The following is a 144,179-nucleotide window of genomic DNA, read 5'->3' on the forward strand; positions in this document are numbered from 1 at the left end:
GTGATGGTCTGGGGTTGTTTTGCTGCTTCAGGACCTGGAAGGCTTGCTGTGATAGATGGAACCATGAATTCTACTGTCTACCAAAAAATCCTGAAGGAGAATGTCCGGCCATCTGTTTGTCAACTCAAGCTAAAGCGATCTTGGGTGCTGCAACAGGACAATGACCTAAAACACACCAGCAAATCCACCTCTGAATGGCTGAAGAAAAACAAAATGAAGACTTTGGAGTGGCCTAGTCAAAGTCCTGACCTGAATCCAATTGAGATGCTATGGCATGACCTTAAAAAGGCGGTTCATGCTAGAAAACCCTCAAATAAAGCTGAATTACAACAATTCTGCAAAGATGAGTAGGTCAAAATTCTTCCAGAGCGCTGTAAAAGACTCATTGAAAGTTATCGCATACGCTTGATTGCAGTTATTGCTGCTAAGGGTGGCCCAACCAGTTATTAGGTTAAGGGGGCAATTACCTTTTCACACTGGGCCATGTAGGTTTGGATTTTTTTTTCTCCCTAAATAATAAAAACCATCATTTAAAAACTGCATTTTTTGTTTACTTGTGTTATATTTGACTAATGGTAAATGTGTTTGATGATCAGAAACATTTTGTGTGACAAACATGCAAAAGAATAAGAAATCAGGAAGGGGGCAAATAGTTTTTCACACCACTGTATACGTATACTGGAGAATAGAACTTGACAACTGCACTGGTACAGGATGCGCGGACCTCAAAAGCGGGGCCCTCTTAGGCGCGGGGCCTGGGACTGTCACCCCAAATGCCAGCCCTAAACGCCACTCTTGTCTCTTGGGTTGCTCCATACCAGGTGAAAGATAAAGTTGAGCAAGTGCTGTGAATTAATAGTTCTAGAAACTTGAAAAAAAAGAACAACAAAAGGTTCTTTTTAGTACATTTACTGCTGCTTCATTCTTGTGCTTGATGAAATTCATCTTATTCACTACATGGCCAAAACTCTGTATGAGCTTGTTGGATTCCCATTCCAAAACCATGGACTTTAATAGGAAGTTGGCCCACCATTTGTGGCTCTAAACACCTTCACTCTCTTAAGACGGCTTTCCACACAAGTTTGGAGTGAGTCTGTGGGAAATTGTGCCATTCTGCCAAATGATCCTTTTTAAGGTCAGGTACTGATCCTGGATTAGAAGACCTGGCTTGCAGCTGGACATCCAGTTTATCCCAAAGATGTTCTGTTTCCGCTGCTTGGTCTTTACTGATTGTTTCTTGTGGGTGAATGGCGTTTTTTCTGAAATCAATTAGAAGTTCCTTAGATTTTTGCAATGTTTAGGAGTAGAAAGGACTCATCACATCAGTTAACAAAATCATCTTGTTCATTCTTGTTCAGTGGGCTTACAATCACATTGTCATAAGCAAATATTTACAGATAGCTTTTTACAGAAGCTTTTTAAATAAATAAATACATACATAAATAGCGGGACCACACAGGGGTGGCAGAGAGCTCCAAATCATAAACACATAAATCATCAGACGTTGAATGAATAAAATAACGATTTTTATTCTACCAAAGCATGTTCCACAATCACTTCTCCAGAAATAAGCCACAAATAAACAGTAAATCACAATTATTCTTCCTCCTTCTCTCTTCTGCTGAGTGTCGCCCACTACCTCCTGACTCTGACTCGTCCATGTGTGTCTGCGGGTTTCCTTTTATGCCAGACCCGGGAATGCTTCCAGTGCCATTCTGTCTCCTCTAGGAAGCACGTCCAAGCCATAGACAAAGAAAGCTGGTCCTCCACCTACAGTGATCCTTACCGATCTCAAGGGATTCCTACAGGGCTGCACTTCCGGACTCCATTTCCTTACAACCCCTGCAGGTGTCCCGATTGGGCTCTCATACGAGGACCGCTGCCAACTAGCACATGAGGAATGGAACCAATCCGAATTCCAGCTTCTGTTGGTATATCCGTTATTTTACACCGGTGGGGCACAAAGTCATCCCTTCGTCCAGCTGGCCAAACCCTCCGACAGGGCCTCCAGCTCAGGTAATAACCCATGCTCCTCCCTGTCTGGGATGCTCGTTCTTCTCCTATGTACATATGTAAGTAAATAAATATATACAGTCCACACACTTTGCTCTGAACACACACTGGAATGACTATAAAGCATGAAAATTCAATATAATGGAAAGTTCTGATTTGGCTGACACAGTCACAGTGAGGTATACTGCTGTTGGTATAAAGGAGGCCCTTTGTGTTTTATATGAACCTGTTTTCAAATTTACAACCATTGGTGCAGAAGATATGCAAACGTCATGAAAGTACACAGTTCTGAGAGGACATTGAAGATGAAGACAGCGAGTCCTACAGACAGCCAAAGACTTTCAGTCGTTGAGTCCTGACCATTAAAATGTTAATCAGCCACCCTAAAAAACTGAACTCCAAGTTAAAATCTTGTACAGGTCTCTCTGCAAGAAGGTGGGTCTGAGTGGGGTTAAAAGCTGAAGAAGTGTCTACAAATAGGAGCCTTATGTGTGCCTTGATGCTGTCCAAGTGGTTATAAGCAAAGTGACAGTGGCATCCTCCGTGCCTCTGTTATACTGGTAGGTAAACTGAAATGGATCGAATCAATGCTGAGTTATCTCTGTTAGCTTCCATATGTTTTTCAGATGATGCCATAATCTGTGACGTCATTTAAGGTTTTAAGGATTTGGTGTTTTGCTGTTGGAATTGCTGTAGTCTGTTTCCACAGCTTTGGAGCCTTCTACTGTTCTAATGACTGGGTTTCCTTAGAGCTAAAGCAGGTTCCAGACCATCACACAATTAAGGAGGATCTTTTTTTTTAGTAAGTGAATCTTTGTAAAGTTCTTTTACCCAAATTTGTATTAGTGAGACTAGATAATATTCTTTAGGCTTCCCAAATATCATTAACAAAAATCTATCTATCTATCTATCTATCTATCTATCTATCTATCTATCTATCTATCTATCTATCTATCTATCTATCTATCTAAATAACAGCGCCACCAAGCTCATTGGAGGCTGACTATGTAAAGTCATCAAAGCACAGGTCAGTCCTTTTAAATGATGGTATTCTTTATGGCCAGTCACGTTGTGCAATCAGCCATTTTGGTTATACAACATTACCAATCTGCACTGTTTTTTTTCTTATTTTTGGCTGCTAAAAGCCCAATTCATGTCAGCATATTAATGTATATTCTAGTCATTTTGAAGATTTTTTTGGTACAGTATATAATTTTTGCTTAATGATAAATTCATTTCACATTGCTACTGAATACATAATTGTTTAAGTGTTCGAAATGTGACATTCACAAGCTATTACATTTACCATTAATCTGGGAAATTCAATGGAAACTTTTTTTTTAAATATGAATAAGTCCATTAAGATTTCAAAATGCAATGCAAAAATTCAAAACCGTAATGTGCTTATTAGGCATCAGTCTGTTATAGACTGCCACACAGCCACTCTTGGCTTTCTTAATAATTGACACATTTTCAATTTGTGATATTAGAGATCAAATATCATTTCTTCATTAATCGCTAAAAACACTGTCACGGTCTGGTATGTGTTCTTCTGTTTTTCAATCTTATATATAAAGCAGGCTGTAACAATCTTGAGGCCTTGTGTGTATGTTACCAGTCAGTTGACTCGTAGTATCACAAGGGGGAGAGAGAGAGAGTCCCAGATGCAGAATATAAATACAATAGAGTTTTTATTCCACAAAGCACCTTCAAATGAACACCTCTCCAACAATTAGCCACTATCTTATATATAAAGCAGACTGTAACTGTCTTGTGGAATTGTATGTACTGTATGTTATCATCCAGTTGACACTTAGAACGTTTCTGGTGCGCTCTGTAAAAGGAACTGACAGTTTTATCATGAAAAATCCGTAGTATTATTTGTTTGTCGTTTAATATTTGTTTTTGTTAACTATATTTTCACTTGCATTATTCTTATTGTAGCAATTTTGTAGTGGGAATAGAATTAAACCAACCTAATAATAATATTAATTGAATTTACTTTTTCATTGTCGTCAAGAATTCTGCATGTAAAAACTTATTACTACACAACAAAACAAAAAGTAATCTGTCAAGTTGTGTTTTATTTAATTATATTTTTTATCATCCAGGTGATGCTCAGAACGTTTCTGGTGTGCTCCGTAAAAAGAAACCAACAGTTTTGTCTTGAAAAATCCGTATTACTATTTGTTTGTCATTTAATATTTGTTTTTGTTAACTATATTTTCATCTTGTATTATTATTAAAACTATTTTGTAGTGGGAATAGAATTAAATCAACCTAATAATAAATTTAATTATTAATTAAATTAATTGACGTTAATTAACGTCAATTTGTTTGACTTTTATTTTGTCATCAAAAATTCTGCCTGTAAAAACTAACTACACCACAAAACAATTAATCTAAAGTTGTGTTTTTTTTTATTATATTTTTCTCAAATAATTAAAAAAAAATGTTATTTTCCTCCTGGGGAAAGTAATTTAAGAAATCTCTAAAGTTTTCCAAACTATCCCATATATGCTATGCAGCCCATTAACTTCACATTTAAAGTCACAGGTACTCAATCCATAGCTGTCGTTTTTTCAGCTGTGGTAGAAGTTCTTGTCGATTATTTCTAGGAGATTCTAAAATATTATGACTGCACAGATATTGTAGATCGTCATAGCTTGTCTTGAGTTAACACTTTACATTTGCGGAACTGACTGAGTCTCGATTGTAAAAACGAGGCATATTCAAATGACGATTATTCAGCAACCTCTTAATCTCAATTTCAAAAGCATGCTTAGGGTTGTTCATCTCACCACCGCTTGGCATTCTTTGTTTACAAATGTTTTGTGATTTATCGTCATATACTATTACTACTACTTGAGATTTCTATGAAGTTCTGCCACCTATTACTTTACATATATACCAAATACCAAAAATATGTAGTATATTATTCCAATGGTTCTCTTTGTGAAGAAAAATGTCCAGATTTCTGTGTGAAATTTACCCTTAACCAATTGTCATCTGTGCCCGAGTTCTTGCTGAAAAACACATTGTAAAGTTTCAGCTGTCACCCATTATACTAATTCCCTTCAAATTTGTGAACACTTCTAACCTGTGTCACACACGTGCGCATGGGAGGCAGCTAAAGGGCTTGAGTGACGGCAGTTCTGAGACAGGCTGGGCTGTGGCAGAGTGCACTGACTCTTTTTCTCACTTCCCTGTAGACCATCCTTGGGAGACTCCACCTGGCTCTCGTGACATCACTTCCGGGACCGAACCAATGGAGACAGAACTAACCGGCGCTGGCCCCCCTGATGTCACGTCCGGGCCTGATCCAATGAGTGACGAACACGTGCCCGATTCCCATGACCTCACTTCCTGTCTTCCCCTTTAAAAGCCTGCCCTTTTTCCCCTTACCCTCAGTCTTGTCTTGGACTCGTTTGTATGCACATCAGTGCTGTTTATTGTGATAAAAAACGACTTTGCAGCCAGGATACCAGAATATACGGGTGGCTGCCCCAAACCTTTCTTGAGTATGTCTCAGCTTTGTGACACCTGTCACATTTTATTCTTTGTTTGACTAAGCTTAAAAGGTTCAACACTGCAATGTTTTTTAGTAGCTTTTACACTAAAGTCTCAAGATTCTCCAAATTTGTGTAACCCGTTGGTACTTTTTTTTTTAATGTGAAAAACACAACTGTGCAAAACACAAAAATACACTCACCTTTTTTTGTGTTTGTCTCGACTTCCTATGAATTGCAAAATTTTTTTTAGCCTTCTTCTGACTTGTTAGTAATATCCATAAGGATCAATTTCAAATTTCCATCCCCCATTTTTTACATGAAATTTCATTTGTCTCATGTCTGTTAATGTGGTCCGGTACCTCTCTAATTATTGACTCTAGTGGGGTTTCACCATTATGTGCTTAGTTTTTTTAAAACGTAAAATATAAACAGCACTGATTCCACCACTGATCCTGAAGGTGCAGTACTTGGAAAAAGGTTCCTGACACCACAGCTTGTGTTTTCTATCTCTGAGCCAAAATATAAACTCTGCCTTTAACCTACTTTAATTGACTTAATCAAAAGGTTTTTAAAAACTGATATTTATAAAATTGAATGTGGCCCTCTAATCAAATAGTTTTGTTGTTCTTTGTTCAGTTCTATGTCAGATATCCAGTTGTATGCTTATAACGTCCCAAACAATGTGCTTTGGCTAAAATATTGTTAAGTAAACCACTTGCATAAACTCTCGTGACCGACTGGACAGCACACCCAAAAGAGAATAACCCTTTGAAATGAAGACCCGCCTTTCCCTTCATTCATTGGCCCAGAGTTCTGCTCATGAATTAGTTACCATGACACCACATGTCATATCAGCATTGCAGAGGATGGTCTGAGAGATGTGAAGAATAAGGAAAGGAAAGCAAATGAAAACATTAGCAGGTGGAAAGTACTGTACTTCTGCAGTGGGCTGGCGCCCTGCCCGAGGTTTGTTTCCTGCCTTGCACCCTGTCTTGGCTGGGTTTGGCTCCAGCAGACCACCGTGACCCTGTAGTTAGGATATAGCGGGTTGGATAATGGATGGATGGAAATACTGTACTTGCATTTGTGCTTATCCAAAGTGCTTCAACAAGCAGGTCAATTCAAAAGTGTAGTTTCGTAAATTGCCATTGAAAAATCCTGAAATCCTGCATTGCAGTAAAGGTGGGTCTTCAATTCAAAAGCTCAATCAATCAAGATGTTCACAAGAGTGGGTTATTTAAGTCAAAATACATGTGTTTGATACATTGTGAGCATACAACTGGATATGGGACATGAGAAAATTGATTATTTTTTCATTGACTTTTAAAATATGGTTGGCTGGTCTCCATAGGACCCTATTGTGTCAAGAACCTTGTTAACTCCGTCCTCCATTAAAACATAAGATGAAACTTTTTTTGGCCATTACTACAAACAACATATGGTAAGAAAGAAATAAACAATAATTTTTGGATGGAATATTCATTTTAAGTAGTGCTAAGTCTAAGGCTGAAGCCAAATTAAAATTTCCCATAAAAACTATTTCTTTCAGACAGTATTCATCCAATAAACCTGTAAATTTTGAGTTGCAAAACGACAGCAGTTTTCTCTAAAGGTTTACAAAGTTGAAAGTGGCTCTTTAATTCTCAAGAATGTTTGGATCTAAATCAGATTTCTTCAATAGAGGTCAGGTGATGGTTACTTTGAAAGAATTAGAGACTTAATATGACTAGTGTTGGTGGTGCAACTGCCTCGGTTGAGCTTTCAAAAAAATCAATTTGAATCTGTTTAGCAGGTTTGCTTTTGGAGACCGATTGTGATTTTTTTTAATTCTGCTATTATTTAACATTTCTTAATGTGGTAAGCTTAAGTTGTGACTGGTGTTGATGGGCAATGTTCAAAAAAGCATTTTTTGCCATGAATTTGCTGGGTTCCCCAGCGACTTTGTTTGCCACACTTTTCATTGAAAATGTGCCATGTAGGCAGCTTAGGTGAAATTTGTTTCCCCAGCACCCAATGATGCTTTGTACAATAATGAAGCAGCCAATATAACAACCACAACATAATTTATTTTGATAGCACATTTTCATACAAGCAATGTAGCTCAAAGAGTTTTACAAAGAGGACAAAAGGAAACTTATATGAAATTAAAAACAAATAGGATTAGTCAATAATATTATAGAATAAGTAACAAAGGCAAAAGGTAAGGTCAGATGGCTGGAAGGACAAAAAACACTGCACTGGCACACCTACATCCCTCTGTTACTTCATTCAATACCAGGGAATGATGCCAATTTGGCAGCATGAATCATGAAAGGGAAACCAGCTGATAAAAGAGGCACATAAAGTGAGCACACCAAGGAAACCTTAAGATTTAAGGACCTGGAGAAAGAACAAAAGTGAAAGCAACTTCAGCAAGTTGCCTGTTCATAGTTGCTTTTTTACAGCTTATGTCACATTTTTAGACACAACTATCAGCCCAGTATATTTGGGAGATACTTCCATAAACCCTCAAGGACACTCAAAAGACCGTTGCACTATTATAATCGTCTCAAAACTAGTTCTGTTTCTCCTTCCCCATCTACTTCAATGCATTTCACCAAACTAAGAGAAATTCCCAAAACCTTTTCATGATTTCACCAATGTCAATGCAAAGCAAATTCAGTGGGGTTTGCTCATAACTAGTGACATTTCATCTTTGAGTAGTTAGAAAATAACCCCTGTGAACGCTGGCCCGGACACACACAGACAGACAACATATTGTTCACCCACACACCGTTTATTTACAATATATACAATTTAGTCAATATAAAAGTCACGTGCACTCACAACCCCAGTGCCTTCAGCACCGATTCCCCCAAGTCCAGGCCACACAGTCCTGTGCCTCTTTTCTCCTGGCCGCCTCCAGTCCTTCCTCTCGCTCCGTCCTCTTCCACCCGACTTCCGCTAATGACTGAAGGGAGGCGGCCCCTTATATAATGCTCCCGGATGAGCCCCAGGTGTTCCCGGCATTCCCTCCTTAGCCACGCCCCAGCGTGGCGGAAGTGTCGGCTGTCCTCCTGGCAGCTCTCCGGGCGCCACATAAAGTCTTCCCCCCAGCACTTCCTGGTGTGGCGGAAGTGCTGGGCTCCAGGGACAATTAGGCACTGGGCGCCGCCTGGCGGTGGCCATGGGTCCCTACAGGGCTGGGTTTCAAAGCCCCCTACCCGAGGCCCCCTGCATAACCAGGATGGACGCCCCCTCTCGGTCTGGAGGAGGCCCATGCTCTCCTCTGGTCCTCCAAGGCGTCCCGGCCGGGCTCCAGCCCCGGCCAAGGACCACACGGGATAAACCGGCATCTGGGCGCCACCTGGCGGTGGCCACAGGTCCCTACAGGGCTGGGCTTCCAAGCCCTCTACCCGCGGCCCCCAACAGAACCAGGACGGACGCCCCCTCGCGGTCTGGAGGAGGCACAAGCCCACCTCACGTCCTCCTGGGCGTCCCGGCCGGGGACCACACTCCTCAATCTGCCAATGTATGTAAATTAGTTCTTTTTTTTTAATTAGAGGAAATCCATACAGTCATTACTGCTAATAATGGCTGGAACTGAGTTAGAACATTTAGATTTCTTATTTTTAGTTCAGATAGACAGATGGATAGATAGATTAGTTTTAGTATAGTAGGCAGGATAGATGGATAGATAGATAGATAGATGGATGTGAAAGGCACTATATAACCGCTATGAAAGGCACTATATGATAGATAGATCAAAGTCAAAGTGAACTTTATTGTCATCTCAACCATATACAAGTATACAGATAGATGAAATTGCGAAGAATTAAAATTAAAATTTCAAATGAAATCACAAACAAGGCAAGACATTGTGCAAAGACAAGACTGGTGCAATAGGTGGTATTTTGCAATCTAGACACATAAATATAGTCAATAAATATGTAATATAATAAATAAATAATAGATATAGATAATACAGAAATTATCAGTGTATGATAATAGTGGTTTAAGACGTGTAAACAATGACAGGTCAGAATATTTCATGGCAGAAGGATGTCAAAGTGCAGTGTGCAAAATCCTTAAAGGTCAGTATGAGATTTTCAGTTCTTTTCTACATGCACACTCATCTTTGCAGGAAAGTTTCTTGCATGTATAAATGTTCTGTTTTTAGAGGTGGTTGAGGCCGTGTGGAAGATTCCAGGTGGCAGCCTGGTGTTAAGGAGTCTGACAGCTTGGGGGTAAAAACTCTCCTGCAGCCTGGCAGATCTGGCTTTGATGCTGCAGTATCTTCTCTTGGATGGCAGAAGTGTGAAAAGTCCATGTGAGGGGTGTAAGGGGTCCTGCACAATGCTGCAGGCTTTGCGGACACTGCGTTTGTAAAATATGTCCTGTAGTGAAGGGAGAGGCACCCCAATAATGCTCTCTGCTGTCTTCAGTATCCTTTGCAGGTGCTTGTGGTCGGATATGTTGCAGTTGCCATACCAGACAGTGATGCAGCTGGTCAGGACACTCTCAATGATAGATAGATAGATAGATAGATAGATAGATAGATAGATAGATAGATAGATAGATAGATAGATAGATAGATAGATAGATAGATAGACAGACAGAAATTTGTTTAAATAAATAAATTCTTAAATGTACAGATAAATATATATATATATATATATATATATACAAACACAATATAGACTGAACACAAGCCAAAATGACTAAAAAAGAAATATTTCTAAGAAAGATTTTGTGCCTATAACATTTACTTCCATTGATTTACAATAGTAGAATATGCCTTGTAAAGAGTTTTCCCATGCTGTTTAATAGTTTAATTCCAAACTGGAAATTGAGAACTTGTTTGGTTATTTTTCCATTTTACATTATAAATTTTAACATTATAATTAAAAAAAAAAACAGTATAGTACCTTTTGTCCATTATGAATATCCCTTTACTAACTTTTATTAGGTCACAAAGCACACATGAGGTTCTCAGTGTGTCAATATATCTTGAAATATTTTTACAATTTAGATTATACTTTTCATTCTAAACATATTCAAATTATGGTAGGAAAAAGCTTCACTAACAGGAAAAATCTCTATATTTTAGATATTAACACCACAGATGATAAACATAAAGTATGATTATGAGTGCGCTTTTGACCTTTCAGAGCTTGGGAGAAACTGCACCGAATCAAACAGTGACAGTAAACTTTTAGTGCGGGTAGGCATTTCACATTTGTGTGAATATTAAAGCCTCCCAATGAGATTACGCTGTCATAATAGCTTACTCTGATAAAAGGTTAAACATGATGAAAAATGGGAAAGAAGGAAAAGGAGGTCTGAAATTTAATAAGACAGCAATGCTTGATTTGATTTTAATGTCTACCGTTAGGAACTCAATGTTATCTTGATTTTTAATGAAATTGACTGGGAAATATTCGATTCAGTTTACTCTTATTTCGTGCATTAATCTTATAAGTCCAGCATGTTATGCAGTTATTAAAAATATTTAAGTAACACAAATGTAAAACATTTTGATGAAACAAAAGAAACATTTATATGTTATATATATATATATAAAATGTGTGTATGTTACCATGCATGTGCATCGGGGGATCGTCTCATGGGCTCGATCGAGGTATGTAATAACCTGCTGAGGTGAGAGGGGGTGCTGTTGCTAAGATTCCCTTCTGCCTAATCTCCCCGCAGCTCTGAGAAAGCGCCCAGTGAGGACACTTAGCCACACCCCTTCTAGTCCATCTACTATAAGAAACCCAGCTGCCCAGAAGGATCTGAGCAACCCACCGAATGGAGATTCTGTGAACACCATTTTATACCTACAGATGTGAGATGAAGCTATTTCTTTGCATTTATTTCCCCTAGGGGCTGGAAACTTTTTTTTTTTGGTTGATTAAACGGGATGACCCAGTTGGCATCCCAACTTTTATCCTACTCTAACCTGATATTGCTGCACCCGGCCACAATATATATGCAGTATATTATTTTAATGTCCTGAAAAAGATCATTCAGTAGGGAAATGATAACAATTCTATTTGAATAAAAGACATGTGATAACAGGGTCATCATATGTGACAACCCATTCACTCCAAGTCTCACCAATTGCCACCATGGGTACAGGGAAGAAAAACACGAAGCTCACTTAGCAATGCCGACATTTATTCCACTTACTTAAAAAGCAATATAACAGAACACAATGAAACAAAATTGACAGTAAATCCTAAGAGGAGCATGCTATAATAAAATAATGAGCCTTGGTTTAAATGCCAGTGGAGCTTCTCTAGTATTGATCATGTTAGAGTTTTGGTGCCCTAAGCTAAAGACTTTGCCTCCTACACTAGTTGTATTTATTCTCCGAATGTTAAGGACGCCTGCATCTTGAGATTGCAGTTTATGCCTTGGAGAACAGCCTGACCATACAGCATTACCAAAGTCAGTCGTGCTAATGAATGCAGCTTGGTAAACTGCCTTAACTCCACAATATTAATAACAGAGAGAGAAAGCAGGCATAAAAAAGGGCAGAAATTAGATAACTGAAGGATCAATCAGTGTCAAAGATAACACCTACATGTAAAATGAATTCTGATAAAAAAAAAACAGACCCCTTGATTTAGACGTATTCAGTATTGCCTTATTGTTAACAAACAGTAGTTACCAGACACTAAAAGAATTGTGTTTGTATGAAAATTCAAACCTACTTCACCCACTCGTTTACATCAGTAGTTCATTAACTATATATGGCATTAAATTTAATTTAAATGATAAAGCTGTATTAATGAAAATTAATTTTGTATTTTCAATCATATCTAACTGCAACATATTAAACAAAAGATAAGTGAACCCCCTGCACGGGACCCAAAAAGGGCCTCCATGTCTAACTGAAGACATGAATAAAGAAATACTGACTTACATAAATTAAAAATATTTCATAAATATAACCTCCCTGCATGGAGTTTGCATGTTCTCTCATGGTCTGCGTGGGTTTCCTCCCACAGTCCAAAGACATGCAGGTTAGGTGCATTGGCGATCCTAAATTGTCCCTAGTGTGTGCTTGGTGTGTTGGTGTGTGTGCCCAGTGGTGGGCTGGCAGCCCTGCCCTGTGCTGGCTGGGATTGGCTCCAGCAGACCCCCGTGACCCAGTGTTAGGATATAGCGGGTTGGAGAATGACTGACTGACTGACTGATAAATACAAAGTAAAACACTTGCGATAATCCATCGTTATCTCTCAAGCCTGTAACGAAATCAAACGTAGTACTTGAGTTATAAAGCATAGTACAGGCCACACATCCCGCATCGAATGAAATTAGAATATAATTTATAACTTTAATACATTTTTTGCCTCTCTTTGTCATTTCTGAAAATTTTCATTGCTCCCTTGTTTGCTCTTTGTATGCATATATGTTATTGTAATTTTGCCCCTGACCTTTTCCCTATAATTATAGATTTGAGGATTTCAAGTGTACCCTGAAGAGAAATCCAATGTTGTTCAGTTTATGTTATAAAAATCCTCTTCCTTAGCAGTTGTACAAAATGTGGACAATCCTCGGAGCATGGACAAAAAAAAAACTAAATAAAACCTCTTATCATTTAAATTCTTAAGTGTAATGAGGTTGGTGTAATAATATTATGAAAAAAATATGTCATTGTCTAACCCTATTAATCCAGACCAGAGTTGCAGGGGGTGCAGAAGCCTATCCCACTGGCTTATAGCACAAGGTAGGAACCAACACTGGACAGGGCGCCAGTCCAGAACAGGGAAAACACACACACACACACACTAGGGCCAAATTAGCATCGCCAGTTCATCTAACCTGCATGTCTTTGGGTGGTGGGAGGAAACCAGAGAGCCCAGAGGAAACCCACTCGGACATCAGGAGAACATGCAAATACATGCAAGGAGGACCCACGACGCCAGCCCTGGTCACCTTATTAGGAGGCAGCAGTGTTACGACTCTGCCGCCAAATAAAAATGTAAGCATAGAGAAAAAATATTTTAAACTAGGGGGTTCGCTCGCCAACCCCCACGGCCTGCGCTACGTTCCAGCCATATCACTTCTCTGCCACTCACTTTGTGAAGAGAGGGGCTGAACGCACCCTAAGGAGATGCGGTCGATCCTCCAAAACCCCCTCTTAAATGGTGATACAATGGGAAACATTGCCTCCTCTTTGCTCGATCAGCTGCTGGCTTGCTGCTGCTGCCGTTTTGGATGATCTGCATCTCGTCCGACACTTCTAACATTTAAAAGCCTGTACAGTAGCTGTCCTACTCTTTGTCTTTTTATTTCCGGCCCCGGGCGTGGTTAAATCTCTTGGCACAAAGTCTCATTTCGTGGGATGTGAGTTCTTGATATTATTTTAGTTTATAATTTATAAATGGAATAAGAATCTGGAAATCTAACAACATTGCATTAAAGTTCAAATAGATTCTAAAAAGAATGATACCAAACATATATATGTAGATTTTAAAATAAGCCTGATTTAAAGCGTGACAAAAAATGGGACATAAAATCGTTGTACAAAATCGTTGCACTTTTAGGCTTAGGATTTTATATATAGAGAGTAGATTCTAAGCTGTTGTACTTACTAAAGGTCATAAGTAGTACATATAAAATCTAAGGAGAAACCTGTCAAAAAGCAACTTCTGGTCAGCTGGTCTGAGGAAATTCAGGTGGCTTAGATAGAAAGACGTTAACAAGTTGACATCTGCACTGAAATGAGAGTTGAGTCTGCCTGAGCTGAGTCATTGGGAATTACACGCCCACCCAAGAGGCGTGTCGAGGACCATTAGAAATAAATAAACCTGAGGCCTGATAAGGCAAATGTCTCTCAGCTGCTCCATTCATGTTAAAGGCCATTCCAGACAACATCAAACCAAGGAACAATCAACATACTAAGACAGGGAGCCATATGGGAAGAAGCATATTGGACGTAAGATGCATTACTTGTTAACAGATTGTATTACTTTACCGACACTCATTTTATTTTGATTTGGGCACAATTGTAAATCTATGTGTGAACAAAAGTGCCTATCCTATCTGTTCCGGTACTCCACTTCCATGGGGTAGATGTAAACGGAAGGGGAATTTTGAACTACAAGATAAGTCAATCCTGAAAGTGACAGGCATTCTGTTAAAGTCTTTGTAGTAAAAACTCTAAAGGAAAAATGGGGTCACTCTAGGGTTCTACCACAACAAAACAATTAAGGCAACCTTTGTTTTTGTCTTTTGTTAAAAAATATGAATTTGATCAGTCTTGAGGACTCAGACAGCATTTCTCTAACATATAAAAACATTTTACAGTCCCTCCCTTTCAAAGATCCCAGAGGACAGTGGTAAAAGGATCTCTCACTCAACATCTCAGAAAAGTTCAAAAATTCACTCGAGCTCCATATGTGCAAAATATACATTTATTCAACTTAAAATCATCTATCGAGCACACCTGTCTCATTTAAAATGGTCCAAAATGTTTCCAAGGCAAGATCCAAACTGTGAACGTTGCAATTGAGCTCCAGCCTCATTGGGCCACATGTTTTGGGCCTGCATCAAATTAACATCATTCTGGACCAAAATCTTTTAAATGCCTATTAGACAGGCTTGGCGTCACAATCCCTCCTAATCCACTAACAGCTGTGTTTGGGTTTAAAGTGGAAACTGGAATTGCCTTTACTAATTAGCACATTGACTTATCTTGGTCAACTGGAAGAATCCTAATTCTCCTATTCTAAGTCAGTGGGTAACTGATGTTATATACTACTTGAAATTGGAAAAAAATTAAATACACACTTAGAGGATCTGTGCAAAACTTTTTTTAAAACCTGGCAGGATCTAATCGATAATATTTTAGAATAGGCATTTAAATTAAGGAAGTGGATTCTCTTCCCATTTGTTTCTGTTTATTTACTTATACTTTTCTAATATTAAAGTTGCACTATATTGGCCTAGCTCTATTTCTCATGCATGGGGGTTGATTTGATTTGAACCTGGTTTTGTAAAATTTGACTTGCTTGTATGGAATGTTGTTTGATTTTAATAAACTCAATAAAATGTTACAAAAATCTGAATTTGTTAGCCCTTAAGCACTAAGTGAGAGCACAACGCCAGTGACTAAATTTAGGGTGATTAACAGACCGGGAACCACAAAAGAAACATAATAATAAAAGATTGAGAGTTACCTGAAAGCCCTTTACATTTCACCTGATTACTGTTAGGGTTTAGCTGGGGCTATTTTTCTGGTCTCTGTTCTCTTTGCCTGCTACTGAGCCCCAACCTTCAGACACGGTATCATCCAGCACGATTCTGGGTTTCAAATACAAAAATGTTATTATTTACCAACACTTTTTCACACAAACACCGGTCAAATTACTTAAAAAAACAAATAGATTTTCATCCTCCTTCCACCTCCAGTTGAGTGTCACCCGCTGCCAGGAGCATTTCTGGGTCATGTGAAATCCAGGATGTCCCCCGCTGGCAGCACTCTCTGGTGGCACCAAAGAACACAGACAGGGCTGCATTTCTGTATTCCAATTCCCTAAGGGAGTTCTAATTGGGTTCAGTACTGAGGAACACTGCCATCTGCTGTGTGGAGGAGCAAACTGCTCCTGGCACCCATGTTTGACCTTATTATGGCCTCCTGGCCAACCAAGAAATCATCCTCCATCCCAGCCAGGATGTCTGTCCTTCTTCCATGGCAGTTACTATGCATATATCCAGTCACACGTGCCCGTCAGAGGATCACTTTCCAGGCTCATCAGAGGTAAGCACCACCACTCCAGGACAAGAGGGAATTGACAGCATTGTCTCTTCTTCCACCCATGGCTCTGTGAAGACACCCAATGAGGGCAACTGATACTGCTCCATCTGGTCCAAGGAATATAAGATGAAAAAACTCCCAGAAGGTGCAGTCACATTTGGGAAAGAGCAGACTGCTAGACAGAGCTCCTACCTATCATGATGGCTCTACCAAGCGACATTCGCCTTCATTCTAAGCATGTACTCACAATGGCAGTTTGTTCTATGGCTGAGCACATTTGTCTGCATTTAACCTCACAAAGTCTAGTTCATTTGACTAGTGTGACTGCTCCATGCCGGCCCATCCCTACCATGCCCTGGCCCACTTGAAAGAAGTTGGCCCGAGCATGTTTCAGTAGCATTCTGGAATAGTGTGATCACTAAACATGCCCAAGCATGGAAAACAGACATGATGTCAATGATGTGAGAAGTCAGATAGTGCAATTCTCATTCCATTTAACATTTGAGTTAAAATTTTTATTCTCTCCTTTACACATGAAAATGAATTGTAGTTGGCAAGTAAAGCTGCAAATTCCTCCCCTTTTGTCTCCATAAAAATCTTCACGTACAGGCAGCATGAGTAACAGCAAAACACTTTGCTGCACATTCACTAAATCTGTAAGAGGGTAGAGCATTGTCCTGCCCTACACGACTCCAGAACAACCACAAAATAAGTAAAATCATTTTGAAACACATGCTGTCACTCTTGTTTTGGCTTTACATGAAGTTGCATGGTTATGACGAAAGCGTTACCGAGCCCAAAACGTTAAGTGCATTGTGAGTGCAGGGGAGTAGGGAAGGGGGACGATCGCACTTGAGCACGGTATGGAACAAACGGGCCTAGTGTGAGTACACCCTAAGGTTCTATAGTCTTTCTATTGCTTTATGTGCCTGTTTGCAACTTTGTGTGCCTGTTTATTTTGGCATGCTAGCACCAATATTAAAAGGGGTAGCCCAACACTTAATTTTTGGACTTGTGTGTTCCTTTGGTCAATGACAATATCTCTTTCTCTCTCTACATGTGTATGATTTGTATGATTTCTAGATCACGCTGTTGGCATAGTTTAAATTTGGATTGCTAATCCGAGGCAACATTTTATTATGATTGTCTGATCTTGCCTTGTTTTTAAATCTTTTGAATTAAGAAGCTCTTTTCATCCATCCATTATCCAACCCGCTATATCCTAACACAGGGTCATGGGGGTCTGCTGGAACCAATCCCAGCCAATACAGGGCGCAAGGCAGGAACAAATCCCGGGCGGAGCGCCAGCTCACCACAGTAAGAAGCTCTTTATTTCCTAAGAATCATGGTTTTGTTATTATTTTAGGTGCAATTTTCCAGTGCAAAAAAATAAAAAAACAAAACACAATTCCTAAACTTAGTAAGAAAATAAAAAAGGAATAAAATAAGTCCCAAAATAGTCCATAACAGCAGAACAATGTTTTCCGCTCATACATACGTCATATTGCACTTGTCCCTTATCCAATGTCCAACTTAGAGCTTGTAACAGATTAAGTGCTTGCTCGCACCCTTGCACCCTCAGACACCACGTCAGACACTAGGTAAAAGTCCAATAATGATATTTATTATATCAATAATGTGCACCAAACACCCTCCACTCCCAAATACTCCAATAACAATAATAATCCTCCACTCTCCCAGACGCTTAGCCACCCTGCCTCCCAACTCAGCTCATTGCCTGGGAGTTCCCAAAGTCCTTTTATATTCCCTGACCCGGAAGTGTTCCCAATCCAACAGTCCATAAGTCCTTATTCCTTCCGGGTCAGGGTAAACAATGCTATTCTCACCCCGGAAGCCCGTCGCTCTTCCTATGACGAACTTCCGGGTCATAGGGCACAAAGAACTCTTCAGTCCTCCCTGCAGCTCCCTCTCGTGGCCCCCATGGCATCCAGCAGGGCGGTGCATAAAAACTCCATTGTCCATGATGCCCTGCTGGTCTTCTGGGGACCTCCATGCTGCAAGGAGGGCTCCACCTGGCGGCTTGGGGGTATTGGCTGGGATAAACAGCCGGCCATCCTCCACAAGCTGTATTGTAAACATGAGAGTGTATTGTATTGTAAACACTCGGTCAGACTGACCACTTAGCAGCATTCAGCATGGTGATGGCTAAAGGATAGAAACTGTTTCTCAGTCTATTTGTCTTAGTCTTTATGGATCTGAAACATTTGCCTGAAGGCAGGCGTTCAAACAATGCATGTCCTTGGTGTGATGGGTCCTGAAGAATTCTCTTGATGTTCCTGAGGCAACAGGAACTATGTAGTTCTTCTAGTAAGGGGAGAGGACAGCCGACTATCTGCTGGGCGACCTTAATGACCCTGTGGAGCTCTTTCGTCTGTGCTACTGTGCAGCTGGAGAACCACACACAGAGACAGTAGGCCAGGATGCTCTCTACTGTGCAGCGGAAAAAGGACACCAGCAGTTTCTCAGGGATGTAGTTCTTCCTGAGCACCCTCAAGAAGTAGAGTGTCTTTTGGGTCTTCTTCACTACCTCAGCAGTGTGTGTTCCCCAGGTCAAGTCCTCCCTAATGGTAACTCCCAAGAAGCAGAAGTCTGAGACCCTCTCCACACTATCCCCATTGATGATGAGTGGTTGGATGTTGTCTGCCTTCTTCCTGAAGTCCACGATGAGCTCCTTAGTCTTGGCTATATTTAGGAGCAAGTTGTTATTCCTACACCACGTTTCCAACCGCTCCACCTCATCCCTGTAGGCAGACTAATCCCCCCCAGAGATGAGCCCTACTACTGTGGTATCGTCAGCAAACTTAACAATGGTGTTACTGTGGTGGGCAGGAATGCAGGCGTGGGTGTAGAAGGTATAGAGCAGGAGGCTCAGCACACAGCCCCATGGGCAGCCAGTGTTGAGGCTGATGGGTGTGGAGAAGTAACCCTCTGAGTGCGATCACTCAGGAAGTCCTTGATCCAAAGGCAGGTGGAGTGTGAAAGTCCTATGTCTGACAGTTTGCTCACCAGTCTGTGGGGTAAGATGGTATTAAAGGCAGAGCTGAAGTCTATGAAGAGCAGCCGTGCATAGCTCCCCTGCTGCTCCAGATGGGACAGAACAGCATGGAGAACAGTGGCCACAGCGTCTTCCGTAGACCTGTTTACTCTGTAGGCAAACTGGTGCGGATCAAGCATGGGAGGAATGAATGACTTCTCAAAGCACTTCATAACCACAGGGGTCAGAAGAAGATAGGAAGATAGTACCCCATGTTGGCTGTGCAGTTCACAAAGCCTGCACCTTGAGCTTTGAGGGTCTAACTAGTCATTCTTAAGTTTTTGAGTTTTGAGGCCTAATTATATGTGCCCTGCAGTTTATATATGAGGGGGGACCCAACAATAATGAGAATTTAAAAAAAAAGAAATGTATATTTCTCTGAACCTTTCCAAAATTTATTCACCCTCAAAATACTCTCCCTGAGACTCAAAACACTTGTACCACCGCTTTTTTCATTGTCCATTACTGTTCTGAAACTTTTGTAAAGTGATAGCCTTCAGTGCCTCCGTCGTTTGCTTCTTGACCTCCTCAACATCCTTAAAACGCTTTCCTTTAAGGTCCCTCTTCATTCTTGGAAACAAGAAAAAATCTTAGGCTGCATGGTCCGAGGATTCGGGAGGTGGGGGGATGGGTTTGGATGGAAACCGTTGTCATCCCTTATTTCCTGAGAAATATTTTTTTTTTTGCAGGAGCATTGTCATGATGCAGAAGCCACTTGCCTGATTGCCGTAATTCGGGTTGTTTTCTTCTCACTGCATCAAACAATCGCTTGAACACTTTAAGGTAAAAATCCTTGCCTGGCTCAAAGCTTCTTCTTTGAAAGTGTCTCAAAGCATTGTGACAGCTTCTGCTGCTGTTTTCCCAAAAAGGAAACAGAACTCGATGCAAACACTTTATTGTTTCATGTCTACCATCACAAAATCCACGAAGACGGTAACAGAGGCTCAAGAAAAAAATTACCCTGACCTTAGAGACTTTTCCCCAGTCATTAGCTTGGGCAAATGATGCAAACGTCAGTCTAGTACACACACCTAGTGGCAAACGTCTGAACTAATGCCCCTCCAGCCTTCAGAAAAAAACTTTGTTATTTTTGGGTCCCCCCTTGTATATGCACTTTGTTAATCCCAAAGGGGAAACTGTCTTTTTGGAGTCATTTCATAATAATTGCCATCTCTGCTGAGTCATTAGCTAGTTACCCTTTTTATTACTCAGCTGACGTTTTGAGCTTCCATTCTATTCCTGTTGATTTTGTAAGTTCATTTGTTCTTTACACCTTTTTTTTATCATTATTTCTTTACCTTCTTGACTTCTTGATTCTTGGTTTACTCTTTTGAGTTAGCAGATTTGGTTTGTAGTACTAGGGTGTTGTACTGTGTTATCCATTATGGATGTAGTGAGAAGTCAAGCAAAATGACACCTTTTATTGGCTAACTAAAAAAATTACAATATGCAAGCTTTTGAGGCAACTAAGGCCCTTCTTCAGGCAAAAGATGTAATCCAATAAAAGGTGTCATTTTGCTTGACTTCTCACTACAGATCTGGTTTGGAAATTTTTGCATTACCTTTGACTTTCTATTTTTATCAATTGTTAAATTTCCTTCCTTGATGGATTCATTATTTTTTGTTATTCCTTTTGATTTCTTGTGTCTGTACTGTTTCATTTTGTATTTACTTTAATAACTTGAAGTAATTCTCCCCTTTAAAATTACACTTTTCATATTGTCATGACGGGCGGCACGGTGGCACAGTGGTAGCGCTGCTGCCTCGCAGTTAGGAGACCCGGGTTCGCTTCCCGGGTCCTCCCTGCGTGGAGTTTGCATGTTCTCCCGTGTCTGCGTGGGTTTCCTCCGGCGCTCGGTTTCCTCCCACAATCCAAAGACATGCAGGTTAGGTGGATTGGCGATTCTAAATTGGCCCTAGTGTGTGCTTGGTGTTTGTGTGTGTCCTGTGGTGGGTTGGCACCCTGCCCAGGATTGGTTCCTGCCTTGTGCCCTGTGTTGGCTGGGATTGGCTCCAGCAGACCCCCGTGACCCTGTATTCAGATTCAGCGGGTTAGAAAATGGATGGATGGATATTGTCATGACCAACTAGAGTAGTCTAATGGAAGAAGGCACTTACACCAAGGTGAAGATCAATAAAGGAATTTACAGGTTTATTCAAATTCTATTGAAATAGAACAAAAAATGGTGTTGTGGCCCCAGAACACATCACCAATGTCTTGCTACTGTACATTTTACAAAATAAAACTGTCCCGGTGTCACAGTACCATAACACAATGCGTTCTCAAAACCACAGCTGCTGTGTACACTGAAGTGGTCCCAGTGCTACATCCCTGGAGCACGCCACGTCAATCACTTTCCACTCATGCCATGCTTTAAGAAGTTCAACAGCTTCCCAGTTACACATCCCCTCTTTTGTATGGTTCCAGCCTCCCTTTTTATGCCCTCCCTGAAGGAATGCCATCCCCTGCGGCTTCCAGCTGTCTGTTTTGCATCTTGAGTCTTCCTCTCATTGGACCCGTAGCTTTGATTTATCCACTTCTATTTATGGTCTCATCTGCCACATTCAATAGTGCTCTAACAGCAGATGCACGGTTTCCTCAAAGATTGGTTTCATAGTCCAACTGGCTACAAGTCCTGTAACTTTATTTTTCTGTTGAGTCATTACAATATGTTTCTTACCCCAAGAAGTTTATATTGGCAGTCAAAAAATAATTACTCTCATGTTTTCATTCAGAAAAAAAAGAAACTAATATTCACCTTTGCTATTAAACGGCAAACATTGTAAAAAATGTCCATGGAGAAAACAAAAATCTTACGTTACTCATGTCGCATAATCCACATAAGTTATCAGTTAGAAAGCTCAAGATGGGCAATATGACTACTTTTTCTGCGAAAATAATGTTCAATTTATATTTCTAGAAAAATCAGTGCATATCACAAAATAAACCCTCATAGTAATGAGTTTTTGAATTGAACAAGCACTTCAATCAGGGTGAAAAGTAGAATAAAATTTCTCATAAAAGCAAGGGGGGGGTTTGATGTTTAGGCTTGAGCGGGCTGATGAACTGTAAAAATTTGCCGCATTTTTTAGAGTCACAACCGTATTGCTACATATTTACATCATCTCTCAAGCCCTGCATCATAAATCATTCGTAACCAGTAACAGCGCACTGCACGATAACGTGCAGTGAATACACTTGACTTGAGCATTCATAGTTTTCATCTTCTTATTCTGTACGTTTAGCATTCGTTTGTTCAGAGGTTGATGTGCTTGCTGCTTCCTGAGCAGCTCTTCTTTTCTCCAGCCTAGTGGCCTGCTGCTTCTCTTCTTCCTGCGGCTCCTTTTTGTGTTAAAACTGATTAAAGTCAGTGTTTGTGTTGCAATCCTTCTATATAAAAGCGGTCGGGATTGTCCTTCCGTCCCGTGAGTGCTACGCATGTGTGGAGTTTCACAAACGCCCCGTCCATTTTGCAATGCACGATGGGATTTGTAGTTTTGTTTTTCCAGGTATATCTTCTTCTTCTTTCTTACTATATAAAAGCGGTCGGGATTTTCCTTCCGTCCCGTGAGTGGAAAGCGTAGTGGCATTCCGCTTATCACAGAATTACTACTTCCAGGTCTTGCGGTACGAAGCGACATGATGTGAGCAGAGTTCTGGTGCTCCCATCGTTCCCTTGCTTTTGTGCGCGATGTGCTGGAAAAATAGACAAAATTATGTCTCTGGAAATAATTAATGTTGATGGAGTACAAATGCCTCACCGCGTAGTAAATATCAGGGGGGTTCAAATTAAATTAAATTTCATCACAAAAATAACAGGAACTGCGAGTATTAAAGTAATACCGCTCAAATGCAATATAACCAAATTAATGAGTTTGTATAAAATATCAAATTGATTTACATATTGAATTGCCTTAAGAAGTGGTCAACTTAAACAGTCGATCGCCTTAAAACCGGGTCAGCCTAGTTACTTAGTTAGTTTTCCTTAATTTTTCACATAAGCTGGCCCTTAAGTCTTCAATCTGCCTCCAGAATGATTTAAGATATGAAGAGGAAGGGATGAGAACGGCGCCCATACGCATGGCCGCCCTGCTTGCCTCTGCTGAGAGTTGATTCTACATTAAAATAGAGCGGCCCAGAATCTTAATCATTTTAAAACCCTGCTTAAGACACATCTGTTTTCATGTGCATTTAATTCCTCTTGATTTTATGTAGTTGGTTTCATCTTATTTATTATTATTATTATTATTATTATTACTTATTTTGTTTTGATTTTATTGATTGGTTTAGTATAGTAGTGAGTGTGCAATGTATATTGAGTATATATGCGCTGTGTAGTACCTGCTAACCTTTTTGTCTTTTAGTTGTACAGCACTTTGGTCAATGAAAGTTGTTTAAAGGTGCTTGATAAATAAATAAATAATAAAATAAAATAAAAATAAAAAGAGGAATAACCTTGGAGGTCAATCATCACGGGATAGTAGACATCACATAGTATATGTGTACCAAATTTCAGGTCAATAGGTCAAATGGTTTGTGAGCTACAGGTGGTTGAAAATCCAGGCCAGACAAACGGACCGCCACTATAGTGTATTATATATAAAGATATAAACTAAAAAATCTCACAATGCTACATTTATAACTTTAACATTTTGAAAACGTACATCACTTCTGGTAACGATATTGAAATGAGAGAACAAATTTGTTTTGTCTGCTTGTTGTACTTGTGGCAAAATAACACATTCTTATCTTTTAAGCAAATTAGAAAATGTATGCCTGGTGTGAGGTGTTCTGGGATTGGGCTGACTGTTTTGTAAGACATGCAGGTTAGGTGTGTGTGTGTGTGTGTGTGTGTGTGTTTATCCTGCGATGGGCTGTTGTCCTGACCAGCGATTGTTTCTGCCATGCGCCCGAGAACTTTCCCTGTGTCCCTGCTCTGGACGAGTGGCTTTTGAAAATGGATGGATTGATGAATAGTTGAAGTGCTTTTAATTGTTATTTATTTCATCAAAAATATATTTTTGTTTATTAAACATTTTAGATTTAGATTCCCTTTTCAAAGTTCTATATTATATGCAGAGCATTTCCACATTTCAGGCATCATTTTGCTCCTGAGTATTATGGTCTAGGAGTCAAAGCTTTGAAGTGTAAACCATCATTTGCAGACACCAAGCTGTGTAAGCCTTCAGTGAAGCTGAAGCCAGATCACCAATGCGCTAGGAAGGAAAGGGGCCAAGCTCACCATGAGCTCAGAAAGGGTGTTACATTAAAAATATAATCTCACTTTATTCTGTCGCCATGTGCTCGTTCTCACTAGTGAGGCTGCCACTTTCTGCCACCCACACTTTTAAAAAAGAAAAAAAAAAATAGCTGGAAGTGAATTAAAGTGAAGAATTTTAGTTTTATGAAGTGCCTAAAATTTTCAAAAGTTTGCATTCCCAGCAAATGCTTTATACATTTAAGGGGCACTTCTATTTATATGACCATCATTATGCCATTGCTTTCATTTTATTTGCAATGTAAAGTAATTTACTTATCTGTAATCAGATATTTCAAATTATCTTGTGTGAACCACAATTCTGAAGCGCTTTGCCACGCTCACCGCTGTTTTACTGCCCATCACATCCTCTATTAGGAATGTCCTGGAGTGGTTTGGATAAATGTGAATAATTGGATAGTCGGCTGCACTTCCTCACAACGTGAAGACAACCTTGATGTGGGAAATAAGCATAACATTTAGTGTGAAAGATAATGATGTATTATAAAATATGAGAAAACAAGTAGAAACATATAAATAAGTAAATCATAAATAATTTGAATCTGAATAAACAAGTGTTAAAGAAATAGTTCATAAACCTAACATCTAATAGAAAAGCTTTTACTGTAAAAGCATTTATCATGCTGTCCTACAAGACTATGCTTAGTTAAAAGCATGCTTCTGCATACACGTTTTTTTCTGCATAATAATTTTTCATTTTTGTAAAAATATGGGTTTTGATTTTCTAAAGTTTAGTAATCAGTCACTTTACATGTTTTAATGTTTTATCTTTTAAACTAAATTCTTTGCTTTTTCACCAGTCAGCTGCTGTCTTGCAGAGCCAGACGTTAAATACACACATCTGGAGCCAACCGTAAGTGAATTGTGCTTAAATGTGGGTGGGAACAATTAGACGTCACACTGAGTGTCACATTTTTGTCACTGGCTGGGGTTCTGGTTCATTTTTGGTTCTTTTGTATGTATTAGGTTTATTTGTGATCATTGCTTGTGTTTACGTTTCAACGCTTCGGCTATGCTCCATGTTTTTTGTGGTGGTCCTCCAGGGAGCACTTTATAATTTGAATGGTCTCCTATATTTCCTGGTGGAACTATGGAATTTCGAATGTGCTAGTGAGTTTTTTGTGAGTTCTCGTGTTTTTCCTATGCTTGTGCTTTGGATTTTTGACTTCTGTGTTCTGTTTATTGACTTTGCTTTCAGATTTTGTTCACCGTGTTTTTAAGCAACTCCATTTTTCCATTGTACTCTACGGAGCTTAACTGTGTTAAATAGCATTTTTGTGAAGAATTAAACCTTTTCCTGTCTTTGACCATTTATCTAGCTGGGGTTTGGAGGTCTATCTCCCTCTAGTGGCCATCACTGGAAGTGCTTTTACAACTTTTTGGGACTTATGTGACTTGGGACTTGATGGCACCAACACCACATGAAGGTGGAGCTCAAAGTAGGCTTGGTGAGTTTAAACAGCAAAAAGCAAGGTCTCCTGTCAACATCGACCAATAGCAAACCTGCACTTACAATGGATAAGGTGGAGTGGTGGCTCTGAGGCTAAGGATTTGTGGTGGTATCTCATTACTGCCAGAAAGGATCCTACTCTGTTAGGCCCCTGAGCAAGGCCCTTATCCTGAAAATTTCTTCAGGGGTGCTGTACAATGGCTGACTCTGACCGCCAAAGTTCATACGAAAAGATAATTTCCTTGCGGATCAAGAAAATACCATATATTTTCTAATCTAACCCAAATTTAATCCACGTTTGGTATTTAATGATTTCTTAAATGAAAAACAGTTTGCGGTTCAAATCCGCAACTTTTCTTCAACAGCCGCTCACCAGTTTGAAAAATCGAACGAACAGCTCCTTCAGAAGTAGCACAGTGGGTGTCAGCTGCGTGGAAATCCACCTCGGAGAGCATTCTCGTCAGAACTTTCAAGAAGTGTTATATAAGCAAAGCTTTGTAAAGATCTGAAGATGACATTCTATGGGAGAACAGTGGTGAAGATAAAGATGATAGTGACTGGAAGGAGAGCATGAACAACGATTCAGTTATGAGTGATGAGGGCAAGTCTAACAATAATAAAGATTGGTGCTTTTTCCCTTTTCTTTTATTTTTAATTTCTTCCTTTCAGCCAAAAGACCTACCCCAAGAAGTGTAATAGCTAATTGCCCAAATATGTTGTTCTTATGGCACGTACAGCTCTTGACTGCGAATCTAATCCACACAAATCTGATTTTTTAGACCTCTATGGATGAAAAAGTCTTCTAAAAAGACCCCAGTTAAATCTGTTGAATGGGAAAAACTAATCTGTAAACCCAGAATATATTTTATTTTACAAAGGTATCACTGGGCTAGTAGTAAATGTGAATGATGTATGTTGACTTTATTGCTTATGTTACCGGTCTCAGGCCTAGGGGAATCTGGGCCAGGTACAAGCCACTATTGATACAGGGTGTTACCACAGCGATATGGTGAAAAAGTATAAAACAAACAGGCAGCAGTCGCGAGCCTCACACCATACTTCTCTGCTCTACCTTATTCTCATTTACCCAGAAATGTATAAATGCTTCAATCTCTGCATAGATCATCATGATGATCAGTTAAACAATGGTGCATGCCACTCTCCTCTGCAGAACAACAGTGTCAACACATTTACTTTGGTTCAATAATAGTATTGTGGCCAGCTATCAAGAAGTACCTGATTAGGAGCCAATGTCCCCAGAACTCGTTCATTTGCCAAGGAAGCAGCCAGTTCTGTATCACCACATTATGAGTGGATGAGATACTAAATCAAAGCAGTCTGATTATTCAAAGCAAGCAGTTGACTCTTTAGCAAGACAGGTAAATATTTATGTCCTGTACATAGCTATCAACAATAACCTGTAGCAGAATTTATCAGGAATTTTGTCTTTTCTTTAAAACACTGAATTCTAGTCCATTACACTTACCATTACAATGTTGCATTCAAAGCAAGGTAAAAAAATTGGCAGCTTGAATTCACAAAAAAAAAAAAAACGGTAAAATATGCATAGAAAGTGAACGTTGTGCGGTCACGCCTAGTTTACTGAACTCCCATTAAGCACGTTGATAATGAAGAGCAACAGGAGATGCTGATTTTTTTTGTAGTCAGTAAATCCAAAACAGTAAATGTGCATAATGACAATGACACTCCTCCAGCTGAACTACAGACAAGGCAGTGCAGCGTTCACCTCAAAACTGCACATCTACAGTGGTGCTTGAAAGTTTGTGAACCCTTTAAAATTTTCTATATTTCTTCCTAAATATGACCTAAAACATCATCAGATTTTCACTCAAGTTCTAAAAGTAGATAAAGAGAAACCAGTTAAACAAATGAGATAAAAATATTATACTTGGTCATTTATTTATTTAGGAAAATGATCGAATATTACATATTTATGAGTGGCAAAAGTATGTGAACCTTTGCTTTCATTATCTGGTGTGAACCCCCTTTGCAGCAATAACTGCAACTAAACGTTTCTGGTAACTTTTGATCATTCCTGCACACCGGCTTGGAGGAATTTAAGCCCATTCCTCCGTTCAGAACAGCTTCAACTCTGGGATGTTGGTGGGTTTCCTCACATTAACTGCTCACTTCAGGTCATTCCACAACATTTCGATTGGATTAAGGTCAGGACTTTGACTTGGCCATTCCAAAACATTAACTTTATTCTTCTTTAACCATTTTTTGGTAGAACGACTTGTATGCTTAGAGTCGTTGTCTTGCTGCATGACCAACCTTCTCTTGAGATTCAGTTCATGGACAGATGTCCTGACATTTTCCTTTAGAAGTCTCTGATATAATTCAGAATTCATTGCTCCATCAATGAAGGCAAGCCGTCCTGGCCCAGATGCAGCAAAACAGGCCCAAACCATGATACTACCACCACCATGTTTCACAGATGGGATAAGGTTCTTATGCTGGAATGCAGTGTTTTCCTTTCTCTAAACATAACGTTTTTCATTTAAACCAAAAAGTTCTATTTTGGTAACATCCGTCCAATAAACATTCTTCCAATAGCCTTCTGGTTTGTCCACGTGATTTTTAGCAAACTGCAGACGAGCAGCAATGTTTTTTTTTGGAGAGCAGTGGCTTTCTTTTTGCTACCCTGCCATGCACACCACTGTTGTTCAGTGTTCTCCTGATGGTGGACTCATGAACATGAACATTAGCCAATGTGAGAGAGGCCTTCAGTTGCTTAGAAGTTACCCTGGGGTCCTTTGTGACCTCACCGACTATTACACGCCTCGCTCTTGGATTGATCTTTGTTGGTCGACCACTCCTGGGGAGGGTAACAATGGTCTTGAATTTTCTCCATTTGTACACAATCTGTCTGACTGTGGATTGGTGGAGTCCAAACTCTTTAGAGATGTTTTGTAACCTTTTCCAGCCTGATGAGCATCAACAACTCTTTTTCTGCGGTCCTCAGAAATCTCCTTTGTTCGTGCCATGATACACTTCCACAAGCATGTGTTGTGAAGAGCAGACTTTGATAGATCCCTGTTTTTAAAATAACACAGGGTGCCCACTCACACCTGATTGTCAAACTAACTTCAAACGAACTGCTAATCCTAGATGTTCACATACTTTTGCCACTCACAAATATGTAATATTCGATCATTTTCCTCAATAAATAAATGACCAAGTATAATATTTTTGTCTCATTTGTTTAACTGGTTTCTCTTTATCTACTTTTAGGACTTGAGTGAAAATCTGATGATGTTTTAGGTCAGATTTATTCAGAAATACGGAAAATTCTAAAGGGTTCACAAACTTTCAAGCACCACTGTATACATATAAAAGGTAAAGCCCTCACTGGCTCATCACTAATTCTCCCACTTTCCATATAGGTGGGAAGCTGAAATCTTGCATGCTCATTCCTTGCAGTGTACTTACAAAAGTTAGGTATGTTTCATATCCTATTACATCACCCAAGCGGGGGAAAATGGGTGTACCCCCTAAATTGTATATATAGATAGGGGAACCTCTCCTCACTATTTCTGTGACTTTTAATATATGTAGGAAGCCCAAATTTCCCATGCTCATCCTTTACGCTGTACTTACAAATGTTAAGTATGTTTCATTTTGCGCCAGGCCCCATAACGAACTTTCGATAATAACGTCTTCATTTTGGTGGCTCTCGCCATTATGTTTAAGGAACTTTCGGAACTGACTTCTTTTGGCGGTTTCATTCCTTATTTCCATTAACAGAGGATTTATTTCACGGCAGAGATGCACAAGGGCCGCCCCCGGTCCCCCTTCCTTTTTCCACATGGCCGCTGTCTGCGCACCTAACACGTGGTTGGCTCCCTGTCTATATACATTAACGACATCCCATGCTCATGTGCCTCCTCACTCGCTTCCTTACTTTCCTCAGCTGTTCGTCGTGCTCACTGCTCAATTTTTCTTTAGTCCACCGCTTCAAGCCTGTTATTGTTGGCCTTGCTTCATGTCTTCCTGCTGGTTACTTCTGCCTTTTCTTTTTGTTTCTTCACACTCTTAATCTTCCTGGCATGCCTCTGCATACTCTGCTTTTGAAGGTCGGCGCACCAATTATGTTACTATGAAAAATACAGCCACCAAAACTTTGTAATGGCACCAGGTGTCAGATCAAATCTCTGCACAAGAGCCTCACTGAGGCAACTGTCTTCACTGGAACTGGCTCAGGGGAGACTGATTTATTCCTCGCATTCCTCTCATAAACTCTGACCTCCCATTCCAATTCAAATGCCTGCAATTTCCAGTAAGGGACTTCTTTGCTATGACAATAAATAAGTCACAGGACCAGACTCTAAAAATGGTCAGCATTGACTGGACACAAGATTGCTTCTCACATGACCAACTGTACGTTGCATGCTCAAGAGTAAGCTTAGCAGACAGCTTGGTCATTTTACAGCCCGAGGGCAGAACTGCAAACGTTGTTTGCAAAGAGATCCTTACATTCTAAAAATGTTCATTTCTCATGCACGACATTTACAATCATAAATTAAACTCTTTACAATCATCAAACTCACTCTCATACTAAAATAAGCCTATGACAATTAAATTGACAATCATGTTATGTTATTTTTAAAATGTTTCCTTTTCTTTTTCATAACTTCTATAACACACTACTTCTCCGCTGCGAAGCGCGGGTATTTTGCTAGTCTAAACTAATAACTAAAGTAAGTTAACATTAGTGTCTAATTGGAATTGTCAAACATGTTATATTTGAATATAGCCACAGCTATATTCTCTGTGGTGTCACATCATGTAATGATATATAAAGTAACACTTTGAACGTGAGGAATGAATGAAGTCGTATCTCATTGAGCTTGTCAAGGAACGACATACGAGTTAACTCATACCACAGTATACAGCCATTATAGATGCAGCCACATCTTGGTTATCTAATATAGTGCTGCCATCTAGCGGATGCTATATCATTGTTTAGATGCAACAGCTTACAGAAAATAGTGTTACTGTATGAATGGAAAATCTGTAGTTATATCATGAAAAGGTAAAGAGCTGCTGATGTTATGAAACAACCAGATTTGTTACACGATGAATATTTTGATATATGAAAGAGCCAATCTTAGAATGTTTAATGTTAATGTCAGAACTGCAAAATAGAATATCAGTTTCTTATAGCATCTTAGAAATATGGGATAGTCTTTTTTTAAGTTAATATGAAATAGAACTTTCTTAGCTAGATCTGTAAACAGAGTGTTAATTAAGCCAGTTAGGAAATAGTCTTACTGTTTGTATGGACTGTTAAATAAGTTTGAAGTTTGCAAATAGGAGAGGATACATAGTTTTTTGACCATGCTTAACATGCCTAAAGTATGACTGTATGACAGTAATCGAGATAGTGACAATCAACTGGATGATGTGGAACCTGTAGGCTCTGTTACTGATGAGGATAGGAGCCATATAGGTGTTTCTTCATCACAAGGCTCCCTCATCACTCATCACAACAGTCAGGACAGCACTACATGGACTTTCTGAGTATAAACAGTCAGCGACTAACAAATGCATTGTGTGCAACAAGCATGGTCTACGTAAAGAAACGGGTTCTGTTTAAGGCACACGTGAGCCATCCAGGATTCTCATTCAATTGTAGACTTTAATTAATAACAGTTTCTTTACATTTTTGACAGAGTTACTGTTGATAATAAAGTCATTGCTTTCTAATACAGTTCTTCACATTTTTTACAAATTTTGGTAGAGTTCATTATTTATCATATATACAGTCAAAATTATGTTAACATTTGAATGGCGGAAACCATTTATTCACAAAACACACTTTACAGATTTACAGGAATATCTCAACCTGTTTGCCATCATGTGCCGTATGTGGCACATAAATTGTCCACAAAAATTGTATACAAGTATATACATTGCAGTACCATTAGTGTTAACATAATTTTGACTCACCCTGTACATAGACTGATACTGCAGCATCGTGGCAATAAATGGTCCAGCAGTCAATGCTTTAATTAAAATTCAGTTATCTGGTGCTACTGAACCCTACTGAGCGCAGCAATTTTCAATTTTATTTTTTCTCCATGTCAAGTCTTTTCTTCAGTTTATTTTGCTCTCTCCCCATATTCCCATACTTTTTATACATACATGAGAAGAAATGGGATACTGCAATCCCGAATGTTTAAAGTACACAGACTGGAGAAAATTGGAGGTGGGTTTTTCGGAAGAAACCCTGTGGCCGGAGCCTTTTCCGCGTCAGATTTTGCTTCTACTCACTACAAACGTTTTTGCGAGTTTCCCCAGACTAGTGTGCTCTTGTTCGAGAATCCTGTCTGACCTTGTAAGACTTCTATATCACTGACATTACGTGTGGCAATGCAGTCATCACTACTTCCCATTCCATCCAGACCTCCCATGTAAGTGGTGTGTGCAAATTGTGCTTGTAAATTTTCTGGATTGAGCCTCTTTTTCAGAATTTTAGTATTGTATTTATCAGACCTTCTAATCAAGTCATAATTACAGGATTAGTGAGCGTAATTTAAAACATAAAGAGTTAATTATTTACAATCTCAGTTATATTTTTGTCTTTTTTTTTACTTCTTTGCTCTCTATCACAGATTTGCCATGGCCGAGTGTGGACTTAGACTGTCTAACATGATGTTGCAACAACCACACGCACGCATGGAGGACAGCATCTTCTCAGCTGATATTCTGAAAAAGCAACATTTCATGAGCATTTTTGTTTATGAGCTTTAGATTTCCCAGTTCTTGACTTTTGTTTCTGTGCCTGAGATTAGTAGTTTGGTTTTGATCAATGATAATACATGGCATTTTTTGCAATTTTTCACTTTGACTAACGTTTCCTTTCTTGGTCATCCCCAATAACGTCAATGGCCTTTCCCCTGCACAAGGCTTAACATCAATGGTGCAAAATGCACAACACATCAGACCTTGACGCAGAGAGGCCACCATATTCGTTACGATTTATATCAGGTAGGAACAATGATAAGGCTATAGCTAACACAGGACTGTTTAAAAGCATTTTGGAAATTTCTACATTTAGTTTTTATTATTATCTATAAAATTACACCATTTTCTGTATTTTTCTCATGGATGCTGCCATGCTGTTTGATACATTGACTGCCAAGCAAAAGTTAACCCTTAAACCGCTGCAACCATCTATAGTCGGTTCCCAGTGCAATTTGCCAGCACCTCACAGCTGAGTATATTCGGCAACGTACATTAGTTACGTACACAACCGGCTGTAGTCGGTTTGCAGTGCAATTTGCCAGCACGCCGGAGCTGATCAGTCCATGCCATACATTCATTGAGCAACCAGCTCATGACCACTGGTGCCCCCTAGAGAATTAGCATCACTTCCCTGGGATTCAGCCGCTGCACTAGACTAGCCTGCATGAATCAGTGATGGCCTTGGTGTGCTTGCATTGCAGCCACAGTTAGCACAGTCTGTGATTTATTGAATTTCATCGATGGCGTCAGTTGCACCTTGTACATATAACAATAGATTGTTGCAGTAGTTTGTTTTTTTTTTTTTTATAGTTTTTACAGTTCATTGGCAGGGTGTAAAATGATCAGTGTTGCAGGATTTATGATGCTCTTTGCATGAAAAAAATGTGTTCCATTAAAATTTCAGTTTTTCGTGGTGAATTGTGACATTTAATTAAAAAGTGCAGCAAAGAAAAATATTGGGTGTCCGTGGCTGCATTAACCCCCCAAGTATTTGGTGGTTTAAGGTTTGACATGTAGTAGGCGACCTGTAAATGGAAGCCATCTGGTTAACCATCTTCAGCGCTAGAGTGCCAAAAATGAGTGTATTTGTGGCTTACAAGGGTCTCAAATAACAAAATCAGGATTGTGTATCAGAACAGAATATTTCACTTTCAGCTGGTTTTCTCCATTTAGCCGTATTTTGGATAACATATATTTTTCACAAAAATGATTTGCATATATAGAACCACAACTATCTGAATTTCTGATGGAATCTACGACATTTGATTGCTATAAATTGTGCAAAACCTAACTTGTTAAACCCACCTGAGTTACTGTACAGCTGATGTGCGCCATGAAGTTTCTGTTCCATGTGGCAACGATGAGGAAACTCAAGTATATATTTTTTAGTGAAAATATATTAAGGTTGAAAGAACGTCACAAATACCAAAATAAAGGGTTGGGGACCGTCCCTGTATATTGTCATACAGACAATAATGAAAAAATGCAATGATTCAAAGTCTTTACTGTAACAAAATGGTGGTTATATAGCACAGAAAACAGGTGACAGGAAATGGTTGGCAAAATGGTGACGATGCAGCAGGAACCGGAAACAACGTCATTCTGAGGAGCCGGAAGTAAGGTGGTTTGTAGGTGCCGGAAGTGACGTCATCAATGTTGGCCGGAAGTGACGTCATCGTGGCCATTTTAAAACCCGGAAGTTGGGGAATTATTTTTCTTCTTGTTTTCTGTTGGCAAAAGAGAGTTTAGGTAAGCACCACGTGACAACCCCTTATCTCGCGATGTTTTACTCACCTTTAGGCTCTTTGACTACCTCCTAATCGTACATGTGTGACAATATATTTTTGTTGCAAGTTTTGCTCAAAAACATAATGCATATTATTAGTATATTAAAATAATACCTTGATTTTACATTGTTGTGTCAAACAAGTTTGACCTATTTTCACTGTGAGAGTCAACCAAGTGACAAAAAGGTTGTCTAATTTGTGACATCATGGCAGCCATGCTATGTAAGAAAAGTTTAACACCTTTCTGAAATTCACATTTCTCTAGTTTTATGATTATCTTAATTGCTCTCTTGGTCTTAAGACGGTCATGCAAACTCTCACTGAATCTTGAAAAGGACAAACAAGCATGTAATGGCAGAGGTTAAGGGTCATCTAAACTTAAACAGGCACTACACAAGAACAGCGAGTAGTGAAAGTGTATGCCATAGGTTTATGGATATCGGCAAAAACCACAGAAATGATGTTTGAGATTATGAGCGTGCAATTTCAAAGTATAACATTATATCTGATAGCCATCAGAGAATCAGGATTGGATATTTTTAACTGTTATTCTATTATGTTTTTTTTAAGTCGGTGTAGCCATTCCCTGTTTGAGTTTTTCAAATTAAGGTTGTTTTAATATGCATATATACAGGGGTGGACAAAAGTTGGTTTACACTTGTGTGTATGCGAAGCACAGAGTTTATTCTTGTATGATTATTTATTTATTAACATGCTGTGTGTGGTCTTTGGGGCAAAAAAACAACCCCAAACCTGCCTAGCAGTTTAATTGTATTCGTGAACTTGGAGAGGAGACAGCTAACTCTTAAGAATTACCCAGTGCAGAGGACGTGGACCCACCTGTGCTTGCTACCCCACTGGCTTTCTTAATAAGACACTGACGATACCATATCTTAGCTGTATGGCTGGCACATGTGTCCTGTTAATCTTAGTCTTGAGGAAATACCACCAAATAGACAAGCGAAAACTTCAAGCCTTGCCCTCCATTTCTGAGGTGTTTCACTTGCATGTTGTTGAGCCGCAGCGTCTGCATCGTTTCAACATCGTGTCTCTTCATCTGTGTCATTAGCAGGACATTGTTGTTGCACGGTGGTGTTTGCTACACACGCGTCTTTCATAGTGAGAACTGAAGTGCATGCAAGCTATGGAAATTTTAAAGAATGCATGCATGCGCCATCTAGTGGCAGTGGTTGAGAGTGAGCAGAGCAGACTGCTCCATGCACGCACACACATAGGTCTTTCGTTTTTATATGTATATCGAATACTACTGTGGTTTTTGCAAGTAAATATGGCATAACTACATTTTCATGATTCCTGGTTGTGGTATTAAATGCTCTCTTCCATTCATTTCTGTCCTTTGAATTAAATTAAATGTGCTCCTAAAATCAAGCCTGTTACTTGAATTAACATTGACAAAATGAAAGGTGAGGGGTAATTATTCGTTATGGTGTTCTTATTTAGCTCATTAAAATAAACACAGGGATGTACACATTTATCTTTTATCTCCACAGACAAAAATTGTGCCTATAGCAAGGTCTTCATGAATGTATTCGTCCGTCACCTTGGATTTAAGGATGTGACATTGTGTGTATTTTGCCTTTGGGTAATGATGGGTCAGGAAGATGATTTATTACACACTTGTATAACAGAGCTTTCTTTACTGAAGACATCTCTGTAGTCGGAGTATTCCTCAGGCAATGTTTCTAGAGTTCCATAATACATTTCTCTAGGAAAAACAGGACCGACACACATCTTAAAATATTCCCCCTATAACAATTCAATTTTTCAAGCTAACCAGTTTATTTTGGATACATGTAATAGTAACACAGGAATAAACAGGTGTTTAACATGTAAAATTAAATATTTTGTGAATAAAGACACAAAATTTGGAGATGTAATTGGGGGGGGACAAACTCTACAAATCCAGTTCCAATGGGACCTCCATCCACAAGAGAGATTCTTAAGTTTAGGTTGTCACACACGTGTGCTTGCAAGTCAACTTCCAGGCTCATCTAATGGTAATTCCGCCCCTAATTCCTCTCCTCTCCTTTCTTCTGCAGACCCGATGACTGGTGACAGGAAGACGACTGACATCACTTCCAGGTTCCATTCCCCTGAACCCACCTCTTCCGCCATACCTGCCTCTTAACCGGCTTCGTCGCCATCTTGCCTCAGTCTCAGATTCACGTCTGGAAAGGCATTTTTAAAATGACGTGTTTATTAGTTTGTTTTCAATTTTACGGTGCTTGCCAGAGGGTGATCCAAACCTTTATGCCTCGTTTGTGCACCATTTACAACATTTAGTGTTTTATTTAGCTATTAATAACTTAGTTGCAGGGTAATTATTAATAAAGTTCTCTTCTGGTCAGGTTGTTGGCACAGGCACCCTCCCAACCAAACCCAATCTGAATAGAGGGTCTCGGTTTCCATTCAGTTCAGGACACGTCCAGACTTTTTACAATAAAAACATACACCTGCCTCTTCAACTTTGATTTTTTCCTTTGAAACTTACTGTATTTTCATCTTCTGTCAATCTTCATTCAATAACCCATAATGACAAAATCATCAAATGTTTTAAGAAAGGTTTACAAACTTATTCAAAATCAAAAACTGTCATCCTTCATTTTTGTAAATTGTTGAAGGCCCTTTGGCAGCAAATATAGCTTTTAACCTTTGTTGGTAAGTGTCTATAAGCTTTGCACACTTGCATTTGTTGACTTTATCCCATTCTTCTTGGCATTGTGTTTCTCTAACTTAAGAGTGAGTTTTGGTGTAGTAGATTTAGCAAATGCTCTTTCTGATTTGCATTCTGTCAAACACATACCTTACTTTTGAGCTAAACACAAAATGTCATTTAATGAATCTTCACCATCACGACCCACTAATTCATCTTTAAGGGCTGCTGCTAAACCACTAATGAATACAGTCATCAATTTTGCAATATATTATCAGGAATGTGCTGTTAAAGTTTTGAAAATTATTACCTGTTTAAATTACAGTAGCCGTTTATTACATGCGATCATTCTTTGATCAGATCGATCAAAAATGCTGTAATGAATTTTTCAAGATTATAAGTGCGTGATGATTGTTAGCATACAAGGCAGAAGCCTGCTCTGAAGGCCAATCATTAAATAAAGAAATAATGAATACTATTTTTGCAAACTGTAATATAAAGAAAATCCCTGTACTTTGAAAAGTCAAAATTAAAAGTCAAAAACTCTCCTTCATTCCTGCGGTGGGTTGGCACCCTGCCCGGGATTGGTTCCTGCCTTGTGCCCTGTGTTGGCTGGGATTGGCTCCAGCAGACCCCCGTGACCCTGTGTTCGGATTCAGCGGGTTGGATAATGGATGGATGGATGGATGGAACTCTCCTTCATATAAATGTACAGTCCCATAATTCAATATTTTGTAGAGTCCTCTTTGATAACCATTACAGCTTTAGATCTTCTTGGCTCTGTCTCTTCAAGCTTTACGCACCTGGATTTGGGCAGTTTATTGCTTTCTTCCTGGCAGATCCTCTCAAGATCTGTTAGTTTGGATAGGAAGCATCTGTAAACTGCCATCTTCAGGCCTCTCCACGGACGGTCTATGAGATTTAAGTCTGAGCTTTGGCTGAGCCACTCAAACACAGTCAGAGAAGTGTCCAGAAGCACTTCTAGCATTGTCTTGGCTGTATGCTTCAGGTCATTGTTGTGCTGAAAGGTGAACCGTCACCCCAGTCACGTGCACTCTGGAGTATGTTTTCTTCTAGGATCTCTCTGTGTTTGGCAGCATTCATCCTTTTCTCAATTCTAACTGTTCTCCATGACATTACTGCTGAGAAGCAGCCCCTTATCAAGATGCTGCTCCCAACATTTTTCACCACAGGGATGGTATTAGGCAAGTGATGAACATTGTCTGGTTTTTGCCAGACGTAAAGCTTGGAGTTCTGCCCAAAGAGGTCAGTTTTTTGTCTCATCAGATGAGAGAGAATTTTTTTCTCATGCTCTCAGAATCCTTTACATTGTCATATGCCTTTTACTGAAGCGATGGTTCTGTCTACTTACACATGCACATGATTAATGAAATGCTGCTGAGATGGTCGTCCTTCAGTCTCAGCAAAGGACTTCTGAAGCTGTGAGTCTTGTCTCAGCCAGGGTTCCTCCTCTAGCTGGGGTTCTAATATTTGTCTTTTGTCATTTTTATTCAATTTGGATTCTTTTGTTTACGTTAACATGGTGGGTTTATTATTTGTATTCTTTGTTTTTTATATTGTCTATGTATGAAATGTTTGGTTATTTCCTATGTGTTTTGTGAGTGGTTCCCCAAGAGGCGGGGCCACCTGCTGATCACTGCCAGGCACTGCCCTCCACCCTATAGATCTGGAGGGTCTCCCACAGTACCTGGGGGTGAATGCGCTCCGGAGTGGGTGTGTTATTGTGTGCTGCTATGCCTTTTTGTGGATTTCTGGATTTTTGAACCTGTGTAATGTTTCTGATGTGAGCTGGCCGAACAAATCACAAATATTTGGGACATTAGCCGGGTAATCCCTTTTAATTCTCTCAAACGTCTCGATAAACTTAAACAAGTGCCGTCTGGTAGCACTTAACATAAGGCAACAGGGTACAAAATAGAAAATAGATTCAGCGTTAACTCTAGCTGACGAAAACAAAGGAAGACTTTCCTAGAGCTTTCACTCATCAGAACTGGTCTCATCAAAAGACAAGTTAGTGGAGACACCTGGTATTTTTATAATGGGAGGACCGGAAGAGGCAGAGCTAATTTCCCTCATTGGGAGGTTTCTGGGAGCTATGGGGAGAAAAGGAAGCAGAGTTAGTGACAAGCACCCCTTCTAAGCCCTGGTGGATTACCATTTAGCTCAAATGAGCCAGCAAGGAGATCCTCAGACTTACATGTGTGATACTGACTTCAATCTGTATTCTGTGATGGGATTGTGTACACCTTGGATAGCTTCTCACGATACTGAGCTTTTTTGTTAAAAAAAAATCTTTTATTTTTATAAAGATCTTGCGTTTGCAATGCTTTCTACCTGGGGTTTGGCTATATATCCCCCTCTAGTGGTTATATTTGAAGGTGCTTTTTATAATCGTTTGGAAAATATGTGCCATAGCTTATAACAGAATGAGCCATCAACAAGCATTTGCGCAAATTTAAAGTAAACAGAGGACAAACATTTTGAATCCTCAGCATTCCTGGCAAGACTTAATGCCTTTGAAGATGACAATGAATTTCTGGTTGATAATGTTGCTATGGTCCAGGGTAATATACCTTACCTTTTAGAAAGATATGCTATCTGAGCAGTGGAAAGCCAATAGAAACCTCATCCAGCTTTCTGCTCCACCAGAGCAAAGCAAAGAATACAAATAATAAACACAAGCAACGTTAATGTAAACAAAAGAACCAAAATGGAACAAAAACAGCAAAAAAAGATTTGAATCCTAGCCAGAGGAGGAACTCTGGCTTTAACATGACCATTGGGATCTTAGTCACTGCCATGACCAAGGTTCATCTTTCCCAGTTACATCAGAAGGTCCAGTTGTTATGGTACAATCAGGGTTGTTGCCCTGAGTTAAGTTTATATCTTTTTGTTATTTAAATATAATTTTATTAATTCTATTTTTAGATTTGTTTTGTCTACTTTCACATATGTGCTCATGGGAAACAGGTACAGGGACCAATCAAAGGTAATTCCACGCCAGGCCAGGGTACAGCGGGGTGAACTAATCTTTCCTCTGATATTCCAGTAGATCAAATACGGGAAATTCTGGCTGAGTCTGAAGATGTCACTTCTGGTTCCATCCACAAAGACGTCACTTCCCATTCCGGCCACAAAGATGTCTCTTCTAGTTCCGACCACAAACAAATTATTTCTGGTTCCAGCTCCAATGGCATCAATTCCACCGACCTGCTTTAAAGCCCCAACAACCTCCCTCTGTAATCAGTTCAATCTTTGACTCAATTCTGTATGCAACTGTACTACAAACTTTGCCTTTTTGACAGCCAGGATTCAAGTACATGGGTGACTGCCCCAGACCCTTTTCTGTGTGCCGAGTTGTATTATTTTCCCACTCCATATTTTTTAATGTTATGATTTGTACTGATATAGTGTTTATTAATTTTGAAGTTGTGTTTTATGTTCCTTGCACACTTAGTTTTTCTTGTTATCTGCCCTGCTTCCTGTTTGTGGAGCCTAAACAGGCGAGCCCACCTAGTTAGGTAGATGGAGCAGCAGCATCATGGTCTGTGACTATTGATACCTGTTTGTGACTGGCCTTGAAGCCCGCGGTCATGTAAGGTACTGATTCTGATGTTGTGATTATTATTTTTGTAAATCATTTTTGCTGCTTTGAAGATGTTTAGGTCTTTTGAGTTTTTATTAATAAATATTTGATCATAAAAGGAACCCTGTTTTGTTTTTGGGTTAGAGGTTTTTAACGGTTTACTCTTTGTATGTCTTCCTGCTTAAAGCCTTAGATCCATTTAGGCCTGTAGGCCTGCCTGTTGAGTTTGGTGCTAGGCAGCCTGGAGGGGAGGCCCATTTAGTAGGCCTTAGGCAGTATTAAGAGAAGGTCTGGCCTGTTGTGTGCATTTTTTCAAAGCCTGCACTCATTTTTGTGCTTTATTGTTGCCACCATGGTTACTAATAATGAAAGAGCAGAAATAATGGAACGAACGGATTTTGTATATCATTTTGCTGTTATGTTCTAAGATTTTCCAGGTAAGAAAGATACAATTCAAATGTTGCAGCTGCTGAAGGGTGCATGGAAGTATGAATACTCTGTCTGCGTGTATTTTGTAGATTTGGAAAAAGCATTATAACCATGTCCCTCTGCATGCCTTTTGGGAGGTGCTGCAGGAAATTGGGGTAAGAGGACAGCTCTTGTGTGTCATTTATTTCCTATATGAACGCAGTGGTAGCGCTGCTACTTTGCAGTAATGCGGTTGTGGGTTTGCTTCCTGGGTCCTCCCTGTGTGGAGAGCGTTTAGATATAGTTAGAAAATTGCTATATAAATGTAAAGAATTATTATTATTATTAGTGACACATTATTATTAATGATTTCGATAGGAATATAAGTAACAAGCTGTTTAAGTTTGCTGATGATACCAAGATAAATAATTAGCAGATTATTTTAAATCCGTTATATCATTACAGAAGGACTTGGATAGCATACAGGCTTGGGCAGATTTGTGGCAGATGAAATTTAATGTCAGTAAATGTAAAGTATTACACATAGGAAGTAAAAATGTGAGGTTTGAATACACAATGGGTGGTCTGCAAATCGAGAATATACCTTATTAGAAGGTGGTGGAGTCTAAGCTATCGACTCCCAGACAGTGCTCAGAAGCCATTAAGAAGGCAAACAGAATGTCAGGCTATATAGCGCCCTAATGTGTGGTGTACAAGTCACAGGAGGTTCTGCTCAAGCTTTATAGCACACTAGTGAGGCCTCATCTGGAGTACTGGGTGCAGTTTTGTTCTTTAGGCTACAAAAAGGACATAGCAGTGCTAGAAAAAGGTCCAGAGAAGAGCGACTAGGCTGATTCTAGGGCTACAGGGGTTGAATTATGAGGAAAGATTAAAAGGAAACCTGATTGAAGTGTTTAAAATTATGAAGGGAATCAGTACAGTGGATCGAGACTGTTATTTTAAAATTAGTTCATCAAGAACATGGGGACACAGTTGCAAACTTGTTAAGGGTAAATTTCACACAAACATTAGGAAGTTTTTCTTTACACAAAGAACAATAGACACTTAGAATAAGAGACCAAATAGTGTGGTTGACAGTATGAATTTAGGGACTTTCAAAACTTGACTTGGTGTTTTTTTGGAAGAAATAAGTGGATAGGACTGGTGAGCTTTGTTGGGCTGAATGGCCTGTTCTCGTCTAGAGTGTTCTAATGTTCTAGTGAGAGCTCTGTCCGAATACCTGTTTAAATTCATTCACTGTGAGTATCAGAAGTCCATCAAGGCTGTGTCTTGGCACCACTCCTGTTTGTGATTTTCAAGGCACAGCTATGGCTGTCTGGGTATCCATTTAGGGAGGCTAGGGGTATCATTGTTGCTTCATGAAGATGATGTTGACCTCTTTACATCACCTGTTGGTGCACCTGAGTGATTCACTGCTAAGTGTCAAGTGGCTGGGCTGAAGATCAGCACCTCCAAATATGAGGTCATGGTTCTGTATCAGAAAAGAGTGGACTGGTTTCTTTCTCTGGGTGAGGGCGAAACATCTGCCGTTAGTGGAGGAGTTCATGTATGTTGGGATTTTGCTCACCGTTGATGGAAAAAGGGAATGTGAGGTCGACAAGCAGATTAGAGCAGAGGCAGCTGTACTAGTCCATGATGGTAAAGTGGGAGAAGTGGGAGCTATATCTGAGGAAAAAAAAATTCAGTTTACCAATCAATCTTCATCCCCGTCCTCACATATGGTCATGAGCTGTAAGTAATGACCAGCAGAATGAGATTGTAAGTACAAAATGCAGAAATGAGGTTTTTTTGCATGTCCACTGGGGTGACACTCTCTGATTAAGTGACAAGCTCAGAAATTTGGATCTAGAGAAACCAATTGAGGTGGTTTGCACATGCCTTAATGTCTCCCTAGAGAGGCATGTCCCAATGGCCAGAGACCTGCAGCAGAATCAGGACATGCTGGAGGGATTATATGTCTTAGCTGTCTTAGAAATATCTTGGAATTTCCCAGGAAGACCTACAATCTATAGCTGCAGACAGAGAAGCCTGGATTTGACATGCTTGAGCTGCTACCACCATGACCCTCACTGGGAAAAGCAATTTCAGAAAATGAGATGAGATATAAAAGAAGTCAGAAGTTTCAAGGTAAGGCATAGTCACTAATCATGGTGCCAGAGATCAGCACATGCACGCAGGAATTTCACTGTGATCCAGACTTGTAACATTAGTGACCCTATAGATGCTCTAAATATGACCACATGTCCCTCTTAATTTAAACAAACATCTCAAATCCTCCTCATTTACTTTTACATCTTAATCATGTCTCTTATTAATCTCATTTTGTCCTTGAATTCTTATTATTGATGTAATGTGGACTTTATATAGTGTTTCTAAGACCAAATGACCACATGAAATTCCAGGTATGGCCTCACCAGTCCCTTATATGGCTTAAGCAGCTGTGATGAATCATTTTATTATGTCTTACTAGGATTGTACATTCAAGTTTACAATTCAAAGGCAACAACATTCTAAATGAACTCTCATTTGTAAAGATAAGAAAGAGAATTTAAAAGCGAACACTCTGGATGTCATTTATAATCTTATATTGTTAAATAATATAATCAGCCTAAGTGTGTCAGAATATAAATGAAGGAATATATTATTTACGGCATTAATATATAACATTAAAATTTTAGAATTATTCGGATATAATTATTAGGACACTTTCAGCAAATGTACATTGAGACTGAAAAGAACTGGTTTGCCACAGCCTCCCTTGATACCTCAAAAGCCTCAGTCTTATTAGCCTAATAAACTAAATAACTAATTCATCATCTGCTCTATAAATAATTCGGAAATGAGGATTTCAGGAATATTTGAAATGAGAAATTGCAACGCAGCCTAGATTTTGTGCTCTTCTTTCCAGCTTTGTTTCTTGAATCACTTTATTAGGGTGGTTCGCGTCGTGCAGATTATATGGAAACAAACAAACTACCTGGCGTTACCCGGGCTTCTTATATCTAGAACATCAGCATTTGAGGAAGTGTGACAATGAAATAATAACATAGTCAAATTAATTTAGTGATGTTTAATTTTGAAATTCATATAGGGTATCGTTTTGTTCTTTTATATTAAATACGCACATGTATTGTTGCAGCATTTCTAATTAATTACTCTAAGCTTTGCAACATACAGTATGTTTAGATTTCCCCTCATGTGTGTAAATTTATAAATGTTTTGGATCCATTCTGGATCACGCAACATATAGCTGACCAAGGGAAGAAGCATGGACTGTCCAAGTTAATGCCTGCTACCCTGAGTGGCTGTCCTTGAGCCTTAATTATATTCGTAGCAGATGCAATTCGCACCGGTAACTACAGCCGCTTAAAATCGAAAGGCATATCGGTGGGTATCATAGATATGCATGGAATGAATAGATATTGTCATTTAGCATTGCCAAGTAAGATTGTCACTTCTGTCACATTTGACGTGTTTATTTACACAGAACCTTGAGTTTCCGGCCTGCGTTGAGTGGTGGGGACCCATGCGTCATGGTGCGAAGTGGGGGGAAGCATTCAGATGTGTTAAAAGCAGAAGCATCAGTGATCTGAATGTATCCATATATTAAAAATCAGTACTGAAGAAAACCTTTGGATGCATTGTAAACAACAGTGTGCAGCTGGTGGTGTAGGGAAGAAACAACTAAAACAAGTTTTTAACATTTTAGGATGGTGTGAACAGAGAAACACCATTTCATTTAAATAGTGGTCAAATTAAAAAAAAAAAAAAAACAGTACTCAGATACCATACCTACATTTTTCACATGGAAAAACTTTGGTCCTCCATATTGGATCCACCATCTTGAATTTCTAAAATTACAATTTCAGATTCATAATCTGTGTCCCAGGGGACAGGGTGGTGTGTCCAGGTTTCATGGTAGCCTATCTTGTCCGTGTGGTTCCTGATAGTAACTGTGCCAACTTTGGAAAGGGTTTAACATTGTACAGACATGGAATGTCTGTATGTTTATTTTATATATTGTGAGGTTTCTAAACTCATTTGTGACTTCCCCCAAAGGGACGACTTGCCAAAGAACACCCCAAAGCATGATTGCCACATCTATGGAAGACAGTTATCAGTTGCTTGGGCAACCGCAGGCTCCCAACACTGCAGTGGCTTGCAGCTAAAGCGGATCAGAGTCGATCACGGTCATGCTATAAATGCCTGCCGTCGATGGGTGATGCAAGGAACATTATAAATGCAGAGAACATTATTACTTGGCCACTAACCTGACCAGGACCCTGCCTGATTGCTGTGTCTGTGTGTAGGAGAGGGGTAGATCCTGCTGCAATAAGTAACCTTAATGTTCCTGTGTTCAAACTGAATAAAGCTAGTTTTGCTAAAGTACTGAAGCTGGGCCTCATATTTGGAGTGCAAGACAGAGACTCACACGTCACAATATGTATATTCTAATATATAAAGCAGAGTCGATGTATGTTTGTTTGTCCCCCATACAAATCTGCACCCGGCGTCCAATCGCCACCAAACTGGGCATGGGGCTACTTTGTGACCAGGAGGAGGTCATGGGGTATGTTTGGTTGGGGAAATGTTCAGGGTAAAGCGCAGGGCACCTTTTCACCAATAGTTCCACACATGCCCCGGTACTGCCAACAGGAGAAGGGCTGCTGATGTAAGACCGGATGAATCGTCTCAAGAAAGGGAAACCAACAGGAGAAGGGCTGCTGATGCAAGACCGGATAAAACATCTGAAGAAAGGGAAGGGAGGCTGTAGTCGATGTATGTTTGTTTGTCCGCCATACAAATCTGCACCGGGTGTCCAATCGCCACCAAACATGGCACTCCTTTGTGACCAGGAGGAGGTCACGGGGTATGTTTGGTTGGGAAACATGTCTGATGCAAGAGCGGATGAAACATCTTAAGAAAGGGAAACCAGGCTGTCTGCCAACAGGCGAAGGGCTGCTGATGCAACACGTGGACAAATGCAGCATGATTTCAAAAATATGGCTTTCTCATATAACCAAGTTGCATATCATGAACATCCTGTCACTGTTATTGGCTGAAAGGATCATATCTGCGTTCATTGTAAAGCTCTAAAATGGAAAGGAGAGTCACCTGGATTGTGTTGCTCAAATAGGAAGGTGAAACTGCCATCTCTGCTTCATCCACCTGAACCTCTACACTCTTTGATGTCAGGATCAACACCAATTTCAGAGCATTTCTTGAACAACATCAGGAAGTACAATTCCTGTTTTCAAATAATTTCTTTTAGTGCAACTAAACAAATATGAGAGGATGGGTTCATGCCCATATTCAAAGTGCAAGGTCAGGTTTACCATACAATAGGATCATTACTTCCATTAACTTATGGGACAATTGAGTTCCTTCAGATCTACTTCATGGGAGATATTTCCACAACAGTGCATCATAGACACAGAAGAATACTAAACGTGAGACTGGACATTGTGATGGATTTAGAACAATTCCTTCATGAGAACAACACATATGTCACCCTTTCCAAGACTGCACTTCAACGTATGCCAACAGATGATTATAAAGTTGTCATAAGAGCTGACAAAATGCCACAGGGAGAGCATCACCGACGATTCAATGCTCCAACACTTGATGAGGTTGCCAGTGTAATGGTAGGCAATGACTTTAGGAAGCGGGACATTATCATTGAGAAAAGGAACAGAAGTCTTCAGCGTGTGGCCTTCAGTATCCACTAATCTTTTGGCAAGGTGAAGATGGGTATTACTTTGGAATTCCACAAACAGATCCATCTATGGGCAGCTCTGTTGCTGGCAAGAAACAGTGCAATGGACTTTTAAGCTTACAGACTAATTAGCAGAGTTTCTGAAGAGAATCACATCTTGAAACGCTGGCAACTTTTCCATCAATACATATTATAGAGGCAACTATCATAACAGGTTGCGCAGGACGTGAAAATGTTTTCATACCAAAAATACCACTGATTCCGAATGATTTACCCTTTGATTTCAAATGGCTACAATTTCCTGTTCGTTTGGCTTTTGCTATGTAAATTAATAAGACTCAAGGGCAATTACTGCAAGTTGCAGGCATCAATTTGGAAAATTCATGCTTTTCACACGGACAACTCTACGTAGCATGTTCTAGAGTGGGCAGTCCTTAGAATTTGTTCATTTTCGCACCACAAGGGAAAAAAAAATATAGTGCATCTAAAGGCTCTGGAATAACCACTTCTATTACCTATTACAATAACATGTGAATCAGAAAAATGTTTGTCTATTTCTATGTTGTGTTTCTTTCATTTGGGAAATTCATTATACATTCCTGGGTAACGCCGGGTACTCCTCCTAGTAAATAAATATATAGTGACAGATAGGGGGCGCTATCACTCCCTTGAACCCCTGTCCATGACTCCAGACACCAGGTAAAAGTCCACAAATTGACTTTATTAATCTTCCACAGTGCACAAAGCACCCTCTCCTCCACTATATTCATACAAATCACAATAATCACTAATAATAAACAATCCTCCACTCCCAGACGCGTTGCCACCCTTCCACCCAGCTCAGCTCGCCATCTGGGAGCTCTAGTAGTCCTTTTATATATCCTGACCCGGAAGTGTTCCCAGTCCCCAGTCCATGTGACTCTCAATCACTTCCGGGTCAGGTACAAGTCCTTTTCTTCACCACGGAAGCCTGTCATTCCCCTTGTCCAGTTGTGCTTCCGGGGGCATAGGGAAAATACTCGTTATTCCTCCCTGCAGCATCCCCTAGTGGCCTCCATGGCATCCAGCAGGGCTGTGTATAAAAACTTCCGTCATGCCCTGTTGGTCTTCTGAGGACCTCCATACTGCAAGGAGGGCTCCACCTAGTGGCTTGGGGGTATTGGCCGAGATAAAGGGCCGGTCAATTCACCACTATATATATATATATATATATATATATATATATATATATATATATACATATATATACAGTATACTAGCTGTGTAAGCCCATGTTGTAAAAAGCCCTGGGTCCTAGAAACTATTGAAATCGTCAGAAAAAAAATTTAAATGAAGAGATGTCAGGTAATTCAAAGGAACTACTCTAGGCATCTCTCTACTAGGAGGATTCATTCTGCCGACATGGTTGCATTGCTTGTGTATTAGCAGTGGGAGGAAAAGTAAAAGGGATACCGTTTTGCCGATGTTTGTCTTTCTTATGAAGTTTCGTTTTGCCAATGTGTTCGCCTCACTTGTGTTATTAGCGGCTAAGCGAGTTTTCTGTTTTCTTGGAGGCAGAATCCTTACCCCGACTCCACCTCTCACTTCCGGGCTGGACAGACACACACACTTCCATGCGTAGACGTTTATTTATAAATGTCACTTCCGGCTCCACCCCAGAAGTCGTCACTCCCAGTAGAAGAGCCTACTTCCTAATGACGTCATTTTCACATCCCAAGAAGTCACAGCCTGTTGACCTCATTTCCAGTTCCGGTCCCAAGATCCCTACTCTTCCAGCTTTTCAACTATTTATCTGCCATGTTTCCTAACCTGTTCATTTCTGTTTTGGACTCATGTCTGTAAACGCCATTTTTCTCAACTCATGCATTTGTAGCCACTTCCAATTATATGGGTAGCTGCCCTAAAGCTTTTTTCTTGTGTCAAGGCTTGTTTGTTTACCACTATATATATATATATATATATATATATATATATATATATATATATATATATATATATATATATATATATATATAGATGATGACAAAGTTGCAAGGACTTCCAGCACAATACCAGCGCTTGTCATCTATAGAAACTTTCAGATGACTCATACATCATTGGCTGCATTAATAAAGAAGACGTGTAAGAGTACAGGAAGGCTGTCAAGGACTTGTGGTGCAACTCAATGTTAGCAAAATAAAGAGCTTATGGTGAACTTCCGGTATGCAAAGAAGTCTCTGAAACCAGACACCATTCAGGGGGAGGACATGGAAGTGGTGCAGAGCTACAAGTACCTGGGGATTCTCATGAGCAACAAACTGGACTGGTCTGACAACACAGTGGGGCTGTACAAGAAGGGCCAGAGCAGACTGGACTTGCTAAGGAGACTCCGGTCTTTTGATGTGTGCGCCAAACTGCTGGATATGTTCTACCAGTCCATAGTAGCCAGTGTGGTGCTCTACACTCCATTTTGCAGGGGAAGTAACCTGAGCTCAAAAGCACAATTTTCAGGAAACCCATGCTCCATCACCGGGTTAACCCTGGACATGCTGGAAGATGTAGTGGAAAAGAGGATGGTGGGCAAAATTGGATGCTATCTTGGAGCACTTTTAGCCACTGGCTCATTCTACCATGATGTGTTAAGAACCTCTGGGGGTCTTTTCTTCCCACTGTTATCGTGAAATTTAGTGCTTCCACCCGATGTACTCGTTTTTACTTATTTACTTATCGACTGATTCATTAACTTACTGATCGATTGATTGATTGGCTGTATTATTTGTCCTGTGAATCTGTGTCCTTGTTTTTTATGTTTTGCTTCCTGTATGCATCTGAATTTCCTCACAAGATTAATACATTTTATCTAATCTAATCTAATTAAATCTAATCTACAGTAATTACAAGGATCACAGTTGCTCTAAAGTAATTCATGTGGAAGTGTTTTGAAGTGAACGCAGAAAAGGGCTTCAAAAAATTATGAATTTTATTCAATTATCTAGAAACCATGTAACCAAACTGAATTCATATTTACACCCGTGCATTATTTATTTTTTCTTTACTTTATAACAGTCCAACAAAATTAAATTTCAGTCGGCATAACGATATGGGAAGCATAACGATACGGGAAGCAAATTGCCTTCACCATCTTTACAGTACAGGGCTCTTGAAAAGCATTCATACATTGAAAGGGTGACCACCTAGACATCTTTCACCTAGTGCAAAGTAAAATCTTGTGGAAATGGGTTCAGGTAATTGAGATTGAAATACAGTGATCAATGTAGCTTCCTGCAAAATAAACTTAGCAGCATAGGAAGCATAGCCAAGAAGTTCTGGGGAGCTTCAATCAAATAAAAAGCGGATTCTGGAAGATCCATTTAACACTGACATTTCTTCAAGTCCAAGAAACCGTCCATGATCCATTTTGACTGGGAAACTTCTTGCATAGTTTATGAGATAAAGTGCTTCTTTTGGAGTGCATTTATGTAAGTCCTTTGGCAAATCATACAGGAAACCGTTCAGGGCACCACTGGGTATCGGGATACAGCAGGCAGTGGATGCTTTTAAACCTGTGGAAGCAAAAGAAGACCAAAGTAATCAGATGAGCCCTTAAAAAAAATACAAAACATTTCATGACAATCGAGAAAGATCTCAGTCAAGCCATTGTAAGCATAAGTTTGATATGTCACTGTGCTCTGTGTAAATTTATCTTATAAATTCTGCTCACGTGCACAGATGACACATTGCCAGATTAAGCACAGGGCCTTACCACATAGAAGTGCTAGGCAAGCAGTATGACATAAGACAGTGTCACACACGTGCGAGTAGGAGGAATCTATACGGACCAAGTGAGGGTAATTCCACACCAGGCCAGGGTGCACTAAACTTTCTTTGGTTATCTCTACAGACCAGACACGGGAAAACCTGTCTGACAGCCATGCAAGATGTCACTTTCGGTTCCGGCACCTAGAGGAACGGCACTTCCGGAGCTTAAAAGAACATCATTTCTGGTTCCAGCGCCAAGAAGAAAGGCATTTCCGGTTACAATCATTTTGAACAGCCATCAGTATTTTGGACAGTTATTTACCCGGACTCATTTCAAGTTTATTAACATTTCAGTATTCATCCATTGGCATTATTTGTATTGTGTTTGTTATACGTGTACAGGGGCAAGGGAGGTTTGGTTATTGTATATGTGGTGTTTTTACTTTGCTGGTATGGTGGAGGAATATATATAGATATATTTTACGTCAGGGATTTGTATTATTGTTATCTGTCATTGTGTTTTATTTAATATATTACTGCACTTGTTTTACATATTTGATTTTTATTTCTTGTGTTTAACCGTCGATTGGGGGGAAGGAAATATTATTTGTCAGAGGTACGGCTTGGTATAAGTAGGTTCTCCTCAGCAATTTTTCCAATCTACGGGTCCTGGTAGTGTTGCTGCCAGCTGGGTAAGGGATCGGCCGTTACAGTGTCTGCCCACCTGAACCTGTCTCTTCTCTTCAAAGCTGGAAGACCCACCGTCTCATGTCTGAAAAGATGTCTAGACATTTATTGTGTGTTTTTTTGTCTGTTTTTGCTTTCATTTATATGAGGTAAACAGAGTGGTAGCCTAACTATTATTGTTTGTCTGGTCTCTTACTCTACAAATTCTTTTGTTCTTCAATTCTGATTTATATGTTGTGTTTTGGCTTAGGCTACTCGTGATATTCTTATATTTGACTACAGCTTTTGACTTACGATTTTGTCTGACGTCCTGGCCATTGTTCATTTGTATCACGTTGTCCCACCTTTCACCTTGACTTACTATTACTATCGCATTATGTCTCTTGATTCCATCCTACATAAAACTGCAGTCATTGCACTGTGGCCACCTGTTGTGCACTGTGATATCCATAGCGACTTGGGTCAACCAGTCAACGACTCACCCTGACAAAATGAAAAGAGTCTGATAATGATAATTTGTAGGGGTGGGCTTGTGTGTAATCGTAGAGCTGACTACTAATGATCTCTCAGCTGGAAGTATTAAATGTATACAATACACTCTATGAGGAATAATGAATGTGGGTGTTTTGGACATGACAGACAGAAGAGGGACTCGTTTTACACGTTTTACGTATCAGAATGGAAAAAAAGGACAAAGATGGCAGCTGATGTTGTTGTACCTGGAAAACACTCATAAGGCACCAGCTCTGTCAGAAAATAGGGCAAGCTCACAATACTTTGCAAATGTGAAACAGTGCTAGAAATTCATCACAGAGTTGTGTAATTTGTCATCCCCTGCGATTTCAAGACCGTAATCTGAAAAAGACCAACAACGGTACTTATTGGCGTAGACAGCCCCTTCCATGGTAAGGGTAAGTCGTGCAATGTGATCCTGTCTTAACAGGAATTGTGGGAGCTGGGAGAAGTCCTATTGACTTACTATTCCCTTCAGCCCATCCTCGTTAGACATTTTTCAACATTTGACACATCTACTGGGATTATGTAAATGGTGTCGGCAAACGTTCATACAACTTCATCTTTACAGAGTAATTACAAATTCTTACATTTGGTTTTGCAAGTGGCTGGATGGACGAATGATTCTCTTCTTCTTAATATTAACTGTAATTTTTCGGTAACCACAATCATTTCTCAACCTTAATGGTAAAATGTAATTTCCTTTTTGACAGAAATTTACCTTCCATCTTAATTAAAAACCCTAATCTTAAACTTTAATCTCCACTGCCCTATTTTCCCTCACAGTTTCAAAATTAACATTATCATAAATCAACCCTGAAATTTTAATTTCCCATTAAAGAAATATTTAATCTATATCAACATCCATAATCCTATATTCTATCTAATTAGCATTCTATAAGTGTATTAGCTTGAACTTGACCACATTTGTATATGAGAAGAGTTATGTATTCAATCGAGGTATAACTGAAATAGGCAATGTTACCGTTGGAAATCAAACAGTGAACTTCAGGAGGAGGCGGCAGTTGTTTTGCTAATGGTTATAAAGGAGAGTCAATGGAAAATTAACATTTTTACGTTATGACGAAACACTGATCGGGCTGTGGCTCTGGAAGCGTTGTGTATTTGCTTTTCTACCCATGTCCTCGGTTTTATGTTGCTAAAATTAAATGACCAGTTTTCAAAAGGATATCAAAGCATAACATTAATATCAGCTAACATATACAACAACTAAAACTAAAGGTCCCTTTAGCTATAATGAGGCTTACTCACTCACAGTATTTAGCAATATTAGGAGTCATATGAATTCAGAGGATTACCTAGAGGGGTCCTGCTCCTTGGAAAAGTAGCCTTTCAGTTCCACGCTGTTTAGTTTATTTTCAAACATCCCATAGCTCAACGTGACCTGCCAAAAAGAACAGTTTACTCAGTATCTATTCCGAAAAACTAAACAAGCACCAGAAGTGTTGTTGAGGATTCACTTTATACAGTTCTTCTCGTCCAGAAAAAAACAAAACATTTAACACATTCATAGTTTATTTTGTCTGATCGACTTGTTAGTTTAACACATAGGTAAAGCCTTCTTGAAAATGTAATCTTTAGATAATAAAGACAGATCATTACAGAACAACCTATAAAAGCAACATCAATGGACGATGACATTAGAATAATCGTATAATCTGGACAAGAACAGGCCATTCAGTCCAACAAAGCTTGCCAGTCCTATCTACTTAATTTTTCTAAAATAACATCAAGTCAAGTTTTTTTATTTTTTAATTTTTTTTTATTTTTATTAATTTTATTACAATCCATACAAAGCAATCAAGATTTTACAAAAAGAAAAATTGAGTTAAGAACAGATCGATCCCCACCCCTGAGAGAGAGAGCAAGCCAAATGGCGTTAAATTTAAGGCTTGTAAACATACCTAAATTAATAAATTCTCTGTGCTTTAAGAGCTTATTTTAAAATATTACTGATTAGATCCTGCCATATTTTGAAAAAGTCTGTACAGATCCTCTAACTGAGTATTTGATTTTTTCCAATTTTAAATAATATAACACATCGGTTTCCCACTGACTTAAAAGAGGAGAGTTTGGGTTCTTCCAGTTTATCAGAATAAGTCTGCGTGCCAAAGTGTAGTGAATGCAATCACAATTTGTTTGTCTTCTCCACTTTAAGCCCTCTGGAAGAACCCCAAACACAGCTGTTAATGGGTTAGGAGGGATTGTGAGTCCAACACTGTCTGAGAGGTAATTAAAATTTTTGTCCAGAATAATGTTAATTTGGAGCAGGCCCAGAACATGTGACCTAGTGAGGCTGGGACTTGGTTGCAACGTTCGCAGGTTGGATCATGCCCTGGAAACATTTTGGAGAGTTTTAGTCGAGACAGATGTGCTCGATATATAATTTTGAGTTGTATAATTGTATGCTTTGCATATGGAGCTCGAGTGAATTCTCTGCATTGCTACTTTCCACTCCTTTTCTGATATATTAATTGAGAGGTCATTTTCCCAGTGTCCTCTTGGATCTTTGAAAGGAGGGATTGTAAAAGGATTTTATATATTGTAGAGATGGAGTCTAACTCCTTGAAATTGAGCAATATTTTTTCCAGCATGGATGAGGGTGCAAGATGAGGAAAATCTGGAAGGTTCTGTTTAACAAAGTTCCTGATTTGAAGATAGTGAAAGAAATGTGTAGCTGGAATGTTAAATTTGGAATGTAATTGTTCATAGGATGCAAAGGCGTTGTCTATATAAAGATCTCTAAGCAAGTTAATTCCAAATTTTTCCAGATATTAAAACTGCATATGTTTGTGAAGGTTGAAAGAGGTGGTTCTCTTGCAGAGGTGCCACAGATAGAAGCTTCTCCGTCTTAAAATGCTTTCTACATTGGTTCCAGATTCTAAGTGAGTGGAGCACAATTGGGTTATTAGTGTATTGCCGATAGCGTGTGTTTATTGGAGCAGAGCAAGGAATACAAAGAAGTACTGCAGGATTTTACTTCTATTGCGGTCCAAGCCTGTGTATGTTCTTCTATTTGTGTCCAGGTTCTTATCACCTGTATATTTGCTGCCCAGTAATAAAACTGGAAGTTAGGTAGAGCCATGCCACCTTCTGCCTTTTGTCTTTGTAGGGTCGCTCTTTTGATGTGTGGATGTTTAGAATTCCAAATAAATGAGGTTATTGTTGAATCTAATTGCTTAAAGAATGATTTATTAATGTATATTGAGATGTTTTGAAATAAAAAAAGGAGCTTAGGAAGAATATTCATCTTAACAGTGTTAATTCTTCCAGCTAGTGTGAGATGAAGGGTTGACCATCTATGCATGTCTTGTTTAATTTTTTCCATGCAGACGACCAAATTTTGTTGATAAAGAGCTTTATGTTTACTTGTGATGTTTACCCCGAGGTATTTAAACTGTTCTGCAATGATAAAAGATAGAGTGTCTAATCTAATATTATATGCTTGAGAATTCACTGGAAAGAGTACACTTTTATTCAGATTAATTCTGAGACCAGAGAGCTTTTGAAATTCTGTGAGTGCTGCTAAGACTGCAGGCACAGAATTTTCTGGGTCCGATATATACAGTACCATGTCATCTGCATATAAGGAGATTTTCTGTTCCAGTCCTTCTCTGCTAATCCCCTTTATCTGATCAGTATTTCGACAATGTATTGCCAGTGGTTCAATGGCAATCGCAAACAGCAGTGGTGACAAAGGGCATCCTTGTCTTGTGCCACGTTCTAGTTTAAAGTAGTCTGAGCAAATGTTGTTGATGCAAACTGAAGCTTCTGGGTTAGTATATAGTTTTTATAGTTCCTAAAGTCCTCCTGTCTACCACACTACTTGGTAGCTTATTCTGAGTGTCAATGGTTGTCTGTGTAAAGAACAACTTCCTAATGTTTGTGCGAAATTTACCCTTAACAAGTTTAAACTGAGTCCCTGTCTTCTTGATGAACTCACTTTAAAGTCACAGTCTCGATCCACTGGTCTAATTCCCTTCATAATCCCTTCATAATTTTCAACACTTCACTCTCAAGTTAAATTTTGAAAGTCCCCAAAGTTCTACTGTCTACTACACTACTTGGTAGCTCATTCCAAGTGTCTATCGTTCTCTTTGTAAAGAAAAACTTTCCAATGTGTGCGCGAAATTTACCCTTAACAAATTTCCAATTGTGTCCCCGTGTTCTTAATGAAATCATTATAAAGTCACAGTCTTGATCCACTGGACTAATTCCCTTCATAATTTTAAACACTTTAGTAATGTATCCTCTTAATCCTCTTTTGTTTAAACTGTAAAGGCTCAGCTCTTTTAATCTTTCCTCAAACCTCTTAAATCAGCCACTCTTCTCTGGACCATTTCTAACGCTGCTATGTCCTTTTCATAGCCTGGAGACCAAAACTGCACACAGGACTCCAAATGAGGCCTCACCAGTGTGTTATAAAGCCTGAGCAGAACATCCTTGGACTTGTATTCTACACATCAGGGCATTATATAACTTCACATTCTGTTAGCCTTCTTAAAGGTTTCAGGACACTGTCTGGCAGTTGATAGTGTTGAGTGCACTACGACTCCAAATCCTCATAAGGTGTTTTCGATTTTCAGACTTCCCATTGTGTACTCAATTCATGATATCACACAGGGTTTTCTAATGGCACATGGTTGGGACTTGTATGCTGTCACAACCTGATACTTCAGGGTCAAGAAAAGGTGTCCTTCATTGTGACATTTGCGAATAATCTCAGTGTATATGGGGGAGTTCCATTAAAATTGAAAAGTTTACCATCAAATGTAAATTACTCTACAGAGGATGTGTCCTTTTTGTAAGCCATCATGACACTTTCAGTATTTTTCAGGGTCACAGACTATAAAGGCCTTGTCACATTACCCAGTTGTTTCAGCCGCTGACTTCGTTTACTTAATCTTAATGAGTCGGGGCAGTTGTACTGTGCTTCCGTAACTGCCAGCCGTGTAGTCGGGCATTCCCAGCGATTCAGATTTTTTTTGACCTACGTATATTTTCACGCGCACATGCAAACTTTCATAAGCGAGCCCCCTGGAGAGCACCTGTGCAGAGGACATAGGCATTGTATGAGGTAGGCCTGTAAGAACTATTAAGCATAAAAGCTAACTGTTGCTTCACCGTAATATACTACAATATAATGTATTTTGAGCTTAGGGCAGTGGTTCTCAACCTTTGGGGCGCAAAGTAACAAAAAGGGGGGCAAGAAGATGTGAAAAAAAAGAAAACAAGAATCAAAAATATGAAAAAAACATCTGTTGAAACCAAAACAAATTAACTTAAACTACATTCTGATACTAGAACAATAAATAAAGAGTTAGATAAATGTCGATAAAAGTTAAGTAGGTATAATAAAATATGCATCTACATTTGAAAAAAAATGTTAGGGGGGGGCGCGATTAAAACTGTTATGAAAACTCGGGTCGCAAATACTTAAAGGTTGAGAAAAGCTGACTTAGGGGACGTAAAAAAGGAACATTAGAAAATATCAGAAATCTTGTCTACATTTATATTTATTCCTACAGCTTATTGATAGGGAAAAATAAAGAAAGTCATCATACCCAATAATGTTTTACATATCTGTACTGTTTTGCTTTTCTTGATGGATTTTCATTCAGACGCTGATGAAGCTCAAATGGCTCGAGGCTTTAGAATGTATAACTGTATTATTATCATCTCTGGAAGATGATTGCTCCAAGTAAAAAAAAAAAATGCAAAAATGCTAATTTTCTTTATTAAAGGCTTGGAAAATAAATGTGAGGCGAATAGGAGAAATAAAACCAAATAGGAGAGAATGTAATAAGAATTCACAGAATGATTGTGTTCATCTCTTATCTTTACTAATCTTCAATTCAATTTATTCTTTTGTGGTCTGTATCAACAAACATTTGGTAACGTGCCTATAACCATATGTCCATTTTATTTGTTTTTTTTTTCTTTTACAAACTCATTTTAGCTAATACTGCCACCCCACTGAGTGCCCAGAGGTCTTTGCCTGTTATTGCTCTGCGCCGTCTGCACTGCAGTTCATAATACTGATGGGATTTTATGTGGCAGCAGTTGGGTGAGTGTTTACATTACAAGAATGGCTTTAATTAATCTAAATGACACATGACGGGATTCAAACAAGTAGGAATCTGAAGAGCAAACCTTTACCTGTTTGTGGAAATCTTCAGGTTTAAGGATCTGCAGACTTTCCAGGTGGGAGTGAAACAGCTCACTGTGGACTAGAGGCACCTGCAGCTGGCACTCCACAATGTAGCCCACTGTGCAGTCATCAGGCAAGCGGATCATCTCAGACGTGAGGCCAAACCGTGGACCACTAAGTTTAGAAGGGATAAAAAAGAAGGAAAGGAAACACAATTAAGAGACAAAAACAAAACACTTTTCTTTTTTTTTGTTCAAATCATAATCAAGCAACTTGAAGCAGGCAGCGCTTATAAGCCATTGAGACAGAAACCACTGCTGACCAATCAAACAGATGGCGTTGGGCAGAGTGATCCAAACACAATTGGAAATGGACTTCTGCAGCCATCTGCATAAATGTGAATCTCTGTGATATGTTAATTGCAAACTCATCAGTCAAAGAGGAGGAAAAAATCATTATGTGCTCAAGTGGCACATTACAGCATTGTCATCAAGACAGTGAGAACATGACCCCTGTTGGTGACTATATGTAAGAACAACCTCATGCATAGAGAAGTGTATACAGATAAAGAGATAAAAAGACACGATAGATAGATAGATAGATAGATTTTAGTAGAGTAGGCAGGATAGACAGACAGACAGATAGATGGATGGATAGATAGATTTTAGTATAGTAGGCAGGATAGACAGACAGACAGACAGACAGACAGACAGACAGACAGATAGATAGATAGATAGATAGATAGATATTTTAGTGTAGTAGGTAAGATAGATAGATAGATAGATAGATAGATAGATAGATAGATAGATAGATAGACAAGCCCTGGCTCCAACAATTCCAAATTGGATAGACAGGTTTACAAAGAGATGTATGGATCTTCTTTGTATTAACAACATTTTTAAACGTGAAACAGAGATAGATGAAGTGCTAGTCCAGCCTCATACCATAAGCTACAGCACAGCCATGCATTGCTGCAAAGATACTGAAACTGCCACATTTACCCAAAAAAAAAAAATAAAAGTTTCAGTGAAGTCCCTCGTCAATTCTGAGTGCAAAGAGCGAGTCTGGCTTGATTCACTGGTCTCCCATTTAACACCTAGATTACTCTCTGTGCTCAAATTAATGAGCCAGCTCATTATAAACAGTTCATATTGATGAAGAAGATATCGAGCGCTGGCACTCAATTTCCGGAGTAGTCTATACACAGCTGGAGAGACCCTTCAAGTTGGTAGTCACTCACCTGGCCCAGGGTGCCATCTTCTCTGCCAGCTTCCTACTGAGACAGAAACCTGCACCTCCTGTTGCAAACCAGAAGAATACTGATCTCTGAAGGGAACAAGAAAAATAAAATATAGTAAGTAAAATATACAGTACACACTGAATTTAAAGGTTGTGATAAAAGACAAAAGAGAAAAAATGAAAGAGAAAATGACCCACAAGTGGAATTTACAGTGCCTATAAAACTTTTTCATCGCCTTGGAAGATTTCACAATTTATTGTTACAGAGCATTGAATCACAGTAGATTTAATTTAGCTTTCTTGACACTGAGCAATAGAACAAGACTCTTTAATGTCAAAGTGAAAACAGATCTCTGCAAAGTGGTCTAAATGAATTAAAAATATAAAAAACTAAATGACTGATCACAGAAGTATTCACCTCCTGCAAGTCAGTATCCAGTAGATGCACCTTTGGCAGCCATGACAGCGTTGAATCTGTGTGCACAGATCTCGGTCAGCTTTTTCCATCTTCTTTGTACAACTGCTCAAGTTCTGTGAGGGGATCAGGACTGAACAGCTTTTTCAAGTCCAGCCACAAGTGCTCAATTGGATTGAGATCTGGACTGTGATATGGCCACTCCAAGACATTAACGTTGTTATTTTTAAGCCATTCCCATGTAGCTTTGGCTTTATGCTTGGGGTCGTTCTCTTGATGGAAAACAAATCTCCCAAGGTGCAGGTTTCTTGCAGACTGCATTAGGTTCTCCTCCAGGATTTCCCTGTATTTGGCTGCAATCACTGTACCCTTGAACTCACATGCCCTGCAGGGATTGCTTTACAGAAGCATCCCCAGAGTATGATGCTGCCATGATGGGCACAGTGCATGTTTGATAATGTGCAACATTCAAATGTGAAGTTTAGTCTGATGGCCAAAAACCTTAAATTTGGTCTTACTAGAACACAGAACCTTCTTCCAGTGAGTTTAGAGTCCCTTTTGTGAGTCACCGTAAACTCTGGTCAAGATGTCAGGTGTGTTTTTGTTTTTATTCATTGCCATGCTATGTGACTGGTGAAGCAGCCTCTCCAATCTCAGTTGCTATAGCTTGTAACCTCTTCAGGTTTTTAGAGGTCTCTTAATCGCCTTCCTCACTAGTCTTCTTCTATAGCAAGATCACTCAATTTTTGTGGATGGCATGTTCTTGCAGATGTACAACAGTGCCACACTAATTCCAATTCTTAATAATTGATTGAACTGGACTTCAAGGGACATTCAGTAGCAGTAGTAGTTGGGAGTATACACTGATAGCTTATTGCCGTACCCACCACATGACGAACCACCTGGATTGGTGACACCTCAGCACATTGAGCAGTGTGAATTTTTTTACAGTGGCTGGAGTGCCAATCCTGCCACCAATTCCCAAGTTTTCCCTGTAGTTTGAGGACCAGCTTGCAGGACTGGATGCAGATTAACGGCAAACCCAGGATGGAGCAATTGCAGGTTTAGGGCCTTGCTTAAGGGCCCAACGGAGTAGAGTCACTCCGGGCATTTATGGAATTCTGATTGCAGGCCCAGATCGCTATCCCCTGACTTGTGCTCTTTAATCTCCTTTTCACTGAGTTTCTTGGAGTGTTTTTCTGTTTTAACTGCATAAGTTAGGTCGCCATAAATAAGTCAAGACAACGTGGATCTTCTAGATAAAATGCAATTAAACTACGATCAATTATAAACACAGAAAGGTAATCTTTATTTTAAATAATTACTAGGGAGCTTTGCCCCTGCCCACTTCGCTTGCCCACCCCCAGATTTGGTTAACTTGATATACAATTTAAAGAGATTGTTATTTTCATGGTAATTGTTACATATGCATTATTTTCACTTTTACTTTAAAACTTAAATAAAAACAATATTTTGAATAAACTTTTCTTCAAGATCGTATTGAATTTTGATTCCGTGTTTAGACTTACATCGTGACAATGCAATGTATATCTACCTGTGAGTGACTGTCGTTTCTTTCTCTCTAATAAGTAAATCGACTTTTGCAAATGTTTGTCCATGCTCTTACTTCTTCGCTTAGTCATTGACGTGTCACCCAGAATGTATAAAATCATTGTCCTGATAAAATTTAGAAGAGCTGAGAGCGCAGGAAGTGTGTCTGACAAAAGCATTCACGCGACTGTTGTTAGAAAACCGTGGTCTTGTTTGAAAATAGTTGTAAGTAGAGTGTGACTTGAATAAATCTCATGTTAAAAGTCCACGTTTCACGGAACTTCATACCGTGCCAATGTTTTTGGAATCGTTTAATTGTCGCTGGCAACACGAATTAGACGATCTACAAGTCTCCGACTTAAAGTTTAAATCCCAACAATATATTTGGTCTCTTTTCACTGTTCTGTTATTTTACTGAGTAGTAATTTCTGTTTGTTTGCGCCAATGTGATCTATAATATTCTTTTTTTGAGACTTAAGATTTATTTTGTACTTCCATTATCTCTAACGTGCTCTGCATTTGTACCGTGTCAACGTTTCTGAATTTTTTATAAAGTCCTACTTTGTCATCTTCTTTGTCTTTTATTTACGTACCCGGGCTTGGACTCGTCTCGTGGGATGTATTAGTGTCTCTCTGAGAAAATCACATCTCTTCTCCTTCCAAGATTTTTTTTATAATAGAGACATATGACTTCTAAAGCCATTTGGCAGCGCCAGTGATGATTTAAGTATGAAAATGTCCCAAGGGGTGAATACATTTCAATGCGCTGTAACTATACATAACCTGTGTTCCTGTGCAATAAGCACTGAAATGGCCTTCAACTAACAGTAACATATCTAGTAAAGTTGTCAGTGAACAGCGCCTCCCAGTGGCTCGTAGAACATATTGTGGGTTTGTGAAACTGGAATGTGATGTGAATTCTTAAACTTTAAATTCCAAGTCCTCAGAATGTATTTTGGATTCTTGTTGAAAATTTTCAGGGGAACATCACCCACCAGGGGGGCCGTTTCATATAGAATGAGTTTTGTTTTTGCAAAATGTGGAATGAGCAGTGTCAGTGGAATATTATACAATAAAAATTTAAATGAAAATTATCCAGGAGGTAGCAGTAGATAATTTAAGTTCTCACTGAATGAAGACTAAAGTGGTCTCAGGATGTCGATAACATGCAATGTAGATTTATATTCCGTTAACAGATCTGTAGCCGTGGAAGCTACAAGGAAGTTTAATGTAAGGTGAGACAAAAATAATCCTTGACCGCTAGTGGACGATAGACTATAATCTGAACTCCTAAGATATTAGTTTATGGTGAGCTGCAGTATGTCCTCCAGGAGGAGAACATATTGAAGTTTCCTATTAAAAAGTGTGAAGTGAACATCGTCCTTCAGGGCCAAATTGAATCCACTGTGATTTAATGTTGTACAGCAGTAAAAAGTGAAAAACTTCTTAGGAGGTTAAAACTTTCCATATGCACTGTACAGCAGTTTCTTCCATATGATTTACTATTTCCATTACATAATTCACATGCTTTTTACATATTGTGCTTTCTATAATGAAAATAAATCCCAAGATGCTTACAGAGAAGCACTTGGTCAGCGTTCCACAGTGAGTGTGTCTTCATATTAACCAGTAAATAGTCCTGGACCAGTCACTGAGGTCTTAACCCTTAAACCACACATATCTGGATGCCAAATACTTTTTTGCTACTCTTTTTAAGGAAACGTCACAATTCACCAAGAAAAAGTGAAATTTTATTGGAACACATTTTTTTCATGCAAAGAGCATCACAATTACAGCAACACTGGTCATTTTACACACTGACAATGAACTGTAAAAACTATAAATAAAACTACTGCAACAATCTATTATTATATGTGCAAGGTACTGATGCCATTGATGAAATTCAGTAAATCACCGACTGCACCAACTGCGCTTGAACTGGCTGCACACAAGCACACAATGGCCAATGCTGATGCTTGCTGGCTAGTCTAGTGCAGTGGTTGAATCCTAGGGACAGTGATGCTGATTCGCTAGGGGGCAGCAGTGGTCATGAGCTGGCTGCATAACGAATGTACGGCACGGACTGATCAGCTCCAACGTGCTGGCAAATTGCACTGGCAACCGACTATAGCCAGTTGCAGCGAATGGACGTTGCCAAATAAACTCTGCCCCGGCATGCTGGCAAATTATATTGGGAACCGATTATAGCTGGTTCTGGAAGTTTAAGGGTTAATAATTATTACAATTTTAACTGGTATAATGTAGGATTGGGCGGCACGGTGGCGCAGTGGTAGCGCTGCTGCCTCGCAGTTAGGAGACCCGGGTTCGCTTCCCGGGTCCTTCCTGTGTGGAGTTTGCATGTTCTCCCCGTGTCTGCGTGGGTTTCCTCCGCGCGCTCCGGTTTCCTCCCACAATCCAAAGACATGCGGGTTAGGTGGATTGGTGATTCTAAATTGGCCCTAGTGTGGGTGTGTTTGTGTGTGTCCTGCGGTGGGTTGGCACCCTGCCCAGGATTGGTTCCTGCCTTGTGCCCTATGTTGGCTGGGATTGGCTCCAGCAGACCCCCGTGACCCTGTCTTTGGATTCAGCGGGTTAGAAAATGGATGGATAATGTAGGATTTTATCTTGTCATGTTCTTGTTTAGTAACATGCCTGATGATGGCATACTGTGTGAAGGGTGCTACGTAAAACAAAGATTGATAAAGCAAGCTTGGAGCTGGCCGGCCATCTCTCGTAGCTTTCTATAATGAAATACATCCCAAGATGCTTCCAGAGGAGCACAGGCAGGCTAAAGCACTTGGTCAGGGTCCCACAGCGAGTGCGTCTTCATATGCTTTAACAACACAGTTATTTACAGAAACCTGGTTTCTCAATTGTAATGTAAACGTTTATTCTGGTTAGAGAAACTGGATTATTAGTCTCTGAGAAACTGGATTAACACAGGTACATTTTTCTGCAAGTAACCCAGTTATTTGTCCCTATAAACCCTTAACCGGGTTACACTCAAGGATTTTGTAGTCAGAGCAAGTCTGTTGCACTCTGTTCACCTGCTTAGGTCAACCACAGGTAGAAACTTGCACAAGATAAAATTTCCTGAAGCAAATGCTTGAGTGATGCATTATTCCTTCTCCAAATTGAAATAATCTGTCTCAGTATTTCAGAAAACTGTAAGTTTATGTTGATGAGATGAATGTCAACAGCACAATCTCAGGGGTAGTGTTGAGAGTAACATATTAAAAATAACACACTTTACTAAATCAAATTTCTTTTTGAAGTCCTGTAAAGGTTGAGTCTATGCTGGGAGTGAGGGCTGTGCAGTGAAAATGATGTCAGATTACGCACAGATACGGTCATGTACGGTCGTGCGTCGTGTATCCTAAATAGTGATATTTCCAAGAGAGGCTGGTTACATGGGTGCCAGATGGTTAAATGAAGGGCTGAATATGACGCAACAGGTCATCAAAACGCAAGGGAGACGAGCAAAAACATTTAAAATGCATGTGCTCATCATGTAGGTCTCCCATTTATTAGAATATTTTACTCAACCTTTCCTTCACCGCTTTTGTTAAATGGGTCTGACACTCCACCTTTTCTTCCTCTTAAAGTCAGTAGTAGCTGGCACAATTCTTCTTCCATCAAAAGTGACACATCTTCTGCTGTGACACTGCTAGACTGAGCACACAATGTCATTTACTGGTGTAAGGGATGGCCGGCAGTTTATCCTGGGCGGGATGGCCCAGTAATGGAGAGATGGGGGAAGGCAGTTTATCAAGGACACTGTCTACCCCATTATGATAGATGGCAGCTTCCCTGGACTGCAGCAGTGCCTCGGATGCCCACAGGGCACTATAGGACTTGGAGTTCGGCAGCACAGCCCTGCTGGGTACTGTGGGTGCCAATAGGGGACACTGTGGAAAGTTGGTGGGAAAACAAATTCTCACCTAGCCTGGAAGTACTAATGGACTGTGACAACAGAAGCCCCAAAGTACTTCCGGGCTGACTGAAAACCGGAATTCTCCAGCTGACCCGGAAGTGCTAGTAAGTCACGTGGGAGGAAGGAGAGAAGCACTTCCAGGTCAAGGACTATATAAAGGACTGATGGGAACCCAGCAAGCGAGCCGGAGTTTGGAGGAGTGTGACGGAGCTTGCTGGGAGGTGTAGTTGGGAATAGTATTGTGTTTATTTATTATTGTATTTTATGTTTGCTGTGGCTGGGGTGCTTTGGAGGCACTACAGAGGGAAAAAAATTTAAAAGAATACTTCTTGGTATTTTTACCCTGTGTCAGCGTCTTTCTGTTGGGTCTAACGGGGCAACAGCAACTCATGGTGTTCACACTGGCTAGGAGGCAATCAATGCACTGTTCGAACAGGCTGCAACAAGTATCATTGTGTTTTGTTGCTCACCACGTGCACACTTTGCATTGTGGTCTCAGCGTAAGCTTCAAGTGGTAAGAATAAACCAGTCTTAGTGAGAAAGCTAATTGTGGTGCACTCAAAAAAAAAATAAAAAGACTGGCCTCAATAGTTTTTTTCTTAATGTAATAAATCACCAAAAGTGATGCCATTTAGGAAACAAGTGGTTCTTGTTGTAGAATGGACCGTGAAGACGGACTGTGGAATGGGGCAGTATAAGTGGGAACGTATTTCTGTCAGGTTGCAATAAAGGGACGAACTTCTGCCCACCCCTCAGATGCAACTTGGACAACGGACTGAAAGCAGTGTGCTCTCATTGCTGCTCCATTTTACCTATATTCCGCAGGTTAGTGTACAATAAATTAGAAGATTTTACCTTTTAACTGAGAGTCAAGTATACTCAGAATGTTACAGTAGTATGGTGATAAGTATTGCTACAGAGACACAAAGTTAAAACTCACTAAAGGTAGGCGGTAAGCTGCTCAGTTACAAAGACCGCTGCTACGATGCAGACAGATGGCGGTGCTGTGGATCACTCACAAGAGTGTGGCTTTTAAATCATTGTTCAGCTGCTAAACACTTGGTACTCTTGTTAAATGTATATTTTGTAAACTGTATTAGGTGTAAATAAGTTATAGAATGGCTAAGATGTTTGTGATGAATGGTTACTGCTGTATTCTGCTATACATGTAGGAATATGAAACGGTTAATTTATGAAAGTCTTTGAAATATGGTAAGAGTAGCATTGAAGGTTTTAGGCTAATGCTTAGTGCTGTTGTTTCATATCTTTAGAAATGTTACTTAAAAAAAAAAAAACTAGTTGTGCCTCTGCATATAATTTAATACAGGGCAAACATTCTGGCCCAGGACATAGCTTGCTTTAAATACAGCATTTCTGTAGTCTTTTTCTATTATTACCCTAGCGCAGGGGTCTCCAACACATCACTCGCAACCCCTTTCCAAGTAGCTCACCAAAGGGATAATGAATCCTACATAAATTTGAAAACTTGATTAGTCAAATAAGGGGTGTGTGATTTTTCCAAAAAATCATATTGCGATCCTTTTAACACAAAATCACGATCCACAATCTGAATTGCAATCGATCCTTTCAATGTGGCATACACTTAAGAGAATATTCGGACTCAAACTCATCAAGACCTAAGTAACACTTTATTTTAAATATCAAACAAACTTGAATTCAATTGTTCTCTCATTTGCTGGCTAAGCGGAGTTAAGGTACACGCCCGAAGCTGACGAGTGAGTGAGGAAGGCCCTGCCCCTCAGCCCGCTGTGTGTTTCTCTGATTTGCGCAAACACATCAGTACCGCTGACGAGTGAGTGAGGAAGGCCCCGCCCCTCGGCCCGCTGTGTGTTTCTCTGATTTGCGCAAAGACACATCAGTACCGCAAGCGAACTATGATACACAGCGAAATGAGAGAAGCCGCAAAATCAACCGGAATGTTCAAGCAAATTAAAGAAAAAAAAAAAAACAATCTAAATACGTTAAGTAGTTTTCTCATGAAAAGTAGACAGACATACAGACAGAAAGACATTAGATTTTATATATTATATATTAGTAAACCTTCAAAATAATGTGCAGTTAAAGTCTCAACAGCATTTTCAGCATTTCTGGAGCTTAGCAGAGCTAGATTACTACAAGAATCTTCACCAAGCAGCTATGAAAATGTCTGCTTTGTTGGGGCTCCACACCTCTGTGAGTCTGACATGAATGTCATTAAATCAAAGTTCAGAACAAGACTGAGAGACGAACGTTTAAATGACTCCATAAGAGTGAACATAGGTGGCTGCACTCCACCATACACCTCTTTTGTTGAGTCCATGCAGTGCCCGTCATCTGACTAACTAAAAAACACAAATCATATGCAACTGGACGTGTGAATAAAGTGAAACAGTGACATGGAACAAAATGACAAATTAATAAGTCATATCTGTTGTCAGAAATTCGACAACAGAGTCATGGAAAGGTTTGGGGCAGCCACCCGTATAATTGGTTTCCTGGATGCAAAGTCGAACAAATGAATACAGCACTGATGTGCACGAAACTGAGTCCAGAACAGAACTGAGGGAAAACGGAAAAGGTGCAGGCTTTTAAAGGGAAAGACAGGAAGTGAAGTCATAGGGGTCGGCTCATTAAGGTCTTAAGCCATTGGTTCAAACCCGAACGTGACATCACAGGGGCAGGAGCCTGCAAGGTCTCCTTCCATAGACTCGGTCCGGGAAGTGACGTCAAGAGTGCCAGGTGGAATCTCCCGTGAATGGTCTGCAGGCAAGGGAGAAAAAGAGTCAGTGCACTCTGCCACGTCCCGGTATGCCTCGGAACTGCCTTCACTCAAGCCATGCGCACGTGTGTGACACTGTGTATTTGGAATTGCATTGTTTTGTTTTGACAGCATTCATGTTTTAATTCAATAGTGTGAGATACACTAGAAAAAGCATACAGACATACAAAATGCACTTGCAGGTGAACTAAATATTTTGTTGTGATGTTTTAATGCAAAATGCGAGTTGTGGACACCAACATTTTGTAAATGTTCAGGCAAAACAAGCCTATTCAGTTTGTTTGGGATGAAATAAGCTATGAGAATAAACGTTAGAAAACATGAGTAGCTCTCGGCCATTTTCATTTTGTAAAAGTAGCTCTCAGGGGAAAAAATGTTGGAGACCCCTGGACTAGCGGCTAGGGATTACTTACTGTATGTACATCTGTATGTGTATGTGATCCTGTTTATTGAGACTCTTGGTGCAATGAAGAGGTATTGGGAACACACCTGAGAATGGGAATATAGAATTGGGAATATACCGGGCGTCCATAATTGCAATTTAAAATAGTTGTAACCTTGTAAGTATATGTGATAGAAAGAATCTGTAAAAAGGATTAGAAAGAAGAAACACGTTTATTATTGTTCTTGTTCATTTTCAACATGTCCACCAAAACAAAGGATAATATAATTCTGTAGTTCTCAGAAAGCATTTTCAAGTTGATTTTCAGTAATACCAGCAATCACCTCAGTTATCCTAGCTTGCAAGTCTTCTAAAGATCGAGGTTTGGTTGAATAAAGATTAGTTTTCACATGTCCCCCTAAAAAGAAATCCAATGGAGTCAAATCTGGCGAATGTGGAGGCCAAGAAAATGGTCCACCTCTTCCAATCCATCTGTTAGGGAATTTCTCATGTAGGAACTGTCTAACATGCAAGGCATAAGGACAAGGAGCACCATCTTGTTGAAACACTGTATTCCCTATCAGTCTTAATTGTTCAAGTTGATGAATAAAGTAATTTTGCAGCATTTCTAAATAGCTAGCACCATTAACAACACCCCCATCAAAAAAAGAATGGCCCTATGACTCAATTGTTTCCCAAAGCACACCACACATTAACTTTGGGAGAATCTCTTTCATGTTCGATAGACTCCTGTGGATTTTCAGTTCCCCAAATACGGCAAAAATAAAACTTCTAAAGACAAAAAAAAAAAACTAGATTCATCAAGCTTTCTAATCCATCCATCCATTATCCAACCTGCTATATCCTAACACGTCACGGGTGTCTGCTGGAGCCAATCCCAGCCTGCACAAACAAACCCCGGGCAGGGTGGTATGGGAGTCCCCTGCCTCGGTTATGTTAGGTGGCCATTGAACAGACAAACTCACTCAGCTGATTCCTATTTCTTTCTATAGGCTGCACACTCTTTTTTGATTTCAATATCTATCAGGCTCTCTGCTGCCTGTCTTTTTACAAGGCATTTGTGTTTCTGATATTAAAATTCACCAGTCACGCAGCCTTCCAGCTCCCGGGAGAGTATGACTTCTCTTTAATTACCATGCACATCTCACGATTTTAAAGTTAATAGCCTATCATTCTAATTTGGTTACCATCATTCAGCTTCTTGAAATCAATAGAAATGTAGTCTGCCAAAATAGAAGGAAAAAAAAAGCTTTTTTTTTTTTTCATTTTTATTTGCAGGCAGTTTGTTTCATACTCTGTCTTACGCTTAAGAGGCATTTATTTGAAGCTCCGTATCACACAGCGGTGCTAACAAAAGATTTGCCTGACAGTCCTTGAAGAGGAAGCCAAATTTATATTGTTTTTTTTTTTTAACTGAAACATGGAATACAACTTTGATCTAAAATAGGAACTAAACAAAGCTCCCCCACCCAGTTTCACATCCAAACAGTGCCGGATGGGACTAAAAGTGAGAAAGAAAACATTTTCACCGTTTTACTTCTTCATCTCAGTTCATATCCTGCTGTCAGACCTGGAGCTCTGATCGCGCTGCCTCAGTCCGCCTACATCTCTGCTGCCGTATTATCCCACCTAATGAGAAGGCCTAGTGCTTAATGAGTTGGGGGTGGTGCTCTGTGTTTCTCTTGCTCAGCTTTCTTTTTTTCCAGGATGACCCAGCCTGCTTTGGTCACCTCTAGAAAGAAAATCAGCACTCTGTGATTCTAAGAGGCTGCTGTCCCCTGGAGGACGAGATTTCAGTTCAATAATCATTAAGTATTCAGACCATCTGGAACTGCCCCCTAGAGGGTGTGGATTGATTCAATCGTTCTTTGTAGCAGTAATCTATTATTCACCACTGATCCACAAAGAGGACAAATCTCAGTTCAGTCCCTGATCCTTGAAACAGAAAGTTTAAAGGAATATTCCACCCAAAAAATGACTCATTTACTTATCCTGCATAATTTGTAGTGATAGACGAGAAAAAGCTTTAATCTCATGTTGTCGTAGAAAACAGACACACCAAAGTTGCTGATAGAATAGGTGTCTATGGTGCCTAACACTGGACAATAGCAAATTATATCAAAAAGAATTATCCACACGTCAAGACATCCTGTCAAATGCTCACATTGTCCCAAACACATGCACTTTTCCTAAAATATTATTTACTGCAAATGTTCTTGTGAGTGAAAATGTAACACAATCAGACGCGACCAAGCATCAAAATTGAAGACCCTTCTCTGATCGTTACATAAACCTACAAAGCTGGATCACAAGTTGGTTAACTGGCAGGAGACAAAGAGTACAAATAAGAGGAGAATGGCCCATGTGGAGTGAGGTCATCAGTGGGGTCCCAGAAGTGTCTGTCCTGGGTTTCTTAGTTATTTTCTGATTTATATTAATGTGATAGATAGATAGATAGATAGATAGATAGATAGATAGATAGATAGATTTTAGTATATTAGGCAGGATACAATGACAGATAGATAGATAGATAGATAGATAGATAGATAGATAGATAGATAGATAGATAGATAGATAGATAGATAGATAGATAGATAGATAGATAGATAGATAGATAGATAGATAGATAGATAGATGAGAAAGGTGCTATATCTTTAAAATGAATGTTAGGTACTTTGTTGACCTTGTTCTCTGAATTTTTCCCAAATAAAATTGCTGTGTGGCTGGCTTGCACAGACTTTTTTTTTCCCAGTGCCCCATGATGCTTTGTGAGGCCATTGTGACAGTGCAGGGCTGTAGCAGCCAGTGTTGGATGGGGATATCACTAACTAATGTGTGGCTCCTGAATTGCACTGTGCATGTGCAGAACTTTGTTATATGCATACTGTAAGCGTACTCCACCTCACACTTTATGGAGTGACCTCATCATCTTTGTGTGTGTGTGAATACTTTACTGCATATACACACATGCGTGATATCTCTACCCAATTGACATTTTAGCCGGATTTGCTTGGGGTGATGCAGAGAGAGATAAAGGACTCAAAGTAGTGTGAACTTGATTTAGCATTTTATCTCAGGGAGGCATAGTGATTATCACAGCCTAAGTCACATTTTAGCCACAATATTCAGTCCAGCACAGTTTTTAGACACTTCCATAACCCCCTTTGTACCCTTATAATCCACCCAGAACTAGATCAGCTTCTCTTTCTCCATTGAACAAATTTTCTGAAATGCTCAAACATTTCCTGTGTTTTTGCGAAATTCAAGGCAAAGCAAGTTCACTGGGGTTCACTTATTACTGTTCACTCCATAACAACTCCTTAGCAACATATACACAAGACAGCAAGAGGCAAGAATCCCAAGATGGTATCCCAGGAAAACGTTAAATCATTTTAACTACCTTACAATAAAAGAATTCAAAGAAGTAATCATGGAAATGCATTCTGCAACTCCAAAACAGACCCAATAAAAAGAAAAACAGGATTAAATTTGTAATATTAACACATTAATACAGTAAAATATAAAACATATAAAACATATCACTTTTGTGTGGAGTATTAATTTAAGTTCACTCACTAATTAAAAGGTAGTGCACATTAGATATTAATGTGCAGGTTCAGCTCACATATTGAAGTAATCTCTCCCACTCTGAGGTTGAGGATACACTATTTCCTAGTTTATTGAATAGATAGATAGATAGATAGATAGATAGATAGATAGATAGATAGATATGAAAGGCACTATATTAGATAGATAGATAGATAGATAGATAGATAGATAGATAGATAGATAGATAGATAGATAGATAGATAGATAGATAGATAGATAGATAGATAGATAGATAGATAGATCTGCTCTTTGTCATATGTCTCGTCCCAGGATTTTTTTTATAATAATAGAGAGATACCTCACAAAGGATTCTCCAATGGCTGCAGAAGCACAATTACAAACACAATGCCCCTTCGGTCTCAGCTTTTAAAACCCGGCTGAAGACTCACTACTTCAGTTTAGCATATCCTGACTAGAGCTGCTGATTAACTGTACAGACTGCATCTCTGTTGTCAGTCATTAGCACTAAAACATAAGTAACACGATAGTTATAATTTGTTACTAACCCTCACCTATTCTGTTTCTCTTCTCGGTACTCAAATGTGCCATTTGGTGCCACAGCCCACCTGCAAGTTGTTTTGCCTGCCTATGGTAAAGTCATCCCTGATGGAGGATCACAGGAATCATGGAAGAGAGGGGTCCTTTCATCGGATTGGCTGGCCCAGCTCTGTTTCAGCTGTGGAATGGCTACATAGGGGAGGCAGCTTGATGGCTGAGGTCTCCAGGACTCTAAACATATCCAAATCATATTATGTGATATCATCTACTGTTAAATTCTGCTACGTACTTCTAAAATTTGTATTTTTATACTGAATTGAGGATTTGTTCTGTTCTGTGTAGTGCATTATATTGTATTGACCCCCTTCTTTTTGACACCCACTGCACACCCAGCCTACTTAAAAAGGGGTCTCTCTTTGAACTGCCTTTCTCAAGGTTTCTTCCATTTTTTCCCTACAAGGTTTTTTTTTGGGGGGGGGAGATTTTCCTTGTCTTCTTAGAGAATCAAGGCTCGGGGCTGTCAAGAGGCAGGGTCTGTTAAAGCCCATTGCAGCACTTCTTGTGTGATTTTGGGCTATACAAAAATAAATTGTATTGTATTATATTGTATTGTACTTGATGGCACTTCCTTTTATGTCGGAACTGTGAGTACTTCCAGAGCCAGAGTATAGCCCAATGGAAGGACTTCCAGGTCAAACAAAACCCCATACAAAAAGGAATCACCATCATTATATTATTATTATTATTATTATTATTATTATTATTATTAACAATTCCTTAAATTATGTAGTTGTTTTCTCACTACACAAAGCACTCTCTGGCAGCACTACAATTCCCATTATGCCCTGCATGTGCCCTCATAGTTACTGAGGTCCTGGGTTGCTGCCATCTAGAGGATGGGGGAGGCTAAACATATTCTGAAATAGGAGCCTTCGCCAACTACTCTTTGTTTTGTCCTCCCTTTTCTACAGCGGTCCCCATCTTCTACTGCCTTGCACTTGCAAACTTTATTTGTCACGAAGGGGAAAGATGCCGTTTCACAGAAGCTTTTTAAATAAATAAATATATGAATAGCTAATGTGAATGTGTGTGTATATATTTATATATAAATATAAATATATATATATATACTGTATATGTGTGTGTGTATATATATATATATATATATATATATATATATATATATATATATATATATATATATTGTGAACTTGAACCCGGACACAGGCAGACAGACATCTTAAATTCACCACACACTTGTTTATTTACACTATTTACAGCAGTCCCGCGCTCAAATCCCCAGGCCTTACAATGCCTCTCTCTCTCTCTTCTGGCCGCCTCCAGTCCTCCCGCTAGCTCCGTCCTCTTCCACCCGACTTCGGCTCCAGACTGAAGGGAGGCGGCCCCTTATATACTGCTCCCGGATGAGCACCAGGTGTTTCCGGCATTCCCTCCTTGGCCACGCCCCACGCTCTCCGGGCGCCACAATAAGTCTTCCCCCCAGCACTTCCTGGTGTGGCGGAAGTGCTGGGCTCCAGGGTTCCTCAGGCTCCAGGGCGCCGCCTGGCGGTAGCCACGGGCCCCTACAGGGTTGGGCTTCCAAGCCCTCTACCTCCAATACAACCAGAGCGATCGCCCCCTTGCGGTCTGGAGGAGGCACAAGCCCTCCTCTGGTCTTCCAGGGCGTCCCGGCCGGGCTCCATCCCCGGCCAGGGACCACACAGGATAAACCGGCATCGGGGCGCCGCCTGGCGCCCCCAACATAACCAGGACGGACGCCCCCTCGTGGTCTGGAGGAGGCACAACATATGTGTGTGTGTGTGTGTGTGAACTCACTTTGGTCTGAACACACACCACTATGGCTAAAAAAGAAGAAAATTGAAAAAGAAAGCAAACTTCTGGCTTGGCTGTCACAGTCACAGTAATGCATTATGCAGGCGCATTACTGCCATTATTGTCACCAGTAATTATGTACATTTTTGCCCCTGTAAGCGAAGAATCGCTTCCGATTATTTCAAGATCTTACATTATGTTCTACTGTCCTCTGAACTACACAATTCATTCCTAATTTTTAATAACATGTGCGGCTGTCACAACAGAAGGACATGAATCATGTTCGTCTTTATTCAGTAGGAATCCACATTATGTGAAGCTGCCCCCAGAGGACCTGCTTCACTTAAGACTTCTTCAGCCTTTTTTATTCAACAGGGTTACACGTTTTGTGTTACTAACCCCTAGATGACATTCTTCATTTCTGATTTTATTGAAAATGAAGTCACTGTGCATGCTGCAGCTTTCTGAAGAACTGTGTTCACTTCATGATTTTTATACCGGAAACTTCAAGATGTTCTTCTGCTTCTGGGGGACATACTGTAATTCCAGAAAACTAACAGGTTCGGAATTTAGCTTATGGTCTGCTGTCCACTAGTGGACAAGGTTTATTTTCGTCTCTCTTTATTGCAACGCTTCTTTAAGCATCCACAAGCTGCTGCTGCAGCTCCTGTTTACTGAATATAAATCTAAATCGTATGTTACCGACACCCAGAGGCCACTTTAGTCTTTATTCAATAAGAACTCATATTATCTATTGCTGCCTACTGGATCATTTTCATTTGACATTTTATTATATTCTGTTCCACTGACATGGCTCATTCCATTATCATTCTATGTGATAAGGCCACCACGGTGGGTGATGTTCCTTTGAAAGTTTTGAACAAGAATCCAAAATACATTTTACTTCCTTCTGAGGACTTGGTTGAAACTGGAATTTAAAGTTTAAGAATTCGCATTGCAGTCAGGGTCAATTTTTACTTTGGCCTCAACATAAGTTCCCCGACCCCCAGAGGAAGCTGTTTACTTCAGACGCAGTTGACTTTGAGCCAACACTATTTGTTATTGTTGATTGAAAGCCATTTTCGTTCATTTTTGTATAGGAACCCAGACAGTTCCTACGAGAAGTGTTCACCTCCTTTGAAGTTTCCACATATTATTGTTATACAACATTGAGGCACAGTGGGTATAGATGGGCTTTTTTGACACTGATCAACAGAGAGATGCACAATATGTAAAAAGCATGTGAATTATGTAATGAACTGCTATGCACTGCCAATGAAAAGTATTTACCCCCTTGGACGTTTTACACATTTTACCTTTATACAACATTGAATCACAGAGGATTTAATATGGCTTCGTTGACGCTGATCCACAGAAAAAGACTCTTTAATGACCAAGTGAAAAGAGTTCTCTGCAAAGTTGTCTAAATGAATCACAAATTAAAGACTGATCACATGCAGTAAGTGTTCACTCCCTTTAATAAGACCCACGTAAATCATCGCTGGGGCGGCCAATTGGTGTTAACATTCACAGAATTAGTTCAATGGGGATCACCTGTCTGGGGTTTCAGTTTGTTGTAGTATAAATGTAGCTTATCTGGAAGATCCAACTTGTGGTGAGTCAGTATTGTGACCTAAACTACATAATGAGGGCAAAAAGAACACTCCAATTAACCCCTTGAAAATGTCTCTGAGCATGTCATGGGATGGAGAAAAGAAAATCTCCATGACACTGAATTGACCTTCGTCTCCAGTTAAATCAGTCAATTAGAAATGGAAAGAATTTGGCACATTTAGAAATCTGGTAGGGAAGGTCATCCACAGAAAGTGAGTGATCAGGAAAAAAAGAGCAGTGTGGGAGGCCATCAAGAGCCCTATGAGAACTCTGAAGACGTTACAGAGCTACAGGGGCTTAGATTGGAGAGACTCTGCAGCAACACCCTGGGAAAAAGAGAAAAAAAAACTTAGAGGACATCTTGGCAGACCTTGGAAAGACCCTGATGTCAGATGGAAAAAGATTGTATGATCTATATTTGGGGATGCCTTTCACCTTACACTCTAAATCGTAACCTTAGATCTTCAAATGAGAGTTTGCTTATAATTCCAAGAGCTAAATTTAAAAGAAGTGGTGAGCCGGTGGGCGGCACTGTGGCGCAGTGGGTAGCGCTGCTGCCTCACACTTATGAGACCCGGGTTCACCTCCCTGCATGGAGTTTGCATGCTCTACCCATGTCTGCGTGGGTTTCCTCCAAACACATGCAGGTTAGGTGGATTGGTGATTCTAAGTTGTCCCCGGTGTGTGCTTGGTGTGTAGCTTTCTGTGTGTGTGTGTGTGCGCTCTGCCCAAGGTTTGTTTTTACTGCCTTGCACCCTGTGTTGGCTGGGATTGGCTCCAACAGACCCCCATGACCCTGTAGTTAGGATATAGCGGGTTGGATAATGGATGGATGGATGGGTGAGGTGGTCTTCTGCTATTATACACCTAAAATGTGGAATAGCCTACCAACAGAAATTCACTCGGAGGAGCACTTTAAAAAAACTGTTAAAACCCCATTATTTTATTATGGCTTTATCATAGCTTCATGTTAGCATAACCCTGATATTCTGTACATGCATTTACTTATCATTTTCATCCTGCCTCCATGATCCATACTAACCCCTACTTTCTCTACTGTTCTTTTTTTGGTTTTCTTTGGTGGAACAGATACCCTTCTTTTATTGCACCTTTGATAGAGTAGCTTCAGTTGCTGGCTCTTCTCTCTTTCTCTTGGCTGGGGATTGAAGTTTGCTTTGATTTGTTAAATTTAACTGTATGGAATGTTATCTGTTTCTAATTAAAATCAATTTATCCATCCATCCATCCATCCATTTTCTAACCCGCTGAATCCGAATACAGGGTCACGGGGGTCTGCTGGAGCCAATCCCAGCCAACACAGGGCACAAGACAGGAACCAATCCTGTGCAGGGTGCCAACCCACCGCAGTCAATTAAAAAAAATAAAAAAATAATATATATATATATATATATATATATATATATATATATATATATATATATATATATATGTATTGTGACGGACAGCCGGGTCCCATGCCCGGCCGGGACTCCTCTGCTGCATATGTCCCGGGGGAGCCACCATGGACAGTGCAATGCCTCCCCTGGGGCGCCTGGGGGCAGCGTCCCTGGCAGTGGGTCCTTCCTCAGTCTCCCCCGTGGCCCGTGGTCCACCACAGCCCAGTTGGGAGATGGGGTGGCCGCTAGGGGGTGCTGCGGAGAGCCAGCCGCCACAATGGACGACTTACCAGCCCCACCCGGAGGTGCAATTAAGACCAGCTGGTCAGGCACCTGGAGCACTTCCGGGTGGGCTATAAAGCAGGCAACCTCCCTCCATTGGGGGCCAGAATCAGGAGGAAGAGGACGAGGTTGCCTGGGAGGAGTGGTGGTGGCAGGAAAGGTTGTTTAAGTTTGTGCTTTGTGTTTTGGGGACTGTGTTGGGACTGTGAGACACGGGGAAGACATGCCCCACGGCTGAAGAAAACAAAAGAATAAAGCCTGTGTTTTGTACACGTGCCTCTGCCGGGTCGGGCGCTATATAGCGCTTATTACAGTATATATATATATTTAAATGTTCTGCTATATGTCAAACTAAACCAGGGTTCTCTGACTCCGGTCCTGGATGGTCACAGTGGCTGCAGGTTTTCATTCTAACCCTTTTCTTAATTAGTGACCTGTTTTTGCTACTAATTAACTTCTTTTGAATTCATTTTAATTGACTTGCTCTTGAAGACTCAGACCTCTCAATGGTTTCTTTTTCCTTAATTAGCTGCCAAACAATAATGAGATAAAAAATGAGCCAAAACATGACCAGCAAACTCTGTCCATCATACAATATCTGAAAATAAAGAAAGGTGAAGGTGTCAGGATTGCTGATCTGCTCAGGTCTCCAAAACATTTTAACAGAGCTCTTAGAAAAGAGAAAATGTCTGTTATTGTACAATGAGAACAGCAACAAGTCATGGAATCAAATAACAGGTTTAATTAACAAAAAGAGATTGGCGACTAATTAAGCAACTGGCTGGAGTGAAATTGGTTGGCGTTTGAGGCCCTGACTTAGTTGGTCTTCTGTTGGCTCACTCACTTCACATTTTATTTCTGTTTGGGTGCCATGTAAGGAAAGAAATGAAGCAACTCAGAGGAACGATGAAGAAAATCAGGGAAACAAATCTTAAAAAACAAGTCAATTACAATTAATTCAAAAAGAATTAATTAGCAGTAAAAGCAGTGCACTAATTAAGAAAAGGGTTAGAATGAAAACCTGCAGCCACTGTGGCCATCCAGGACCAGAGTTTGAGAATCCTGGACTGAACGCTGTGTTTGAATACTGCACATTATCAAAAGCACACTATCCACACTGGGAAACGTGGTGATGGCAACGTCTTGCTGTTGGGATGCACCTCTGCAGCAGGCATTACTTTAACATGGCTTTCTCATAGCTTCATTTTAGTTTAATCCTGATACTCTGTATATGCATTTAATTATCATTATTATTCCTGGTGGCTCTGAAATCTGTACTAACCCCTACTTTCTCTTCTGTTCTTTTTCCGGTTTTCTGTGTTGCTGATCTGCACCACCACCACCTGATCAAAGCACCGTGATGTCCCTACATTGATGGATTAAAGGCCAGAAGTCCACATGACCGTCATCATCAGGTTCTTCCCTGTGAACCCTGAATACCTTAAGGACTGATTGAGGTCATTTATGTTAGGTAGAATTCCTAGAGGGGGCTGGGTGGTCTCCTGGCCTCGGGACCCCAGCAGATTTTATTTTTTTCTCCAGTTGTCTGGGTTTTTTTTTTTTTTTTGTTTTTTTCTGTCCTTCTTGGCCATTGGACCTTACTTTTATTCTATGTTAATCAGTGTTCCCTAATTCTATTTTCTTATTTATTTTGTCTTTTTTTCTCTATCTGCATCATGTAAAACACTTTGAGCTGCATCATTTGTATGAAAATGTGCTATAGAAATAAATGTTGTTGATTGTGAATGTTAAGGTAAAATGAATGCAGGGAAATACCGGATGCAGTCTGCAGGAAACCTACACTTTAGGAGAAGATTTCTTGTCCAGCAAGACAAGAATCCCATGCATAAAGCTAAAGCTAGACAGGAATGGCTTAGAAAGAACAACATGAAGGTCCTGAAGACGCTGAGCTGCAGTTTCGATCACAATCCAATTGAGTACTTGTGGCTGGACTTGACAAAAACTCTTCACTCTTGATCTCCATGCACCCTGAACTTGAGCAGTTTTGCGAAGAAGAATTGTGCAAAAATGGCAGTGTTCAGATGTGTAAAACTGGTAGAGACCTGTGCGCGCAGACTCAAGTCTGTCATGGCTGTCCAAGGTCTAGTTGATAAATCTTGACTTGAAGGGGATGAATACTTATGTGATCAGTTATTTGGTGTTTCATATTTGTAATTCATGTAGACCACATTACAGAGATCTGTTTTCATATTGACATTAAAAAGTCTTCTTCTGTTGATCAGTGACAAAAAAGTTCAATTAAATCCGCCGTAATTCAATGTAAGGTAATAATAAAATCCTTTTCATAGTTACTGTACCTCCTGAAGTCATCTCATTTGAGATGGTACTGACTAAGAATTTACATTGTACTATTATATCACAGATTTATTGAAATTAAACATATATTATGTGTTGATGTCTGCTGATCAGCAATGTTCACTACAGTCTTTAACGAAAATGAACACATCCTCTGTATTACCGCCACTCCTTGGGCGCTGTCCTTGCGACATTTTTCAGAGGGGTCACAGAACAGTTTTACTTCAGTTGCAGGATGTAATTCACTCTCAAGTCAACATTACAGGTTATGTTCTTCATTTCTTTAGTTCCATTTATTGTAAAGTTCTGCTATCAGGAAAAGGCTTCAGGCTGTTATGCTACACACTCTTGCAAGGAGAAGTTTATTATGGTGACCAGGAAGAAAAGATGTAATCAAACATCAAAATAGACGTTTAAATCATGAGAACAATCAACACCACATCCAAAGCCAAAATGAGATATAAAAATCATACTCGAAAAGTAAGCACAAGTCAAAGTCAAAAAACAGAAATGAAGAGTTTTGAAATGGTCAAAGGACATTTGAAAAAGTTTTTTGTTTTCCACAAACTATGACTAACAACCTTTTTAACCCGTCATTACAGGGATGTCTTGGCCTCTGAGGATACGTCCCTAACAACACAGGTCACTGTCCTAACAACAGGAGACACAAAATGGTGGCACCCATAAATACCACAACGGTGGCCAAAAAAAAATGAAGTAAGCTTAAATTTGAAACGTTAATTGCACGGTCAGATTTGTGGGCTAGAAGAAGAAAAAAACAAATCAAGTGTTAGAACCTCAGAAAATGGTGTAAAATAAAAACACGGGAATCTTCTGAAATAAAGAATCCTAACCACGTCTGCAACCCTGAACTGAACAGATCTGACAGGCTGGCTGGGTTATCATGTGTTGTAATGCAGCTCATCTCCCCCTAGAGGGCAATGTCCCCTTTAGATATCACTGAATTCAAATCTAAAGTATATGTTGATACCAGCCAGGGGCCACTTTGGTCTTCAGACCTTCAGTTATTTTTTCCTTAGGATTAATGCATTACTTTGTCTGTAAAAACCTTTTCATGGTGGTTGCTTTGATTAAAACGCTAAAACCCAATGACTTTTGGTTAAGTCTTTCTGCGTTTGTTTCTTGCTCTCTATACCAAATGTTTTTCTTATCAGTGCAATGCCGATGACACGGATCTCTACTTGTCATTCTCCCAGAGGATCAAATGGTATCTGCTAGAATCTTTGAAGATCTTATTGACATTACAACCGGGAGGATGAAGCATTATCTCCAGCTCCAACTGGTAAAGGCAGACCCTCTTGTTATTTCTGCACTCTTGTTATTTCTGTCTATTTTGCACCCCACGTCTGTTCAGCTCATCTCATTTCATTATCGCTAACACTTGGCAAGTCTGTATGCAGCCTTGGGGATGAGTTTGATGACCAGCCGTTTTCATGGACCGTGTTGCTATGGTCTCTTGGCCTTGCAGATATCTGCAAGAACAGGCCGTATTAGACAGAGTATGTAGCATAACTCCTGATCCAGGCTTTGGTCTTGTCATGTCTGGATTACTGCAACTCTCTGTTGGCAGGTGTGCTACTAAGCTGCAGCAGATGATTTAAAATGCTGTGACAAGTATGGCGATCAACCTGTAGCGGACTAAAAATCCCAGCTAAGATTCACACTGCCTTTGACAATGATTTATTCATTTTTTCAGTGGGGATCCCAGGAACACACCCAGCCTTGGCCCGACTCACACCCACTCCCTCACAGAGATAAAAAGCAAACGGTAATAAAACAGAAATTTAGGAATGTATTAAACAATAATGAATGAAATATAACTATGCAATCTACAACGATCCCACCCCAGTTCCCTTCCAGAGATTATGCAACAAACACAAATTCAACAATGACAAATAACTAACAAAAACCACACACGATGAAGTCCATAAAAAGCGGCAACTGATGTGATGAAATGATGGAGGTAAATAAATAGTCCAGAGATCAGCTCACTGTATGTGAATGTAAAGGTCAGTCCTACCAGTATTTCCTGATGAGATGATGATGTGTGAATGGGATCAGCAGCACTCCTTTCTTCGCAGGTCAAGAACCAATCCTCGGACAGTCCTCATGCAGCAGGAAGATACCAGACAGTCCATACACCCAAACAGGAGATGATCCAGGACAAAAACAAGAATCCAAAGGCATTGAACGGGAAGGCAAACAGACCGCTAAACTCCAGATACGAAACAGCAAAAAAACTTTCTTTCTCTGTGTAACAGGCCTCCTTTTAAATCTTGTATCAGCCTCCTTGTCCCCCAGCAGCCCCTGCACCCTCAGCAAATGATCAATCGAAGCCACTGCAGAGACTGCTGGGAGTTGAAGTTTTCACTCCCCAGTAGTGCGGCTATAAACCATGTCACTCCTCTTTTCAGATCACTACATCAGCTTACTGTACCAGCATGTATTAAGTTCATATCCTTTATGTCTGCTGACAGAATAATTAATGCGTCTGCACCTAATATGTGGAGACAGTCAAGAGGTCCCATGCTCCTTCTCTACTGCTCAGTTCTGCTGATGAACATCGTCTGGCGATGCCACTTTGGCATCACATCTCACTTCAAACCCTTGTTATGTGTAGCTTCTTACTGGTGGAATGGGATGCCCACCTGCATTCAAACTTCTGACTCCCTAAATGTGTTTAGGAAGCGTTTCAAGCCTCTCTTGTTTGGTGAACTTCTGTCCAACTGAGCTGTTAGGATTTTGTAACCTAGGAATTGTAACTCGTTTGTATTTTGCTCTCTGATGATCATTTTTTTTTAACCTTGTCTTATAACATTTGTTCCCAAACCGATTCCCACTTGACTGATATTTACTTGATTATGTTGACACCTCTTTTGTTAAGTCACTTTGGATAATCATGTCTGATCAAAAAAAAAATGTAAATGTAAATGGGTTTAATTACACATTTAAATGGCCTTTCTGGTTTTGATTTGTGGTTTGCTTTTAGCTTTCCCAGCCTTCTCCCGATTGTTTTTTCTTATACATTATCGCAGGTGGCTGGGGGGGCTTAAGCCTCCCACAGACCACGTGGGGGTGACCGCCCTGGTGGCTATGGGGACCACGGGTACAGAGCTTTGAAGCTCAACCCTGTAGGGGCCCGCCAGGGGGCGCCCCAATGCCTTGGGAGCCTTGGACCTCAGCACCACTTGGTTGTGCCGGTGGAAGATGGCCGGGAGGCACCTGGAGCACATCCGGGTGTGTATAAAAGGGACCATCTCCCTCCATTCGATGGCTGGAGTCGGGAGAGAAGGAAAGGAGGTGGCCTGAAGAAAGAAAAGGCATTTGAAGAGTTGGCCTGGACTTTGGGGACTTTAGGGGTTTGTGGTGCACTTTATTAGTGTAAATAATGTATAATAAACGTGTATTGGGTGATTTGAACATGTCCGCCTGTTTGTGTCCGGGTCATTCTCCACAACATGTGTTCTGCCAATTTTTTCAATACTTGTGACATGTGAGTCCCTGTCTTACACCCCAAAACCCAAGGCTTAGTCTCAGTACTTTAGTAAGACCAGCTTGAAACAGGAACAGCACGGTTATTTATTGCAGCGGGATCTACTACTCTCCTCTACACAGACACAGCAGTCAGGCAGAGTCATAGCCAGGTTAGTGGCCAAGTAATACTGTTCCCTGCATTTATAATGTTCCTTGCATCACCCATCAATGACAAGTGCTTATAGCACGACCATGATTGGCTCGGATTTGCTTTCCTGGTGAGCTGCTGCAGCAATTGGAGCCTGTGGTTGCCCCGACAACAGATAAGCTGTCTTCTACAGACGCAGTGATCGTGCTTCGGGACGCTTTTCGGCGTGTCGTCCCGTTGGGGTCAGTCCCAAAAGAGTTTAAAAAACCTCACAACTGGCAGAACAATTTCAAATACATGTCTTCATGATGTCTGCTCATTTGAGACAGAGCCAAGTCAGAGTATGACTGATTTCTAGAGTACAGGTTTCAGTTCACAATTTATCGAATATGAATCTACATTAAGTGCTAAAAGTCTTCATTTGCACACAGTTCACGTCACACATTACTGCATAGGAGCTGACATTATAAGTTGCTGCACTCTGGAGGTGAAGACTCAATCTGTTTATCACAAACTAGCACTACATGAGACTGCCCCCTGTAGGGCACTGTTTGACTTTATTGACCACAAATCCTCATTGTAGGTGGCTTCCCCTGGAGGACATGGTTGGGTTTATGGTATAACTATCAGAAATAGGCCCATATGCATCTTAAGACAATTAGGGTCTGTTGCTTTCAGGTTTGACAGAAAATTAATTCACTTCATTTGTAAGTGCTCCCCTAGAGGGCATCACTTCAGTCTCTAAATAAGCTGAATGTTGTTGTTGTTTTATTTAGCAGCAAGTGGCATGATGTATTACCACTCTCTGGGGAACACAACTTGCAATATGCTTTTTGAAAAGGAATCCACAAAACACTCAGTTCAATCCAACTCCAATAGAAGTTCAGTTCACTTTCATTACCTGTCAAAACTGCTGCTACAGAGACCTGAGCTGTTAAATGAACCATGCAGAAGCCAAAGACGGTTCTGTCAGCTTTCAAGAAGATTCATTCTACGTGGGGCACACCTGACAAGGCCAACCAAACCTACTGCTGTGTGCCACGGATGTGCTTGTAAAGCATGGAGGACGAGACTCAGTTCTAAAGTAAATTTCATTTGTGACAAGCCTAAAAGAATTAAGAAGACATCTGAAGCTGAGTCAGTATAAATTGTCAAAGTGACTTACCATCCCAAAAACGATTACTAAATAACTAACAATGTAACAGTTCAAGTGGAAATCAACAGCATATGGGAAATGGCACGTTAAGACAGCAAGGGAAAGTCATGGGAATACAGAAAATGAGGAAAAAAATGTATTAAGTCAAGGAATATTCCTGTTAGAGAGTATGTGTATGAGGGAATTCTTATATCTGATTTTAGCAACATTAATGCAATCCAAGATTTGTAAGCCACTGCCTAATTAGGATGTGTTGGTATGTCTTTATGTTACTCAAAGAGCTGACGTTAGATGGTTATACTGATTTGCAAGGTCTCAGGATCTGAGGGGGCTGGTTGGATGGAAATCTTGCTCTGAATACCTGGACTTATGTGAGGGCCCAAGATGGTCCGTGTGGAAGTTAGTTGTCGTTGTAACAGTTCCCAACAGTAAGAGTGGTGACAACAACTGTATGCAACTACAGAAGGTGGGAATGCACAAGAACTTGAACCCCAGTGGTCCATTATGTAAATCAACTCAATGCTTCTAATGGCCCTCCACCACTCCGTAGGATAGTAGTGGCCTCCCACCTCAGGCAGATTTCAGTTATTCCACAAGACTGACCGTGAGGGGGCTGGTTGGATGGAACTCTTGGTCTGAATACCTGGTCTTATGTGAGGGCCCAAGATGGTCCATGTGGAAGTTAGTTGTCGTTGTAACAGTTGCCAACAGTAAGAGTTGTGACAACAACTGTATGCAACTACAGAAGGTGGGAATGCACAAGAACTTGAACCCCAGTGGTCCATTATGTAAATCAACTCAATGCTTCTAATGGCCCTCCACCACTCCGCAGGATAGTAGTGGCCTCCCACCTCAGGCAGATTTCAGTTATTCCACAAGGCTGACCAAGCAGTCCTTTTAAATATAACGGTCTGAAATCCATGAAAGAAGACTTACTTACTTGCTACAATGTACCAGGAATGATTGAACAGTTTTGTCCATCAAATCGCAGTGTTTGCGTCAGGTGAGTTTTGCGGATTCCATTAATGACTTTGCAACTGCGAAAATGCTGTGATGGATTCTGTAAAAATTAGAGCGCTAAGAAAGTTTCTGTTATTTTATACATTTTTTTATATGATGTTAAAAGGCCGCAGTGGGCTGGCACCCTTCCCACAATTTGTTTCCTGCCTTGCGCCCTGTGTTGGCTGGGATTGGCTCCAGCAGACCCCCGTGACCCTGTAGTTAGGATATAGCGGGTTGGATAATGGATGGATGGAAAACACAAGGTTACAACCTATTATTTTGGGATTGAACTGTAAACATGTTAGAAAAGGTATGCATGGCGTAACATTCAAGTGCGTTTGGGGAACTAAGCTGATATGAAAGTTGAGAATTTCACATTTTTTTGAGTTACTTAATCCAAGAGTCAGTTATCATGTGTTTTTTTTATTAAATATTTTTGTAACAGTATTCAGAAATAAGAGGGCAAATCAAAAAGTAATGTTTAAAGAGGGTAGGCTCAGACAGTTTAATTTTTTGTTGCAGCAATTTCTATAATCTTGGTACATCTGTGTATATCCTCTCCCTTATATTCTTTATTGTTCTCACCTGATTGATAGTTTTTGTAACAAAGAAACTGTTCTAAGGGTAAAAAAGTGGCAAAGGCCACACTATTACTTGATGGATAAACTGAAGATACAGTATATCCTTCTGCCTGAGCCTAGCAAAACTACTCTTCGAAGATGGATATGATTGTTGAAGACCCCATTGAAGCATCGTAAGACAAATGTATTGTCCTATGGGCTTCTGCGATTGTTTGCATATGGGAGTAAATGCAGAGTTTAATATATCCATTCATTAGTAGCATATTTCTTTGTCTTAACATCTCCACTGTGATTACAGGTTAGAGATATAGTGGTTATAGTATAAAAAGAACACATTCCCTAACACAATGAACCTCCTGCTGCATGCAATGCCACAAATAACTCCAAAACTGCCAAAGAACTTAAAACGCTGTTTACACATTGTGGTATAGCGGGTCCATGGCTACGAAAGATTGGCGGCTTTTAAATAATCCATTGCCGTGGGGAGTTGATGGAGAAACTGGGGTGAGTCGCACCTGCACGTGAGGGTGCGATCATTCTCAATTGCTTAATCAGCTTCCTGCAGTGCGTGATTGAGATTCTGAGCCGACGGAGCCGTATAAGAATGGGCCGGCACAGAAAGGAAAGAGGAAATGGAAGAAAGGCTTAGAGAGCTAGAGCAGCATTGGGGTGAATAAAAGAGGACAAGCCAGCTAGCCAGCATGAATGTGAGAGGTCAGCACGGTCAGGGGTACCGGATGGAGCTCAAGGGGCAGGTCGTGCTCACTGAATGGGAGAGTGGGTACAATCGGGGAGGAGTCCGCCCTAGGGATCTGAGGGACGACTAAGAGTGCGAGAAGGAAGATGGGAGGATAACCAACCCTGAGCGGTCTGGCAGATGCCAACGGAGGCAGCCAAGATGGGGGTCTGTAGCGTGAGGACTGCAGTGACTGAAGTCTCACCCGCTGAGCATGACTTGGCAGAACTGGAGAGACTGGGAAGGAGCTGTACTTGGCTGGTTTGCCCCAAATGTCTGCTACAGGATTTCATTTGTTTTAAACATCTGGATTTTACCTTTTTTATGGATTATTTATGAACATCTGAAGCGCTGCACTTATTTTGGGATTTTGTTTGGATTTGTTTTGAATTTATTTTTTAAAATAAAAGCACTTCTGCACTTTGCACCTATCCCCTTGCTTCGTTTGGTGTCCTCATTGTCCAGCTCATCCAGTTACATTACCAACAGTGTCAGGTTCAAGGGCTCCTAAAAGGCAAATGAAAGCATGAAGCAGAACCCGCATTGTCACACACATCAATAAAAAAGTAACTCCTCCTTGGACATTCATGAATGATATGGAAGTAGAAGGCGATCAGCTTAGTTCTAGACCCCGGTGTAGCCCTGTTGTTAAAGTCATTACCGACCGCTCAGGAGATGTAGGCAAACAGAGGTGACTTACAGAGCGATTGTTTGGCAGCGACTCTACTGCGTCAATTGGCTTGTTCAAACTGGGTTTGCCGATATACACATCACTGCTAGGCGAAAACGTCGACAGAAGTGTGACAAGAGTGTGCGGGTTCATGTAGTTGTCGTCATCTACATGGCAGAACCACCTGAGGAGCAAAGACAGAGATAAATAGAAAAAGACATCATGAGAGGTACTGAACGACTGAGCAATAAATATATAGTATACACACATGTGTAAGAGGCAAAGAAACAGACAACGTTTAATGAGATCGTGCAACTCACAGTTTTTGAGAAGCAATAAAGGCATCGTACTCGGCTGCCATCTTACAAGAGAGAGCTTCTCGGCTGTGCTCAGAGGAACAATTTGTCACCACTAGATGGTATCCTGCAGAAATAAAAAAAGAGATTGTCTTGATAACATCTGATTAATCAGGGCATGGGCAGCCCCGTCAAAGCCAGAAGCGGCTAGAACAATCATAGTGGCAGAATACCAGTCCTGAAACTTGGCAGGGAAGTGGATTTTCTTATTTTCAAAGTGACTCGACTTTATATCTTTTATATGTTACTATTACTGTCAAAAATTGGTGCCTCACTTTGGTGTTTTTTACAGGATCACCTTGGTGAACTTTTCAATAAAGCTCTGACAATACAGGGCAGCTGAGAGGGGGCACAGCAAGGGGGTATTGAACAGGCAGGCACCTATATTTGGAATATAATTTAATTTTGTCAATTAACAATCTTGTGTACAGATTGTCATGAGGTACCACTGTCCCCTTTCATTTGCTCTTAATAAATTAAATTAACTAAGTTGGGCTTCACCAGGAGCATCACTTTCAAGAGAGGCCCAACACGATGATGAGGAAAGCAGGCTCAGTTAGGGATCCACTCTCAGCTCAAAACAATATTTCACCTTTTGTATTTGGACTGAAAGGTTTTTTTCACTTTGTTTGTGATTTATGTACAAAATTTTTAACATAATTTAACAAGTTCTTTATTTTTTTTTTGGTGTGAAACACAACAAGAAAAATAAGCATATGTTCAGTTACTAAATTATTCGCTTGGTGAGGCCGTCTTGAAAAGTAGTAACAACAAACAATCTGAGAAAACCCTGCCTGACGTCTTATTGATTTTCAAATTCAATGTCCTATCACAAATAAAACTGCAATTTGCTTTTTTACCGAGAAAAGTCTAACATTGAAACATTTGAAAAAGTGTGTGGGGGGTGTGAAAGGTCTCTTGTGCTCTGTTAAAGAAGGAAGGTTGAAGTTAACATAACAATTAGGCAAAGCATGCAGCTCTATATGAAGTAAAGCATTGTGCTTGAAAAGTTCATATTTGCTGTATGAATTTGCTCAAGTTACATTTTTAATTATCCTACCAGCATAATATTAATTTTGTTAGAACCAATTATTTAATTTTTAAATAGAGAAGATAAAGAAATTGAACAAATTTAGCTACACTGAAATTTAAATGTTACCTTACTGAAGTCACATGCTCTCTACCTCAGTTAGTAGTCTTAATTTTCACTCTAATTTAATATTCTTCACATTAATTTTAACTGCCTTTTACATGTTGGCATCAACTTAAATATTTATGATATTAGCAGTTGTTCACTGACATTTTGAATAAGTATGATTAGAAGATGTTAAAAATGCAAGCCTTTCTTTGTTGCCTTTTGACACTTCTGCAAAGTTACAGAAAAGAAGCGAGGTATATCCCTGATCCCTAAAAACAACTGTCTTCTATCAGAATGCAATGAGTGGGACTCAGCAGGCCCAGAAGAGGTCATTTGGTAAGAAATTGTGTTGACAAGCCAAACACCGGGTCACAAACATACCTTTTGATAACTCTTCATCATTTGTGTCAGTGAAGATGTAAGTCTGCAAAAAGAAAAAAGCAAAAAGAAAGATAGTGAGCACCCTGAAATATAAGCCACTCTGGAAGAATGGAGTTGAGAATAGCAAACATTTGAACAAATAAAGAAAAAAACTATACATTTACATTTATATTCAGAACATCCTCCCCTCTCTTTCTAGAAAAGGATACTTCACTCTGCTACATTATTTCATTATTTCAGCTCAAAAACAACAGACAGACAGACAGACAGACAGACAGACAGACAGACAGACAGACAGACAGACAGATAGATAGATAGATAGATAGATAGATAGATAGATAGATAGATAGATAGATAGATAGATTTTGGTATAGTAAGCAGGATAAGATAGATATTCCAGCCAACACAGGGCGCAAGAAAGGAACAAATCCCTGGGCAGGGCGCCAGTCCACTGCAGGGCACACAAAGCACACACTAGTGATAATTTAGGATCGCCAATGCACCTTACCTGGTTGGACAATAGATAGATAGATAGATAGATAGATAGATAGATAGATAGATAGATAGATAGATAGATAGATAGATAGATAGATAGATAGATAGATAGATAGATAGACAGTGTGAGGGACAGCCCTTGATCATTACCCGGCCAGGACGCCTCCTAAATGGATGGACAGCAGGAGATGGTTTATAATGGGTGTTCTCTCCCATTATCTCCCATGGATATTTGTTGGCTCAGCCCTGTTAGGTGCCCCCAGGAGAAGCCCTTTAATAGCAGGGACCGCCATAAAACTTTTATTTTAATGAAGCATTCAGAATTCTAACACATTTGAAGAGCATGCTCTTCAATAAGCAATTGAGGATCTATCTATCTATCTATCTATCTATCTATCTATCTATCTATCTATCTATCTATCTATCTATCTATCTATCTATCTATCTATCTATCTATCTATCGCTCTTCAATAAGCAATTGAGGATCTATCTATCTATCTATCTATCTATCTATCTATCTATCTATCTATCTATCTATCTATCTATCTATCTATCTATCTATCTATCTATCTATCTATCTATCTATCTTCAATAAGCAATTGAGGATCAATCTAATTTCAAACAACAACAACAACAAGACCAAAATTAAAGTACAAGTTCCAACTAATCAACTATCTAATGCGATGTATGCCACGCATGGGCTGGTGTCCCGGTGGGATGGAGTAAAGACCCTTGCCCATATATTGGAGGGACTGGAACAGGTAAGCAGTCATGACTACATTTATCCCCAACAAGTTTGATGGCAGCATCCCTGGGGCTTGGTACCCATTCAGACCCCTGCAAGGTATGCCTGGACTTGGGGCAGCCCTGATAGGATTAATGGGTGCCGCCATTGGAAGTTGCTGGGATTTGTGATCTCTGCAATTTACTTTTGACCCAGACGTGTTTCCTGAAGTGTATGCCCTGGCACCAGAGGTACTTTCAGGTCAGGAGACACTCTGCCTTACCCAGGTGAGTTGGAGTTGTTACTGGAGGTTGGGCAAAGCTCACCTGGGAGGAGTGGAGGAAAAAAAATGCGGAAGAGAATAAAGAATTGTATTCTGTTTTGCCACCTTCCCTTCCATTCCTTTCTTCCACATGAGCTCAGCCATGACCAACATACTGGGAGGGATCAACCACAAAATGATGTCTGGTCAGAGGTGGGAAACTTCAACTGCTGGTTGAGGTTGGCTTTCAGGTTCTACTAATAGAATCTTGTGTAGTGTTTGCTTTTACGCACATTCCTATAACAGTGATCCTCAAAGTATTTTGGAATGAGGACCACTTTGTCAAAGTCAGAGATTATGGAGGTCCACCTTGGTCAACAACCACGTATTTCTATAAATTCCAGTTTTTTTTTACTACAGGTACTCTTTTGCAAAATATTGTAGTGACTCAAGGTGCAAAAAAAAGAGCAGTTGGCACACGAAGTCAAATAGTGAGTTAAAAAGTCTGAACAGAGCTGTTTACTGGAAAGATCCTCTTTAGTATCTATCTATCTATCTATCTATCTATCTATCTATCTATCTATCTATCTATCTATCTATCTATCTAATTTAAAAAGCCAGAGATATGGAGGGCTCCACCTATGGCCAACAACAAAGATGCCTTTGTAAAGTATTAATAGTTGTAATAAACCTGTGTCTGTGAGGTTGGGTCTGGGGTTTTGAGGAGCTGTAACGTCCCCTTACAGGTCATACTTTAGTGTTTCATCTTTCACAGAATACTATCCGCAATAACAATAATAATAATAATAATAATAATAATAATAATAATAACACAAGGGTGGTTCAAAAAGTTTCTACACTTTTATAATTTCATTGGAAACGGTGAAGGCGGGAGGAGTAGTAATTGGTCGTGTCTGAGAGTGTCATGTGCCTTGTTCTGTCTAGCAAGTCGGCTACCCTTGCAGTTTAGTATAAGAGTTGTCACCCTGTAGTGAAGATGGCTGTGAAACTTATAAACTGCACCAAAGAGGAAGAGTGTTCTGTCATATACTTTATGTGGGAAGAAGGTGTGCTGGGAGCACAAATTCATCTCCGCATGTGTGATCAGTAAGGGGATAAAGTTCTCTCTCGTAGAGTCATCTGTGAGTGGATTGAAATGTTTGAAAATGGCTGTACTAGTGTGACGGATGCAGAGTGCTCCGGACACTCAAAAGAAGCTTTACGGGGAAGAAGATTTTCATGTGATGATGATGTGAGAGCGGCAGTGCATCAGTGGCTGTATGCTCAACCAAAAACATTTTTTGCTGATGGTATTGAAAAGTTGGTATGATGCTGGGGAAATTGCATTGCAAAGGAAGGTGACAATGTAGAAAAGTGATGTCATTTGTATTTGAAAATCTTAATAAACATACTTAAAAAAAAGTGTGGAAACTTTTTTAATGTCCCTCGTAATAATAATAATAATAATAATAATAATAATAATAATAATTCACAGTACAGATTGATCAGACAGGAAGTAGATAAAATTCTCTGCATTTTTAGCTCGTTGTCCTCAGCAGAACCACTCGGTCATTTATGTGAAAAAAAAATTTTAGGGTAATATGGCATCCATCTTAAAGAAATAGCATAAAGGGTTAATAAATGTGGGAGACCAAATAAAGGTCAAGTGAACAACAAAATGTACACTGAAATATAAGATTTAGTTTAGGAAAAATACTGAGATGGTCAAGTAAATGAAGAATGTACCAGAAGAAAGGCTGATGTAACATACAAAATGTACTGAAGGATGACTACGAGATATAAACGAGAATGGACAATTGTTATATGCACAGAAATTTCAAGAGTGGTGTCTTATCTCAAAAGGTATAAGAAGAACCAGAATATAATATAATACACTTTTATTTTATATAAATAATTTGGGTGTAAACCAACAAACCAACCAGAGTAAAATGCATGCATCTATTGACACTGCATGTAAATTCAACAGTTTAGTGAACTGAACCTCTATCCTTTGTTTCTATGACCATTCTGATTATGCTGGCCATGTTGTAACGGACTGCTTTTGAAGAATGCTCCATCCAAGGCATTTTTCTGAGGAGTAATTAACAGATACAATGAACAGCTTTTCTTCTGCCTGATTTCTGAATTGTCCTATTAGAGGATGTTTCTGTCTTTAATAAGATGTTACATTTCTACTACACTTACAGCAGATGACTGACTACGATTGTGGAGTGACTTTAGCTTTCCTCTAGCAGTACTGGGAGTTAGAAGTTCATATGCCTAACACTTTGCCTAGTTTTAAAACATTATTCACTTCTGCCAGCTTGGATGCAATCGCTGCTACTGCTGTTGCCACCGACAGCGCTGTTATAATAATAATAATAATAATAATAGTAATACTTTAATTATAATAATAGAGCTTCAACTGGAATATTACACTGTAGGAGCATAATAAAATGTAATAATCAAAATGACAACATGACTATAACTCCGGTTTCTAATACCTTGCTAAAGACGGAGTTTAATTTAAAATCAAAATATAAACGTCTCCCAAATGGGCTTACTTATATTCAAACTTGGAAAATACCATCCACTCTTGTTTATTATCATCTACAAACTGATTGATGACAATCCTCATATTCGCTTCTGGCTGGTTAAAATGATTTCTATAGCCAGCTCTCTCTGTGGTCGTGCATTGGGTGGATATGGCATTCTCTACCTACACAATTATCAGAGCACTATACTAGTACTTCTTTCGGCTGCTCCCGTTAGGGGTTGCCACAGCGAATCATCTCTTTCCATATCTTTCTGTCCTCTGTATCTTGCTCTGTTACACCATCACCTGCATGTCCTCCCTCACCACATCCATAAACCTTCTCTTAGGCCTTCCTCCTTTCCTCTTCCCTGGCAGCTCTATCCTTAGCATCCTCCTCCCAATATACCCAGCATCTCTCCTCTGCACATGTCCCTAATGCAATCTCACCTCTCTGACATTAACTCCCAACTGTCCAACTTGAGCTGACCCTGTAATGTCTTAATTTCTAATCCTATCCATCCTCGTCACACCCAATGAAAATCTTAGCATCTTTAACTCTGCTACCTCCAACTCTGTCTCCTGCTTTCTTTTCTGGTCAGTATCACCGTCTCCAGACCATACAACATAGCTGGTCTGACTACCATCCTAAAGACCTTCCCTTTCACTCTTGCTGATACCTGTCTGTCACAAATTTGTTACTAAAAAAAAGCTTCAGTTCTTTGTGACATGGATTCCACAAAGATTCCTTTGAGAACTTGGTCCATGCAGACATGATCGCATCAAAACATTTCTGCAGACTTGTCTCCCTTTCTACCAGATACCAAGGGTTTTCGGTTGGATTCAGATCCAGTGACTATCAAGGCCACTGACCTCATTGTCATGTTCATGACGATGTTTGTGACGTGGTGCATTATCATGCTAGAAGTAGCCATTAGAAGATGTGTAAAGATTGGTATTATCAGGCCCAAAGTGGGTCAAGAAAACACTCCCCACACCAATACACCACCACCACTAGCCTGGACTGTTAACACAAGGCATGCTGGGTGCATGGATTCACATTGTTGGCACTAAAATCTGACCCAACCATCTTTGTGCCTCAACAGAAATCGAGATGCATCACACCAGGCTACACTTTTCCAGTCTTCAGCTACCTAGTTTTAGTGAGCCTCTGCCTACTGCAGCCTCAGCTTTTTGCTCTTGGCTGACAGGAGTGGAACTTGACATGATCTGCAGCTGTTGTAGTCCATCCGTCTCAAGGTTTGTTGTGCATTCTGAGATGCTTTTCTGCTCACCACAGTTATAAAAGGTGGTTGTCTGAGCCTTTCTGTTAGCTCAGTCCAGCTTGCTCATTCACCCCTCTCATCAACAAGGCTTTTCGGTCCATAGAACTGACACTCACTGGGTGTGTATTGCTTTTCACACCATTCTGTGAAGCTCTAGAGACTTAAAAGAACTATTTTGCTGATAAAACCAAATGAAACAATGTTAAGTCACCAACCACCTGACTTTCTTGCAGACAGTATCATCTTTTACTTCTACACCATTCTTTCCTGCTTCAATCCCATATGTTTGTATTGATTGTTCCTTCTCTTTCTCTCTTTCAAAATTTCTTCAAATTCTCAATCTTCCACTCTCTCATCCTACCTAACTCCTCTATTATTTGGGGCTCTTTTGCTTTAAGTCCACATTGATGTAGACATCAAGAATCAACCCCTGGCAACAGCAATCCCTTAAATCCACCTTCACTATTATATTACGGATCACTGGCTAAAATCGAGGACTAAGAGATATAAACCCAGCAATGCAGACTTTCATTCCAGTTGAGCAGGACTGAGCACCTGGTAAGCAAGAGACTGAAATAAGGACAGTGTGTGAACGATGTGAGAGAAGACACCACCATACCTGAGAATAAACCAACAAAAAACAGCCAGCATGGTAACTCATTGAGAAGCAGTACGAGAATGAACCTGCAACATACAAAGAGACTCAGGAGCAGTATGGGTTTGACAGAGTTCTGTTCGTGTTGGGATTTTTGTTAACTTCCCAGCGTTAAAAAGGGACTACTAAGGAGGTGCTGAGCGATTTAGAAATTGAAGAGAGGAAAGTGCTGCTCAGATTTAAAAAGCTGAAATCAAACAAATCATCAGGATCAAGTTCTTAAGGAGGTTAGCAAGGACATATATAAACCCTTGACACATAATTTTAGGAAGTTACTGTACATTGGGGAAGTTCCTAAGGACTGGAAAATGGCAAATATCATCCCACTATATAAAAAGGGTCACCAAGCAGATCCAAGAAACTCTAAGCCAGTAAGCTTAATGCATCCATCCATCCATTATCCAACCCGCTATATCCTAATTACAGGGTCACAGGGGTCTGCTGGAGCCAATCCCAGCCAACACAGGTAGCAAGGCAGGAAACAAACCCCGGGCAGGGCGTCTTACTGACTCACTGACCAGAGATCATTCTGTGGTCTGTACGTCCCTGGTTGGTGATCATGGATGAGCTCACCATCCCATGAGAGGAAGGAATGAAAGGCAACCTTTGGGAGGAAGTGGGAGAAGTATAAGGAATTGGCAGAGACATGCCCAAAAAAAGGTGGAAGACATCAGTCTACCCAGCAGAAGTAGGCTGCAGAGGTTTCATTGGAACAACAACCCAACAAATTCTGAAGGCAGTTAGAGTTACCAGTTTCAGGCAAAAGAAAGCCGTCAAAGAATTGGTGGAAGAGGCAGAGCAAGGGGGTATCTGGCTTTAAGAGAAAGATGTAAAATGGGGAGAGCAAGGATCTTAGGGCATGTTGTAGGGAGGGGAGTGGTAGGGAATTGTCCCTATTTGTGGTCCGCCAGTCTGAGATGTTCCAGGATCAAAGAGTTGAAACATCAACCCATGGGCACTGCATCAGGAAGCAATGCACAACAGGTAATAAATATTTGTGCTTCCATCTAGAACAGATGGATAACAGTAAGAAATAATTTACAAAACATGTCACTTTAAACAATCAAAATAAATAATAACAAAAATTCCTGGAGTTGAAATATTAAAGTAAAGAAATTGCATAAGGGCAGAAGCTCAAAACATTAGAAGCAGCCACCTAACAGAAAATTTAAAAGCATAAAAAAGTGAGAAACCCTCCTTCTTTTGTTTGGAAGCTGCTCCAAGTGGCACAGGAACATTTGTGACAGCCATAAAACGATCCACACACCAGCTCAGGAGGTCGGGAGGGTCCCGCTGGCCATTGACAGCCCTTTAACAGTTGGAAGGCTCTCTCCGGCAGTCTTATTGTCTGCCACGCGGAACAAACGTTCTTCACGACATGGTGTCAATGCTCACTTTGGTGGTGTCGAATGGGGCGACTGCAGCGAGACTAATGACAACTTGTGAACAGGCATGGTGGGGCGGGGCGGCGGGGGGGATTGCGGTTAATGCTTTGAGAGCAGGGAGGCCACCTTCTGTTTCCTGGGGAGCAGACAATAGCAGGCGAGAAGCCACTTACTTAACAGCTTAACCAGGGTCTGGTAGCAGGCCGTTAAACAGACTGCTCATTTGGCGGAGTGTCGCGGGTGAGTTTTGTAAACAGAACAGAGAGCAAGGAAGGAGCTTCAAAGGGAAGTCAGAGACGCACAAAGCTCCTAAAAGCAGGCCATCATTTTAATGACTTGAGTTTAATATAGGTGACACATTAACAGTGGGAAGTTTCTAGATGGTGACTGTGGTCAGCAGCTTAGTACATAAGTAAAATATGGGGTGGCATAATGCTGTTTACTGCAGTGGGCTGGCGCCCTGCCCGGGGTTTGTTTTCTGCCTTGCACCCTGTGTTGGCTGGGATTGGCTCCAGCAGACCCCCGTGACCCTGTAGTTAGGATATAGTGGGTCGGATAATGGATGGATAAATGGATGGATGGATAATGATGTTTAACTATAAGGCAACTGGAGATGAGGTCCATCATTGCTTACTGCGTGAAGTTTGAAATTTCTCCCCATGACTGTGTGGGTGTCCTCCCACTATCAAAGCACACGCAGGTTTGGTGTTCAGCCTGTGATGGACTGGCGTCCTGTCCATGGGTTTTTCCATCCTTGGTTACTGGGGTAGGCTCCAGTTGTAACCACTGCAAAACTCTGGATGAGCAGGTTGGGAAAAATGGATGGATGTAGAAGCAGATTATAAGCCACCTGAAGTAAAAGTGATTAGTACTGCTGCTTCGCAACTGCAAGTTTTGAATTCTCAGTCTCTGTGAAGATTTTATGTCTCATTATATCTGTCTGAAGCCTTCTTCCAATACTCTGGGTTTCCATAGCCATCTCAAAGAGATGCTTTTTTAAGGTAATTGCAGGCTTTAAATTGGCCTCTGGGTGACTGAGTGAGTAAGAGTGCTGCGTGATGGACTGACAATTTAAGTTCCAGCCAAGGTTTATTTTTTTTACATCTTCTACTCATAGTTACTGTTGAAATTCGCTTTGGCCCCTTAGGACTCTTAAAGGTGCCAGTTCTGTAAGAGATGCGCATAAAACACAGGCATGCATACAACGCAATAAATGCCTACTTGTCCACACTTGATAAAGTAGCACAATATATAATGAGAAACATAAAGAAAAGCAATAAAAGAAAATCTATGACTAAACAAAAATCCAACCATGTGACCCTTATACTGAAGTTACATTATAGAGTTTTGGGAAGAAAATTGAGGCCTCAGGTGTTGCATCTCTAAAAAATGAAACAATAAAACTCTTACCTTGCTGATTATTTTAGCTTAAAATGCAGTTTGCAGTGCACTCAAGGTGCAATTTTTTATATTTAACATCAAAATAAGCGGTTAAATGTGAATGATATTTGACTAATTATAGGGAAATCCTAACTGTGCATACCAGACGATTTAGATGCACCTTTTATAGGGGCACACTTGGCACTACTCGGTCCCTATGCGGGCATCAATGTACTTAACCTATACTGGTCAGTTGTATTTCTGGGGTCACATTACATGACCTTTATAGCAATTTTCAGTCGTTGCTTATAATCTTAGTGAGCCCGAATACGACATGCTAAGCAACTGAGACCAACTAGTCCTTGAGCCGCTCTGACAAAATCAATCAGGTTTCATTTTGGCTTTAGTCATAGGAATGGACTGTATGAAAGCTGACAACCCCACTGAATGCTCCTCTCGAAGTACAACGCATATAACGCAGAGATACGGAATAAGCAATGACAAAAAGAAGAGAAGCTTGTCTAATGTCTCACCAGAATGAAAAAAGGGAAAACAAAAATGGATTAGAGATTGTGACTCAAATCGCCATAGCTGGTAACTCTTCATACACCACCAACTCTTCCAGGCAGCACGCTTTTGGCTGACACAGAAAAGGGTGAATAGGACTGCACCGGAAAGTCAGCATGCAGTCGGTAAATAAGACACACCCAGCGATTTTCAGTCATTTAAATGGACATGTTCTGGTGACCAGATCAGCAACTGCAGTTGGCACGTCTATGATGCCCCATGACTAAAAGATATGCAGCATGATATTTCATGCTCAGAATGCTTTCGCACGTGCATCATGGCTGCCATGAGTTCCCATTTTCTGAGCACCGTATCAGAAATGAACACAACGCATGCATGAGTTGCAGTAGCAAGTCTCGCAGGTTATATTATACTTTAGAACTGATAGCAATTATAGGTGACTAGCCCTATAAATGGAAACCATGGGGTAACATTAAAGTTACGATTATCAGTCAGTGGGTAACTGATGTCATATACTATTTGAAATTTGAAAAAAGCTAATTCTCATTTAGAGGATCTGTACAAAACTTTTTATAAAACTTGTCGGGCCCTAATGAATAACATTTTAGAATAAGTATTTATATTGAGGAGAAGAGAAGACTCCTTTCTCTCTTCACTAGTCTCAATAGTTTTACTCAGGCTGTTGGCCTTCCTCTCTTTCTCATGGGTGGGGGTTGATTTGCATTTAGTTTTGTTTAAGTGTTAACTTCATTGTATAAAATGTTATATGTTTTTAATAAATTCATTAAAACATAAAAAAAAGTGAAGTTACGATTATCTTTCAACAGATAAGACTTGTCAGAACGATTTAAAGAGTATGTGAACAGTCCAAATGTAAGAAGAGCAAATGGACCAATACTGTGCCTTCTGTGCAAATAGGCAAATACAAAGAGAAGAGTCCAGATCAATCAAGAAAGAGCTGTTTATAAATGTTTCAGGCATTGCATCTCTACAGTATGAAATTAACTGCTCTACTACTTACTCTTGGCCCGCTGATTATTTTAAAGAAGAGAAACTCTTTATATTTCATATCAAAACAAGATAAGTTCAATAAGAAAGATGTCTGGCTTTTTATGGGGAAATCCTTGCTGGGCACACCAGATGATTTAGATGGCCCATTTTAGGACTTCTGTTTGTAATTACAAAAACTCCAATCAGTAGAAAATTTACTATTAGTAGACTAAAAAAAAAACCAGAAAAAACACAAGGAAACGAAAGACTTTAACAATTCAAGGAAACTTGGAAAAAGCAAGGATAACTCGGGAGGGGGATGCGGTATTTAAGTAAATTCAAGACATTTTGGCCAGCAGAGTGTTTAAAACACTTAATACTGAACAGCTTCTAATTTCAGACACGATAAAGTTGAGTTTGTCCACCTAGACTTGCAATCATTTTAGTTTTTTTGGTCAACATATACCATGCAAGTGTACCAGAACTGAGAGATAGTTTTTCATAAGGAAGAGGCCACATTTCTTTAAAATGTAAAATAGCTGTTTTTTTTTCTTAGAAAAATCACAAATAACAAGGCAGCAGGTCCGAACAGCATGCCAGGATGTGTTTTTAAGATCTGTTCTGATCACAATCATATTTAATCTCTCCTTAACCCAGTCTGACATTACAAAATGCTTTAAAAAATACACCATTGTGCCCGTGCCTAAGAAGGCAAGTCCAGCCGGTATGAAAAATTAACTTCCTGTCACACTAATGCCTACAACAATGAAGTGAGGTTGGTCAAAAATCACATATGCTCTTCTCTTTCAAAATATCTGAATCCATTACAGTTTGCATATTGCTCCAGTAGATCCACAGAGGATGCAGTCCATTTGATTCTTCATATAGCACTAGCCCACTTGGACAACAAGAGAGGGAGTTGTGGGCAAATGCTATCTATAGATTGTAATCACTATAATCACTTTTCAGGTTATCACTAAGCTCAGGAACCTGCGTCCAGTTGTATTTTTAACTTCCTGACAGGCAGACCCCAGGTGGTTTGAGTGAATGGCCGCACCTCATCATCCCTCACTCTCAACACAGGAGCTCCACAGGGCTGTGTTCTGAGCCCTCTACACATTTGACTGCATGGCTGCACACGACTCTAACATTGTGGTCAAGTTTGCTGGGGCAATTCTGATATCTAACAGCAATAAACAGGTTACCTGGATGAAGTGCAGAGTCTATCATGCTGGTATCAGGAAAACGGTCTTCTCCTGAATGTCAGCAAGACAAAGGAGCTGACTGTGGACTTTGGGAGAAAACAGCAGAAACGCCACAACCCCCTTAGTAATAACAGCTTTGCTGTCATACGAATGGATGTTAAATGATAAAACGTGGCTTGTTCATTATACATCATACTGAGGACAGCCATGTTACCCTAGCAGGCACATTTGGGAAGTAACATTAATTAGAATGATAAGTGTTCATTGAAATGTGACACCTACATGACAACTAAAAAAGAGGCCGGAAGATTTACATTTATCCCATACAAAGTTTCTTTAATAAAGATGAATGAAAAACCAGTGTGTACATCTCAATGCGAGGGAACAGTAACAGGTGCACTTGTTTAAAAGGTATAGATCCATTGAAGAGCATTTGTGAAATATCCCGAGTGTATCTCATTCAAAAGGGTAGCGAGAGTGGATCACAGCAACGAGACAGCCGGGGTAGCAACAGAAGTACTCTCGAAAATCACAGCAACGTTATCCATCACCGACACGTTGGGAATCCAAAGCAGGCCAACAAGTCAAAAGCAAAGAATGTAAATCAGTTTAACTGTAGTGTCATACTATCGTCGTTACTTGGAAGGGACAACATTTAAATAAGAAAAAAGAAACTTCAAAGGCAAGAAGAAAACAATTAAACAATTTAATTCTGAAACTAGAAACTGTAGGCATCAGAGGTAACCTACAAAACGGGATCACTAGTTGGTTAACTGGAAGGAGACAAAGGGTACAAATAAGAGGAGAATGGTGTCATCAGTGGAGTCCCTCAGGGTCTGTCCTCAGACTGATACTTTTCTAATATATATTAATGACTTTAATTCTGGTATAGTTAGTAAACTTGTCAAATTCAGAGATGACACTAAAATTAGAGAGACACTGAGGAGGCAGCAAAAAGAATTCAAAAAGTCCTGGGCAACTTTCAGAACTGGGCAAACCCTTGGAAAATGCAGTTTAATGTAGAAAAGTGCTACATGTGGGGAAAAGAATCATCAATTATAAATAAATCATGGCAGACACTTTCATACAGGAAGCAACCTCTGAGAAGGATTTAGGGGTTTATGCTGATGCCAAATTTTCATCAACTAAACAAAGTACAAAAGTAATTAAAAAGGCAAATAAAATGTTATGTTATATCATAAATATTGTTTTAATTTAAGTCAAAGGATGTTAGGCTCAGGCTACCATATATACTCATGTTTAAGTTCTCCCGCGGATAAGTCTGGACTTGATTTTACCATATAATTTCAGGTATTTTATAATGTCGGTCATATAAGTCAAATATGGAAAACTCATGCTATTGAAAAGTTAGTCTGAGTTGGGCTTATTGGTGTCCATTGTGCTTGCAGACCCTTTGAGGGTCTCCTAACTAAAGTCCTGTGTAACACTCCCATCCACCATTCATATAGTGAGCATTCTTCAGTCATGTCAAACTTCCATCACTTCATTGAAGACGATGTACAATGCACATTGCGTTCTTTGAAGGGCCAAAAACAAGTATATTAGGATCTATGGCATCAATTGAGTTACATTTTGAGAAGAACAGGACATAAACATAAAAGTAGTCAGAGTGTTTTTTAATGACTTTAAGAACTAAAACAGGCTGTAATCATTTAATGTGTTTAAAGACTATAGGCTCAGTTATCTCAATGAAGTTAAACTATTAAATTATGGAAACAAAAAAATGACAACAACTACAGAACTAATTGATTTCATTTACTTATATCACAGTTCCCCAAACAGTGCTAATAAATATTTAATTTAAACTTTCTACTGCATGGTGCTTATGGAAGTCATTGTGATTAATACTGATGCTCTGAGTAAGAAAGGTCAGAGCCGACTATACTTTCTTAGAAGGTTGGCGTCCTTCAACATCTGCAATAAGATGCTGCAGATGTTCTACCAGACGGGTGAGGTGAGTGCCCTCTTCTACGCGGTGGAAAAGATAAAAGACGCCTCACGCCTGAACAAACTGGTGAGGAAGGCAGGCTCTATTGTAGGCACGGAGCTGGACAGTTTGACATCTGTAGAAGAGTGACGGGCACTAAGCAAACTCCTGTCAATCATGGAGAATCCACTGCATTCACTGAACAGGATCATCTCCAGGCAGAGGAGCAGCTTCAGTGACAGACTGAGGAGATCGTTCCTCCCCCACACTATGCGACTCTTCAATTCCACCCGGGGGAGTAAACATTAAAATTATACAAAGTTATTGTCTGTTTACATGCATTTTTATTAATCTTTAATTTAATTTTGTTTTTTTGTATCAGTATGATGCTGCTGGATTATATGAATTTCCCCTTTGGATTAATAAAGTATCTATCTATCTATCTATCTATCTATCTATCTATCTATCTATCTATCTATCTATCTATCTATCTATCTATCTATCTATCTATCTATCTATCTATCTATCTATCTATCTATCTCACAACTGGTACAGAATGTTTGTTTTAACTGACTGAAACAGTATTGTAACACTTTGAATTAGGACATATTACAGAGTATCTTTCAATAAACAACATCAAGTCAGAATATTCCTAAAATTATAAAAATATCACTTTAAAAAACCTGAATACAAGCGGGGATAAACAAAAATAGAACACAACTATCAAACACACTACATTCTAAGAACCAGCTGCCCCTCTGGGCCCACCTTTACTGATCTTCCTTGCCTCTGTATGCTTCTCCGCTTTACCAGCTCCTGATGCTACACCAATGTACGTCTCCTTAACTTGTATCTGTCAGATTTCATCACACTTGGCCTCTTTTTGACTCAATTCACTCAACTTTTGCCGTTATAACTTGACATGGGTTCTCTTCTAAGATACAGAGTGAAGGAGAGCCCCTCCATTGGTACAGGCCCACCAGGGTACAGACTCCTAGGGCAGGTCATGGGTTCCTACACTTATAAGCTCTGAGTAGCAGTTAAAGGCCATTATCTTCTTCCTGCATTAAAAGGACCACACATTCTCTTCTTCCCAGCCAGGCACTTTGTGCTGTCACATATAACCAGGAAGAAAGATCCTATTAAATGTAACTCTGTCTTGTCCCACCTTGGTTCTACTTTCACCCTTCACAGCTTCTCGACAATTTTAACTTTTGATCCACTTAAATCAATTCAGGGTCAAAGGGGTCCAATGAGTACCATAGTAAGATTAGGCACAAAGCAGAACCCAACCCAACCATAGACACATTTACAGCCAATGCAGAGCCCACATATGCCTCACCTACAAGAATGAGTACCCCAGGAAAAACCCACAAAGGCATGGGAGAACATGCAAACTCAACATGGACAGCAACTGGGGTGAAATTCCAGCCCTGAACACTGAATTAAAGAGGCATCAATGCCAGCCACTGTACAACTGTGTGCCCTACTGTTTATTGTTCGGTACTTTAAAACTGCTGTCTTTTCTACAATAAAATAAGGAATTCTGCAATAGCATTGCAAATGTAGCAGACAGAATTTACAGGTGCAAATCTTTAAACACTTGTGGACGTGCAGACTGGCAGAACTTATCAACTGGGCTAAAGAACGTGTTACTCTGGAGTTCAATTGGAAAGGAATGTCAGTTACAAAGACAGACTGATGTTTAAACTTGTGCCTAACTATCTTACACCAGACAGACAGACAGACAGACAGACAGACAGACAGATAGATAGATAGATAGATAGATAGATAGATAGATAGATAGATAGATAGATAGATAGATAGATAGATAGATAGATAGATAGATAGATAGATAGATAGATCATTAGGGGGTTGCCACTGAGTTCCAAACACTAGACACAACTACTTCAGACACAGTTCTGGAGTGAAATAAAATTCATTTATTAAATAACAATACCACACTAGGCTCAGTCCAACCCAATACACTGCAGTAATTGCTTTTGTGTTCCCCTCCCCTCCCTCTTAGTGAGTGTTGTCCTCTTCCTCCCAACTCTGACTCCCTGAGTGAAGGGAGATCCCTCCTTTTAAGTTGGACCCGGAAGTGATTCCAGTGTCGTGATATTTCATGACAGAAACACTTTTGGGCCACATGGACGTTGTACACAATAGGCTGGTCCATCCCCAACAGAGCTGTCTTTCCAAACTACAAGTCCCAGGCAAAACTGTTGGTGTCAAATGTCGGACCAAACCAGAGGAGCACTGCCACCTCTTGTTCTGGAGGATGAATTGTCCTTGATCATGCATCTCCTCCAGTCCATCTGTTGTATGTCTTTAAAATATATGAGACTCAGTGGCATATTCTCAGCCTTGACCGTTTTGATACTTTAGAAATATTAGTGAATTTTTCAAGCCATCATTCCCTAATTTATTTTGCTTCACCCTGAGAGAAGTCTCTACCATTTCACATTGCTGTTGCTGAATGGCCATTTATAAATGTTGTCTACATCATACAGTATATACAGCCACACTACTTAGAAGCATAATATTTAATATAACTTTCATGCATCACAAATCTTAGGCCTGAATGTATTATTTTTTTTTCTTTTTCTATATAACTAATATTTGTTTCCTGCTGGATATAAACTTCCAGTAAAATATGCTTGACAGGAAGCCGAGTGTGTATGCATGAGAGTGTGTTTGTGTGCCTCACTATAGCACAAGATACAGCTAACCACAAATGTGCAAGAGGCTGAAACAGGAAACTGCCAAAGAACAGCATACATTGGCTGGCCAAAAAAAGAGAAAAAGTAGATGGACAAAAATAAAAATGTAACCTCTCACAAATGTAGATATTATCAGATGGGGCCGCATCACTTAGTTTAACTGTGTGATTGCGCTGATGGTTCATCATGAGTACACCTATCACCAACAGTGCTGAAGAAAACGTCCTCAGCAGTCCAGGATGTGTTTTCAAACCAGACACAACGTGGAAGCCACCCTTCATTTTAAATTTTGGGCACTGATGTACACCTCCGTGCTAAGGAGGGGGGGCGCAGGGTCCTGTTCTAGCTCATCCTCTGAAATGCTGCATTGAATGGTCTTTGGTTTGTTCGGTCATCTTGCTCAATTACGTGCACTAGCTCTGTCAGCAATTGTTTATTAACATTTCTGCATTCGCTTATACTCGGTAAAGCCTATTCGCAGATTTACAACTGGATTTGAAACTCTCCGATCTAACATGACACGATGGATCTGTTATGCTTTATTGAAACTTTCACTGTCTGACACTGTGATGAAGGTCCCTAATGCGTTCTACGACTCTGTTCGGTCAAACACCTTCCATTAGCAGCAAGTGTCGCTTCAGCTGTCCACACTGTGACAAAAACACTGAATTACAACGTTACTTCAGCGCTACACCGTTACGATCCTAACTCTTAACTGTGACCTCTCACTTATCAAACACTGTCATAACCCTTCTGCCTTTAATAACACGTTAAGGTCACTGCCCGTCCACATTGTAACGTTGTATTATCAGCTTTACACTCTGTTGCACAGATATTCTGTCACCACTGCTGTATTAGAATGCCCCCGGTTTCTTACATGGCACCATGCGCCCCTTCTGTCACTGATCTTTCATTATACTCCTTCCGAAAGTCAGGTCATATTACAGAATGCCATATGGTCCTTTGTAACCACCGTTTCCAAACGATCCAAATGTCCCTAGATCTCCGTTACTGCGTGTAGGCGCCTCTCTTGTGCGGTTAGGACCGGCCTGGCCTGCCATAATACGCGCCCGATTAACCCTCTCTACCCTTCTTCAACAGGTACACAGCAAATTTTCCAGTAACTGTGACCGACATACACATGCACGCGCACACACTCACCCACACGCATTCGTCAGCCCCAATGCACTTACGTGATCGCGAGTCTTGGAAATCCAAGTGTCCAGCAGTAGCGCAAGGCGAGATGAGTGGAACCTGCCGGTGGTTTTCACAGCGATGAAGATGTCTGCAGCCTTGAGGGTCGGAAGTGGCTCCCCACGAGCGATCTCGGCTCTTGTAGTCGCCGCGCCAGGGTTCCGGGACTCTGCGCTGCTTTGTTTCGCCTCTTCCCCTGTGCCAGCAGGCTGGGCAGCTACCCAAGCAGCGGATGTATCGCCTCGCATCTCTATGCGGGTTTTAATCTGCATCACAATTAAGAAGCAAGCCAAAGTGGCACCGGACAGAGCGATGAAAACTTTCCTGGGGAACATCACGGAGTTTAAAACTCGTCTTTTTTTAATTCGCGCTTTTGGAGGAGCAGATGCGATATAAAATCGAAGTGTACACCGCGTTAGACAGTAGCGTATACATAACAAAAAATAATGACGATTTCGTTTTCGTGCTCTTTTCTATGAGCAATGTACATGCGTATTACGTACGCAATATAAAAAGAAAACGGGAACAAAAAGATAACTTTATGAAGAGCGATAGCATCTGCTTGACTGAAGGAGGCTGCGCGGTGCCACCTGCTTAAGACTTCCTAATCCTATCTGTGCCTTGCTATGGCGTCTTGATCAAAATCAACTGTACATAAAAAATGTATATTTAAAAATAAAGTTATAAGTTTACACCTCATTTAAGCATTAGTCTGTCTCGACGACTATTCTATTAAGCGCCACCGACCTGTGGTTTTCTTTATGCTGCCATGCAATTTCCTCTTGGTTAGACAGGAAAAGGGGGGCAGATTTTTTTTCCGTTTCGCGTGTTAATTAAGAAGGGAAACCAACATGTACAACGCGCTATTTTTAAATAAACGCTTAATATGATAAAAGATGCCCTTTGCAGTCACACAAAAAGAATGGTATTGTTTATCGTGCGTCTCCATTTAAACATAAAGTGCCTAGTTGCCTAACGATATACTGAAAATGTATGAAAATTCAAAATGCAGTATCGCAAAATTTTGTAAAACTGTAATTCACGTGAAAGACCAGAAATGCAAATTATATGATCTTTGAACTGAGAAACATCTTATCAGACGCACTTTGTGGCTGTGAAAAGATTCCGAAAAAGTAAAGTTTTCTTAGGAAAACTAGTATCATGCTGTACTTCTGTTGGACAATATAAACTTAATAAATGTACGTTATAAAGCGAAAAAAAAAATCTAGAATTTCTACATTGCCAGCACTCACCGCAGGAAAGTCCCGTTGCCCGCCTTCGCTCAACATATTACGGGCACTAAAGAGTCGGAACTCCGGACCCCGCCCACCACGCCTCTTTTGGAAGATAGGGGCGTGGTAAACGATTAAGTGTTCTTCATGCTCCGCCCGTCACCGCTTGGGTAACTCAGAAACGAGTGTGCGGCTCTTTAGAAATGTGAGATGAATGCGCCTTGTCCCCGCCCACAGACCTGTTAGAAGACGAGGCTTGCTTTAGAGTCGGAGAAGCTCAACTCACCTCAGTCTCTCGCGTACGAGCAGATGTTAGGAGGCTGACGCTCACTTTTAACAGGTGTTCAGTACAGCAGATGTCTCGCTTGAGATCGGATGACATGCTGCAGATTTTTAATACACGTATGTTTCAATGACCTGAAGCAAATGAGTGTCACGTAATGAACCTCTGAAGAGTGTCTTTTGGGCGGTCTTATCGGGACGCGATAGCTGGCCCTTACATGCCGTTTATAATGAAAAGTGTGCTCACTTACCTTTTGAATAACAAGATTAACATTTAATCTTTTTGCGTTTCGTATTGCTAAATTCTCAATACGGTGATTGAAAATTTGTATGAGTAGTGCACTTGGTTAAATAAATAAATGGCTTATTTTTTTCTTCCAGTGGTTGTGGTTCTCCGAAATAACTAAGTCGTAAGCCAAGGAGGTGGTAGGCAGTAAATCAAAGGGGGAGAAGGGTCACTTTATAGTACAGGAATTCTTACATTTTAAAAATGGAAACAATCAGTGCCTGCTCTAACACAGAGTCTTCTTGTGTTTTGCATATTTCTAAACTAGCAATATTGTGATTTATAAACTGGTTGGCCAGTTACTATAGATATTTAAAAAAGGAAAGTATTAAAAAGAGGAGATGGTGCACTTTACATTACAGGATTTGTTACATTTTAATCGTGGAAATAAATTATTACCCACATCTTTTGAATTTCACAAGACATTGAGATTTAACTTTATGGGTGTTAAAACAGGCTGCTCCTGATATCGAGGTTGCTGGATATCATGGCCGGCCTGTACACTGGTACTGTGAGTGCAGAGCAGAGTGGAGGCAGGACCTCTGCGTTTTTCCCAGTTGATTCTGGGGTTTGTCAGGGGTGTGTTCTGCTCCTACTCTGTTCAATGCTTGTATGGACTCGGTGTTGGGCAGGGTCATGGGGTCCAGCGGATGAGGGGGAATCTGTTGGTGAAGAAAGATTCACAGATCTTTACTTTTCTGATTATGCTGTGATCTTCGTGGAGTCAATGGAGGCTCTGATTGGGGCTCTCGAGAGACTAAGCTAGGAGTCTGGGTGTCTGGGCTGGCGAGTGTCCTGGATAAAAACCAAGATCCAGGCCTTTAATGACCTCTTGGGCACGGCCATCAGCAATGTGTCTGTCTGCGTCGAGAGGTTCACTTACCTCGGCAGTGACATTCATATCTCTGTGACTCTTCCTATGAAGTCAGTAGATGGATTGGGAGATAATTGGGGGTCATGAGGTCATTGGAAATCGGTGTGTGGCACTCCCGATATCTATGCAAAAGGACGGAAGTCCAAGTCTTTAGAGTCCTGGTGCTTCCTGTCTTGCTATATGGTTGCGAGACATGGACGCTATCCAGTGACCTGAGATGAATACTGGACTCCTTTGGTACTGTGTCTCACTGGAAAATCCTTGGGTATTGATGGTTTGACTTTGTGTCGAATGAGCGGTTGCTCATGGAGTCCCGAATGAGGCACATTAAGTGCATTGTGAGGGAGCGTCAGTTACGGCACTACGGCCGTGTGGCGTGCTTCCCTGATGGTGATCCACTCGTAAGATCCTCATTGTTGGGGACCCAAGTGGCTGGACCAGGCCAAGGGGCTGCCCACGTAACATCTGGCTGCGGCAGAAAGAGGGTCATTTCCGGAGGGTGGGAGTAGACTGCGTGTCTGCCTGGGGGGTTGCCAACTGGGATCCCGAGTTGTTTCGTTGTGTGGCGGGATTGGCAACTCTCTGTACCAGTGCATGCTCCCCAACTTGACTTGACTTAGTGTTAAAATATTGTAATGAACCCAGGGATGCAAGAGATGGAGGTAAGGAATTAGCCATTTTACAGCAACTGCAGGTGTGTGGGCCTAAACAGGACCTTCAGACTTTTCAGCGGCCGCTGAAAAAAATAATGGTATTGTTTATCAGACTGGTTTCAGATAGCTGAGGAGTGTCTCCTTCACAGGTCTGGACCCAAAAGCGTTACACTGACTTCTTCACAGAGCCCTCATCCTTGAGGGTAATATGAACTCCCTATGCTGGAACATTCAACCATATTTCAATATGCAAGCATTTTCTTTGTCTCCCAGCACAGTCTCAAGAGCATGGATGAGATACCAGAAGATGGGCCATTACACAAGGCGAGCTGGACAGGGCTGTAGGAGGGCATCAACCCAGCAGCAGGACCGGTGTCTGGTCCATTGTGTGAGGAGGAATAGGAGGAGCACTGCAGATACCTACAAAATGACCTCCAGCTGGCTACTGGTATGCATGTTTCTGACCAAACTCTCAGAAAAAGATTTCATGAGGGTGGCATGAGGGACCGATGGCCTCTCTTTGGACCTGTGCTCACAGTCCATTATTGTGACGCTCAACTGACATTTGTCAGAGAATACCACAATTGGCAGCTCCACCACTGGTGGATCATTCTTCTCACAGATAAGAGCAGATTCACACTGAGCACATGTGACAGACATGAAAGAGTCTGGAGATGCCATGGTGAACAACATCGTCCAGCATGACCAGTTTTGTGGTTGTGGTGGGTCAGTGATAGTCTGCGAAGGTATATCCTTGGAGGATCGCACAGATCTCCACATGCTAGGCAATGGTGCCCTGACTGATGTCAGGTACAAGGATGAAATCCACAGAGCCATTCTCGGACCTTACACAGGTGCAGTGGGCCCTGAGTTCCTCCTGGTGCAGGACAATGCCCAGCCTCATGTGTCCAGAGTGCAATGGAAGTTCTTGGATGATTAAGGAATTCATGCCATTGACTGTCCCGCATATTCCCCAGACCTAAATTTAATTGAGAACTTCTAGGACATTATGTATCGGTGCATCCAATGCTGCCAAGCAGTGCCACACATGTCCAGGAGCTCACTGATGCCCCAATCCAGATCTGAGAGAAGATCCCCCAGGACACCATCCTCTGTCGCATTAGGAGCATGCTTAGATGTTGTCTGGGGTGCAATCAGGCACATGGTGGCATACATACTACTGAGTTACATTATGAACTGCCGTCCTGAAATTCACACAAGTTGGTTCAGCCTGTGATTTTCATTTTTGACTTTGTTTTTCAGGCTGATGTGGAGTCCAGCATTCAATACTTGGTTGACTTACTTGACTGTTATTACATCATTTTGTTCTCAAGGAATTACATAGTATTACTCAGTAAAGATTTTCCACTTTAATGTTTCGCTCATCGAGATCCAATGTGTAATTTAAGAGTTCCTTTAATTTTTTCGAGCAGTATATATTACAAATATTGTGAGACAACTTCAAGGCTCATATAAATGTAACGACACTCCCAACAGGGGTTGGCGCTGTTGCCTAATGCTTGTTCTCCTCCTCATTTTGCAGAAGCAATGATCAACAGCCGCATCCCACATGATGTCATTGCTGGTTTCTGATCACCTGATAGGCAAAACATGTTTAAGAAAGGTCGATAAAAATGTGAAACTATAGTAAAAATACCAATTAAGGGTCTAGAATTAAGAACATTTGTCTTATCGGCCTATTTTTTTTATTTGGCAATAGCAGTGTGGTAGTGAGTTTCTTGCACTAGGCATGAGTCAGTAAACCATGTCAATGGAGTAGCATATGATGAATTACAGTGAGTGCTATGGGCAAATCCGATCTTGATTACAGTGGTGTCAGTAGTGGGATGTTCTTTGCCATAATCAGTTTAACAGAGGACATTGTAACAGTGTTTTGTGTGCAAGCCTGTTAAGGCACAGTGACAGCGATACTAATGCTGCATTCATTGCTGAGCTCCGATTGGACTATTCAGAACAATGGAAGGTTGCTCTTGATTTGTTACTTGGTTTAAAAAAATAAATAATTAAAATTAAAGGTAAATGGCGCTTTTTGTGGAAATAAAGAGCAAAATAATCATATCGAATATGTATCACTTCACTTTCAATAAAAAATGGCATTTCTGCCTGACCAGGTTATATGTTGTTGACTGAGTACACTGGTCAAGGAGTAGGTGTTCAGGCACCAACCCGGTCGCATCTTTTAACATTTACACCATCCTTAATCAAAACAGGCACTCGATGGTGCATTCAATAAAGCCAAATGAAATGCAGGTTAACTAAATATTAAATGAGGATCTTCTTTAATCTTTTTCTCTGGTACTTCAGTTTCAGGTGAAAGCTCCAGTCATCAGACTGCTCTCTCCCAAGTCAGACGTGTCTCGCTTTTATAATGGTGAAACTGCAGATGGTGGAGTCAGTTTCCTTTCATGGGTGGGTTTCTCAGTGCTGTGGGAAAAAAAGGAGATGGTATCATCAGTGACCACACCCTCTTGTGTCCCAGAGTGGTAGTGCTTATCTCAGATGAGTCCAGAAGGCAAACCTCAGTCATACATTCATGACAATATATATATATATATATATATATATATATATATATATATATATATATATATATATACTCTATATATATAAAATCCTAAGCCTAAAAGTGCAACGATTTTATGTGACATTTTTATGTAACTTTTTTGTCATGCTTTAAATCAGGCTTATTTTAAAATCTACATATATACTGTATGTTTGGTATCATTCTTTTCAGAATTTATCGAATTTTAATGTGATTTTGATTAGATTTTCAGATTCTTATTCTGTTTTTAAATTATAAACTAAAATATCAAGAATTCACGTCCCGCAAGATGAGACTTTGTGCCAACAGATTTACAGTAACCACACCCGGGGCCGGAAATAAAAGACAAAGAGTAGATGACAAGGACAGCTGCTGTACAGGCTTTTAAATGTTTGAAGCGCAGCACGAAATGGAGATCACGTGACATGGCAGCAGCAGGAATCAAGCAGCTGATCGAGCAAAGAGGAGTTAAAGCAAAACTATTTGTTTCCCATTGTATCGCCATTTCAGAGGGGGTTTCAGAGGAGCAACCACATCTCCTTAGGGTGCGTTCAGCCCTCCTCTTCACAACGTGAGCATCAGAGACATGAAGACATAGCGCAGGTTGGGGGGGTTGGCGAGCAAAGCAAGCAATGGGGAACCCCCTAGTATTTATATTCCCTGTGGGTTCGCCCGCATAGTAGTGAAACAGGATAAACTTTAAAAATTAATAAAAAAAATGTAAAAAATAATGTAATAATTTGTATTGAGAAGATTTTATATTGATAGCTTTTGTATCCGAGGGCCTCTTGATATACAATATTTTTGATTTTGCTATCAGGGGTAAGAATATAGATTTGATCTCTTTGCCTGAAATGTAAAAAGTTGGCAAAGGAATCTCTGGCCAAGTGGAAGGTGGGCATGCTGCAACGTGAAATGTTGCCACTGTATCTGATCGTGTTTAGCTCTGATGGGAGAGCATCCCCCATGTTTGGAGAAGAGCACGTGGCCATGATATCTCTGGCAATCAGCAGCTACCCTCTAAAACACATGTAGCTGTGATCTCTTTCAAAACCGTCAAACTTTACTCTTTAACAATCTCTAGATGCTAATGTCTGCTGAACAAACAGGCATTGCTGGCTAAACGGAAGCAAGGTACTCTCCAACATGTGGCGAGAGGCAGAGCGACTCGAATGGAGGCCGGCGCGTGAGTGAGGAGGGCCTCGCCCGGCTCCCTACTCCTGAGGTCCCAGTCCAAGCCTGCAGCTTGCCTGTCGGATTCATATGATTAAATTGGTGCCGCGAACCGAACTATGACTTTAGGGCGATGAGAGAAGTCGCAAAATCAAATGGGATGTTAAAGCAATTAATGAAAAAAAAAAACATCTAAATTTGTTAAGTAGTTCTCTTGTGAAAGCGGACATAAATACAGACAGACAAACAGATGTTGGATTTTATACAGTATATATATATAAAAACATTTTTTTAACAATTGACGAAGATGAAAGGTCAGCATTATGTTACAGCTCTGACAATCGGGTAGCTTTGTTTTGTCCGAATTATCCAAATCGAAATTCCAAGTTTGTTGAGCATTCACGTGGTATTTCCGAGACGACAACTCAAATTCGTCATGGATGCAGTTTGGCTTCTTAACTTCTTAAACCTATCGATTTACTGTTAATATTGGATACAAATTGGCAACAGTGCTATAAGAACAAAGGGTTCGGTTTCAATTCTAGGAGAGGAAGAAGCTGACGCCAATGCTAGTTACGAAATGTTTAGTGGCAAACAAAATGAACATACAAGACAGCCATCTTAGGTAATTAACATAGGTTATCTGAAATGCATTTTGTTGCGGTATTGAGCCCCACTGATTAGCACTCCTCCATCATATCTTAAGACCCCATGCATTCAAATTCCAGAAAATCTATGGAACTATTGGAAATCCCTTGTTTCATTTACTTAAGCACTTACATAGTTCCGAGTCAAGAAGTGAGAGTGTCTGTTGCTGCAACATTTTGGTCATAAAGGTAAAAGAATCTTCAGACAGTGTAGGACACACTCAAGTACACACTCTTATTTCAAAGTGATTAATTCTCTTAAATATCTTTGGAAAAGAGAAGTACCTCGAGAAAATCCCAGATAGAAGCATGAGGAGCATGCAGACAGTGCCCAGGACTAAATCCTAGGACTCAGGGACATTGAGGCAGCAGTTCTATTATGGATACGGTCAATGTCATATTTTCATCTTTTATCGAATCTGCTTCAGTTCAGAGCCTCATGGGCTGAACCTTCAAGCTCAGGACAGTCTTTGGGCAGGAGTCCATCACAGAACATATTCAAACACATACTGACACAGAAACTATTTTGAGTCACTAACATGCATATGGAAGGAAAAAACATCTCACAGTTCCTGAGCTCTAGGTTCAAATCTAGGCCTGGCCACCATACGTATTGAGTTTGCATGCTCTTCTGGCACTCCAGATTCCCACATCATACAGTAAAGGCATGCAGGCTAAAGTCACTAGCTAGTTAGGTTGGGTGTAGGCACGAGGGTGCCCATGAGATGAATGCAGGAACAAGTGAATGAATGAAAACTCAAACCATGTGTGCCGATAGAAAGCAGGTCTTTTTCCAAATGTCAGATGATCCATCCATATCCACAGAAAATGCCGGAATTGACCTCGGACAAGGTGCTAGCCTATGGAAGGGCATGCTGACCCACATTCACACCAATCAAAATTAGCCATCGTGACAACAGTGAAATCCCAAACACATTTAATTCAGTCTATTGAGTTCCAGAGCATAACAGAACAATTTATTTTTGTGTTCATCTAGGGACCTGACAGCATTAAGGTAGCTTACTCTTTACAGTAAACGCACTGAAAACTGTAAAATGCCTGTTTACATAATGAAGCGGAAGCAGGGCATCTTTCTGAATAACATCAAATGTTAGTCTCTTTTTTATTTTATTTACATAATGCTTTTTTAGGTCAGGCAATTTATTTTTGTATGCTTGCTCAATAGGTGTCTTTTGAATTCATTCATTCCTGTAGTTGTGACTTGACATGCTATGTTATTATTCAGTATGATGGGGTTTTAATACAAATTTTCATTTTCTCGCTACTCAATCTTGTGTTGAGGTTGGACAGTTCTGTATTGTTCGACTGACTTATCTTAACAGCTGCAATGATTCTTAATGACTGTTATAATTATGAGGATTTCTGAAACTGGACACCTGGGACTCGTGGTGGTAGTGGTGGTGGTGGGGGGGTGGGCTGCAGGATTACATATCGGATTCAGCACTGCGCTGGTGAAATAACTGATTAAATGTCAAGCCCATGGGACCCTGAATTTTTAATGTCTAATTCTTTGCTTAAGAATGGTATCATTTAATAATTGCTTTCCTTTAAATGTCACAATAACATTTAAGCATTCCTTATTAAGTATAAAATTAGGATCAGTTCACGCACACATCATATTAAATTTGATTTACGTTTTTTTAATGAACAAAATATTTAAATCTCTGATTCATAAAGTTATTCAAAAGGTTAAGAAAATTAGAAACAGTATCTCATTTGAATAATCTCACTATGTAAATAAACACATAATTAAAAGATGAAAGAATAAGATATTGGAGAATGTTTACCAAAATGTGCATATAAATATGAAAGCACACACACTTTTATACAGTATACAGTACAGGCCAAAAGTTTGGACACACCTCCTCATTCAATGTGTTTTCTTTATTTTCTTGACCGTTTACAGCACTCCATCACTCTCCTTCTTGGTCAGATAGCCCTTACACAGCCTGGAGGTGTGTTTGGGGTCATTGTCCTGTTGAAAAATAAATGATCGTCCAACTAACCTGACTTCTGCACAACACAACTGCTGGTCCCAACCCCATTGATAAAGCAAGAAATTCCACTAAATAACCCTGATGAGGCACACCAGTGAAGTGAAAACCATTTCAGGTGACTACCTGTTGAAGTTCATCGAGAGAATGCCAAGAGTGTGCAAAGCAGTAATCAGAGCAAAGGGAGGCTATTTTGAAGAAACTAGAATATAAAACATGTTTTCAGTTATTTCACCTTTTTTTGTTAAGTACATAACTCCACATGTGTTCATTCATAGTTTTGATGCCTTCAGTGAGAATCTACCAAATGGTCATGAAAATAAATGAATGAGGAGGTGTGTCCAGACTTTTGGCCTGTACTGTATACAGTGTGTACATATACAGTACAATTTTTTAGTGTATATAAAGAGTGCAAGTATGTGTTGTCACGTGTGTGTGCACATCGGACAGCTTAAGGGTTCTCGTAATGGTGATAACCCACCACTCCAGGGGGTGGTGCTGTAAAATAATGTCTCTGCTCTTCATTCCTCTTTAGACCAGAAGATTAACGGCTTTACCACCACCTGATGTCACATCTGTGGTCTGTCCTCCTGGACCTGACTCACCCAGCAGGAATTCCTCCAAGTCGGAAGATCGGCCATCTTAGTTCAACTCTGTTGTGAACTTGGGTCTGAAAAGATGTCTCTGCAATGTATTGCATGATTTCTTTTGTTTTGATTCATTTAATTATTCAGGGTATAATTCTCTCACAGTATATACAGTGTACTAATTTGAATATATTACACATCGTCACACATGCGCATCAGAGCATCACACTATGTACTACTGCCCCAGGTCAAGAGGGGGCGCAGGCATTAACTAGGTCCTCTTCTGTTCTCTTCACTGTATCGAGAAGATGCCCAGTGAGGGCATGTGACTCTTCCTGTTCCAGTCCCCAACCTATAAATCCTGAGACCACCGGAAGGAGGCGTCGCTCTGTAAAAGGAGCACACCACAAGACGGAGCTCCTACCTGGTGACTGACTACAAAGCCTGACAACTCCCTTTTGATTTCAGAGTGTTTTTGTTCTATTTTGTGACTCAGAGTGCCAACTTTTGCTTGATTTTTGATTTTATTTTACAACGATGACTGGGTTGGTGCCCCAGAATTTTCAGGCAGGAAGGGATGTTGGAGGTGGAACAGCTGTCAAACTTCTGTTCTGTAGAGGGAGTAAGAGGGAAGGCATTAGCAAAAAGTGCCAACCCTTGGTCCAGTGGGTAACTGCCATCACCAGAGACCTTAATCTGTCTTCTCCCAAGCACACATGCATGACTATATATACTTATATATATATACACACACACACAGTACATAGAGTATATATATATGTATATGTATCCACTAAAAGAATATGTCTCTGTCATTCCAGCAAATGGCGCTTCAAAAACATTTGCACTAGTGTATTACTACATAAGTTTGTGAGGTGCCATCTGTTGGAATGACAAATCCAATGCATTCTGTTACTACATTCCAATAAATGATGCATTGCAACCACTAATGCTGAGGTCTACATTGATTACTTAATTTCAACCCATCTTACATGGGTAGTACAGCTATATACACATACTGTATACTTACTGTATACAGGTAAACCCTGTATATTGTCGTCAAAACAACAAACACATATTCAAAATAATCATGAAAACATATTTCCAAGTATTAACTGATTCAAAATGGCAGATCTGGTTTTAAGACCTTCTGGGAGGAAGAGTCAGGTCCAGGTAGACAGACACTGTAAGCTTTTAATCTTCTGGTTTGCAGAGGGAGGAAGAAAAAAAGCATAAGCACACAGCACCAAACCCTGAATTGCCATCACTAGATCCTTTAAACTGTCTGCTACTCACACACATGTGACAATATATATACAGTATACAAATATATATATATATATATATATTGTCAGGGATGCCAGGGGCAATGACCACGCCGTGAGGGACCGGAAGAGGGTCAATTCCCACCTTGGATTACGTGGGGGCTGCCTTCCTGGTTGCTTTGGGGGCCACGGGTGGAGGGCTTGGAAGCCCAACCCTGTAGGGACCCATGGTCACCGCCAGGGACCCTGGACCTCAGCACTTCTGCCACACCAGGAAGTGCTTGGGGGGAAGAAGAAGAGGGACACCCGGAGAACTTCCGGGAGAACAGCCGGCATTTCCGCCACACTGGGGCGTGTCCAGGAAGGAATGCCAGGACACACCTGGAGCTCATCCGGGATGATATAAAAGGGGCCGTCTCCCTTCATTCGAGGCTACAGTCGGGTGGAGGCAGGACAAGGCAAGAGAAGAGAGAGTGGAGGCGGCCCGAAGAAAGGCATAGTGTGGCCAGGACTGTGTTTGAGGTTTGTGCACTGACTTTGAATTGTATATATTGTTGTAAATAAATGTGTGGTGGTGGAAAACAACATGTCCGCCTGTCTGTGTCCGGGCCGCGTCCACAATATATATATATATACTAGGGGGCTTACCTCCTGCTGTAAGAATTATGTTTTTGGACTTCTCTAGCGCCTTCAACACCATCCAACCTCTGCTCCTTAGAGATAAGCTGACTGAGATGGGAGTAGATTCACACCTTGTGGCATGGATTGTGGACTATCTTACAGACAGACCTCAATATGTGCGTCTTGGGAACTGCAGGTCTGACATTGTGTGCAGCAATACAGGGGCACCGCAGGGGACTGTACTTTCTCCGGTCCTGTTCAGTCTATATACATCAGACTTCCAATATGACTCGGAGTCCTGCCACGTGCAAAAGTTCGCTGATGACACTGCTATTGTGGGCTGCATCAGGAGTGGGCAGGAGGAGGAGTACAGAAAGTTAATCAAAGACTTTGTTAAATGGTGCGACTCAAACCACTTACACCTTAACAACAGCAAGACCATTGAGCTGGTGGTGGATTTTAGGAGGCCCAGGCCCCTCATGGACCCCGTGATCATCAGAGGTGACTGTGTGCAGAGGGTGCAGACCTATAAATATCTGGGAGTGCAGCTGGATGACAAATTGGACTGGACTGCCAATACTGATGCTCTATGTAAGAAAGCTCAGAGCAGAATATACTTTCTGAGAAGGTTGGCATCCTTCAACATCTGCAGTAAGATGCTGCAGATGTTCTACCAGACGGTTGTGGCGAGTGCCCTCTTCTACGCGGTGGTGTGCTGGGGTGGCAGCATAAAGATGAAAGACGCCTCACGCCTGGACAAACTTGTTAAGAAGGCAGGCTCTATTGTAGGATTAAAGTTGGACAGTTTAACATCTGTGGCAGAGCGACGGGCATTAAGCAAACTCCTGTCAATCATGAAGAATCCACTGCATCCACTAACAGTGTCATCTCCAGACAGAGGAGTAGCTTCAGTGGCAGACTTTTGTCACTGTCCTGCTCCACTGACAGACTGAGGAGATCGTTCCTCCCCCACACTATGCGACTCTTCAATTCCACCCGGGGGAGTAAATGTGAACATTAATTTTATTTTAATTTTTTCATTTTTATTACTATTTAATTTAATATTGTTTCTTTGTATCAGTATACTGCTGCTGGATTATGTGAATTTCCCCTTGGGATTAATAAAGTATCTATCTATCTATCTATCTATGTATATTATATATACTGTAGAAAAGGCGCTATATACTGTATGCGCCCGGCCCGACACAGAAAGACACGGAGGCATGTATAAAAAAGTACAATTACTTTTATTTTTTCTTCAGCTGTGTGACACGTCTTCCCCGTGCCACACAGCCCAAACACAGTCCCAAAGCACAAAACTCACAGCAAACCACAATTCTCCACCTCGCTCCACCACTCCTCCCAGACAAGCTTCGTCTCCTTCTCCTCCCAACTCTGGCTCACCGAGTGGTGGTGGCTGGGCCCTTTTATAGCCAACCCGGAAGCGTTCCAGATAATTAACCACCTGGTCCTAATTGCTCTTCCAGGTGGGGCTGCAGGCTCGTCCAGCCGGGCTGTGGGAAGTAGGCAGCTCCCCCTAGCGGCCACGTCGGGCCCCAACCAAGCTGTGGAGGACTCCATCTCCCATGGAGCCCTGCGGGTGGTTGAAAAAACACCATCGGCCAGGGAGGCTGCCACCAAGCGTCCCGGGGGAGGTACTGGACTGTCCATGGCGGCTCCCCGGGAACATAAGCAGCAGGGGCGTCTCTGCTGGGCATGGGACCCGGCTGTCCTTCACAATACATACACACATATATGGTATATACACACAAAATTTGATGTTAAAAAAGTTTTGAGCTTGACGTAGTCAAAGAAGCACCACAATAAACAAGTTTTATTTTTTAACAAATTACTCCTGAATTCTAATACATTTGTCATGATGTTCAGAAATGTTTTCTCTGCCAGCTAAATTAAACATTTTGACTTGTTTATGTAACCACTCTACTGTAGCTGACTTGTCATCTTCATCATAGACATATCATGTCCCTCATACAGTAGGTGGTACTTCAGCCAGGAGAGCAGGTGCTAGTCACCTTGATCCAGGCCTGGGCAGTGGGGTTGGCGTAACTCATCATCGACTCCACAATTTTGTAAAGCAACCATTGCAGTCCATGCAGTTTGAGAATGGACGAAGTGGACTTGTTGATAGCTTTCCATGCCAGTTCTCCTTTATTGAATGACACAGATGCCAAAACAAATCAACAGAATACTGACTGCATGTGATCAATACGGTCCACACCCTTAACATCTTAAAAAACTGTGCACACAATCTTGGCACTGGCATAGCCCTTGAACTTTTTTGGTGTTGTTCCATGGTTTTGACCGTTGTTTGGATTCTGATTTATCTAAATTTCATCCCCATTTATAAAAGTTTTTATTTTTTTACATTTTCTCCCAGTCTGAATTCACTAGTATGAAAATCATCTAGGATCATTGGGTGCACTGAATCTTCATTTTTCAGAAGCCAACATTCTGGGCACCTAACATGCAAAGGCCCTGCTCATGTTTACTGTTTTTTTGTTTAGAATGGAATCCACTGTCCATATCTAATCTCCACACACTTTCTCTTCAGTTCTCCATTAGGATTTGCTTCATGTTGGAAAAATGTTCTACTGTTATCAACGTTGAAGGTTTCGAAGACCTTGGGTCAGCTTGGATACTGTGTATTCTGTAGCCCACCTCTTGACAGCCTCATATGAAGGAGATAGATAGATAGATAGATAGATAGATAGATAGATAGATAGATAGATAGATAGATAGATAGATAGATAGATAGATAGATAGATAGATAGATAGTGTAACCAAAAGGGGATGCTCTTGAGACATTTATTACAATAAATTAAGAAGAAACTTAAAAAGAAAAACATTGTACCCTACAAAAAAATTAAACCATTCAACAAACTAAACAACAGTAAATCCTGGTGTCTACCATACTTGCCCACCTAAACTTGCCTCTAAACCCTGCTTTCTTAGCATTTTTTAACTCAAGTTTGACCCCACTTCCTCTTGCTACCTGATTCTCTGTCCATCATTCCCCTAATTCTGAGTTCAAGCGACTACTGTGAGAGCGGATTTCTGATGGCCCAGCCCAATGCCACAGTCCCATGTGCTTTGTAAACCTCCTAGGGCAGGGGTCCTCAATCCCAGTCCTGGAGAGCCGCAGTGGCTGCAGGTTTTTGTTCTGACCTGGTTGCTTAATTAGAAAGATAGATAGATGTCTGGGGTTCTTACCTGGATGCCTGGAGGGACCGGAAAGGGAAATTAATAGCTTCCAGGTCATGAGGGGACAACTGAACTGGACTAGGAGAGGACCATGGGAAAGGAACAAAGTGGTTCTGGCCTGTTGGGAACCATGGCCACCACTAGGGGGTGCCTCAAGCCTCGTGGGACCCAGAGAAATGTCACTTCCGCCATACCAGGCAAGATGGCAGATGAACCTGCCAGGGACACCCGGAGTGCTTCCGGTGCAAAGGGCAGCACTTCCGCCACACCAGGAAGTGTTGCCGGAAAATCGTCATTAGCCACCTGGAGCACATCCGGGCAGGAATAAAAAGCACCGCCTTCCAACAGTCGAGGAGCTTGAGTCGGGAGTGGGAGCAGGACAAAGCTCCCAGGAGGAGACAGGCGGCCAAAGACTGAGAAAGAGAAGCCTTATTGTGTTGATTATTAGCTGTGTGCATTGTGTGTGGTGTTTGGGACTGTAAAAGTGTGTTTATTTATGGAAAATAAATGTGTGCTTTTGATAAAGATGTGGTTTCTGACTGGTGGTGTCCGGGCAAGTCTCACAATAGATAGATAGACAGATAGACGTTTTCCAGTCACCTGTTAAATCACTTCTTCAATTGTGTGTTTGACTTGGAGAGCTTTGATTTTCAGCCACGCTACAATTTCCTTCCCCGTGTCATGATTCATTCATTCATTCATTCTTTCATTAATATTTCAGGAAGTGTTATTGCCAAACAGCAGATCATCATTGTTAATAATTAATGACTGCATCATTAATTGATGTTCACTTTGTTAGAATTTTAACTTAATCAGGAACCGGTTGGCTGTTTTGTGGTCTTCTACGTTCAAGTATTTTGTGATTAAACTAAAGCCTCTGAACCCTGATATTGTATATCAACCATTAAAGCAGAATGACTAAGCACAGCCACACATGAAATCATTAAATAAACGTAGGCATCAAAGCACATCAACTTAACTGAGCAAGCTGAATTAGCCTGTGTGAAAACCTTGAATAGGAGCACTATGTTACTTAAGGGTCTTTGTCTTCAATTTAAATCCATATTTGATTTTAACAGCCAGTAGATGGGGTGCATGGTGGTGCAGTGGATAATGCTGCTGGGTTCAGATTATGTCACAAACACTCTCTATGATAGGTTTCGTTATTCTTCACTTGTTATCTGGAGTTTGAATTTCGTTTCTCTACAGCTTTATTCTGACCTGGAGTGTAGGTTCAAAGGTTGGCCCAGTCGTTGTTTTGGGTTCAGTGCTGCCCATTCCATGTGTCTGCCTCAAACTTTTCCCTACACATCCTAAAGAAATGTGTTAAAATGAATTAGTGGCTCAGAATTTGCATGTTATCAATAAACGTGACCCTAAATAATAATAATAAATAATTACATTTTATAAATAGAAATTTGGATAGCCATCTAGTTGTTGCTAAAAGAAGAACTGGTTACAGAAAATGACAGAAGGGGTCTACTCCAGATGTTGTAAGCACTAAATGTGTGTGTTTCCATCATCCAGAATTTGCCAGCTGAGATGTTAACATTTATTACTGGTCTTCTTTTCGGTTAGTCTCAGTTAGACTACTCAGGTAACACCTTCTGCTGACCACCATATCGATTTTTATCACCTCTTAATCCAGTAGCAGACACATTTAGATCCTTTTGAAATTACTTTGCCTTTTTTCAATCAAATTTGATCACAGACCTTATGGACCCACCAGGCCTAGAAATGTATAGCATGGTGAGTGCCTGGTGTTGTATCAGGTTATATGCATTTTCTTACAGTGGCTGTTGTTACCTATAAATTGTTATGTTTTCCACAAATTGAAACTCAATCTGAGGCTTTAAAATTACAAATCAATCAATTCAGAAATTATGTGATGGACGATATGCAGAGGCACACATCCTGGATCGGAGGCCAGCACTATGCCACTCCAAGAAACAGGACAAAGAAAATGCTCAGAATAGAGGCAGAGGATCTTGATGCCAGTAAGAATACATGTGTGTCCCGGCTGGGTTATTATCAGGAACAATACCAAGCCGGGAGGCCTGTATACTGGAAGGACTGGGGAGAACAATGGATTTGGTACATTGCCTCCCCCAGAATGTTATATGGCAGCTTCCTCGGATTGCAGTGGTGCCCCGGGTTCCCACAGGGCACTACAAGACTTGGAGTTCTGTGTCTCAGCCCTGTTGGGTGTTATGGGTGCCGCCATGGCCATATGGCATGGGATTTTAAACTAACCCGGACGTGCTTGCAGACCATGTGGGCTCAAGAGCAGAAGCACTTCAGGGTTAGCCAATATAAAAGTGCCTGCCACCCTCATCTGTGGGAGTCAGAGTCGGGTGGGAGTGGACAAAGCAGAAGCTGCAGAAATGCAATCCTGTTAACATGGACAAGAAACTCAAATGAATGTTTCCAACATTTTGTGGAATCCACGCCTGAACACTTTAGGAAGTTTTGAGAGTATTAGTATAGTGTTCTGAAAAGCTTATTCAGTGAATAATATATATATGCCCCCTGCTCGCTTTGCTTGCCAACGCCCCTACCCCACCACCCTGGCCACTTCTCATCTCTGCCACTTGAAGTGCAGTATTACATTCTTAGTTCTGAATTGCAATCTGATTATTTAGGTGGTTACCTACCAGGTAACACTTATGGTTGGTCGGCCAGCAGGCAAATATCCGCCACGTCCTTTCAGAAGCAGCTTATAGATATGTGATATACACTGTCACTCATGCACATTGGAAGATCACCTTCCAGGCTGGTCGAAGGGATGTGCATCCACTCCGGGACACAATGCTAACAGCATCATCTCTTTTCTCACTCACGGCACTGCTAATATTGCCCCATGAGAGCAACTGACTCCTCCCCATCTTTTTGGTGTTCTATTAAAGACAGCTGTTCCCGAATGGAGGCATCTCACTTAGACCAGAGCTGACTGCAGGATAGAGCTCTCCTATGCCAGACCAGCTCTACTGAGCAATCACACTTGTTTTGAGGCAGCCCTTGTCTATTGTTTTCAGTTTTGCACCACTATGCACTTGTTTCGTTTTGTGTTTACAAGAGTGTATTAAATGGGGTGACCCATCTGGGTTCCCCGTGTCTTCTCTAAGCTGCTGCTTCACTACCTGCGGCCACAGGTCTGCCACACCCTCGACCCTCTGCAGTTCGCATACCAGAAGAAGGTTGGAGCAGAGGATGCCATCATCTATATGCTACACTGATCCCTCTCCCACTTGGACAGAGGCAGTGGTGCTGTAAGAATTATGTTTTTGGATTTCTCTAGCGCCTTCAACACCATCCAATCTCTGCTCTTTAGGGACAAGCTGACTGAGACGGGAGTAGACACACACCTGGTGGCATGGATCGTGGACTATCTTACAGACAGACCTCAATATGTGCATCTTGGGAACTGCAGGTCTGACATTGTGGTCAGCAACACAGGAGCGCCGCAGGGGACTGTACTTTCTCCGGTCCTCTTCAGTCTATATACATCAGACTTCCAATACGACTCGGAGACCTGCCACGTGCAAAAGTTTGCTGACGACACTGCCATTGTGGGCTGCATCAGGAGTGGGCAGGAGGAGGAGTACAGGAATCTAATCAAGGACTTTGTTAAATGGTGCGACTCAAACCACCTACACCTTAACACTAGCAAGACCAAGGAGCTGGTGGTGCATTTTAGGAGGCCAAGACCCCTCATGGACCCTGTGATCATCAGAAGTGACTGTGTGCAGAGGGTGCAGACCTATAAATATCTGTGAGTGCAGCTAGATAACAAATTGGACTGGACTGCCAATACTGAAGCTCTATGTAAAACATGTCAGAGCTGACTATACTTTCTAAGAAGGTTGGTGTCCTTTAACATCTGCAATAAGATGCTGCAGGTGTTCTACCAGACGGTTGTGGCGAGTGCCCTCTTCTACGCGGTGGTGTGCTGGGGAGGCAGCATAAAGAAGAAGGACGCCTCACGCCTGGACAAACTGGTGAGGAAGGCAGGCTCTATTGTAGACACAGAGCTGGACAGTTTAACATCTGTGGCAGAGCGACGGGCATTAAGCAAACTCCTGTCAATCATGAAGAATCCACTGCATCCACTTAAAAGTGTCATCTCCAGACAGAGGAGTAGCTTCAGTGACAGACTGCTGTCACCGTCCTGCTCCACTGACAGACTGAGGAGATCGTTCCTCCCCCACACTATGTGACTCTTCAATTCCACCCAGGGGAGTAAATGCTAACATTACTCAAAGTTATTGTCTGCTTTTACATGCATTTTTATTTCTATTTAATTTAATATTTTTTTTTTGTATCAGTATACTGCTGCTGGATTATGCGAATTTCCCCTTGGGATTAATAAAGTATCTATCTATCTATCTATCTATCTATCTATCTATCTATCTATCTATCTATCTATCTATCTATCTATCTATCTATCTATCTATCTATCTATCTATCTATCTATCTAACCAACCACAATATCTTTTTATTTTTTATTTAACTGGCTCCAGCAGACCCCGGTGACCCTGTAGTTAGTATATAGCAGGTTGGATAATGGATGGATTTTATATTTTTTAATTCAAGCATGTTTATCTTGATGACATGTTGCATGATCAAAACTTCAATCCTTCCATTTTTCAAACCCCACCTATCCAGAGAAGCGCCATGAGGAAGCTAGGTTTTATCCCAGTAAACACTGGGAGCCAGGTAGGAACAATCTTTGAACAGGGTGCCTGTCAGTCACAGAGAGAATACTCACTCACACATTAGAGCTAATTTAGCAACAGCAATTCAACTAAGCTACATGTCTTTGGACTGTGGGAGGAAACTAAAGCAGCCAGAGGAAACCCAAACTGACATAAGGTGAACATGCAAATGCCAAGCAAGGAGCTCCTGGGACTGGAACCACAGTTTTTTTGTGCTACCCGCTACACTACCATACTGCCCGTGGCCAAACATACACGTGGGAATGTCACTGTACTCTTTACAAGTGACAGTCAGGCCCGGCTCCAGGGTGTCATTTAGTTGGGCTTAGCCCCCATAAATATATTGAGACCCCTTACCCACACTGACTGGTATACTACTACTTCTTGGAGTTGGGGGATTTTATCACACCAGGCTTCACCCTGGCATCCCTGTATTACAGATGCCCTCTGACCCTTTACTATTATTATGGACTGGTGACAATACTAATGCTGCTATTGCTTCTACTAACAAGTTTAAAGGTGGAAAGGGGGTGACCTTGCAGCAGGCACTGCCAACACTGTGGATGAACCAGACTGGCATTCCATCCACATTTGGCTGCTGCTTATTGGCCAGTGCTGCACAGAAAAATAAATCCAAAAAAAGCAACATTTGCACATAGAAGAAGTATAATTGAAGGATAGCCAGAGTAGCAAGTTTTTACTTTCTTGTGAGCTGTTATGAACAGTCAGTTTGGTTTCACTTCCATCCTGGCCTCTCTGCCTGCTGCTTGGCTTTTGGTCACAGAAGCAGGCATTCCACCGAAATGTCGCCTCATTCAGGTGCCTTGAGTTGCTCTTTCACCCACTCGCTATTCCTATGGCCCCGTGACTGAGCTGTCACGTCGGCTTTAGAACATACAGCACAATTTAAAGTTCACACCCTGTCGTTAATGTTCTCCATACTATTAAACTCATAAGTTCTTTTTTTTTATTCCTATTAAATCCAACTTGAGCTCTGCATGTGTGTTAGGTGGCGGTTGATAAAAGCACTTAAATCGTTTGCAGTTCATAAAGCCTCAATGTCTACCGCTTGCAGGGCAAATTACCCACTGATCCAATTAGACAAATTAATTAAAACCTGGGTTAATTTTTCACTTCTTGAAAAGTTTGTCAAGATGAAAATATCCACTAATGGCCCCTGTTAGTCGGTTTTAAGCACTATTACATTTGCCCCGGGTCACATATCTTGCAAACCAGTTCTCCTGCCTCCTGGCAAAGACGCCAGCACATGGGTACACACGATCCAGAAGGTTAAGTGACGACTGAGAAGAATGGTGACACAATTCACTGAAGTACAGAAGTGAGAAGCTGAGTAAATGGAGACCTTTATTGAATAAGTGGAAGGGAATCAGTGTCAGTCAAGGTAGGACTTGCAGCCTGAGAGCTCAGCGCCTTTTAAAATGATGGCTTAACTACAATATAAATACACAGTGTAAGAAAATGATTGAAACACCTGATTTCACAGGGCCTGCTAAGGACGCCCACCAACCACTGAGCCACTGCCGTTCATTCGGATTTATAACAGCCCCCCAATAACAGCACATACACACAAAATGCGAAACCATTTGGCTCACAACAGAACACCACATTTACAAAGTGAACGTTTAAAATCTACAGTTGTTTCCTTTAACTGGAACATACGCCAACACTTCTAACCTCCTATTGTCCTAAGAATCACAAATACAAGTCGGTTTCTTCATTTTTCACTTCATTTTTTTTCTCTTTCACAGCAGATGCAACCGACGATAACTACAAAAGCTTCTCCGCCTTCCTATTTCCTTTGAATTGGATCTACAGTTTTGTCTTGGTTTGGATTCCAGCACCTGGCTGATGTCTCTGTGGAGTTTGCATGTTTTCCCCATGTTTTTGTGTAGGTTTTTCTCCAGGTTTTCCGGTATTTTTTCTGGCATGCACAAAGATGTGCGGGTTAATTGGAGATTCTAACTTAGACTTAGTTTGTGTGTGTGTGTGTGTGGGCCTTGAGATGTAGTGGTGTCCTGTGATAAGAGGTGCGAGGTGATTTTAATAAATAATCACAAGTCCCCGAGCATGCAGGCGTGTCAGCATCTATGTAGCACTCCGAGGTTCATTGGGGTGGCTTAGCTGATTGTGTATTGTGACAAAATAAGACACCAGACCTAATAAAAAGGGCGGCATGGTGGCACAGTGGGTAGTGCTGCTGCCTCGCAGTTAGGAGACCTGGGTTCGCTTTCCGGGTCCTCCCTGTGTGGAGTTTGCATGTTCTCTCCATGTCTGTGTGGGTTTCCTCCGGGTGATCCAGTTTCCTCCCACAGTCCAAAGATATGCAGGTTAGGTGCATTGATGATCCTAAATTGTCCCTAATGTGTGCTTTGTGTGTGTGTGTGTGTGTCCCGCGGTGGGCTGGTGCCCTGCCCAGGGATTTGTTCCTGCCTTGTGCCCTGTGTTTGCTGGGATTGGCTACAGCAGACCCCATGACCCTGTGTTAGGATATAGCGGATTGGATGATGACTGACACAATAAAGGTTTGCGGCAGCCACTCATATAATATATCCTGGCTGCAAAAAGGTTGAATTCTCAAAGAGAGCTATTCACAAGATGGAGTCCAAAACAGAACTGATTAAACAAAGGCAAGATGGTGGCTTTAAAGGCCTGTATAGGAAGTGACTTCATCCTGAGGGCCATAACTGGAAGTGATGTCCTCATAGGCCCTGGAACCAGAAGTGATGTCATCAGAACTGGAAGTGGCATCATCGAAGGCACCAGAACCGGAAGTCATCAAAGGCGCTGGAAGCTGGAAGTGATGTCATCGAAGGTGCCAGAACTCAGCGGGATTTCCAGGGAAGGGTCTGCAAGGAACTGAGAAAGACAGTCAGTGCACCCCGCCGCCCCCTGGTCTGATGTGGTATTACAATTACTTGAGCTCTTTAGCTGCCTCCTACTCACAACATGTGTGACAGTATACACGTGCAAATCATTCACACCTCGGAGCAGGTGGAGGACAGCACCAGCATCCAATTGTTTCCATTAAGGGTGGCTATTTGGTAAAATCGGGAGGAAAACAGGAGAGTAATTGAGAGAAGAAGGATGAAGGTTAATGACAGAAAAAAGAAAGGCAGGATCAAGTAAGAAGAAGAGCTAAGTGAAAGCATAGTCAAGTTATCATGTTTACATACACATACACATACACATACAGACAGACACACAAACATAATTCCAAAATTGGTATTTTCAAACTCATGGAGGTCTAAAACGTCAAGATTCATCAAAATCTCGAAATTTAATTTTTGGTCGATTCCAATACTTTCCCTATACCTCGTATACGAGAAAGTAAAAAAGCAGTTTAGGGGTAACAGAAAAGTTCCCAGTTAGAGATGGTCTGAGCCAGGGATCTTCTTTAAGTCCTTACCCCTTTGATTTGCATATGGAAAGGATAAAAATCCAGTCCCCTTGGTGTGCGCTTTTTTGCTGATGACGTTGCATTGTGTAGCACCAGAAAATAGGAAGTTGATAGGTATTTGTAAGAATGAAGAAGGCTTTAGAAAGTAGAAGATTGATGATAAATAGGAATAAGGAGACAGAAAATATGAGGTTTAATGATGATCGGGATTCAGAAGAAACACGAGAAACATAAAAATCTGACAAATGTGAGGAGACCATTCAGTCCATCAAGCCTGTTCATTTAGCTAATAACTAAGTTGTCCTCAATATCTCATTTAGATTATTCTGAAAGGTTGGCAGGTTTCTTCTTCAATTTCATGTCTCTGTAGTTGGTTCCAGAGTCCCACAACTCTATGCATAAAGAAGTTCTTCCTGGCTTCAGCCTTAAATGCCGTTCCCCTTAAAAAGAAATTAGCCTGCAGGGAGAGCTATTGAAAAGAGTGAATAAATTTAAATATCTAGGATTAGTGTTAGCTCGAGATGAAAAATTAGATTCAGAGAATATAACCCATGGAGTGTAGTGTGGATGGAACAATTGGAAGAAAGTATCAGGAGTGTTGTGTCATCAAAAAAGTAAGGCGAAGGTTAAAGATAAGGTTTCTGAGACAGTTGTAAGACCAGCAATGACGCTAAGCAGTAATGAGAGCACAGGAGAAGAAGTCACATGTGGCAGTTGAGATGGATGTGTGGAGTTACAAAAAAGGACAGAAAAATAAATGAGACAATCAGAGTTACAACAAAAGTGGGAGAGGTATCTAAGAAAGCACAGGAAAGTAGATTGAAGTAGTAAGGACATGTGATGAGGAGAGACAATGAACATGTGGGCAAAAGAGTCATGGAAATGGAAGTGTAGGGGAAGAGAAAGTGAGGGAGGTGGATGGATAAAGTAAAAGAAGATCTGAAAGAGAAGGACTTGACAGGTGCAGGACCAAACTGTTAGGGACCAATAATATATAACATGCCATAGTTATAATTAAAACTTTGTTTTGTTTATTGATCTGTTTATCTAACCACCAAATTATCCATTATGGGTTCTGAGGAGCTGTGTCCAGCAATGAGTATTAGCTGCACGAATGGACCAGATTCAATCCTGGGACCACTCACAGTGCTACCTGAAAGCCCACCATGGTGACAAAAACAACACAAATAACCCTAAACCTAACTTTGTAGTACAATTTCACCCTAAAAATCCACAATCAGGTTCTGCCAGGAGACCTCAAGTAAAGTTAAAAGAAATGCATGGAGCAGTTATCTGAAGTCCCATCAGTGCTTCGGATGCTGTCTTCTCTGGATTTTGTCAAAGGTTGTAAACATTTGGTAGGAAGCTTACAGGAGACCGCAATTCAAAGGTCCTGGGGTTGAACAGCTGTGGTGATCCAACATGCCAGGATTCATTAGTTCTGGGGTCTCAAACTGCAGGGTGTGGCAACCCCTTTTATAAGTTAAAGATAATATTGTTTTAGTGCAATAAACCAATCCGTGTCTAACTAGGAGCTTTCTCAACACTTCCTAGAAAATCTTTAAAATCAAAAGACCTCATTAGCATTTCTTCTAACGCTGTCCAAAAAATGTTTTCTCACAGAATGATGCAGTGTAATAATGAAAACAAAAGCAAGAGTCTATAATAAAAAGAAAAAAAGCAAGTAATGCACTAGAAGAGGGGTCTCCAAGTCCTGGAGAGCTTCTGTGGCTGTAGATTTTCATTCTAACCCTTTTCTTAATTAGTGACCAGATTTTGCCGCTAATTAACTCTTTGCCTTAATTTTAATTGATGCACAACTTAAGACTCAGGCCCCTTAATTATTTCTTTTTCACTTAATTACCAACCAAATAATATTAAGACACAAAATGAACCTAAACATAAACAACAGCCTGCGTCCATCACACAATAACTGAAAAAAAAGAAAGGTGAAGGCCATAGTGATGTTGATCTGCTCAGGTCCACAAAACATTTTGACAGCGCGCTTAAAAAAGAAAATCAACAGTTTTGGAAATGTCTGCCATGGCAGAATGAGTGCCATGGAATTAAATAATGGGTTTAATTAGCAACAAGAATTGGCTTCAAATTAAGAAATTGAATGAAGTGAAGTTGGTTGGAATTAAGTTGGAGGCCCCAACCTAATTGGTCATCTGTTGGCTCACTTCACATCAAATTTATGTTAAGGTGCCGTTTAAGGAAAAAAGAATCAATCGAGTTGTCAGAGTCTCAAGAAAAGTTAATTAAAATGAAGGGAACTAGTTAATTAGCCTGTGGTGGGTTGGCACCCTGCCCAGGATTGGTTCCTGCCTTTTGCCCTGTGTTGGCTGGGATTGGCTCCAGCGGACCCCCGTGACCCTATTCGGATTCAGCAGGTTAGAAAATGGATGGATGGATGGATGGATAGTTAATTAGCAGCAAAAACTGGTCACTAAGAAAAGAGTTACAATGAAAACTTGTAGCAACAGTAGCACTCCAGGGGTCTCATGCACAACGCCATGCGTAGAACTCGCACTATAACATGGCGTAAGCACAAAAGCCGAAATGTGCTTACGCACAGAAAAATCCAGATGCAGGAATCTGTGCGTACTCCAACTTCCGCGTTCTTCCGCTACATAAATCCCAATCAGCGTGAAAACTAACGCTCATGCATGGGCCTTCTGTCCCGCCCCAACTCCTCCCAGAATTACATCTCTTTGAATATGCAAATCAATATAAATCGCCCTTAAGCTCAGCCCTTTGTGAAAAGACAATGGGAAAAGCACGGGGGAAAATATAAGAATTTCAGCGAATACCAAGTGGAAGCAAAGGAAAAACATACTATTTGTTCAAATAAACCGTGGTATAATCAACAAAAGGAAGTTGATCGAGTGACATAGCGTGTTGGAGAAACTTGAAAGCTCACGTTCACAAAGTCGCACAGTGCCCGAAATAAAAAAGAACTTGTCAGATTTCAAAGTCGCCGTGAAAAGCCAAGTCGTAGCCCACTGTCTGAGTGACATATGAAAGCTTATTAGGGTACAGAGAAAAAAAAGATACACAGTGGGGAAAAAGCACGAAATGTCAACTTCAATCTCTACATTTCCACTTTAATCACGTAATTTATTTTGTCATTAAAGTAGAACATCATAAACTTCATCTTAAAATCGTTTAATTAACCAGTTTCTCAAATCACATCGTAAGTAAAGTAGCACGTTAAATGCTTTGTTTTGTATTTGATCTTCTGTGTGCTCTATGTGTGTGAATCACTACTTGCTTCTTAAACTGTCTCTCTTCCTGCGAATGGACACAGAGTCCATTACATTCGTGATATTACAGCTCTCTGAATAACTAAAATACTGAGATGTATACGTGATGTCATTTTCATGATGATAGGAGTTAAAGCACGTTATTAAACATGTGTTTCACTTCGATGAAATAATTTATTGCAGCAGTACTCAGGGGCGGCTCTAAGCTTGTGGCGGCCCTGGGCAGAGAAAGAATCAGTGGCTCCTTCACTCGCCAATGTCTGTAAGGTAGCTTATGCACGGTGGATGGCCACGTCTGTTGTCGACACTGCATAGCCGCCTCGTGCTCATGACACAAACGTTTAACTTTTGTCAAAATTTGCCGCTGTGTTTTTAGCTGTGTTGTTATTTTATCTTTCTGTTTGATATTCAATATATATTGGCATGGCAGCCCCTGCAGTCCTTGCTTTTCTTTCTCCAAGTAACCGATCGCCACACAATCAGCTCAGTAATAGACGTTAAGCCATCTGTAAGCTTAGAGCGCCAATTCTTCAAAACATTTAAGGAACATTGAAATATCTTTGTAGTACATATTTAATTATTCTGTTCTTTATGCCAGTCCCAGTGAAGAATACAGATTATTTAAATGAAGTTAAAGTTTTATGTGTATAATTTAACAAACTTATTTTGCTGCATTTCATCTTAAAAATGATATCGTCATCATATGTAAATACGCGCTTTATAAAGTGGCTCAGGTTGTGCGATATTATAACTATACTGCAGGTTTACAGTGGGGTGATTGTACTTATAAGTACAAACAGTTCTACAAGGAGCACTTGATTGAGTGCATTTAAAGTTCTTGGGATTAAACTGTTTCTGAACCGTGAGGTCCGTACAGGAAAGGCTTTAAAACGTTTTGCAGTGGCTGAGACAGCGTGTGCTTGATGCTGTATACCGATAATTCCCTTTCCGATCAGCTGCTGCTGTGACTCACACTCAGATACAGTGATATAAATACTCTGAGTGGTGCAGTGAGAGTAATATGGAAAAAGATGATCCGCTGTGGCAACTCCTAACGGGAGGAGCTGAAAGAAGAAGAAGAAGTGAGAGTAACAACGCTAAAGCAGTTATGGTATTTGGAATACTATGGCTATTCCCTGGACCATTATATTGTTACAAGTTAATTACAATCAGATGCGTTACACTAATATACAATATGCGGTTAGTTTCAGTGTATTTATAAAGCCGCGTCAGGAAAATAAAAGAGTAACCACACAGGAACAGTAGCACTGCTTTGTCGCTGGGTGCCGCCAGTCTGCAAAACCGAGCGGAGAACTTGCGTACGACAAGGTATGAGGTACCGTGGAAAAGTGCGTGGCTTTACACCAAGTGTAGGTTTTATACATCATGATTTGAATGTGGAAAAGTTCTTACACATGAGGCCCCAGGACTGGAGTTGGAGAGACCTGCACTAGAAGAAGAAAAAGAAGAAGAAGTAGAAATGGTGCATGTAAGAAGAACATTTCATAAGCAGTTATATGATTGTAATTGAATTTTGAATACACAGACCACAATGACATATTGAATGTTAATTTACTTCATGGCCTTTCTATAGTGACTATCTAGGCATTAATTGACCAAAGGCTGGAGCTCAATGTGCCCAAATGTCAGTTCACTGTAGCCCTCACTTGACCACTCAATCATAATAGACAAAATTAAAGTTGTAAATTAGCTTATACAGAGAATCCAGAAGAGCGATGCCACCAGAAGGAGAAAGTACAAACTCAATAATGGTGATTCCCAAATTTGGACTCAAACCAAGGATTATCTAGCTGTGAGACAGAAGCATTACTCCCTGTGCCACTCTGCTGAATTTTTATGTGATGTTATGTCATTTTCTAATTGATACCAGAGTCTCCAGGGGGGCTGAAGCCTATCCCAACTATCACATGGAGCAAAAAACTAACACACACCAAAAACACACTAGGGCCAAGATGGCATTGCCAATTCACCCAACATGCTTGTCTTTGGACAGTGGGAGGAAACCCACACAGACACAAGGAGAATATGAAAACTCTACACTAACTCCAACCCAAGTCTTTTTAAGGCAACAGTACTACCACTGTGCCAACCATGCCACCCTGAATTTTTATGTGTTTGGTAAATCAAGCAAAATTTGTTTTAAATTTTTAGAATTGTACTGTTGACAAATGATTTTATTAACAGAGTGAGGAATTCCAACTGGTGCCATTACAGTGTAAATTCTGATTCTTTAGCTGCCTGTTAGTTGAATGCACTCTAAGGTTTGACATTTTCACATACAGGAAGCATGCTGCTTTTAAATAAGTACATTTCAGCGCAGGTTTAGGGTTTGCCCATAAATACAGGGCCTAAAAAATATTCAAACCCTTTGAAATTTACACATTTTATTTATTTATGCAAAATTGAATCACAGAGGACTTCACTTGGATTTTATGACACTGATCAACAGATAGAAGACTCCATCCATCCATCCATTATCCAACCCGCTATATCCTAACTACAGAGTCACGGGGGTCTGATGGAGCCAATCCCAGCCAACACAGAGCACAAGGCAGGAAACAAACCCCGGGCACGGTGCCAGCTCACACACACACACCCACACACCAAGCACACACTAGGGACAATTTAGAATCGTCAATGCACCTTACCTGCATGTCTTTGAACTGTGGGAGGAAACCCACATAAATCACGGGGAGAACATGCAAACTCCACGCAGGGAGAACCCAGGAAGTGAACCTGGGTCTCCTAACTGTGATGCAGCAGCGCTACCCAATGCTCCACCGTGCCGCCCTGATAGAAGACTCTTTAGTGCAAATGTGAAATGAGATCTCTGCAAAGTGATCTAAATTAATTACAAACATAAAAGCAAAATAACTAATCACATAAGAAGAATTCACCCCGTTCAAGTCAGGATTAGCAGATGCCCCTTTGGCAGCCATGACAGCTTTGAATCGGTGTGCACAGATCTCTATCAGCTTTGCACATCTGGATTCTGACATATTGCAAAACTGTTCCAGCTCTGTTCGGTGGCATGGAGATTGTGAGTGAACAGCCACAAATTCTCATTTAGATTCACATATAGACTCCGACGCAGCCATTCCAGGATATTAACATTGTTTCTGTTAAGCTGCTCCTGGGTAGCTTTCATTTTATTCTTGGGGTCTTGTCTTGTAGGATGCATTTATTTTTTCCGACTGCATCAGTTTGTCCCTGGTGTGATGGATCGCTGGGTCCCTTACCCAGCTGGGATGCCTCAATAATGAAAGAGAGATTATCTCCCCCGGAACACTAGAGGGCAGCCCCTCTGGCTTGGGTTTGGAGATTGAAGCTCAACCCTGCTGGGGCCCATGGCCACCGTCATGGGTCCCCTGGACATTTGCTGAACCCTGTTTGGCAGCAGTTTGTACACCCGGGTTTGACACCTTCTGGGTGTCCTATAAAAGGAGCCAGCTACCACTACTCGGAAAGCCAGAGTCAGGAGGAGGTGGACAAAGCTTGCTGGGAGAGGAGTGGAGGTGGAGAAAGAGAGAAGATAAAGACAGGGCTTTGGTACTGTGCTGTTTGTATTGTACTGCTGTGGGGAGCGAGGGAAAATGTGGAAATAAAGCATGTTGTGTGCGGCACTTGTGTCTCTGCCTGTCTGTGTCAGGGTTGGAGCGGCTGGAGCACCCCTGGTTTCCACACTGGATTTTGCACCATTCATTTTTCACTCACAAACCTTTCAGGGCCTGCTACAAACAAGCATTCCCCCCATATGATGCTGCCACCGCCATGCTTCATGGTGGAGATGGTGTGTTTCAAGTATTGTGCACTGTTTAAGCATGGGGTTTAGTCTGATGGTCAAAAAGCTCCATTTTTCTCCCATCAGACCATAGGACCTTCTTCCAGCTGAGTTTTCCATGCGCTTTCTGGCAGACTGTAGCCAAAGTGTTGGGTGTTCTTCTGCCACAAGCCCATAAAGCTGTGATTTTTGAAGCACCCAGGTGACACTTGTGTCTATGCTTTCTCTCCCATCTTAGTCACTGGAGCTTGTAACTCCTTCACGGTGCTCCTAAATCTCTTAATGGCCTCCTTCACTAGTCAGTCCTGCTCTAGGCATTATCTACAATGTTGTACAACTGTGTCATATTCTTTCCCTCAACTGGACTCCAAAGAATATTCAGAGAGGTTTTCTTGCCTCCATCCTCTGACGGTTTGTGGAGTTGCTTGGAGAGTTCTTTCATTTGGTTTTATTGATTTATACAGCACATTTAAAACAACTAGAAGCCGACCAAAGTGCTTTACGTAGAATAAAATGTAACAGTATGAAACAAAAGCCAGATAAAAAGAAAAAAATATACAGTACATACATGAAAACACATATACCAACACACAAACATAAATAGCTTCTATAAAATTATATAAAATAAAAAATGCATCCATAAGATGAACACCGTATAAACTGGGGGTCCCCAACTCTGGTCCTGCAGGCCCCCAGTGGTTGCAGGTTTTCATTCAAACCCTTTTGTTAATAACGGCACATAAACAGGCCTGTAAACACCAAAAGTGACTCTACTTCGTTGGGCCCTTGAGCAAGGCTCCGTCCTGGGTATGACGGTAATCTGCATCCAGTCCTGCATGTAGGCCCTCCAAAGTGCAGGGAAAACCTGGGGCTTGGTGGCAGAATTGGCACTCCGGCCACCATAAAAAACCTCACACTGTTCCACTCCATCTGAACTAGTGTGGTACTGAAGTGTCACCTGTCACACGGCTGGACTCGGGTCCTAATCTGGGATCCTGAGTTGGTTTGTCATGTGGTGGGTGCAGCAATGCGCTGTATCAGTGCCTTCTCCTAACCTCCCTCTCTCTTTCTTAATTAGTGACCTGTTTTGGCTGCTAATTAACTCCTTTTCCTTTCATTTTAATTGACTTGTTGTTTAAGATTTGTTCCTGATTTTCTTCATCGTTCCTCTGAACTGCTTCATTTCTTTCCTTAAATGGCTTAAATGTGAAGTGAGGGAGCTAACAGAAGACCAGCTAAGTCAGGGCCTCAAACTCCAACCAGTTAGCCACCGATTCTTGCTGTTAATTAAACTCATTCTTTAATTCCATGGCTTGTTGCTGCTCTCATTGTGCGATAGCAGACACTTCGGAAATTGTTGATTTTCTCTTTTCTAAGGGCACTGGTAAAATATTTTGCAGATGTGAGCAAATCACCAATCCTGAGACCTGCACCTTTCTTTATGTTCAGATATTGTATGACGGACACAGTTTGCTGGTCATGTTGTGGCTCATTTTGTATCTCATTATTGTTTGGCTGCTAATTAAGGAAAAAGAACCAATTACAGTAAGACAGGGATTTCAAACTCCAGTCCTGGAGGGCCGCAGTAGCTGCAGGTTTTCATTCTTTCATTCAACTTTTGTTAATTAGTGACCTGTTTTCCTGCTAATTAATCCTTTTGAGTTTATTTTAATGGACTTATTTTTTAAGATTTGTTTCTCGGAATTTCTTCATCGTTCCCCTGAATTACTTCAATTCTTTCCTTAAACAGAAATGAAATGTGAAGTGAGGGAGCCAACAGAAGACAAACTAAGTCAGGGCCTCAAACGCCAACCAATTTCACTCCAACCAGTTGCTTAATCAGGTGTTAATTCTTGTTGTTAATTAAACCCGTTCTTTTTTTTTTTTTTATTAATTTTATTACAATCAATACATAGCAATCAAGTTTTTACCAAAAAAAGAATTATGTTAAGAACAGATCGATCCCCACCCCTGAGAGAGAGAGCAAGCCAAACGGTGTAAAATTTAAGGCTTGTAAAAATACCTAAATTAATAAATTCTCTGTGCTTTATAAACTTATTTTAAAATATTACTGATTAGATCCTGCCATGTTTTGAAAAAAGTCTGTACGGATCCTCTAACTGAGTATTTGATTTTTTCCAATTTTAAATAGTATAACACATCGGTTTCCCACTGACTTAAAAGAGGAGAGTTTGGGTTCTTCCAGTTTATCAGAATAAGTCTGCGTGCCAACAGTGTAGTGAATGCAATCACAGTTTGTTTGTCCTTCTCCACTTTAAGCCCCTCTGGAAGAACCCCAAACACAGCTGTTAATGGGTTAGGAGGGATTGTGAGTCCAAGACTGTCTGAGAGGTAATTAAAAATGTTTGTCCAGAATAATGTTAATTTGGTGCAGGCCCAGAACATGTGACCTAGTGAGGCTGGGGCTTGGTTGCAACGTTCGCAGGTTGGATCATGTCCTGGAAACATTTTGGAGAGTTTTAGTCGAGACAGATGTGCTCGATATATAATTTTGAGTTGTATAATTGTATGCTTTGCGCATATGGAGCTCGAGTGAATTCTCTGCATTGCTACTTTCCACTCCTTTTCTGATATATTAATTGAGAGGTCATTTTCCCAGTGTTCTCTTGGATCTTTGAAAGGAAGGGATTGTAAAATGATTTTATATATTGTAGAGATGGAGTCTAACTCCTTGAAATTGAGCAATATTTTTTCCAGCGTGGATGAGGGTGCAAGATGAGGAAAATCTGGAAGGTTCTGTCTAACAAAGTTCCTGATTTGAAGATAGTGAAAGAAATTTGTAGCTGGAATGTTAAATTTGGAATGTAATTGTTCATAGGATGCAAAGACGTTGTCTATATAAAGATCTCTAAGCAAGTTAATTCCAAATTTTTCCAGATATTAAAAACTGCATATGTTTGTGAAGGTTGAAAGAGGTGGTTCTTTTGCAGGGGTGCCACAGAAAGCCCGTTCTTTAATTCCATGGCTTGCTGCTGCTCTCATTGTGCAATGGCATACATTTTTGAACTTGTTGATTTTCTCTTTTCTAAGAGCGCTGTTAAAATGCTTTGCAGACCTGAGCAGATCAACATTTGTGAGACCTTCAACTTTCTTTATTTTTAGATATTTTATGATGGACGCAGTTTGCTGGTCAAGTTTTATATCTCTTTATTGTTTGGCTGCTAATTAAGGAAAAAGAAACAATAAAGGGGGCTGAGTTTTCAAGAGCAAGTCAAATAAAATTAATTCAAAAGAAGCAAAAACAGGTCACTGATTTAAACCTGCAGCCACTGGAGCCCTCCAGGACTGGAGTTTAGGGACGCCTGGTATAAACAAGACAAACAGAAAGATTTAACCACTCAAACTCACAAGCTAAAAAGCAAGTGAATAAAAGTGCATTTTTAGCAGAAACTATGAAGTGTGGGAGCCAACCTTATCACGGGGGGCAAACCCTTCCACAACTTAGGACCAGCCACCACAAAGGCCCGATCGCCCCTCAGCTTTAAATGTGTGCAGGTGAGACTGCAAGTGATAGCTGATCTGAAGACCACAGCGGCCTGGCTGACGAATATGGAACAAGAAGATCAGCTGTGTATTGTGGAGCTGACCCATGTAGGGATTTAAAAACAAGCACTAAAATCTTAAAATTCATCCTGTAACTGACAGGGAGGAAACAAAGAATAGCCAACACTGGAGCGATATGATCTGTTGTTTCTGCTGCTGGTCAAAACTCTAGCAGCTTCATTCTGCATGGTTTGCAGGTGAGACACTGGATAACCTGACATACAGGACATGGCAATAATCCAAAAGTGGCATAACAAAAGCATAAATGAGTTATAGTCGGTCATTAAATAACAAAAACTGCTTGGCTTTATTGATCGCACTGAGATTGAAAAATAAAATACTTACCACAGCATTGACAAATTTAAAACCTGAATCCAAGATCACCACGAGATTTTTAGTACATGGCTTTAAGTACTGGGCTGGCTACTTTGAGCAGTTGTTCAAAGCTGATCCTCCGGCTAGGACGTTGGATATCTCTGGGTCCACGGTTCTTGAGGCTGATCCTCCAATTAGCTGTGAACCACCCAATCTCACTGAGAAGCTGAAGGGGGGAAAGGCTGCAGGGATCTGTGGTATCCGTGGTGAACTTCTCCAGGCTGGTGGTAAGGCTGTCCTCCTGGCATTGCAAGCAATTTTTGCTTCCATTTTGGAAACTGGCATCATCGCAACTGACTGGAAAATGGGACTTGTCATCCCTATCTGGAAAGGGAAGGGTGATCGCCTGGACTGCAGCAACTACAGGGGGATAAGACTGCTCTCGGTGCCCTTGCTAGGGTCGTCCTACCAGCGACCAGAACAGTCTGGTTTAATTCCTACGAAGTCTACCATCGACTGCATCCTGCACTGAGGGTTCTCATGGAGTGCAAACGCAAATATCGGCAGAGTTTCTTTGCAGCCTTTGTCAATTTTCGCAAGCATTTGACTCAGTTGGTCGAGCTGCCCTGTTGGACATCCTGAGGGTTTGCGGAATCCCCTCGAGGTTGCTGGATATCATGGCTTGTCTGTACACTGGTACTGTGAGTGCTGTGCAGAGTGGAGGCAGGACATTTGCATTTTTCCCAGTTAATTCTGGGGTTCATCAGGGGTGTGTTCAACTCAGGATCCTGGTTTGCAACAACCCAGGCAGACACACGGTCCAGTCCCACCCTCCAGAAATGACCCTCTATCTGCCGCAGCCAGGTGTTACGTTGGTGACACCTTGGCCTCGTTCAGCCACTCGGGTCTCCAACAATGAGGACCTTATGAACTGGATCACTCTTGGGGAAACGTGCCAGATGGCCATAGTTTCGTAACTGATGCTCCCTCAGGTAATGTGCCTCATTCAGGACTCCATGAGCAACCGCTCATTTGACACAAAGTCAAACCATCAGTACCCAAGGATTTTCTGGAGAAACAAAGTACCAAAGGTGTCCAGTCTTCATCTCTCTCTCAACCATATAGCAATGCATGAAGTAACAGGACTCTAAAGACCTGGAACTTCGTTCTTTTGCAGAGATATTGGGAGCACCACACACCACTTTCTAGTGACCTCATGACTCCCCATGCTCTCCCAATCCATCTACTGACTTCAATCACGGGTTACCGAAACAGTAGGAGACAGTGAACTGCCCACATGTACAAAAAACGTCCTGCCTTGGAGGTAATCCGCCAACCACTTAAGAGCAGTACCCTGAATACCATCCCACCGCTCAAGCCTGTTAATCAGAATGTCATCATCAACCATGTCAAACGCAGTGCTCAAATCCAATTAAATTAGCACTTGAGCTTTTGTCTTCATTGTGTTGGTTAGGCCACCTTACTGATTCACCACAGTTGTCCCTTCCAGCAAAGGTGAATTTATGCAACAATGAACTGAAACCCCAGACAGGTGATCTCCTTTGAAATAATTATGTGACTTCTAAAGCTAACTGGTTGGACTAGCGGGTGTATTAAAGACAATGAATACTTTGTGAACTATTATTTTGTGTTTATATTTGTAATTAATTTAGAGCAGAGGTTCTCAAAGCGATTTGCACTGTGGACTACTTCATCAAAGTCAAAGACATAGAGGATCACCAATGGCCAACAGCCACTTTATAGTGTAAGTTCCTTGTTACAATTGTTGCATTCTTTGTTTTTCTACAGGTACTCATATAAAAAATGCTGTAACAACCTGAGGTGCGAAGAAGAACAGAGTTTAAGTAGTGAGTTAGAAGGCCTGGTCAGGGTGGTTTATTGGAAAGAACATCCATCCATCCATTTTCTAACCCGCTGAATCCGAACACAGGGTCACGGGGGTCTGCCAGAGCCAATCCCAGCCAACACAGGGCACAAGGCAGGAACCAATCCTGGGCAGGGTGCCAACCCACCGCAGGTGGAAAGAACATCTTTAATTTAAATCAGGCGTAGGCAACCTCAGTCCTGGAGGGCCACATTGGCTGCAGGTTTTTGTTCCAACCCAGCTTCTTAATGAGAAGTCAATTATTGCTACTGTGAAACAAATGTTGCAAATTTCTTTTAAATAAATGCTCTGAAGTCACTCTTCGAAGAGTTTGGTATATACATATTTATTCTTTCATTCATTCATTTCATGCTGCCTGGATGCCTCCCATGATGGCAAGGGGCCTTTTCAACAATCCAGCACGTACAGTGAAATGATCAAGAGTCAACATGCATCGAAATGCCCTCACCAAATGGTCAATGAAACGATGTAGGCTGCAAGTGTCTAAATGACCAAGGGTGAATACCTCCCCAACACTCCATAAAAAGATTGAGTCTCTACATGCCGAACACAAGAGTGGGAAATGCCACTCAGTATTAAACTACTGATAGTCAACGGGCTGAACTGTTAAAAGTATGATCAACTCTCTGTTAAGGAGATATGTCACCCAGGAGCCTCTGGGGGTCTTAATCCAGGCTGGGATTTGAAACAAAAGTCATGTCTGTGTGTAATCTGAGTTGTAGGTTAGATGATAGTGCACCACCCAGTGTATGTGGATATTTAGCTCTATGGAAGTT

At 40.7% G+C, this 144,179-nt stretch overlaps 1 protein-coding gene across 1 annotated transcript; it reads right to left on the minus strand.

The window, feature by feature from the left end:
- Positions 1-49,402: 49,402 nt before the first annotated feature.
- On the minus strand, positions 49,403-108,276 carry LOC120536984 (beta-1,3-N-acetylglucosaminyltransferase manic fringe-like). The gene is made up of 8 exons (XM_039765573.1): positions 106,997-108,276; positions 89,687-89,729; positions 88,132-88,234; positions 87,842-87,995; positions 59,394-59,479; positions 58,162-58,327; positions 53,301-53,386; positions 49,403-50,585 (listed from the first exon to the last, which is right to left on the minus strand). Exons 1-8 carry the CDS (start codon positions 107,330-107,332, stop codon positions 50,519-50,521), a joined length of 1,041 nt encoding a protein of 346 aa, XP_039621507.1. The 5' UTR covers positions 107,333-108,276; the 3' UTR covers positions 49,403-50,518.
- Positions 108,277-144,179: the final 35,903 nt, after the last annotated feature.

Source organism: Polypterus senegalus, chromosome 10, assembly GCF_016835505.1.
Source record: "Polypterus senegalus isolate Bchr_013 chromosome 10, ASM1683550v1, whole genome shotgun sequence".
Classification (NCBI taxonomy): Eukaryota; Metazoa; Chordata; class Cladistia; order Polypteriformes; family Polypteridae; genus Polypterus; species Polypterus senegalus.

Excerpts from the sequence above, each read along its gene's own strand:
- LOC120536984 (XM_039765573.1), bottom strand. The coding sequence starts at position 107,332 with ATGTTCCCCAGGAAAGTTTTCATCGCTCTGTCCGGTGCCACTTTGGCT. Across the intron at positions 87,996-88,131 it reads TTTATTGCTTCTCAAAAACT|GTGGTTCTGCCATGTAGATG; the intron begins GTGAGTTGCACG and ends TTTGCTCCTCAG. Across the intron at positions 58,328-59,393 it reads AAGATGGCACCCTGGGCCAG|TGGTCCACGGTTTGGCCTCA; the intron begins GTGAGTGACTAC and ends TTCTAAACTTAG.